Source organism: Diceros bicornis, chromosome 10 (genome assembly GCF_020826845.1).
Source record: "Diceros bicornis minor isolate mBicDic1 chromosome 10, mDicBic1.mat.cur, whole genome shotgun sequence".
Classification (NCBI taxonomy): Eukaryota; Metazoa; Chordata; class Mammalia; order Perissodactyla; family Rhinocerotidae; genus Diceros; species Diceros bicornis.
In genome coordinates this window covers 4,001,657-4,145,835 of record NC_080749.1, presented here as the reverse complement: position 1 = coordinate 4,145,835, position 144,179 = coordinate 4,001,657, and the positions used below count along the sequence as shown (strand labels likewise).

Genomic DNA, 144,179 nt, shown 5'->3' with positions numbered 1-144,179 from the left:
TTTAAAGCATATGTCAATACAAAGACTTATACAAAAATGTTTATAGAATCTTTATTTGTAACAGCCAAAAATTGGAAACAACTCAAATATCTATCAACAGATGAATAGATAAAATATGGTATATCCACACAACGGAATACTACTCAGCAATAACAAGGGATTAACTATCAGTACATGGTGCACCACTGATGAATCTCAAAAACTGTATAACAAGTGACAGAAGCTAGGCCAAAAAAGAAAAAAAGTACAGACTGTGCAATTCCATTCATACAATATTCCTTAAAATGCAAACTAATCTATAGTGCTGGAAAGTGGATTGGTGGTTCCATGGAGTTGGGGAAAGGGAGGAAGCTCAGGAGGGAGGAACTGCATAAGAGCACGTGGAAACTTTTGAGAATGACGGTTACGTTCATTATATTGATTGTGGGGGGTGTTTCATGGGTATATACGTTATGTGAAGACTTGTAAAATTGTACACCTTAAATATGTGCAGTTTATTGTGTCAGTTATACCTCAATAAAACAGATTAGAACAAACTCATGATGAGATACCAGTACACTTCTATTAGAACAGCTAAAATTTATGCAATTGAACATACTGGGTGTTGGAGAGAACATGAACAAACTGCAACTCTCATACACTGCTGGTGGGCATATAAAACAATTTAACCATTTTGGAAAATCATTTGGAAGTTTCCTAAAAATTTAAACACAGACCTATCATATGATCCAGCTATTCAGCTTTTAGGGATTTTCTCAAAAGAAACGAAGGCATATGTCCATACAATCACTTGCAGACAAGTATGCACAGCAAACGTCCAGTAATAGGTGATGGTCTAAACACATTGTGGTATGTTCATACAATGGAATATTACTCAGCAAAAAAAGAAATGAACTAAGACTAATCTGACTAGAGCTGTGTAATCTCCTTACAGAGGAAATTTAAAACCTTTCAGACTTCAAAGTAGACCAGTGTAAATGGGTAGATGTAACATGTTCTTAGATAGATTTATGTGGCAAAAATACCACCTTTTCTCAAATTTATACTTAGCTTTTGAGAACCAGGATGAGCTGATTGTAAAATGTATCAGAAAGAACAAGTGGACGATAATATCTAAGATACTCTCAAAGAAGAATAAGGTAAGGAAAGTACCCTATTAGATAGCAAGACTTTTAGCGAAGCTATAGTAATTACAACGGAGTAGGTACTGGCTCAGAGATAGGGTTCTAATAGACAGAAACAGATCCACACGTGCATGCAGACCTGATAACGACATAGCTAGCTTTCAGATGAGCAGAGAATAGATTATTTAATCAACGGTTATCCTGATGGAAAAAATGAAATTGCCTGCCTACATAAAATGTAATTCCAGTTGGTTTAAAGACTTTAATTAAAAAGCAACACTTTAAAAAAGTTTACAAGAAAGTCTGGAAAAAGTTATGACTTTGAAGTGGGAAATGTCTCTTCCATAAAGCATTAAAAAACACCTATATAAAGAAAACCTATATAAAGAAAAAGACTGATACACTAAACATCTTAAAAGTGAAACAAAAACAAACCTCTGTTCACTAAAACCTTATTTTCACCATAAAAAGGTAAAAAGACAAGCCACAAATTGTCAGAAGACATTTATACTACATAAAGCAAAGAGTTAGAATCCAGAATATCTAATAACTAAATATTTTAAAGAAAAATCCTAACAATCCAATAGAACAACGGACAAAAAGACATGAGCAGGCATTTCCTAGGGGAAACATAAAAGATGAAGACATATATAAAAAATGCTCAACCTTATCAGTAATCAAGCAAACACAAATTAAAGCAAAAGAAGGTAGTATTTAGCACTTATTAGATTTACAAATAAAAGAAAAGGACAGCACAGTTTTGGTGACAATATGGAGCAAAAGGCACTCTTTTCTACTGCTGGTGGAGGTAGGCACAATGCTTTTGGAAAACACTTGTCATTATCTTGGACAGTGGAAGATATGTATATCTTATTATCAAGCAATTCTATGCTTACCAGAAAACTTTTCTTCTACAGAAAATCTTACACACTTGCACTAGGAGACATGCAAGCAAGGTTTATAGCAGAAGGGTTTGTAATAGCAAAAACCTGGAAATGATGCAAATGTCAATCCATAAATGGTATGCTCATATAGTGGAATACTAAGCAGCAGAGAAAGTGAATGAACTACAGCCACATGCATCAGCACAAATAAATCTCAAACACCCACTGAGTGAAAAAGGCAAGTGACAGAGGAAGAGACACCTACAATACCATTTATACCAAATTCTTAAGTGCTAAGTTTTTAACAATATATTATTTAGGGAAATTTACATATGTTGCCCAACTTTGATAAACATAAACTTTAGGAAAGGAATAGGGATATGATTGGGACTAGGCATCAAAGGAGTTGGGTGGAAATTAATAAAACAATTTTATTTTTTATAACAAAGTTGTTATATTCTTTGATATATAGTAAATCTTTCATCATCATCATAATAATTGTTATTATTGTAAAAGCATCTAGCTTAAGGTACTAACTTCTGGCATTAGAGCTAATACTAATGATTCCTTGAACGATTACTCCGTTCCAGACACTGTGTTAAACATTCATTTCAGAGAGGCGGGGTGAGTGAAAATGACTTTTTAATGGCACTAGAATCTTCTTTTGCAGGTAGGTAGCTATGTACGTCAGCCCCAGTAGACACCCCCGATGCTGGGCCGTTGCAGTGTCTAGCCTCCCTGAGGACTCGGAGGAAGGAGCTGCTCCACCAGAAGTTTGGTTATGTGTTAACCAGCCTTAAATGTTTCCTTATAAATTGTCTCTTCCAGGATTAGTGTTATCACTTGCTTGGGTCCGACAATTAAGGAACATAAATTGAGGGGACCAGGGAGAGGACGGAGGTCTTTTCAAATCTCTGCACTTACACGTACGTACTTGAGCAGCTGAGTGTGGAATGAGCGCATTTGCACTATTTATTTGGTATTGAATGATTCAATTTTATTTCTGTATAATTAGAAGAGAGAAAGCATTCCTAAGGCTGTGGCTGGCTGCTAAATGACAAGGCTGTACATTTGCAACATCATTAAAAACCTCATTAATTAGTTTTCAACAACAGCTGGAATGTTTGCAATTGAGGAGTTGGATCAATGCTGCTCCTGCTCGAAGCTGGTATTGAGCAAGCTGAGACACGGGCCGGCTATTGAACCCTTCCCTATTTTCAGAAAAAGTACACAGATGCAATTTTCTCAACTGGAGGTTAATTTTTCTTAATGTTTCTTAAGTTTTGGCTTTTCTGCCTTCCTCTAGCTTGTCCATACTAGTGTCTAGGGAAAGTTGAGATCTAGTTAAGTTCCAGTTATATATTTGATTTTCAGTAGTTTCTAGATTTCTTGAAATAAAGGGAATACAGAAAGCACACAGCAGTGTCCAGACACCATACTTACCAGGTCCACCCAGAGCAAGTACATGGAGTGGTCTCCCTCAGCACAGAGCTGAGCACTGCCCCACTCTGGCAGTCACCAACGTTCGCTGACAGGGATCTTGTCTCTGAAGGCAGGAACTGTGTTTATTTTCCTTTATATTCCCGACTGCTAGAACAGGGCTGTACCTAATTGGGCACCCTGTGGCTCACCATGAAAATGGATGCAGGGATCACTGGTCAATCACGGTCGGTGTAGACGCCACAGCACACATGGAGAGCGAGAGCCCCCAGTGTGGACTCAGCAATGCTATGGTGAATACAGAAGGGCTTTGAGCGAGTGTTAAAGTTCACAGCCTGCGAGTGTGCAAAGAGCAGGTGAGTGCTCCTCTTGCAGGAGGGAGCCTTTATTAAACAGCTATAACATGGCAGGGACTGCGCTAAGTTTTTTGCATGGTTTTTTTTTCATTTAATCCTCTGGATTAAGTATTCCTATATTCAGTCTATAGATGAGAATATTGAGGCTCAGTGAAATGAAGACAATTTCCTGAGGTGTCACAGCCAGTTCATGGGGGAGCTGCGTTAGGGCCAGGTTTGTCGATGCAAAAGCCTGTAATTTTTCTATTAAACGACACAGCACCATTTTAAAGCTGGTGGGTGTGTCTTGGATTTGGTCAACAGAGAACATATGGACAATTCTGGCTTCAACACTTCTTTGTCAGCAATAGCAGTTGGCTTATTTTTTTCTACTGCTGATCAGGTGGATAAGGATCTTACTTTTCCACTCTTTTTCACTCTAAATGTAAGTAATAGTGGACAAAGCTTAGGGAGAGACAGAAAAATAGAAACACACACACACACCTTTCCCCCTCGCTTTAGTTCTCCATGTAATAAACGCCATGACCTGGCCTTCCTCCGTGCGCCCTGGCATCAGCGGGGCCCGGTGGTCTGCGGTCCTGGGCTCAGTCCTCACTGGCTGGCTGGCAGAGTGGAGTCAGGCGACAGGGAGAGTGAGGGCAGACAATTGCCCATCAGCTTCCCGGCAACCGTGAGTGGCAGGTTCAGCCGACACACACCCCACCAGCAAGCAGTCCCTCTCTGCAGGTGTTCCCACCCACAGTCTCTCTAGGAGACTGCTCAAGAGCCTCGGGAACTTGGCTTCAGGAGAAGCTGTGGGTGGATCAGAGAGAAGGCACACTGCACTTTTTGCTAAGGGGGCAGGAGAGAGGCTGTGCTGGGTGAGATGTTGTCCAGACACTTTGGGAAATGTGGAGGAAGCCGTGGGAGGAGGGGCTGGGCTGAGAGGGGCTGAGGCCGGCTCTGGGCTGTGTGGGGGCCGCAGGTGGATGCCAGAGGGGTGGTCCTGAACTTGGGGGATAGAACCGAAGGGCAATGGATTTCATTGTAACATCATATTTGTATATGATTCCACTTTTCTTCATACTTTTTTACATATCCCAAAGTAAAAGTAATGAATATTTATGATTTTATAATAAATTTCAGAAGAGCATAATTGTATGGAGGAAAAGGCAAACTCTCTTAGCACACATGTGATTTGTAACACAGCAGTGTGAATTCACAAGCACACTATTGAAGGTGTGGAGTGAGAAATCCTGCCCTGCACTTAGCAAGTCGGAGAGGGTGCTGCAAATGCACTGCAGGGCCCCGTCGTTAAAACGCAAATGTGAAGTAGGTAAGGAGCCCTGGACGGTCTATTATCCTAGAAAATTTTAGCAACCAGACCCAGCAGTGGAAACTGTGGAAACTCCTCATAGGACCAGGAGCCCGTGGAGAAGGCAGTCACAGCCTGTGTGGCTGGTGGCCGACCTGGACGAAGCTGTGTCAAGAGGACATTCAGGGCAGGCAGCCCAGGAGGTCTGCCCAGCAAGAGGTAAGCTCTGCTCCTGGGGGACAGGTGGAGTGCCACCTAGGGGTGTGTGGGCCTTGTAGGGATGGCTCTACCATGGTGCCTGGGCAACCTCACTCTATCCACATAGATCACACAGCCAAAGGCTGTGTCAGAGCTTCTCAGAGTCCTGGCAGGAGGTCTTATGATCCTTCTGAAACACAAGAGGCTGGAGGTCCCGTGAAGAGCTGCTCTGAGGCCATCTCCTGCCTGCCTCCCTGTCCCGTGGGAGGCTGTCATGGGAGTTTCTCACTGCCTCCGGTTCTGATAAAATGTGGGGTTTCTGCCCCATGCACTAACCCCGAGGTGCAGCTCCAGACTATGGAACGGGTTAGCTGCAGCCTAAAATGGGCTCCTCAGGAGGGTGCCCCACTCACTCCCAGTCATCCAGCCCTTCCTCTTAAAGTGCAGGGGAGAAGGGCATGGGCACCTGGCACCTCTGGCCACTCTTCCCTGTGCTGTCTACGCCAGTAATAAACTGAATCTAAAAACACTCCATTGTACCTTCACCAGCCAGATCAACCAGGCCGTGGCCTTGATCTGTGTGCTTTCGACAAGCCTCTCTCTGTGGGCGAGTGGCCACACCCCTTCACCAAGGAGGATGATGCCCAGGTGCTGCTGGGTCTGAGGGAGGCCCCGCCAGGCATGTTCCCTTTCCTACTCCCAGAGCCAGCGAGTCCCAAACACAGGCTCTTCATAAGTTCCTGGGCAGCCTGCAGAGGGAGCAAGGGGTTGAGGACACTGAGAAAAGGACCCCCAAGTCCAGAAAGAGGAGGAGGAGGCCTAGCCCTTGCCAAGAGGTTAAGGATTGAAGAGGAGCTGCTGGCATTGGTGGGTACTGTTCTGACCACTGATTTTTCCCCAAATGATAATGTGGGGGAGCATCAAGGTGGTCTTATGTTTTAATTGTTGGCTACTGCTGACCTTAACTGGACTTGATAGGATACTCGTTAGGTTATTTCTACCCTACAGGATGGGGTGGAGGGAGTTGGACACTTGTAGGTGTGGAAGAATCTGGCAGAGGCCCAGCACAGATCCTTGGACATACACACCAACGTCCTGGTTAACGGGCAGCGCCTGGGGATGGTGGTGTGACAATATCTAAAGGGCCAAGCATTGCTGGCTGTTGGAGGTGGTAGTGAGCCCCCTGAGGGCAGGGCCAGCGGCTTCACTGCACTTGTGTGTCATCATGGGCAATGTGAGCAGCTGTACGCAGGAGCCAGGCTTTCCTGATGGTGGAGACCAAGGGTAATGATGATACATCAAGCCAGTTGTGCAATCACGTCTCACTGAGGAGCGTTGCAACCCCCAGGGAATATTTATAAAACGCTGGTGCCTAGGTCCCAAGCCCAGCAATTCTGATTCAGTTGGTCTGCAATATGGTCTGGGCTCTGGATTTTTAAGGCCCCTCAGATGATTCTACTGGCTGCCAAGGCTGGAAAACACTGCCTCCAGAGTCGTCAGCCCCTGGGGTTTGAGACCTCATCAGTCCTTTGTCTCAGCTCCTTTTCTCTTGGGAGTCAGCAACTAGGGTCATTTCCTCTCGTGCTAGGACAGAATGCCCCTAAGGATTTCAAAACCTTTTTTTCTCCATCACTTACAGTACAGTCTGACATCTTTTAAGACCCACTTTCTCCAAGAAACCTTCTCTTGACCAACCCAACCTGTTTAATTGTTTTATTGTTGACGTGGTTGGTGTTTTCTGAAAAGTAGCCCACTGTGTCCAGCATAGGCCTTTTGGTAGAGGGCAGAGGACCAAAAATGAATGCTTGAGAGTTAATGACTTGGTTGAACTCGTGCTGAGCCGTAAGCTGGAGTATACTGAAACTTCACCAACATTTCTAGAATATTAACACTCTTGTACTGAGTCTTAAGCGTGTGTAGTTTTCTTTGTAAACATTTATATACATGTTTCCTTTGAGTAAGGGACATAACTTACTAATGAATTTGTCCATCCTAATTAAAAGCCAACAGATGTTTTATGGCAATAAATAAAGTACACATTTTATTAGGGATATTTTTGCTTGTGTGTGTGTGTTAGATGAAATTCTACAGTGGGGCTATTGGAATATTGAAAGGATTCTTCTGTCTTTACTTTCCATGGCATTCATTTTTCTCAATATTTCAACATACGTTAACCTTATTATTAACAATTAGTATTATTAGTGTAACAATTTATTGATCACTTACTATAGAGCAAGCAGTATGTATTTGCTTTTCTTTCAAGTTTCACAGTAAATATTAGGAAGAAATTGTTACTTCCATTTTAACAAAGAAGACACTGGGCTCAAAAAAGTTAACCAAACATTCCCCAAGATTAGAGAGTCAGATCTGAGATTTGAACCCAGGTATGGCTGATCCCAAAGCCTTTTCTCTTTCTACTAACCTATTTTGCTTCTGAATTTTTATTACTATTGATAATAACTAGCATTTATTGCTAGGTACATAGGAGTATGACAGGTTCTAAAGACTCTGTGAGAAGGAAACCAAAACACACTTTGAAGTTTATGTGGAGAATTGATTGGACTATCATACCCTAACACAGATTAAAATACAACAGAATATTAATACTAATTATTTCTGGGCAAGAGTTAGAGTGATGTTTATTTTCTTCTTTATCTGTTTCTCTACTTTCAAAAGTTTACAATATGGAGGTATATTGTTTTTGTCTCAAAAACAATAAATATAATTAGTTACAAAATCTAATGAGAGGAAATGGACATGGACTAGCTCAATGGCTCTCTGGGGCGGGGTGCAATGAAGCCTGTGCTGGTGCATGTGCTGTATGCTTAGTGCTTTGAGAAATCCAAGGTGAGACTGTGGAGCTGGACAGGCCAGATATATTCACAGAGGATGTGGGGCTGGGCTTTGATGGGGCTTTGGGAGGTGAGGGGTGTGGCTGAGGAGAACAGCTATGCAAAGGCCTGGAAAGGGAGTGAAGAGGCCATTTTGGGCGAGTAGGGAGGAGGGCCCCTCTGCCTGTGATGGCTTTGGGAGGGGCCTCCTCAAGGCAGCATCTTGTATAATCCGAATTTGCCAAGTGTGTTCTTGCTGAACTTGGGTGGCCTCAGGTTATCAGGAGCAGAAATGTGCCCAGGTTTCCTTAGACAGTGGGGTTTGTTGAAAGAACAGAGCCCAGGGCCGTGAAGAAGCCAAGGAAGGGCCAGGCCCTAACCTATCATTTGAAACACTAGCTTCCAACTGATTTTTCTGGTATCATTACTTACTTGCTTTACTTGTTCTTTGTTAACATTACCATAGTCTTCTTTGCATTCATGGTCAAGCTTTGATTGCCAACTTTTCCCAAATGCAGAATTTTTCTGCATGTCGGTAGCAGACCTTCACTGTTATTTGAGAATGAAGTACAATGAGTCCCTTTGAATAAATGAGGAAAGTGAACTGAGCTATGGAGAAATAGCTACCTTGTTCAAATTTGTATAATAGTCAATACTTGAAGTAAAGTCTGACTCCAGAGCCCTTTCTTCTTTCATTGTATTACCCAACCTCAAGAGAGACAGCCTTGAAGCAAAACCCCTTAATTTCCCAGACTCTTTAGACAGGGAACCCTTTGTTTCTGCCTTTGCCAGGTGTAGGGGTCACCTGTGAGCCCTTAACCGCTTCACAGTTGCACTTGGTGCCTGGCATGAAGCTCACCTACTCTTATTAAATAATCTGGAAGAGAAGGGGCAGCAAACAAGATTCTTCCCTTTGATGAGAGATCCTAAGATCTTCTTGTTTGCCTTCTCATGGGCAACTTATCTGCTAGGCTCTGCCTCCTCCTTACCTATCTGATCATTGGCAATTTGAGGCTCTTCTTCAACCTGAATGATCTTCTTGGACTTGATAATTTCTGGTCTTGACATCTTGAGCCTATCTTATCAGACTCCTGTTCCTTGGGGCCTTTGATGTTGAGCTGATCAATTACTACTTGTGTCTCTGGATCTCTTTGGAAAGAGCAGATTCACAGAGGAGCCAGGTTGGCAGCGAGGGAGTGGTGCTTCATGCTAGTTTTTTAAGGGGGCCATGCACATGGTAGGTAGAAAAGAGAAGAATCAAGACGGGACCTGGATGCAGGTGGATGATATGGTCATGCTCTCAGGCCATCTCAGAGCTTCTGGGGTTTGAATTAGCCTACCACTGAGCTTAATGTTTACCCATACTGATAATTAGTGATATTCTGAGGAAGGAGGAAAGGACAGGGTCAGCCTTCCTGTTCATGAATGTTTATATAGCGCTCCATTTTTGTATTACTTGTAGACCAGCAAGAAGCAATATCTGTAGTGCATAGAAAAAGAGTAGATATGATACATCAAATGGGAGGATCAAACAGAAATATCAGCTCAGGGTTCTTACTTTTGAAAGTAATTCTCTTGGGAGCATAGATTTTCTGGGGTGGGGTGACACCTAAAATTCATATTGTGCATCATCAAAGTTACTCTGTAGCTGAATAATTATCTACTGAATGAATGAATTAGCAAATAAATGAATGAAGGAATTAAAAACTTAGGGGGGAAATTGATTCAGTGGCATGACAGTGGAAACAGGAAGACAGATATGTAGGGACTGTCTTCAGAGTCATCATTATTTTCATTATCACTGTCATCACTACTAACCATTCATAGTCTTTTACTCTTTCCCAAGGCTTTCTCTCACCTTTGGTGTCATTATGAGATGATGGAAATAGCATGGGTGGATCTACTTACATCACCACTCTGAACCTCAGATCTCGTAAAGGCAAAAGGCGATCATATGTGCAGAGTGCTTTGCAGAAGGCTTGGCTTGTGTAAGTACTCAATAGATACTAAACGTCAGACACCATTTCATCATCCTAAAAATCTGCTTTTGTCTGCATTTCAGTGTCCTTCCCCAGTAAGCCTTTTTTTGGGGATAAGTTTGCACTTGCCCTTGAGGAAGGTGGGAGAATATCTGTTCTGAAACCCTTTGTCAAAGCTAATAACTGGGTAGAAAAATTATCTTCTATCTTAATAATATGGTCCAATCTGTTAGAGAAAAATCCAAAAACATTTGAAACACAAGGGATCTTTTGCATGCAAAACACCAGAGTCCTAATAAAATGTTAAATCAATTTAAAAAGACAGCATTAAAAATGAATGTTAACTAAACTTACTGTGGTAATCATTTCATAATACATACATATATCAAGTCACTATGTTGTATACCTTAAACTAATGCAATGTTATATGTCAACTGTATCTCAATAAAACTGAAAAAAAAATGTAAGACAAAATCCATCCTATTATAATGAAGAATGAGCATAGGGATTCAGTTCATTGAATTTGATTCCATTCATTGAGTATTTATTGAACTCTTACGGAGTTCAAGTTCAACTCTTATGGAAGAAAGGGTTTCAAGAAAAGCAAAGACAACCTCCTGCCCTCTGAGAGCTTCTGGTCAAGCAGGGGTGTGAGGAGGCATTTAAGATGATTTTGGAGTGGATTCCAGCAGCTGCTACAATGGATGGCACTGTCTCTCACCCAACTCCACATTTTTCAAGATATCACCTGACTATCCTCATGAGGCTGGCACAAAAAGATCATGATTTTGGGTACAGCTCAATCATCCCGTTTTCTAAACCCCCAACAGTCTCTGGGTCAAGACTAGAATCACCACACAGTTTTTAAGTAGCAAGAGTACCCGCTCCCTGAGATTCTGTGTGGATAGAGGAAATATGGGAAGCAAGGCACGTGTGAGGTTCGCTGAGACAAAATCCATTCTCTTATTGAATGATCATTTATTGAACACCTATTATTTTCCAGGCACTAGGAAATAGAGCAGTGGACAAAGCAAATCATTGCCTTTATGGAGTTTAGAGTTTACTGGGTAAAGCACATAACGAATAGGTATAACACATGGTATTTTAGATATTAAAAAATGCCAAAAAGAAAAAAGTAAGGACTGTAGGGGATATAGAAAGTGTTTGTGAGTGCGTTGCAATTCTAGATAGGGTGAATAGGGAGGTGAGGGAGGCTGGATAATGGCCCCCAAAGATGTCCATGTCTTAATGCCTGGAACCTGTGAATATGTTACTTTATGTGGCAAAGAGGACTCTGCAGATCTTAAGATAGCAAGTTTATCCTCCATTACCTGAGTGGGCCCTAAACGCAGTCACAAGCGAGGCAAGAGGAGGAGAAGGCAGCAAAGAGCTGATGGAAGCAGAGACTGGAAAGACGGGGCCGAGGGCCAAGGAGTGCCGGCAGCCTCTAGAACCAGGAAAAGGCGAGGGACAGATTCTCCCCTGGAGCCTCCAGAAGTGACCAGCCCTGCTAACATCTTGACATGAGCCTCTTAAAACTCATTTTGAATTTCTGACCTCCAGAATTATAAAAGAATTTATTTCTCACAGTTCTGGAGAGCGGGAAGTTCAAGGTCAAGGTGCCAGCCTCTTCAGTGCCCCAAGGAGAGCTCTTCTGGTTTGCAGCCACCTTCATGCTGTGTCCTCACATGACAGAGTCGAAAGAGAGAGACTGAGCTCTGGTCTCTCTTCCTCTTCTTATAAGGACAGTACTTACATCACGGGAGCTCCATCCTTATGATCTCATTTAAACCTAATTACCAAATTACCTCACAGACAGCATCACATTGGAGTTAGGGTTCCAACATATGAATTTTGGGGAGGACACAGTTCAGTCCATAGCAAGTGGCGTTAAGTACACTCACATTGTTGTACAACCAGAACCACTATCCATCTCCACAACTTTTTCATCTTCCCAAACTGTACCTCCCAAACTTCCCAACATCTTTCCAAATCTGTACTCAGTAAGCACTAACTTCTCATTCCCCCTCCCTCTAGCCCCTGGCAACCACCATTCTACTTTCTGTTTCTAAGAATTATACTACACTAGATACCTCACATAAGCGGAATCACATTGTATGTATATTGTCTTTTTGTGAGTAGTTTATTTTGCTTACTTTAATGTCCTCAAGCTTCATCCATGTTGTAACATGTGTTAGAACTTTATTCCTTTTTAGGTTTGAGTAATATTCCATTATATGTATATACTACATTTTGTTTATCCATTCGTCTGTCTATGGACACTTAAGTTGTTTCCACTTTGTGGCTATTGTGAATAATGCTGCTATGAACATAGGTGTATGAATATCTATTCAACGCCTTGTTTTCCATTCTTTTGAGTATATACTTAAAAGTGGGGGCCAGCCCAGTGGCGAAGTGATTAAGTTCCCACACTCCACTTTGGTGGTCTGGGGTTCGAGGGTTCGGATCCCAGGCACAGACCTACACACCGTCCATTAAGCCATGCTGTGGCAGTGTCCCACATACAAAAAATAGAGGATGATTGGCACAGATGTTAGCTCAGGGACAGGGCCAATCTTCCTCACCAAAAAAAAAAAAAAGAGGGTGGAATTGCTGGATTGTATGGTAATTCTAATTTTAATTTTATTGAAGAACTGCCAAACTGCTTTCTACAGTGGTTGCACCATTTTACATTCTGCCAGCCATGTACCAATGTTCCCATTTCTCCACATCTTCATCAATACTTATTTTCTGTGTTTTTTTTTTTTTTTTTTGATAATAGGCATCCTAATGAGTGAAGTGGTATCTCACTCGGGTTTTGATTTGCATTTTCCTAATGACTAGTGAGGTTGAGCAATTTTTCATGTGCTTCTTGGCCATTGAATATCTTATTTGGAGAAATTTCTATTCAAGCCTTTCTCATTTTTGAATAGTTTTCTTTGTTTTTGTTGTTGTTGAGCCTTTGGTATTCTTTATATATTTTAGATAGTAATCATTTATCAGATATATGATTTGCAAATATTGTCTCCCATTCTGTGGGTTGCTTTTTCAGTTTGTTGATAGTGTCCTTTGATGCCCAAAAGTTGTTGATTTTGATGAAATCCAATTTATCTATTTTTTCTTTTTGTTGCCTGTGCTTTTGGTCTCATATCCAAGAAATTACTGCAAAATCCAGTGTCATGAAGATTTCCCTCTATGTTTTCTTCAAAGAGTTTTATAGTTTTTAGCTCTTACATTTAGGTCTTTGATTCTTTTTGAGTTAATTTTTATGTATGGTTTAAGGTGAGAGTCTACCTTCATTCTTTTGCAGGTGGATATTCAGTTTTCTCAGCACCATTTGTTGAAAGACTTTTTTTTCCCCATTGAATAGTCTTGGACACTTAGCACCCTATGGTCAAAGACCAGTTGATTGTATACGCATGAGTTTTTTTCTGGACACTCTCTTCTATTTCATTTATCTGTCTATCTTTATGCCAGTACCACCTTGTTTTGATTACTGTAATTTTGTAGTCAGTTTTTAAATCAAGAAGTGTGAGACCTCTAACACTTTCCTTCTTTTTCAAGATTCCTTTGGCTATTCAGGCTCCCTGGAGATTCTGTATTAATTTTAGGATGGGTTTTTCTGTTTCTTCAAAAAATGTTAAGAAATTTTGATAGGGATTTTATTGAATCTGTAAATACTATCACTTTTGGTAGTATTGACATCGTAACAATATTAAGTCTTCTAAACTGTGAACACAGGATGTTTTTCCATTTATTTATGTCTTCTTTAATTTCTTTCAGCAAGGTTTTATACTATTCAGTGTACAAGTCTTTTATCTCTTTGGTTAAGTTTATTTCTAAGTATTTTTTTCTTTTTGATGCTATTGTAAATGGAATTGTTTTAATTTCCTTTTCAGATTATTCATAGTGTATACTATGATTTTTATACATATGTATACACTACTGATTTTTAGTATTGATCTTGTATCCTGTAACTTTGCTGAAAACCTGCTCATCTTTCTGGCTTCCCCACTGGCCTGCACATCCTGGAGGATGGGGCTAAGCGGTGCTCACTGTTGTGTTCTTCTGGCTAACAATGCCTGGCCTGCTGTACAATATTTCCACGTATTTGTTACATCAGTGACCAAATGGACAAGTGCCCATCATTTTGCCTCTCCCAGCATCTTCCTGCTGTTCTCCGCCAGCCTTGACCTTGCCTTTCATTCCAGCTTACCTCATGTCCGTCTTGCCCAAAATCCTTTTGGGTAGAGCCCATGTGATAACTTCAGGTAGGCAAGGACCTATGTACTGATGGTTAGGTTTACACATAGGTCTGGTCAAGTGCATGCTCATCTTCACAGCCAGCATTGGCAATTGCAGAGATCCTGTGCTCTGAAGCCTGGGGTAGCCTGGAAGGAGCACAAGCTCTAAGGTCAGCTGCACCCTCTCAGAATCCAGGCTCTGCCTATGATCAGCTGGGTGGCCTGGACAGATGACGTAACCACAAAGAAGCTCCCTTTCCTCAGCAGATCAAATGCTTCAATCCAGGTCTAAGGTCTATGATAAAGATTAGAAATGTATATAAAGATCCCAGGATTGTACCTGGCACACAGTGGGTACTCAATAAATTAGGGATTTCTCTTATGCGTAGATGAGATGTCCACGAGTTTAAGACCTTGGAGGTCACACAGAGTTGAATTCAGATCCTGCCACTTATGGTCTATGTGACTCTAGTGTCAAATAATCTTACTGTGCCTCAGTTTCCTCAAATGCAAAGAGAGTAGGATAAAATCTCCTTCATGGAATATATAATTTGTGAATTTACTATGCAATTCTGGAGTGAAAAAAAAAGCCCTGCAATGTAATGTTTGCAGAGAACCTGGCTCCTGATAATTCCTTTCTCCTTTTCCTTCCGGCGCTCTGAGGCAGGGTTTGCACAGACATCTTTGCCCTTTAGAAACCTGTCATCAACACACCAGACATGCACTTGGACTTCCTTGGTGCATGCTGATGCGATAGCCGCCTCCTGCTTCATCCAAGACATGCTCAACCATGGCCTATGTATCTCAGATGTATTGGGGGCCGTATTGCATTTAGCAAGTTAATTGTTCATTAAGAGGAAGGGACATTCACAGAGCTGGACCGACATCCTGACAAAATACCAAATGACTTCCAGTGTTTGATTTATGGGCACAGACTCGGATCCTTGCCAGCTTGTGTCAGAACGTGCTGGAGCGATAAGCACACACTTATCTCTGGGCCTTGATGAATGACAGGGAAACCTTGTACCATAAAGGCAAGAAAGCCACCCTGTGGGAAGAGGACTGTCACAGAGTGCATTAGGAAAGCCCAATCAGCCTCCTTGTGGGAGGACAAATTAATGGAATTAAAAGTTAGAATTTTAATTATCATACAAATTAGGAGAAAATTAATCAGCTCATATTTTATAACTTGTCTTGGTGTGGAGCATTGCTGGTTAAGTTTTATGTCAAATCTTTGATTAACTGATACACAGCATGAAAGCATAAAATACGGAGCCCAGCTGCACGTTAATATTTCCCTTTCCTCCTGTGCTGCCCCAAGGTTGGAAACCTGGTGAGGGGGCAATGGCTGATGCTTGAGGACACACACCCACATGTGCAAATGTGGGCTTGCAGTCTGACTCTCCAGGAGATGTTTGCTTTGCCTTCTCACACTTTCTCAGTGTGGACAAGAATCTTCTGTCCTACCTTCTTTGTTTTGTTTGGTGTCCTTAACCTGTTTTCTGCCAGAAGTCCTTTGGGTGGGAGACTCCTGAGCACATCATCGTCTGACTCTGGGCAGATATCCCAGGACTGAGGGCCACTGCAGAATCGTCAGTCAGAACTCCATGTCCATGTGTCCACTCTTCCATACCTTCCCAGGGCCCTGGATCAAATTAATATTTGGCAACTGAAGAATGGGTTTCACAAGGTCAGCCCACTCAGTCTACAGCTCCATGCCTGTAAGGGCCAGGTCACTTGAAGCAGAGCAAAGGGCTTCAGAGACAGAAATGGACAGCTGACCAGGGCTGCCTGGGACACAGAAACAAAATGAGGCTTGTCACTGTGTTGCTCCAAACACACAAAGGAGTTACTAGTTTGCAGGCAACTATTCCAGGTAGGGAGCTTATGGAAAACCTGGAAGGGAAGGAAGTCTGTATGAGGCTAAGAGGAAATCTCAGAGTGAGTACGTCCACTAACTGGACATCTAATAAACATGTCACTGTAACATGTCCCACCCCGAGCTGATCTACCCTGCACCCCTTACTTCACTCCCAAATCTGTCCCTTTCACAGTCTTCTCCATTTTGGTAAATAGCAATTCAGTCCTTCCAGTCACTCAAGAAAATGTGGAGTCATCTGATCTTTCAGTAAATCTTGTAGGTTCTACTGTAAAGACATGAAAGAACCACCTCCAGGTAGACACACTGCTCTACCCACTGCTCCCATCACCTGGGTCTCCTGGGTTACTGCAGTGACTTCCTCCTCTGCCTGCATCTTCTACCTTTGCCCACTTTGGTCTATTTCCAACAAATCTGCCAGGATGAACCTGTTACAATGTAAATTGAATCATGTTACCCTGCAGCTCAAAATCCTCTGAGGCTTGCCCCTCACTTAGAGTCAAAGTTAAAGTCTTGACGGTGATTTGCAAGGCAATGGGATCTGGCCTGTGACCCACTGCTCTGGCTCTTCACTCCACCCAGCCTCGAGCCGTTTGCACTTGCTCTTCCTCTGCCAGGAATGCTCTTTCCTCTGGCAGCCACGTGGCCCAGCTCCCTTACTTCACTTCAGCCTTTGCTCACATGTTCCCCTCTCAGTGAGGCCTTCTTCAGCCACTTTGTCTGACAGAGGAGCTCTCCATCCTCCACATTCGCTGAGGCCCATGGTACATGGGTGTTCTGAAAAATATTCAACAGCTGGCTTGCAGCTGGGGGGGTGCAGAGAACCAATCTGTACTGCTTGCTGATTTCTGTGGTGTAAATTCTTTCACTATGGCCAATTTTAAGCGACCAAGGTGAAGATAACTGCCTCGCAAAATTCCTGAAAATATAACAATTGGCTTTCGCAAGCCAGTATAGCTGGCACCAGTGTCCCCTGCCTTTCTGTTCTTCTTAGTGTCAACTCTTGACATACAATATACTTTATTTACACATCTTATAATATTAGCTGTCTCTCCATTAGAATATAATTTTCATATGGGCAGTAATTTGTTTTGCTGCTTTGTTCACTGCTGTGTTCCCCAGCTTCTGGTACAGTGCCTATCACTTCATAAGTGTCAATAAAATTTTGCCAAATGACAGTATTAATGAAAGAGTGAGTACCTACTACTTATCAGAGACTGATATGTTAGGGGATACATAAATAAATAAGACAGGGTCTGTGACTTCTGTCCAGTAGTGAAGACGAGCCTTGGTAATACAATGAATTGAGGACTAAAATAGAGGTTGTTCCTAGTAGAGATGAGAACATAGGACAATCATTGAAATTAGATTCAAATACCAGCGTTGATTGATTCTGATGTGAATGGGGGTGTAATTCTGTAACTATTAATAGTATTTGACCAAGATCCCTGGAATGCCCAACTTCTAAAATTCTTTCTCTTCATCAAATTCTAGATACACACTCAAGACGAAATGGAGCTTTAGTAATTTGTTGAGTGCCTCTAAATCCTCATAACTGATGTTAGCTAGACTTAAGCACATAGTTTAAGTCAAGGCCTACAATGTCCAGTTTTATCAACCATCCAACCCCGGAGCCAGAACTAATACAAAAACCTTAATGTCCCAGAATGAAGTAAAATGAGAGCAAGTTGCTTGTGCCTGCACGGGGCATCCCCTGGCCCTCCACTCAGTGTGGTGTCATGGGTGGCAGAGACCTTAGAGAAGGTCACATTCACTTACCTGTCTTAAAACACAATGATCCTGTTTACTAGTATACATGGTCTTGAAAGAACATTAGGCATTAGGTCAGTGTTTCCTTCATTTTGAAGAAGAGTCAAGAGGGGTTGAGGAGAAGGGCAATGGCTTTTCCTTCCCTCTATGGATTGTTAGTGATTTAATGTGCAATTTATTTCAATTACAGATGCATTTTAAAATATGGTGGGAGGGAGGAAATGAACATCTACTGACAATGCTAAGTTCCTTTGTTAGATACTCTATACACATATACAGATTCCTGAAATCCTTCAATATACACTCATAGCCTATGTGGTAATTTGGAACAGAACATAGCAATTCTTGGAAGAGAATTTCTTGGTGTTTATTCAGCATCTATGTGCACTGAGTACCTTCTATGTGTCCTTCCACATACACTGTCCTCCATTTTCCACCCCGCTTAGTGCCCTGGGAAGTTGACCCAAATGGACTAAATAGACAGGCTCCCCATTGCCAGGCTTCTGGTTGGGTTGGACCAGTGCGAAGCCAAAGGAGGAGATCAGAGGGAGGAAGGGGAGAAAGTCAGAGTATCTATTCTTCTGGCTCCCTCTTGCAGAAACCCTGATGCACCTGTCCACCACACATCAGAACTGCTTCAGGTGGCTTACTGTTTTAATGTGGAACATACCTCTGATCGCTTGATGGTCGTTTGTCTTGAAAAGTTCTGTAGGGGTTTCTTGAAGATCAAGATCTATGTGCCCTCCTTCAGAGTATTGTGTCTGCTGTTTCCAAATCTGTGGGCACCACAGGTGTGGACACCTCAGACCAAATGTGCAGTCTGAGGTTCCTTGGCCGACTCAGGTTACTCTTTCCCAGAGTGAAAACATGTGTGAAGACCAGAACTTGTCAGAGACTTTTTCTTTCTTTCTTTTCCACATTTTCTTTTACTTTTTCTGATCTGCTCCTCTCAAGACAGTTTCCTCTACATTTCCCTGGGGTTAGAGGGAGTGAGGCATGGGAAAGCTTTGTTTTGCATTTACCATGAAGGTAAAGCTAGCAGGCTTAAAATAGCACGTAAAAGATTTTCCATCTTTTTTTTTTTCTTTTCTTTTCTTTTTGTGAGGAAGATCAGCCCTGTGCTAACATCTGCCAATCCTCCTCTTTTTTTTGCTGAGGAAGACTGGCCCTGGGCTAACACCCATGCCCATCTTCCTCCACTTTATATGGGACACCGCCACAGCATGGCTTGCCAAGAGGTGTGTGGGTGCGCTCCTGGGATCCGAACTGGCGAACCTCAGGCCACCACAGCGGAGCGTGCCCACTTAACCACTTGCACCACCGAGCCGGCCCCCAAGATTGTCCATCTCGAGTGAGTCCTGGGCCATAACTTCCATCCCTGAACCAAGGCCGCTGAATCCAAGCTCAAGTGTTTGGTATTGGCAAATTCTCACAGAATTTTAAAACTACAGTATTTGGCTTACTTCCTTGGTTAAAGCCTTTAATTTTTAAAAATTATCTGGGAGTTTCTCCCATCATCAACTTTTAAGTGTTTTTCATGTGATTAAAAAAAATTATCTATATTTTTAACAAGAAGGTTGGTTCAAGTGACCTAACCCCACTACTGGAAGCTGGAGGCACATGGGATGATTGTTACTGGAGATTTTTTAGTTGAAAAATACCACTCTCACTGTTTCAGAAGAGAATTGACAACAACGTTTTGTATGAGGGGTGAAAAAGGTAGTGGTGGGCCAGTCCTGTGGCACAGCAGTTAAGGGCATGCGCTCTGCTGCTGGTGGCCCAGGTTCGGGTCCCGGCGCGCATCAGTGCACTGCTTGTCTGGCCATGCTGAGGTGGCGTCCCACATAAAGTGGAGGAAGATCAGCACGGATGTTAGCCCAGGGCCAGTCTTCCTCAGCAAAAAGAGGAGGATTGGCATGGATGTTAGCTCAGGGCTGATCTTCCTCACACACAAAAAAATAATAATAATAAAAAAAAGAAAAAAGAAAGTAGTGGAAACTAGAGGTGTTTTTTGCAAAGCATTATTCATCATTCAGTTCTTGCTTTTATTTTTTTTATTTTTTATTTTTTTGTGAGGAAGATCAGCCCTGAGCTAACATCTGCCTATTCTCCTCGTTTTTGCTGATGAAGACTGACCCTGGGCTAACATCCGTGCCCATCTTCCTCCACTTTATATCAGACGCTGCCACAGCATGGCTTGCCAAGCAGTGCAGTGGTGCGTGCCCAAGATCTGAACCAGCGAACCCCGGGCCGCTGCAGAGGAACGTGCGCACTTAACCGCTTGCGCCACCAGGCCGGCCCCCAGTTCTTGCTTTTAAAAACACCCTTCTTCTCCATAAGCCGATCTGCAGAAAAGCCCCCTTTCGGGGGAGTTTCAAAGGCAGAAGGAACAGAGCCCTCTGGCAGGATGGCCTTGTCTTGGTAATGGAGATTTCTTTAGAAGATCCAGGGATGCCTGGGTTAAAAGTATTTGGTATAGATAAAAATAACAATAACATCTTTGCCTATAAATTAGAGTAAGTTTAAAAAAATCTGTTCTAGTGTGACGAGACAGGCACTCTAAGTTATTAGTGTAGAGTGGAACACATTTAGAAAAAATTTGACATCATGAATACAATCTAAAAGATAATTATACTTTTGGGCCTGTAATTTAACTTCTAGGAAATTATCTTAAGTAAAATCTAAAATGCTGAAAAAAGCACTATGCATAAAGATTCATTTATTCAATAAATATTTATTGAGAGTTATCATGTACCAGATAGTTTTCTGAGTGCTAGGAATAGAACAGTGAATTAAGAACCAAAACCTCCTGTGCATGGAAGTGTTCCTTCAAGTCAGAGATGGGAGTTATTCAGTAAACAAACAAGAAATTAAGAAGATAAATTTTTAAAAGTGCCTGAAAGTTGTCCATTTCTAGCCAAAATGAAGTAAGCCCATTGCAGCTTATTGTTACTGGAGATTTTCTCAAAGTGGTTGCACCAAACACACAGGACAAAGTACAAAAAGCAAAAAAACAAGTCCCTAAGGACTTGGAAAAATAAATACGAGCAGACAGACTGGGAAGAAGAGTCAAAACTCCCAACATGAGAAAGGACCTAAAAGGTGGCAGTGAGTTTCCTGTTGTGTTTTTTTTTAACTCTCAGTTTTGACCCACGGACAGGTGAAAATGAGACACAATATAACAAGTGCAGTCGGCAAAAACCCCAAAAGAAGTCAGTCTCTCCGGACAGTGGATGGTGAGGGAGCCCCTGAGAACCAGGGGATATTGAGAGAATCCTTGTAATTTTTCTTTTGTCCCCTAATTGTTTTCTCTCCTGGCCCTGCTCCAAGACCAGTCCCAGTCGCATAATGCCCCGGATGGAGTTGGTGTGAGCAATGAAAATCACCCCATGGACAGAACAATCGGGAACAGAGCATTTCACACAGAGTGTGTGGGGTATCCCAGATGTGTTTTTTCTCTCTCTTTCTCATCACTTTGTCTGAAAGGCAGGTACAGTCATGTAGAACAGCACAGAAGGTTAAAACTCGGAGAGAACTCTTTCTGGCCAGGGAAAGGGGCTGCTGGTAGTGGAGAGTAGGGGGAAAATCTGAGAGGGGGAGTTGGAGATCACTCATCTGTGTATGAACCACCCCTAACCTGAGCCTGTATGGAACATACTCAGACAAGCCTAGCAAAGGCTTGAGAACTGAAGTGCTGTGGAAACCACAGCCCGAGCCCCAGACCAAATCTGGAGTGGCTCATGCGAGGGGCAGACCGAAGAGTGTAGCAAAGGCTGTGAAAACTGACATGGCATTGGAACTACCACTCACAGAAGCATGATACAACTTGAATCTAAGCCTAACTGGGTTGATTGCTTGCTAAAACAAACAAAATCAACATTCTTCAGAGAATTTTAATATGACCCAGAGTTACGTAAGATAATTTTTAAAATTTTCAGAAAACGTGACCAATTCTCAAGGGAAAATACAACCAAACGAGGCCAGCCCTGAGATGGCCCAGATGTGGACTCCAATGTTGACCCAGATGTTGACCCTGAGGTTGGAACTGTCAGACAGACTTTAAAGCCTCTATCGTAACAGTGATCCAGGAGGCAAACGTGAGCATTTTTGAAACAGATGGAAATATGGGAATTCTCACTGAGAAATAGAAATTATAAAAACAGAACCAAATGTGAATTTTAGGACTACAAAATGCCATATCTAAAATTTAAAAACTTACTAGGTTGGCTCAGCTAGATGGAGATGATAGAGGAAAGAATCAATGAAGTTGAAGTTAGAGGAGCAGAAATGATCCAATCTGAAGAACAGAAAATAAAGATATTGAAAATAAAAGGAACAGAGCCCTAGGGACCTTTAGGGCAATATGAAAAGGTCAAACATTTGTGTCATTGGAATCTCTAAAAGAGATGAGAAAGGGTGTAGTGATAAAACAAAGGATGATATAATGGCTGAGAACTTCCCAAATTTGGTGAAAAATATAAGTTTGTAAATTCAAGAATCTCAGTAAAATTCAAACAGGCTAAATGCAAAGAATACAATTCCCATGGAAAAGAATGAAGTAAGACCTCTGCCACACATCATATATAAAAATCAACTCAAAATGCATCATAGACTTAAATGTAAGAGTTAAAACTATAAGACTCTTAGAAGGAAAAATAGGTGTAAATCTTTGTAACCTCGGATGAGGCAGTGGTTTCTCACATACAGCAACAAAAGTATAAGCAACAAGAGAAAAATAGATAAACTGGACATCATCAAGATAAAAACCTTTTATGCTTCAGAGGACAACATCAGAAAAGACAACCCACAGAATGGTAAAAAAAATTTTCAAGTTATATATCTGATAAGAGACTTGTACCCAGGGTATATAATTAACTATGACAAATAAATAATAAAGAGACAACCCAATTTTTAAAAATGGGCAAATAATCTAAATAGACAGTTCTGCAAAGAAGATAAACAAATTGCCAAGAAGCATGTAAAAAGGTGCTCAGCACCATTAGCCACTAGAAAAATGCATATCAAAAGCACAATTATTTGCAATATATACAAATATCAAATCATTATGTTGTAACCTAAAACTAATATAATGTTGTATGTCAATTATACCTCAATAAGTTTAAAAAGAAGCACAATGAGATACCACTTCACACCCACTGGGATGGCTATAATTGAAAGGAGAGAGAATTAACAAGTATTGGTGAGGATGTGGAGAAATTGGAACCTTTATACGCTGCTGGTGGGAATGTTAAATGGTGCTGCCGCTTTCAGTCTTGCAGTTCCTGAAACAAACACGGAGTTTCCCATATTATATAGCGATATAACTCCGAGATATATTCCCAGGAAAAATGAAAACATACGTCCACACACACACATACATACACGCAAGTTGTACACAAATCTTCATAGTAGCATTATTCATAATATCCAAAAGGTGGAAACAATTCAAATGTCCATGACTTGACGAATGGATAAATAAAACATAATGTATCTTTATAATGGAATATTATTTGGCAATAAAAAGAAATGAAATATCGACACATGCTGCAATGTGGTTGAATTTTGAAAAAATTGTGCTGAGTGAAAGAAGCCAGTCACAGAGGACCACATTTGTGTGATTCCATTTATATGAAATGTCCAGAATAGGCAAATCTATAGAGACAGCAAGTAGATTAGTGGTTGCCTAGGGCTGGAGAAGATGGGGGTTTGGGGAGGTAACAGCTAAGTGGAGTGGAGTTTCTTTTAGGGATAATGAAAGTCTTCCACAATTTACTATGATGATGGTTGCACAACTCTGTGAATATACCAAAATCCATTGAATTGCATTAAATGGGTGAATTGTATGGTATGTGAATTATATCTCATTAAGGCTATTAAAAAAGAATACCATTCCTAGACAATTTTTATGAATGAAAATTTCTCATCAGAAACCATGGAAGCCAGAACGCAGTGAAACAGTATTTTCAAAGTACTGAAAAAATAAAATTGCTAATCCAGAATTCTACATTCAGTGAAATTAACCTTCAAGAATGAAGGCAAAATCGGGGGCCGGCCTGGTGGCACAAGCAGTTAAGTGCACTTGCTCCACTGTGGGGGCCCAGGGTTCCCTGGTTCGGATCCCGGGTGGGCACCGATGCACCACTTGTCAAGCCATGCTGGGGCGGCGTCCCATATAAAGTGGAGGAAGATGGGCGTGGATGTTAGCCCAGGGCCAGTCTTCCTCAGCAAGAAGAGGAGGACTGGCAGATGTTAGCTCAGGGCCGATCTTCCTCACACACACACACAAAAGAATGAAGACAAAATAAATTCATTCTTAGATGAAAGCAAACTAAGAGACTGTGTCCCCAGTAGACTTGCTCTAAAATGAATGCTAAAGGAAGTTCTTCAGGAAAAGCGAAATCATAGCAGGGGCACACTGGGACCTTCAGGAATGAAGAACATAAATGGTAAAGATCTGGGTAAACAGAACAGACTGTATTTCTCTTCTTAGGTTTTCAAAAATATGTATGACTATTGAAAGCAAGAATCACAACATTGGGGAGTTTCAATGTCTGTAGACATAGAACATTTGACAACTCTAACATGAGAGAGAAAGGGTAGAGAGTTCTACATGATTGTAATATTTCTGTTTTATTTGAAGTGGTAAAATATTAGTGGACTGTGAAAAGTTTCATATGTATAATATAATCCCTTGAAAAACTGCTAAAATAATACAGGGAGATATATCCCCAAAACGATGTTGGGATAGTGACACAGGGGATGAGGCACTGTGACCCCACTGTAATAATCCACTGGATAGCATTGCTATCTTTCTCTTCCCTATTCTATTCCTACTTCATTTTAAAAAGATTCTGGTCACATCTCAACTTATTTCTAGACCCTTTAGTGGGCTAAGACCTCTAGTTTGACAACTACTGGCATAGGCTAGAACTGGCCATGAACTGAGGTTTCAAGAAAGACAGACTGGAGACAGTGCATGGTGGGATGCAAGCCCCTCATAAACCTCCAATTCCCCCAAAGGTGAACTGGGAAAAATGTCTGCTCCACAGGAGGAAATCTGATTATCTCAGACTTAGTTCAAGGTGGAGAGAAAAATAGCAAATAAAAAATAATCTCCCACTGAGAATTCCTAGCCTGTAGTTATATGTGGTCAGGTCCAGACTTTAGAGAAGATCTATGGTCTTAGAAACCTCAAGCTCAAAATTTAATTTAGAGTGTAGCTGGGTTGGTGGTACCCTCAGATACTGTCAGAATCAAACTGAAATCATCTCTGGAGCAATCACTTTAAACGTCAGCCTCAAAAGTATTTGAATTCTCAAAAGTAAAGTTCTAAGGAACCTGAGCTCATAACTTTAAAAATCATTAAACATACAAGGAAATTGGCCACCAGGCATGAAAGTCAGCAGAAACAAAAAAATTGCAGAATCAGACCTGCAAATCCTTCAGATTCTGGACTTACCAGATACCAAACATAAAATAAGGATGTTTAAATATTTAAGGACATAAAACGGGGGATTGAAAGTATGACTAGAAATGAGACAGCCAAAATTGACCAGGCAGATTTGTGAAAGAAGCAAATAGAACTTCTAAAACATAAAAGGTAATAATTGAAGTTAAAAATTCATGAATGTGCACTCCTCCCTTGAGAGTGGGCATGGTGACTTGCTTCTGAAGAACAGCAAAAGGAAAACGCGTCACTGCAAAGTGAAGAAGCCTGGCAGACACCACCTTAAGTAAGCGAGGAAGGTTAAGGCCACCTGAGATGTCCTGTGGCTGTTGTGTGGCTCCTGGTCAGACGTGACGAGAAGGGCACTTCACCTGTGTGGTCTTCTTTCCCCAATCTAATCATGAAAATCATCAGACAAAATCAAACTGGGGGACGTTCTGTAGGTTCCTCGGCAAGTATGTTTCAAGACTCTAAGACATTAAACTAGGAATAGCTGAGAGACTTTTAGGGGGAAACACAATGAGTAAATGCAATGCTGTACCCTGGACTGGATCCTGGAACAGAGGAGATTCACGGAAAAACTGGTGAAACTCAAATAATGCCTGTAATTTAGTTAATAGTATTATCCTGATGGCAGTTTTTTAATTTTGACAAGTGTGCCGTAGTGATGTAAGATGTTAACACGGAGGGAAACTGAAGAGGGTATAAGGGACTCTGTGCATTATTTCTGCATCTTTTCTGTAAATCTAAACTTGTTCCAAAGTAAAAAAAAGTTTGTTAAAAACAACAACAACAACGTCTCAGGAATGTGTTAAATGTAAGAAAGGTAAAGCCAAAGAGCAAACCGTTGTTAACTGGAAGATATATTGAAAGACATTCACTTGGAATAAACTTGGGAGGGAAAAGATGGAAAATAAGGGAGTGTAAGAAACGTGGAAGATAGAGTGAGCAAGTTCAAATAAATTGATCAGAGTCTTGGGAGGAGAAGATATAAAGAGTAGACAATAACGCAGAAAAGATAATGGGCGAGAATTTTCTAGAATTTATGAAAGGCTCCATCTCTTCATTTTAGGAAGCCCAGTGAACCTGAAGCAGCATACATATTGTAGTGAAACTGCGGAACTCCAGAGAGAAAGAGATTTTAAAAGCAGGCAGAGAGAAGACATGCTACCTTCAAAGGAACATGATCAGATATGTAGCTAATAATGGAGTAATGGTAAGCAGTATACAACATCTTCGAAGTGTCAAAACAGAATTGTATATTCTGAAAATTCTCTTTAGGAATAAGGGGAAATTAGACAGATTGAAAAAATAAAACAGAATTTACTGCAATAGCCCTTATTAAAAGGATACAAAAAGGATGCACTTCAGAAAAAAGGAAAATGACCCCCATGAGGTGAAAGAAGGAATGGTGAACAAAAATTTAGGGAAAATATAAATAAATATTCACTGTATTAACAGTGCATTTTTAGACGTTTAGAAATCAAACTAGTCCTAAAACTGTTAACAATAATATAACTTGTGGGGGGCTAAGAAGGTGACAGGGAGTGGTAATTCTGAATTCTTTAAATTGGGGAGAAATTAAGGATGTTGTTGGGGTAAGTATATTATTTAAATTTCTTGGGAGACATATAGGATGGTAGAGTGTATAACTAATAAACTACAAAGAATAAAAGATAAAATGAGGGAAAAAATAGCCAAATCAATGTAAAGAGGGTAAGAATCAAGAAAAAGAAAGAAAAGAAAGGAAACATAAAAATGAATATTTAGAAGGCATAAAATGCCACTTAGAAGAGAGAACTCACTTAGAAAATATCTTCAGGGAAGATTTACCTGAGAAGAGGACATTTGAGTTGAGATGAGACGTGAATAAGGAGAAGGAGCTAGCCTGAAGAATCATATTCTGAGAGAGGTCAAGGATGGTTGAAGCTAAATTCATAGTCAGGGCAAAAGATCTGAACCACAGGAATAGAGGTTGGCAAGTTGGAGGGAGCCAGTCCATGTAGGACCATGAAAGATGGGTTGGCTTTTACTTCAAGTGCAACTGGAAACATGGCAGGTTTTAGACAGGATAGTTATATAATCTGATTTTGCTGTAAAAAGTCTTTTTGGCTGCTCTTTGGAGAATTAACTTTTAATGTATTGGATGAATGTGGATGAGGGACAAAGAAATCAGTGATATCCTTTCATTATGTTTGTATTTGTGAGAGAGACTGTATGTATCTGTAGGGTATGTGGAGCAGGCAGTGAGTAGGAGAAGAGAGGAGGGAGACAGAGAGTGACTAAGTAGATGGCTCCATTTACTGAGAAGTGGCAGAGTGGGAGAGAAGCATGTTTGAGTGTTTGGGGAGCAGGGCTGGATCAAGGATGTTGTGGTGAATGCACTATGTTTGTGATGTCTCTTAGACATTGAAGTAGAGTTGTTTATTTGAGCTGGAGGTCATGGGAGATGGAAGAGTGTACATAAAAATAAGTGAGACAACAGTATAGATGTGGTGTACAAAGCCATGGAACAAAGTGAGATCATCAAGGAAGGGAGTACAGATAGGGAAGAGGTCCCAGGTCAGCCCTCTGGGACGGTAATCAGCTAGGGAAGGAGAAGCCAGGAAAGGAGTCTCAGAAAGACCTGTCAGTGAGGTGAGCAGAAACCAGAGGAGTATAGGGTCGCGGGGTCAAGAGAGGAGTATCTCCAAATGGAAGGAGCCTGAACATGGTTAAAGCTACTGGAAGATACTCTACAAGGAGGGCAAAGTGTCCTTTGCCTTTGGTCATTGAAGTCCTTGACGTGAGTAGGACTCACTTGGTGGAATAGTGAAATAGTGGGCGGAATGGTAGGAAGAGAAGCTAGGCTGGGTAAGGAGAGGGTGGTTTGAAGTCCGTTTGTGATGAACTGGAAGGGGAATGCCGCTTGTGCGTTGTGCAAAGGCCAGTATCACAGGGACCTGGGGAAGAAGTTGCTTTTCAGATAAAAAGGATTTTACGGAGTCCATAGGATCCAGACCTCTTGCCAAATTAGGAAGACTTTGTTCCTCCTGCTGATGTGGCCAGCCATTACAAATAGACCTGGTGTTCTGTGGGCCCTGTTGCCCTCCTTTGCCATTGCTATCTGGAGAGCACGCTGGCTTGGGAGAAAGCAAAGCTGTGTCTTTGTGGCTTGTGGGAGCAGCCTGGGGACGGTAGCAATTGTTCAGTCAATGCTTACATTGTTCCTTCTGCTCCTTGCTACTGCGAGAGGAGGATCCAGCCCATCTCAGGATATAGCTGGAGAAGAATATGGGCTCGCAATTACTTGTATAAAGCAAAACTCTACTAAACTTTATGTTATAAGGTGATCCATTGAAGGAAGGAAGTTTGTCTTCTCTGGAATTGAGGCTTCCATAATTAACTGTACTGATATTTGATGGTCTAGTTTCCTTAACATAACAACAGCCAACTTTAGTTGAATATATTTTGTGTATCAAGCACTATTTTTACTGCTTTATATGCATTGACTCATATAATCATTACAGCAATTCTATTATCATCCCATTTTACAGATGGAACTGAGGCACAAACAGGTTAAGGAACTTTCTCGAGTTGTGTGGATGGGATTCTAACTCGAGTCTGCTGCCAGATGTTGCACTCTGAATCATTACACGCACCGTCTCAGTTTTGAAGTGCACATTGTTTAAGAAACTCATGGGGGAAAACAATGAAGGGTCCATTAATTCCACAATGAATGGTGTTTATTCAACGGCAAGAGAACTCATGTAGTCTATGAAAATATGCAAGAATTAGCTGTTTAGAAAGGTAGGGAAAAGAGGAAAGAAAACCAGTTTACTGCCATCAACATGCCCTACTCTTTAAGGGAATTGTTTGAGCATCTTGTAAACACAGTACTTAAATGTTGAAGAAGTGAATGTAACATTTTCTGTGTCATTTTATAGGACCTGCCATGGTGCTTGGCACACATTATTCAGAAGATACTTGTTATCTATGATGATGGAGGCTGTTTAAACCGGGGAGGGTGAACTTTCTCTGTAAAGGGCCATATAGTACATATTTCAGGCTTTGCGGTCCACACAGTCTCTGTTGCAACTCTGTTGTGGCTTGAAAACTGGCATGGACAATATGTAAATGAATAGGCATGGCTGTGTTTCAATAAAGTTTTATATACAAAAAGAGACTTGGGCCAGATGTGGGCTACGGGCCAATGTTTGGCAACCTAGGTTTAACTCATCTTTAGCTAATATAGGTAATTACGCACACAAACACACATATATATGTATGTATGTGTATATATATGTGTGTGAATGCACAATAGATAGATGGATGATTGATAGAGAATGAAGGGTCACTGTTAGTCCCTGGAAATGTATTTTGCATGCACAGAGCTTCACCCTTTCCCTCTGTACCATTTCTTCATCTCTCCTTGCATCTGAGCTTCTCAGTCATTTAGAATATGGTGGAGGTGAGGCAGCCTGCAGCCCACAGGTGGATGTTACTGTTCCCTTCTCTTCTATGGCTTAACTTTCATTCCAGGTCCCAAATCAGAATGCACAGGTGAGAGACTCTATTTGACCCAGTTTGGGAAGTGTGTTTGTCCCTGCCCTATGCAGCGCTGGCTTGAAGGGTCTGGTCCTGAGGGCCATTCCTGTGGAAGAAGTGAAGGAGTATTAAAGAGAGGGGCACTCTGAGCAGACAAGACTCAAAGACTTTCCACTGGGGCTGATGTCAACTGATCATTTGCTAAGAATGGATTATTTGTCCCATTCTGGAGACTCAAAGCTAGATAGAGCTGTGGTTTCTGTCCCCGGTGATTTGCTTTTTCACAAGTGGGAAAGATCCATTAGTGACACGAAAGAAACACTGGTTTTAAAACCAGAACATGCAAATCAAGAGGAAAAGCAGCCTCCATATATTAGTATTTGATGTATTTGGCTAGTTTTCTAATTGCTTTAGAAAATCTTTAAATATGGCTTGAACTAAATAAATATCTTGTATTTCCTCTCAACCAGACACAAGAATTTTTGCCAATTTTTGCAAGATTTGTTTGAGCTAGATTTGACTACCTGTGAACCCTGGGCTGCCGAAGCAGAGCACGCGCACCCAACCACTGCACCGTTGGGCTGGCCCCTGATTTTCCATTTTTTTCTGCCCTCTTCAGCACAACATTTCCCGATTATTTCCACTGGTTAAGTCCTTGACTGTGGTCAGCTGCTTGGACTGGCTGACATCTGGACTGGGAAAGGACCATCTGGGGCAGAAGTGATGGGCTTAGATCCCATGTAGGTTTAACCTCTGAGCCCACATCAGTGGGCTGGAAGGAGGGAACTTCCCCCTGAAGGCCTTCAAGCTTTCTTTTGAAGTGGTGCTGCCTGAGAGTAGACTGTTTTGCCTTCCTAAAAAGGGAGGGCCTGTTCTGGATTCTTCCCAGGTTTTATCTGGGTCCAGAAGCTGTTCTGTGGAGCAATCCGGAAGCCCCTTTTGCCCTTGGTATGAGCCCAACTGCTGCTGCTTTTCAGCTCTGGTGTGGCAGTGAGTGGTTTTCTGACACCTGCTGGTGTGGATGGGGGCAGAGTCCTGGAGGGACCTGGCTGTCTACCAGGGATGTGGGAGCAGTGCCTCGAGTCCTATGCCTGACCTGACACCTCACTCCAGCTGTGTGTGGCTTCTTCCAGGCTCAGCCTCTGCCTCTTTCCTGCACGACTGTCCTGGGACTCTCCAGAAGGCTCCTGTGATTAGAATATGAAATCAGTTAGATTTCATGGTCAATTTCCTCACTTAATTTAATCCTCACCACAACCCCTAAAGCCGTCATGATTGCCAGGATCAAGTACATGAGAAATCTGTGAAGAGAGATTCATTGGTGGAGTTTGAAGCCTGGTCCATGGTGACTGGGAAGCCTGCGCCAGTCAACTGCGATGGTGCGTCCCAGCGGGCATTCCCAGTCTGCTCAGCTTCAGAGGAGGGAGAGCCATCTGAGCATGGCTGCATTCCACACAAAGAGCAGTGAAATTAGCTGTAGGTGCCTTCGCCCACTGATTCTTCTCTCTCACCTCTGGTTCTCTCATGTCCTTTCATTCTAGGAGGGTCTGCCTCCCAATTTGCAAAACAGCCAGTGGTGGAGAAGACCCTGCTCTGGGACTCAGAGGGCAGGTTGTACAGCAAGCCTGGTGTTGTTTGACATGTAATTTTGGTCACTTGACCTCTCTTGGGCTTTAGTTTTCTCTTTTGTGAGGGTAAGGGGTTGAGCTATAAAATCTTGAGGGGTTATCTCTGGGTCTAATGGTTTGTAATTCTGTGAATAAAAGGCTGATAAGCTTGTGTTGCTCCTGCCTCAGCAATGCTCATCTTAACGGATATTGAAGTCTTGTCTTTGAATAGTAACTTTCGTGATGGCATTTGTTTAATGTTTTGTAGTTTACGAAACCTTCAAATTCATCACTCCAGTGGCTGCTATCACCCTTTTTCAGATATGCAATCCGAGGTTTCTAAAGGGTGAGTACTTGCCCAAGTTCCTAGAGATGTTCAGAAGTAACAGGCTTAGATTAGTTAGAAGTTCCTAGAAGGTCCAGCCTTTTAGAAACCCAGGTCAGCCTGATTTCATGTCTATGGCTTGATGATGGAATTTCAGGCATCAGCAAACAGCTGAAGTATTTTGAGAGTCAGCAGGAAACTTTCCAGAGCTCCCAGAATCCTTGGACATTGTAAGTGCCTAGTCCACTTCCCTTTGCATGTTCTGTGCAGAAAAGCAGGGGCGTGCCCAGTTTGTGAGAGCACCATGCCTTGACTACCAAGATGGCCCAGAGCACGCAGGTGGGTGACCCTTCACTGCAGAGACTTAGTGGACTGGCAACATCAGCATCCTTGAGACCAAGGTCCTCACCGGGTGTGAGACCAGCCACCCTCCCCCCAGGTTATAGTTGAGGAAAGAGAAGCTCAGAGAGGCCAGTGACTTGCTGAGAGGGCGGAGCAGAGCTCGGGGCTGCGCACGCTGCTCTTCTCCATGCCTGACCCCAGCTCTCCCACCCAGCTGACTCCTGCTTGCTTACTCCACAGTGCACTAGTTTGTACTTTCCAAAAGTTTCTCCGCGGTTAGGAAAGCCACGCAAAGAATGGTGACTATCACTGTTCAGTGTCACTGTTCACTTGTCCAGGAGGTGCTTGGGTGGTTTGTGAAATCTTCCCTTTTCTGGTGCCATTGAGTTGAGCTGAGCTACGTGTGGCATGAGCCCACATATATGCTGGGCTCACCCACAGATACTCATTTCCAATCCATCTTTCTCTTCTGGCACAGAACAGCCCTGCAGTCTTCCCTGTGGGGATGTTGTCTCCTCCCTGCGAGGGACACAAACAGGAGGCAGATACACATCCCATGGCCCCTCTCCAGGTGTGACACTGCTGTGTTGACTGCAGATGAAAAAGGTTCTGGGAGGCTGGGTGAGCTCTGTTCCGGGCCAGAGCTTCATCACGGTGTGGTGAGCTTTAGGCTCAGTATAATCACAATCCTACCATGAAAAATCCTTCAATGCTGCCGAGTCCATGGCCATCAGAACAGGCTTGTTGCCCTCATGAGAACTGATTGTTGCTCTCTGGTGCAGGCATCCCAGAGGAAACTGGGATGTGGACCAGCGATTTCTCTGCACTGTGCTCCTTCTTAGATCACCCTAGACTATTTCCAGATGTTAATGTCTTGAGAGGCTTCTGTGTTTCATTTGAATCTATCAAGGGCTTTGCTTAACGTCTTTGTTAAAACATCCTAACAGCCTGCGGCCTCTCTACCCTTCTCTCTCTCTTCTCACCCCTGTAAGTTCAGCACCGTTCTGCTGCGGGCTTTCGAAAGCTAGCTGCAGACAACAAAACCATTTAGTCAGTTACCCAAGGCCAACAGCATTTATTCCCAGTGTGCTCTTCATTCTTTAGTGCCTATCCATGAATTGCTGGCTTTGATTTTTATCTCTAAGTCTTTGGTTTTTGGCGATTTATCCAGACTTCCTTCCTTAACCCTGGACTTGATCTGCGATTCTGGCTCCAGCATCCTGCTTCGCCTTCCTACTCTTCTCCAGCTTTGGTCAGTAGCTGGTGTCCTGGAAAACGACCTCTCTTCACAACGCGATGATGCTGAAGGATCACTTTGCTCTTACCTACTCTATAAGTAAGCTTTTTGGGGACTGGGTTTGTAACGTAATTCTGCAGTTTGTGGGTTGGTTTTATTGCTTTCTTTCTTGTATTCTACTTTTAATGTTATAGAGTAGACTTAGGGTGGGGGGGAGGGAGCTGTGAATTTGTTTTCATTATTTAGGGGCTTGTATACCAACTTTTGTCACAAAAGCCCCAGTAAGTGTTGCAGTGTGTGCTGTCTAAAACAGAGGCACCTGGAGGTCCTCCTTTGGGATCCCCACATTTAGGAGCTAGAACCTGATTAGTCAGGACTTTTTCCTGACTAATTATAAAGAAAGAAAGCCCAACTCAATACTGCATGAGGGAAGTGGGGATAGGTTGACTCACGTTACTAAGCAGTCTACAGAGAGGTTTAGCTTCAGGCATGGCTCAACCCAGGAACCCAAGATAATGCTGTCTGGTCTCTCTTCCTCTTCTCACCCTGCATTTCTCTATCTCTTTGTTCTTCTTTTTCTGTGTTGTTTTCCTTCTCATTCTGCAGATGAACTCTTCCAGGTAGTAGGGGAAGATAGCTGCTTGATTCTCCAGATTTATTTCCCACAATATTCCCAATTCTGGCAAAAAAATAAATGATATCTCTGACTGGCCCTGCCTGGGTTACATTTATATACCTGGAATTATCACTGTGTTCGAGAAAGTGGAGTGTTATAACTTATCCACACCTGGGTCACTAGGCCACTTCTGTGATCATGGGGTTGGGACTTATAACCCAAAGAAACAGCATGCCAGGACAGCCACCAGAAATAACAGGCGCAATCTCTCAACTGTAGCCATGCAAGACATCTCAGCCTGTGGTGGAACGTGGAGAAAAGTTGCTCCTCACCCAGTCTTTCTGCTTCCCTGGGGCCTTTTCAGTCATTTCTTCTGTTATTAAACGGGTGAGTTCATAGGTGATTGTATTCACACATGCTCTTAGTCTCTGCAGCCCCTGGTGTTCCAGAGGGAGGAATTCTCTCTCCCTAGCCCCTGGGGATCCTCACTGGCCATGCTAGCCCCTTGGCTGCAGCCAAAGAGGGGACTGTGGGCAACTTGATCCTAATATTATTGGTCACATTTCCTAGGACACTTATATCATCTGTCAACATCATTAGCACCTTCATTCAGAGGGAAAACTGGATACATGATTTTCTTTAATATAGGATATAAGCAGGCTTAGTATCTGTGATTTACAAAAACTCCTTTGTGTTTAAGGAGTTTACAGTCATACACATCAGCAACTCCAAAGGAAAGCAAAAACAGTAGGGTAGTGGGTCCAAGCAGAAAAACACCAGCACATTTGCAGAGTGCCAGGAAACCATTTTCATCTGAATCTCAACACTGTTTCACAGATGGTCTGTTAGCCTGATGCATTCATTAGAGGTTTGATTTTCCGCAAGGGCCCCCAACACACTGTGCCATTGCTTAAGTGGGTTCTTCCCAACCCCTTGAAAGAAAACACGAAGATCCTCAAAAACAACCTGCCACAGAGCTAGCTCTGGTTTTGCTTGTGTAAGTGTCCACACAAAAAGATACATCTTTTTGCTAAGAATAAGATACTCCTTGCTTTACATTAAACCATGTATAGATTATTTATTACCTCTGTTAAAAAGCCAATTTACTTCCCAGTGTTGATAATTGAATTCAAAGCCCCGCCATGTGTCACCGGCACATGTCTTCAAGGAGAAACAAGAGACAGCATGCAACCTGATGCTCCACTGCCCCTGCAGAGAACAGGCACACTCACAACTCAGATTTTATTCAGCTCTCATTTCAATTAGCAAAATATGTCTATTTCTTTCTTTCTTGTATGTTGATCTCTCACTGATAAACAATCTTGTTGCACTCATCAATGAGGAGAATATATCTTGTAGAAGCACCAATTTGCATTAATTGTCATCCAGAAACCTGAATTACAGAATAAATAATATGGATGGAGTAAGCACAGTGAGCTGGAGGCCTGCTAGTTGAGAGTTGCTTTTATGGGGTGGGGGGTGGTGTGTGTGTGTGTTTGTGTATATATTGTCGGGGGAAGAGGGAGAATCTCCCTCTGCCCTTTCCCTTAAGCTTCTTCTGGCTGGCCAAATAATCAACAAGACAGGTTAGCAGGAGAAAATAATACCAAGTTTAATAACATGTATACATGGGAGAAAGCAGGGACACTACGTTTCTCCACACAATAGCAGAAATTCTCGTCTTAAATACCGTTTTCAGCCAATGACAAAGCAGGATTTTTGGGGTGGGGGGAGTCAGTTACAGGAGATTACCACTAAAGCACAGTAAACAAGAGTAAGGTTACTATGCAACTTTAAGGCCTCACCTTCCATATTGATAAATCACTAGAAATGAGCTCATCCCCCTCTCTTCTCAAAACAGAGATGGAGATACCTTTACAAATGGAGATTTCCCTTATAAATGTAAATGATTGTCTGGCAACTCTTCGCAGGGTCATCCAGAGAATGTGGCCAGAGAGACAGAACTTCTGATAAGAGGGGCTTGTTGGTGCCTTTCCTATTGTAAAATTTACCATACGTTATCTTTACAGCCATCATGATAGATCTGTTCCAGGAAGGAGCCACTATGTCAAATTCTTTAGGCAGTTAGTGGGGGAGGTCAAATGTCCTCAGAGAAAACAACCAAGGTAAAGAGATAGATTTCAGGGTGGCCAAATCTTGATCTCCCACAATATATAGTATTATTTCCAGCAAGACATCAACGTGGCTAAGGGGGCTGTCAGCAGCTGGAAACCATATAGTGGTTTGCTATTTGTCTTTGCTACAAGGAAAACAAAAAGGCTCCCCTGCCATCGCATTGGGAGGGCCCATCCTAGCGACTTGTTCATATGTTAAAAAAGGCATTAACGTAATTTCAATTTTTGATGGACAGTTGCTTGGTAGAAGGTCCCTTTTTGTCTTTCTGACTGTCTCATTTCCAGTGACTTGTAACTAAAATATTAAACAGGGGAAGCCAAATTTCACCTTTGCTTGCTTGTGTTATTTTTGAAAGAAAGAGATAAGGAAGATTAGCAGGTGCCGTAATGATGATTAAATTGGAAGTTCTTTGAATCTGGACACACCTCTTGATATCTTACCTGGAAATTACGTTCTTGGTGATCTAAGCCCAGCCAAATTAGGCTTCCCATCCTCAGCGCAAGTATTTAGAGGACAAGTGATGAATCTTCCAGAAAGTCTCGAGACTAGTCGATTAATCTCAGAATTAACGAGAAACTGTTAGAAGTTTGAAAAACATTGGTTTTGCACATCAGGTGGGCTGACATGGCGCAGGAAGTACCCTCCTCACTTGTTGGCCCTGTGCTTATGGCTGTAAACTATAGGAGGTAAGGCTGCAGGTGTGGTGGGACACAGGTGGTTCCTGTCTCAGGGATGCTGCCCGCCAGCTGTGAGAGTTTGCGCAAGTAATCTTACCTCTCTGACTTCGTGTTCCTCATCTGGACAGATTAGGCTAATGATAATTTATCATCTTGGCTCACAGAGATTGCAGAAGACCTAAGGAAATGATGGTATTAGAGTGATTTGGAAGGTAAAAGAGGGTTGGAAAAGTATAACTCACAGGCTAATGAAAATCACACACTTTGGAGTAAAGCTTTCAGATGTAAGAGCCATGGCAAATGCCTACCCTGCTTCCCCACATATCTGAGCTCCTGAGCATCTTCCCCGTCCATAAAATATGTCCTAGCTTCTTGCATCCCATTCTGTTTTCCAGCATTGTCTATGGAAAGAAAGTTGAATCCGTCTTTGGAGACTGTGTCTCTTTCTAGTTACTCAACTACAAAATGGAGGCAGTAATAACTTCCTCCCTGCTATTATAAAGACCAAGTGAGATCAGGTGTGCCAAGTGCCCGGCACATGATAGGCACTGGATAGATGCTGTGTAGGTTAGTAGGCACTAAGCAGAACAAAACATGAACAAACATATCGGTACCGTAGACCAGGAAACCACTTTCGTTATTTCAGCTGTGTTTCCTCACTGCTCCATTTTGCATCCTCCCTCCAGAACTCCCTCCTTCCTGAGCAGCTGAAGAGGCCACCTGGAGCCTCTCTGTGGGGATCAGTCTTTTTCTGACCCAGCCTCCCTGTCCCCTGAGGGACTTCCTTGGGTAATTGGTTGTCAAGTTCCAGTTAGTGGAGGTCAGGGTATTATCCAGCAGGCTCACCTAGGGCTTCCTGTTCGACAGGTTGTGATTACCGAGGCCACTTAAGCTTAAAAAAGGCTGGGGAGTGAGAAGGGGCCTTTTGCTCTCCCCTCCTTGGAGGGATGGTCGTGCCAGCCAGAACCCTGGGCTAAGGGTTCTGCCAGCATCTGTGTGTGGGAGAACATTTTTAGGGCTGTGTTCTCCCCTGGGAACAGCTTTCGGACCAGCAGCCAAGTCCTGGAGTGAGTACTAGAATCTCAGAGACGGCACTGGCCCTTAGAGATCCAGAGTCCTTTTGTCGGAGGGTGCGGGGTAAATGTGTGTGCCTATGTGTGCGAATGTGAGTTTGGTGTGTTGCATATGTGAGTGTGTGTGTTGTGTACATGTTTGCATATTGAGAAGGGCTGTCAGAGCTTCCTGGCTCTGGAGGACTTGCCAGGATACCTGAGTTGCTCTCTGTCTCATTTCTTGGATCACATTCACTTGTAAAACTGAAGAGATCCAAATCAGTGGCCTGGAAGACCAGGGAGTATTTCTAATCTCAGAGAAAAAATACAAATGACCTGGAAATCATGAGGGAGAAACTGAGAGACCCAGAGGGCAGATCCAGGAGGTCTAACATATGGATAGTAAGAGATCCAGAAGGAGAAGAAGGAACAGATGGGAAGAGGCAATTGTTAAACAAATATTAGAAGAAATTCATCTGAAGAAAAACTGTTCACTGATTAAAAAGGCTGGGTTCTAAGCAAGATGGATATCTTTTCTGGCAAATTTCTGAAGTCCAAGGATAAAAGGAAACTCACATACATTTAGACTGCAAGAACAACTTATTAACAAAAGAAAATGAGTTTTTTCTTATCTGCAACAGTGGAAGCTAGAAGACATTGGAAGAACTTTAGAGATCACTGAAGAAATTAGACCAAAACCCAAGAACCCGCCATCCGGTTCTGACACCACTCTCCTGTCAGGCCAGAAGAAAGAGGTTTGTAGAGGCTGAAGGATTCAAAGAAGAAATAAAACAGAAGTTACCACCTATCTAGAAATCAGTAAATAAAGAGAATGCCCACCAGGAGTCACAGATAATATTAATCTAATATTATGTGCAGATATAAACTTATAGCCTCAGATGTCTTCATTATTGAAGAAAGACTGATAATTAAAGAACCAAGAACTCGTATTAAAAGTGAAAGCAAAATAGAGAAAAAGTAAACAGAGGGAATTGCTTTTGGAAAAAAATAAATTAAATTAAACAAAAAACAATGGTAAAAAGAACAAATAAAATCTGTTTTTGATTGTTCTTAAAGACCAACAAAATAGATGACCCTCACAAGATCAATTAAGGGAAAAAAGATTAGGAATAAGAAAAAACAAAACAAAACTACAAACATAGAAGAACAAAATTATGAGAAATATTTTGTGTAACTCTGGCAAAAAAAGAGGAAATGGATAATTTCCTAGAAAATTATAGAGCATCAAAAATTCAAAAAGAGAGAAAATATGAATAAATGCAGTTACCAATGAAGAGGTTGGAAAAATGACTAGCAGGATACCATTAAGCAGAGACTATATGAAGAGATATTTTACCTAACCTTTAAATCACGTACAATTCCAGTGCTATTTATACTATACCACAGTTATTCTCAAAATGTAGCCCCCAGACCAGTAGAAATGCAAATTCTTGGGCCCTACCCTAGACCTACTCAATCAAAAACCCTGGAGATAGGACCCAGCAACCTGTGGTTTAACAAGCCCTCCAGTGATTCTGACACATGCTTAAGTCCGAGAACCATCGCTGTCCCAGGCCATAGAAACAGTGTGAAAGCTCCCTGGGGCAGGTGCATTGTTTTGTTATTCTCTCTCTCTCATCTCTCTATCAATCATCTATATTTATCTCTCATCTATCTATCTATCCTTCATCTATCTATCTATCTATCTATCTATCTATCTATCTATCTATCATCTATCTATCATCTTTTCATTTTAGGTACACAGATTGTGCAAATTCCTAAATGGCTAAAAAAAAATTTTCAGATTTAAAGGTGAATGGATGTTGAATTTTATCAAGTGCTTTTCCTGAATTGGTTGAGATGCTCATATGATTTGTTTGTTGTTTTTTTTTGAGGAAGATCAGCCCTGAGCTAACATCCATGCCAATCCTCCTCTTTTTGCTGAGGAAGACTGGCCCTAGGGCTAACATCCATGCCCATCTTCCTCCACTTTACATCAGATGCCGCCACAGCATGGCTTGACAAGCTGTGCGACGGTGCGCGTCCGCATCCGAACCCAGGCCGCCAGCAGCGGAGCCCGCACACTTAACCACTAAGCCCTGAGGCCGGCCCCTCATATGATTTTTTTCTTTTTTATTCTGATAATATGATTTATTTTTGCATTTAAAAAATGTTTTATTCTTGCCTTAAAGCTTGTTTAACCATGATGTATTATACTTTTTAAATATTGTTCCGTTAAGTTTGCTGATGTTTTGTTTAGGATTTTTGCACTAAGTTCATGAATAATATTGATCTCTAAATTTCTTTTTAAAAATATCTTGGTAAGATTTTTGTAAGAGGGTTATGCAAGAATCATAAAGAGGAATTGGGGAGTGTTCCCCTCTTTCTCTTTTCTCTAAAGGAGTTTATGGAATACTGGTTTTATTTCTTCCTTATTTAGTAGAATTTGCCAGTGAAACTACTGCGTCTGAAGTTCTCTTTGTAAAAAGATTTTAATTAGAGATTTAATTTCTTAAACAATCATTTGTATTTTCATATTTTTGCCTCAGATCTTCTATTTCTTCTTGTGTCAGTTTTGTTAAATTGTGTCTTAAGTAATTTGTCCATTTCATCTAAGTTGTCAAATTAGTTATCATAAAGTTGTTTAAAACACTTTTCTATCAATCATTTAAACATATTATTGAGATACAATTCACTTATCATAAAATTCACCTTTTTAAAGTGTAGAATTCATTAGTTTTTACTATGTTCACAGAGTTGTGCAACCATCACCACAATCTAAGCAAATAAAATTTTCACCACCCCAAACAGAAACCCTGTATTCATAAGCAGTCACTTCTCTTTCCTCTTATCCCAAGCCTAGGCAATCACTAATCAAATTTCAGTGTCCATGGAGTTGTCAATTTTGAACATTTCATATAAATGAAATCATAAAATATGTGATCATTTGTGATTAATTCTTTCATTTAGCATAATGTTTTCAAGATCCATCCATGTCATGGCACGTGTCAGTACTTCTTTGTATTGCTGAATAATAATTCATTGTGTGACTATACATCATATTTTTTGTTTATAATTTGATGGACACCTGAGTTGTTTCCATTTTTTGGCTATTATGAATGATGCTGCTATGAATATTTTGGTACAAGTTAGTTTTTTGGGCATATGCTTTCATTCATGTTGAATATATAACATGGTATAGGTTTGCTGGGTAATATGGTAACACTATTGACATGTTTACATGTAGTTATTGGCTATTTGCACATATTCTTTGGAGTAATGTCTATTGACTTCCAATATCCATTTAAAAAATTAATTCAATTTGTATTTTTCTATTTGAGTTGAAAGGTAATTGGATACAATTCCTTTCTCAGACATAGAATTTGTAAATGTATTTTCCCATTCTGTGGGTTGTTTCTCTTCACTTTCTTGGTGATATTATTTTCAGCACAAAAGTTTTTGATTTTAGTGTACTCAAGTTTATACAGTTTTTTCTTTTGTTGCTTGTGCTTTTGGGATCACGTTTAAAAAAAATTGCCTGAACCAAGATGATGAAGATTTACTCCTAAATTTTCTCCTTAGCATTTATAATTTTAGCTCATACATTTAGCTCTGTCTTATATTTTAAGTTAATTTTTGTGTATGGTGCAAGCAATGGGTCCAAAATCATTCCTTTGCAAGTGAAAATCCATTTGTCCCATCACCATTTGTTGAAAAGACTATTCTTTCCTCCATTGACTTGTCTTATTTCCTTTGCCAAAATTCAGTTGATCAATGAATTTATTTCTAGACTCTCAATTCTATTCCATTGATTTATATATCTTCCTTATGCTGGGACCACATTATACCACACTGGCTTGATTACTATAGCTTTGTAGTAAGTTTGAAGTCAGAAAGTATGAATCTTCCAACTTTGTTCATCCTATTCAATATTGTTGGCTGTTTTTGGTCCCTTGTATTTCCATACGAATTTTAGGACCAGATTGCCAGTGTAGGCAAAAAAGCAAGATGAGTTTCTGATAGGGATTTCATTTAATCTGTACATCAATTTGGGGAGTATTGCCATATTAACAATATTAATCATTTTAATCCATGAACATGGGATGCCTTTCCACTTATTTAGATCTTCTTTACTTTCTTTCAAAAATGCTTTGTAGTTTTCAGTGTGCAAGTCTTATATGTATTTTGTAAAATTTATTCCTAAGTATTTTATTCTTTTTTATGTTATTGCAAATGGAATTTTTTCTTAATTCCATTTTGGATTATTTTTGTTAATGTGTAGAAATACAACTGATTTTTGTATATTATCTTGTATGCTACAACATTGCTAAACTCAATTATTAGTTTTTAATGGATTCCTTAGGATATTCTATAAACAAGACCATGCGGATGACGTTTGCTTCTTTTTCTCACCTAATTGTCCTAACTACAACACCCAGGGCAATGGTGAATAGAAGTAGTGAGAGTAGACACTCTTGTTTTTTTCCTAATCTTACAAAGAAAGCATTTAGTCTTTCACCATTAAGTATGATGCTAGCTGTGGGGTTTTTTACATGCCCTTTATCAGGTCAAAGAAGTTCCCTTCTGTTTCTAGTTTTTGAGTGTTTGTTTTATTTAATCACAAAGACTTGGATTTTGGCAAATGTTCTTCTTTTCTATTGACATAATCATATCATTTCTGTCTTTTGTACTTTTTTTTTTGATGGGGAAGATTGGCCCTAAGCTAACATCTGTTGCCAATCTTCCCCTTTTTGCTGAGGAAGTTAGCCCTGAGCTAATATCTATGCCAGTCTTCCTCTATTTTATATGTGAGATGCTGCCACAGCATGGCTTAATGAGCGGTGTGTAGGTCTGCACCCATGGATCTGAACCAGTGAAACCTGGGCTGCTGAAGTGGAGCGCACGAACTTAACCACTATGCCACTAGGCCGGACCCTGTCTTTTATACTTTTAATTGATTAATTTTCTTATGCTAATCCCACTTGCTCATGGTGTATAATCCTCTATACATGTTGCTAGCTTTCATTTGCTAGTATTTTGTAGAGGATTTTTGTGTCTATATTCGTAAGGGACATTGGTCTGTAGTTTCTTTTTCTTGTGATGTCTTTGGTTTTAATATTAGGGTAACAGTGGCTTCATAGAATGAGTTGGGAGGTATTTCTTTACCTTATTTTTTTTTAGAGGAGTTTGTGAAGGATTGATATTAATTCTTCACTAAATGGTTAGTAAAAACTACCATTGAGACCATCTGGAACTTGATTTTTTTTTGTGGGAAATTGTTAAATTACTAATTAAATCTCTTACTGGTTACAGGTCTACTCAGATTTTCATTTCTTCTAGAGTCGGTTTTGACAGTTTCTGTCTCTCTATTTCATATAAATTATCAAAATTATTACTTTGTGGTTGCTCACTCTATTCCCTTATTTCTGTAAGGTCAGTAGTTACGTACTCTTATTTCTGATTTTGGTAGTTTAGTTTCCTGTCTTTTTTTCTTACTCATGTAGCCAAATGTTTGTCAATTTTGTTGATCTTTAAAACAAAACAGCTTTTGGTTTTTTAGTTTTCCCTATTATTTTTCTATTCTCTATTTTATTTATTTCCACCATACTCTTTATTATTTTCTTTGATCTGCTTGTTTTGGGCTTATATTGCTGTTCTTTTCAGGTTTCTCAGGATGGAAGTTTAAGTTATTGATTTGAGATCTTTCTTCCTTTTTAATAAAGGTATTTACAATTACGATTTGCATCTTGGCATTGCTTTGGCTGCATCCCATCCTACAAGTGTTAGTATGTTGTGTGTTTTTTTTTTATTTATCTCAAAGTATTTTCTAATTTTCACTGTGAATTTTCTTTGACTCATGGATTATTTTGAAGTGTTTTGATTAATTTTCACATGTTTGAATTTCATAAATTTCTTTTTCTTGTTTTCTAATTTTATGCTTTTGTGGTTGGAGATTATACTTTGTTTGATTTTAGTCCTTTTTCATTTATTGAGACTTGCTTTATGACCTACCACATGGTGGGTCCTGGGGCATGTAGTTTCTGACATCTCTGCTCAGATTTATTACTTTTATTTTCATTCTCTTTTAGTCTGGTTACCCAGGGGCTGCCCCTCAGTCAGCCTTGGTCAGTGGTTGTGCTTAAGCCCCCTTGGCAGATAGTTATTTACCTTTTATCACTGGATGTGTGCATGACTGGGAGATTGTTATCCCACTTCCTGGAGTTTACAGTTTTGCTCCGTATTCCTCAGGACCAACAGCTTGCATTTTCCCTCTCTGATCTCTTCTAACAGCGTGCAGCCTTGTGCATGCACACACTATCTTCCGACTACCAGGTTTGTGTGTGATTTTACTTTTAAGCTTGGCTTCTCAGGCATTGCCCTTAGGGTCAGATAGATTGCAGTCTAGTATTTACACATAGGACTCCTGAGTAGCAAGGTTGACTATGATCCCAGAAGGGCTCTTCCTGGCTTTCTCTTTTCCTGTTTCTTTCGTTAAACTTCTGGTTGCTCTACATTTTGCTTACTGACACTAGTATCATGGAGCTATGTGTTCCCCACTCTCTTAACTGCTTTTTATCCAGATGTCCATTTGTAAAATAACATCCTTAGGCATTTTAAATGCTCTACTTTGAATAAAGTATGTCCCCTCAGGCACAGCTGGGGAGTTCTTTGTCAGTATGACCTCTCTCTCTTCTTGAGTAACCTACACAGAGAAACTGCCCACTTCTCCCAGAGTGACACCACTGTTCTAAGAGGGCACGCTAGTGGGTGGATAATAACCCTGGACATTTTGGCTCATAACTCCTGATGTGGAACCTCTGTCCTATGAGCAGTGACCTTGGCTGAGGGTGACTGTAATAAGGATCCAGGATTCTTGGCCTCCTACATCTGAAGTAGAGCTTCTGCCTTGTAATTAGAGACTGGTTGAAGAAGAGACACACAAATTGTCTGCCCTTTCCATCACAATGGTAAAGGCAGGCCATCGGGATGTCTCATCTCCTCTAGTTCTGTATGGCAAAAATTCTATTTGGGCAGGCTCAGTGGAGAAGACCAGCAAACTCTTTGCTAAGAGTTTTTAAGACTTATAAAATCTATCAAAGTCTGTAGAGACTCAAATGAGTGAGTAAATGGAGAAACATTCATTCAAGAAAATCTACTAAAATATACTAAATGTCAATAAGAACAGCAAGAGTCTGTGACATTTGAAGCACACATGCTCCCTCCCTAACCTCAGGCTCAGTGTTATAGGAACTACTCCATATGGAAACTTTCCTCCCATTTCCCAGTGTAGGACAATAAGTGATAGTTTTTTTTTAAAAAACATTTTTCTCCAGTTAAATGGCTGTTTTATCGGGAAGAGAGTCCTCCCTACCTCTCACTCCACCACTCCAGAAGTCCCTCTCTCTTCTATTATCCTTTTAATTCCTATAGACTCTGTAGTGATGTCACCATTTTCATTTTTCATGTCAATAATTTGGTTAATAGTATTTTTTATTTTTTCTCTATATCTACTGTGTGTGTGCATGCATGTGTGTGTTTGCTTGTTTTATCAGCTCTTGAGAGAGCTGGGTAAAATTGTCCAACTGTGATTGTGGATTTCTATATTTTCCCTCATTGGTTATGTCAGATTTGCTTCATGCATTTGAAGCTATGTTATTAGGAACACAGAGATTTAGAAATGTCATGTCTTTCAGATAAATTGACCCTTTTATCACTATAATATGACCTTATTTACCTCTCAAATTACCCTTACCTTGAAGTGTACTTCATCTGATGCAAATGTGGCAATGCCAGCTTTCTTATGGCTGATATTTGCATATTGCATATTTTTCCGATGATTTACTCTCACATTACCTTCACTATTTCATTTAAACTGTGTATTTGTAAGCAACATATAATTAGGTCTTGATTGCCTATCCCATTTGACAATATATGTCTTTTAATTGGGTTGTCTAGCTCATTTAGATTTAATGTAGTTACTGATATGGTAATGTTCAAGTATAAAATCTTGTAATTTGTGTTTTATTTGTTCTTCTGTTTCTTGTTACTTTGTTCCTTCTCTCCTGCTTGTTAACATTAAGTAATTTTATTATATAATTTATATTTTGTATGATTTATTCAGTGATACCTTTTAACTTTTTTAGTGGTTGTTGAGATATGTATCTTTAACTTATTATAATTTACTTGAATTAGTATTTTTTCAGAACCTAGGAACAGTATAATTTCATTTATACTCTCACACCATCTGTGCTATTGTTGTCATATATTTTGATTATACATATGTTATCAACTGCAGAGTACATTGTTTTTTTTGTTCGTCTTAACAGCAATAATCTTTAATAAAAGTAAAAAAATAGCTCTTACATTTATGTGTGTGTGTGTGCATCTTTTTGTGGTGCTCATCATTTCTTCCTGCAGAATCATGCTTCTGGCTGGTATTATTTTTGCTCAACTTGAAGAGCTTTCTTTCAGGGAAAGCTTTGCTGACAAACAAATTTTCTTAGCTTTTGCTTGTATAAAAATATCTTTATTACCATGACATGTTTGAAGATTATTTTTGCTGGATATAGAATTTTACTTTAGAAGATTTTATTTTTCTTTCAACACTTTAAAGATGCCATTTCATTGTGTGGCTTCCATCTTTCTGTTGTCAATATAGTTATAATGCTTATTGTTATTCCATTTAGTATAATGTATCTTTTTGGAGGGAGGAGTGCTGCTTTTAAATTTTCTCTTTATTTTTGAAGTTTAGCAGTTTGACTATAATGTGTCTGTGTGTTTTTCTTATTATTATCTGACTTGAATCAGCTAGTTTGATGTCTTTTGTCTATTTTGCAGAATTCTTAGCTATTATCTCCTCAAATGTCCCTTCTCTTTTTTTCTCCATCCTACATGTCTCTTTTACTCTACTTTATTTTCTTTTTTTGGCCTCAGTTTTGAAAGTTTCTATTGCATTGTCTTCTAGCTCACTGATCCTTTTTGCTAAACTCAGGAATAATATATTAATTTCGTATCAGTTCTGGAATGTCTAATTTTTTAGAATTCTATTTTTATATTAAAATTTTCCATTTTAATTAATTATTTTTATCTTTCCTTCTAATTTCTTTCCCATAACTATAGTATTTATTTTAAAGTCCTTGTCTGCTAATTCCAATATCTGGGTCATCTCTGAGTCAGCATTTATTGACTATTCTTTGCCTTAATTATGGATCACATTTTTTTCTGTTTATTTGCATTTATAGTCATTTTTAATTCTTTGCATTTCCAGTTATTTTCAATTATGCATTAGGTTTAAAAAACTCTAGAGACAAGGATATTAGTAAGATGGTGGAATAGGAGGCTGCAGACTCTCCCTCCAGCCACAGATGCAATGAATAAATGGCTACATATGAATCAATCCCCTCTGAGAGAAACCCAGAAACTCACTGAGAGACTCTTGCATACCGGGCAACCAAGGAAATACTCACATTGAAACAAGTAGGAAAAACTGAGATACATGAACCCAACCCCCAGCACAGTGCCATACAATTGGGAGGGAACTCCCAACTCCCAGCTTCTCCCTGAGGAGTGAAAGGTTTGGACCACATATTTATCACCTCAACTTTTATGACTGCTACCCGAGGGACTGGCCTCTATTTTGCCCATCTCTGGGAGTTGCCAGGGCTCAGCATTTGCTAGTACTCTGGGGCCACAGACAACAAAGAGGTGGTTTTAAATGAATGTATGAGCAATTCCCATGGCTCTTCCTCCTAGCTCTGTGCAGAGTGAGCAGGCAATTGGGTCTAATTCCCAGCTTCTCCCTGGAAACCTGGAAAGGATTAGACTGCAAATCAAAAGCCCTGACTTTTCCAGCTGCTGTACAAGGGTATGGCTTCTAAGAGACCTGCATTTGCAAGTTGACAGTGTCCTCTGGGAACCTGGATGGGTGGATGGGTATTTCTTGTGGCATCTCTCCAAGCTCACTCCAGTGATAAAACCAAGCTTCCAGTTTCTCCCTGGAAGGACTTGGACCACACATCTAGTGCCACAACTTTTATGGCTACCAACTGAGGGACTGGCTCTGGGAACTGACAGAGCATGGCATTTGCTAGTCCCCTGTGACCACAGAAAACAAAGAGGCAGTTGTAAATGGGCATGTAAGTACTTCCCATGGCTCTATCCCCTAGCTCAGCACAGAGCGAGCAGAAAACAAAGTCTAGCTCCTAACTTCTTCCTGGAAGTGGTTAGATTGCACATCTAATGCTCTGATATTTGTAGCTGTTTTCCTCATATCTAGCTGTTAAGTCGCTTGCATTTGGCAGCAGATGGGGTTCCCTGGGAGCTTGAACAAATGTGTAATCACTTCTTGAAGCTCCTCCTCCCAGCTTTCTCCAATGATAAAACCAAGCCTCCAGCTTGGAGGCCTCCAACTTGGAAGGAGTTGGACTATACACCTAGTGGCCTGACTTTTCCAGTTGTCCAAGGGCCTGTCTTTTAAGCCACCTTTCTGTGGTCTGAGAAAGAGTTGAGCTGACTGGTCTCAGAATTTGCTAGGCCTCTGGGGGTGACAGAGAGTAAAGCAACAAGTTTGAAAGAAAGTGTGGTCTGAAAGAGTATATGCTGTAGCTCCTCTTCTTGGGTCAGTGCAGAGTGAGTGGGTGATAAACTCCGGTTTCCAGCTTCTCCCTGAGGATAGGGAATTGGATTATACATCTACTGTCCCAACTTTGCTGGCTGCTATGTGAGGAGCTGGCTTCTATCTTGCCTGTCCCGAGGCACTGACAGGACTTGGGATACTATAGTGTCCCAGAAGCCATTAAGAACAAAGACAGTAATTTGCATAAGCACAAAGGTTTGAGAGGCACTCAGAATCTCTGGTCAAGTTGGTTGGTGGGGTTCATTTCCTGTACAAGGCCGGTCTGTGAAGACTGGGAGAGGTAGCTGTTTTATCCAGTGTGCAGAAACCAACACAGAAAGTCAAGGAAAATGAAGAAATAAGAAAACATGTTCCAAATAAAAGAACAAAATAAAACTCCAGAAATCAACATAAATGAAATGGAGCTATATGATTTACTCAACAGAGAATTCAAAATAATGGTCATAAAGATAGTCATCAAAATCAGGAGAGCAATGCATGAAAAAATTGAGAATTTCAACAGATACAAAATATTAAAAAAAAGATACCAAATAAAAATTGTAGAACAGAAGAATACAATAACTAAACTGAAAAATTCAATAGAGGGATTCAGCAGCAGACTAGGTCAGTCATAAGAAAGAATCAGCAAACTCAAAGACAGATCATTGGAAATCATCCAGTCAAAGGAGGAAAAAAAGAATCAAAAAGAGTGAAGATACCCTAAGGTAGTTATGGAGTATCATCAAGCAAACGAATATACATTTTATGGGAGCCCCAGAAGGAGAAGAGAGAGACAAAAGGGAAGAAAGCTCATTCAAGGAAATAATAGATGAAACCCCCCAAACCCACATAAAGAAATAGACATTTATATCCAAGTAGCCCAATGGAAACCAAATAAGATGAGTCTAAAGAGACCCATACAAACACACAATAAAATCAAATTTTCAAAAGTTAAAAAGGAGAGAATTTTGAAAGCAGCAAGAGAAAAGCAACTTTTTACATACAAGGTAATCCCCATAAGACTATCAGCAGATTTTTCAGCAGAAACCTTTCAGGCTAAAGGGAGTGGGATAATATATTCAAAGTTCTGAAAGGAAAAAATAACACCCTGCCAACCAAGAATATTATACCCAGAAGACTTTTCCTTCAAAAAATGGAGGGAGTATACAAATTTTCTCAGATAAAAAAAGCTGAAGGAGTTCATCACTGCTAGATCTGCCCTACAAGAAATGCTAAAGGAAATCATTCAAGTTGAAATGAAAGAATGCTAAACAGCAACACAAGAGCATAAGAAAGTATGAAATTCACTGGTAAAGGTAAATATATAAACAAAAGCAGAATATTATAATACCATAATGGTGGTGTGTAAATCACTATTAACTCTAGTATAGAAGTTAAAAATAAAATATTAAACATAACTATAATTAAATTATGTTAATTATACATAATATAAATATATGTAAGTTGTGATATCAATAGCATATAATGTGGGTAGAGGAGAGATAAAAGTGGAGAGTTTTTGTATGCAAGTCAAGTTAAATTGTTAAAATAGACTGATATAACTGTAAGATATTTTATATAAGCCCCATGATAATCACCAGGAAAATACCTATGGAAGTTACACAAAAGGAAAAGAGAAAGGAATTAAAGTCTATCCATACAATAAAACAAAGAAAAAGAAGGAAAACAGCAACAGAGAAAAAGAAGGATAAAAGAACTATAAGACAAACGGAAAACAGTTAACAACACAGCAATTGTAAATCCTTCCCTATCAAAAATTACTTTAAATGTAAATGGATTAAACTCCCCAGTCAAAATATATAGAGTGACTGAGTGAATAAAAATCCAAGATCCAGCTATATGCTGTCTACAAGAAACTCACTTTAGATGAAAGTGAAGGGATGGAAAAAGATATTCCATGCAAATGATAATCAAAAGAAAGCAGGAGTTGCTATACTTATATCAGACAAAGTAGACTTTAAGTCAAAAAACTGTCTCCAGAGACAAAGAAGGTCATTATATAATAATAAAAGGGACAATTCAACAGGAAGCTATAACAATTGCAAATATATATGCCTAACATCAGAGGCCCTAAGTGTATAAAGCAAATGTTGACAGATGTGAAAGAAGAATACTATTGAAAGCAATAGTAGGAGACTACCATACCTCATTTTAATTATTGGATAGAACATCCAGACAGAAAATCAATAACAAAACAGTGGTCTTGAACAACATCATAGATAAAATGGACCTAACAGACATATACAGAACTTTCCATCCAATAGCATAAGAATACACATTCTTCTCAAGCACACACACAACATTCTCCAGGATTGATCACATGTTAGACCACAAAACAAGTCTTAACAAACTTGAAAAGACTGAAATCATACCAAGTATCTTTTTAATCACAGTAGAATAAAACTAGGAACCAATAACAGCAAGAAAATGGGAAAATGCACAATTATGTGGAAACTAAACAACACACTCTTGAACAACCATTGAGTTAAAGAGAAAATCAAAAAGGAATTTAAAAAAATATTTCAAGACAAACGAAACTGAAAACATAACATATCAAAATTTATGGGATGCAGCAAAAGCAGTACTAAGAGGGAAGTTTATAGTGATAAATGCTTACATTAAAAAAGAAACAAAATCTCAGACAAAGAATCTAACTTTATACTTCAAGGAACCAGAAAGAGAAAAATAAACTAAGCCCAAAGTTAGAAGAAGGAAGGAAATAATAAAGATTAGGATAGAAATAAATCAAATAGAGAATAGAAAATAGAAAAAAATCAACAAAATCAAGAACTGGTTTTTTAAAAAGGTAAACAAAAGTGACAAACCCTTAGCAGACAAACTAAGAAAACAAAGATAAAAGACTCAAATAAATGAAATAAAAAACAAAAGAGTAGTCACTGTAATGGATGCCTGAGGAATAAAAAGGATCTTGAGATTATTATGAACCATTACATGCCAACAAATTGGATACCCTAGAAGTAATGGATAAATTCCTAGAAATATACAACTTACAAAGACTAAGTAAAAAAGAAATAGAAAGCCTGAACAGACAAAAAACAAATAAGCAGATTGAAACAGTAAAAGCAGTATCAAAACTCTCCCAACAAAGAAAAGCCCAGGACCAGATGGTTTCAAGGGTGAATTTTACCAAACACTCAAAGAAAATTTAATACCAACCCTTTTTAAACTGGTGCAAAAAATGAAGAGGAAACACTTTCAAAGTCATTTTATGAGGCCAGCGTCGCCTTGATACCAAAACTAGACAAAGACATCACAAGAAAAGAAAACTGCAGGCCAATATTTCTAAGGAACATAGATTCAAAAATCTTCAATGAAATACTAGCAAACTGAATTAAACAGCATATTAAAAGGATTATTCATCCTGACCAAATGGAATCTATCCCTGAAACACAAAGATGTTTTAACTTACACAAATGGATCAATGTGATACACCACATTAACATAATGAAAGATAAAACCCATACGATTATCTCAATAGATATAGAAAAACCATTTTACAAAATTCAACATTCACTCATGATAAAAAAAAAAAAAAAAAAAACTCTTAACAAAATAGATACAGAAGGAAGCTCCCTCACCACAATACAAATACAGGCCATATAAAAAGCCCACAGCTAACACCATAATCAATAGGAAAAATTGAAAGTTTTTCCTCTGAGATCTGATACAAGGCAAGGATGCCCACCCTCAGCACTCCTATTCCACATGGCACTGGAAGTTCTTGCCAGAGCAGTTAGACAAGAAAATAAATAAATAAAAGGTATCCAAGTTGGAAAGGAAGAAGAAAAATTCTCTCTCTTTGCCATGACATGATCATATATATAGAAAACTCTAAAGTTTCAACAATGCCAAAAAACTGGTATCCAAGTTGGAAAGGAAGAAGAAAAATTCTCTCTCTTTGCCATGGCATGATCATATATATAGAAAACTCTAAAGTTTCAACAATGCCAAAAAACCGTTATAACTAATAAATTCAGTGAAGTTTCAGGGTACAAAATCAACATAAAAAAATCAATTGAATTTCTGTATACCGACATCAAACTATCTGAAAAGGAAATTAAGAAAACAATCCCATTTACATAGCATCAAAAAGAATAAAATAATTAGGAATAAACTTATCCAAGGAAGTTAAAAGCATGCATACTGAAGACAACTGAACATTGATGCACAAAAGTAAAGAAGACACATATAGATGGAAAGACATCCTGTGTTCATGGATTGGAAGGATTAATATTGTTAAAATGTCCATACTACCTAAAGTGATCTACAGATTCAATACAATTTCTACAAAGATCTTAATGGCCTTCTTTATAGAAATTTAAAAAAACCCTAAAATCCATATGGAACCACAAAAGACCCTGAACAGCCAAAGCAATCTTGAGAAAGGAGAAAAAAACTGGAAGCACCATGTTCTCTGACTTCAAAATATATTACAAATCTACAATAATCAAAACATTTTGGTACTGCCATAAAAACAGACACATAGACCAATGGAATGAAATAGAGAGTCTAGAAATAAATACATATAGACAGTCAACTGACCTTCAACAAGGGTGCCAGGCATACATAACATGGAAGGGATAGTCTCTTCAAAACATGGCGCGGGGAAAACTGGATGTCCACATGCAGAAGAATGAAATTGGACCCTCATCTCACATCACATATAAAAATCAACTCAAAATGTAATAAAGACTTAAATATAAGACCTAAAACTGTAAAACCACTAGAAGGAAATATGAAAAAAGTCTTCTTGACATTTTTCTTGGCAACGATTTTTTTGTCATGATGCCAAAAGCACAGACAACAAAAACAAAAATAGACAGGTGAGATTGCACCAAATTTAAAATCAGTACAGCAAAGGAAACAACCAACAGAGTGAACCAGCAACATATGGAATGGTATAAAATATTTGCAAACCACATATCTGATAAAGGGTTAATATCCAAATATATAAGGAATGCATACAACTCAATAGCAAAAAATAAACAAATAACCCAATCAAAAAATGGACAAAGGAACTGAATAGACATTTCTCAAAAGAAGTACAAATGGAGACCACATACACGAAAAGGTTCTCAACATCAATAATCATCAGGGAAATAAAAACCATGATGAGATATCACCTCATACTGTTAGAATGGCTATTATCAAAAAGATAAAATATAACAAGTGCTGGTGAGTAAGTATGTGGAGAAAAGGGAACCCTTGTACACTGTTGGTGGGAAGGTAAATTGGTCCAATCATCATGGGAAACAGTACAGAGTTCCCTCAAAAAATTAAAAATAGAACTACCATATGATCTAGCGTCTCATTTCTGGGTATATATCCAAAAGAATTGAAATCAGGATCTCAAAGAGATAGCTGCACTTACATGTTCATTGCAGTATTATGCACAATAGCCAAGATATGGAAACAATCTAAATGTCTGCTAATGGATGGGTGGATAAAGAAAACGTGATGTGTACACACACACACACACACACACACACACACTCATGTTGGAATATTATTCAGCCTTAAAAATGAAGGACATCCTGCCATTTGCAACAACATGGATGAGCACCTGGAGGGTATTAATCCAAGTGAAATAAGCTAGACATGGAAAGACAAATACTGCATGATCTCATTTATATGGTGAATCTAAAATAGTCATACTCTTAGAACAGAAAGTAGAATGGTGGTTGTCAGGGACAGGGGCAGTTGGGGTGCTGGGGAGGGGAAAATGAGGAGATGTTGATAAAGTTTCACTTATGCAAGATCAATGAGTTCTGGAGATCTAATGCACAGCGAGGTGATGATAATTAACAATACTGTGTTGTATACTTGAAATTTGCTAAGGTGTAGATCCTAAATTATGTCTTGTCAACACACACACACACACACACACAATGGTAACTATGTAGATGTAATGGTTATTTAGCTTGACTGTGGCAATCTTTTCACAATGTATACATATGTTAAAACATCAAGTTGTACACCTTAAATATATATCATTTTTTATGTCAAAGATATCTCAATAAAGTTAAGAAAAACCTCTAGATACAAGAATAAACATTATTTTCCTGCAGAATAAACTACATCTTCCTTTGTCAGATAGCTGGGAGAAGAGACCCGTCACCTTGGTCTAATCAGGAGTTGAGCTGGTTCAGGTCTGGTTCCACATTTAGTTCATTTTAGTTACCTCTGCTTGAGCTTCCTGAGAGTGAGAGCCGGCCTGTGCGTATTACAGATCCCTCCCTGGGGAGGCTCTGAGCACCTCAAGAACTCCAACGCCTCTCCCTCTTTCACCCGCCCGGTGCCCAGCCTTCCCTTCTGGCACTTCCGTGTCACACTCAGCTAATGTCCTTTGGGGGTGAATGCGTTAGAGGGGGATATTCATTCTGCATCTTAGGCTCATACAGACTCCAATCCATCCAGTGTTTTTTCCTTAACCAAGCCAAATCCTCTGCCTGTCCAGCCGCTGACAATAGACGCCCCACAGAGGTAAGTGGCTCCTGGTCGCTGCTTGCCTCAGAAGAGCTTACCCCTCCTTGGAATGTGGTTATCTTAGGCTTCTTTGCATCCACACTGCTCTGGTGTGTTTTTAAAAGATACGGTTTTCTCTGTCCCTATGTGTTTGTTTATTGTTGTTGGTGGTTACCAGAGGGGAAGGGGGGAGGGAGGAGGGTGAAAGGGATAATTTGGTACATGTGTGTGGTGATGGGTTGTAATTAGTATTTTGGTGGTGAACATGATGTAGTCCATGCAGAAATAGAAGTACAATGATGTACACCTGAAATTTTTACAATGTTATAAACCAATAAAAAAAAAAAAGAGTAAAAAAAAAAAAGAATATATACAAAAGTGAAATAGATTCTAAGCAGAGGAAAAAAAAATAAAATAAAAGGTACGGTTTTTTACTTTATCCTTTTTTTTAGTTGTTACAATGGCAAGAGTGATATGTTATGAATCTATACATCCAAGCCAGAGTCAAAAGTCTTTATTATGTTACTTGTTGGAGGGATTATCTCCCTTCCTTCCTCCACACATAAAACCCGTTTTGGGAAGTGCTTTTGCCTGATGGTGGGACAGCCTTAGTGGTGCGGGAGGGCGATGGGAGCACAGATCAGCAGAAATGTCTGTAAGTTACATGAGTTAGTTGGGCTTCTAGCCCCATTAGAAAATGGAATCAGTATATCACCTTTGAGGCCAACGGCCTCAGTCTTCCAGTGTATTGAATGAGCTCCATGGATTCGTACTACTTGGACACTATTTAACATACTGTTCTGCAGACTGAATAAGAGAAAGATACCTGTAACTGAGAATCTATCTTAGTGGAAATAATAGAAATACTGTTTCCTAAAAATGATGATGAAAAATAATAATTCTCATTTGATTTGGCAGAAAGAAATTAGAATCTGTTTAGCAAACGTGACCCACAAACTGATTAACGTCACAGACAGCAACAATGCTTTTTCCTTAGGGCATGGCTTTATTTCAGTTGCCATTGAATCCTGCTGTAATCATGCCATTCCTTATTCAATTTAAATTATAAGACAAGGCCTCGGAGGCTGGAAGTGGCTTCCCAATGCCATTCAGCAAACAAGGGGCAAAACCGGTGTCTAAAATCTGGGGATCCTGACTCCCATGGCAGGACCACATTCTTTAAACGTTTATAGGATGCCTCCGATGTGCTGGCAACCATGCTGGGCACTATGACACTGCCATCCCACTCTCAGATCCTCAAAGGCAGAGATACCTGTGTTTCTTCCATTTTACCACCATGAGCCCAGTGTCCACTACACAGTGAACACTTGACTGGAGTTGGATTTAATCAGGGTTGGGATCCTGAAGAGCAATTTTTCTTTGTCTTGATTTGGCATACGTTATGGGTTGAATTGTGTCTCCCCCCAAAAAATCCATATGTTCAAGTCCAGACTCCCAGTACCTCAGAATGTGACCTTAATTTATAACAGTCATTGCAGATGTAATTATTAAAAGCATGTAATAAAGTTGTGTAATTAGTAAAATTGTGGTGTTGCTCAGATTCCTGTAACTGAGCCCGAGGTCATTAGAGAGGGCCCTAATAAAATATGGCTGGTGTCCCAATTAAAAGGTGAAATTTGGACACAGAGATGGACCCATTTGGAGGGAAGACAATGCGAAAGGAAGGAGACAGAGGGAGAAAATGGCTATCTACAAGCCCAGGAGAGAGGTCTGGAATACATTCTCCCTCACAGCCTCAGAAGGAACCAACCCTGCCCACACCCTGATTTCAGACTTCTAGCCTTCAGAACTGTGAGAAAATAAATCTTTGTTGTTTAAATTAAAAAAAAATATATATATATATAAGGCAAAGTGAAACTTTCACTACCCTCTACTATGACAAATGACACCTTTAGCACCTAGAGGCCAGAATTAAGGGAGAAAAAGGAACGGTGCCCATTTTCCTATAGGAACCTCAAGGTTGTGACGTGATCATTCTGTACCTTTTCAGTTCACTGCAATAAATGTTTCCTGAGCACATTCTATGTGACAGACTCTATGTTGGGGATACATAAAACAAATTAAGATGCATTCTCAAGAGAAGTAATTATACTCCAGTGTGAGAGGTACATGAGGGTGCTACTAGAGCTCAGATGAGGGAAGTTAAAGAAAATTTTCCTGGAGAAGATGTCTAGGCTGAGTCTTGCAGCATAAGTAGAAAGCAGTCAAGAGAAGAAAGGAAAGATGGCGCCAAGCGGAAGCACTGAGCTGTGACACAACAGATTCCCTTAGGTTTTCATGAGATGGACAGATGTACTGACATGAACACATACACACACCTCATCCCCCCACATTCACCCTCCCTTCTCCCTAATGCTCAGACTCGTGTTTGGAGCCTCGGCCACGCAGGGCCTTCTGTAGAGGCCTTTACCACGTAAGGCGAGCCCCGCCCCCCAGCTGTGTCACCACGTTACAAACACAGGGGCAAGTGTTCCCATGAGAACAACTCAACATCTGCTTCTTTCAGGAGATTTACACACATACTGAAATAGTGTGAGAAAAGTGTATTTTCTGCTTTAGGTGTTGCATTAATTGGGGAACTGAGGGGAGGGAGGAGGGGGAGAGAGAGGGAGAGAGAGGGAGACAGGGAGAGAGGGAGAGGGAGAGGGAGGGCGATTGCCTTTGAAGGAGGCCATTCCATCAGAGGGAGTGTGAGGTCGTTGGCCGCCTCTGAAGCTCTGGAGGGAGGCAGGCAGGTTTGGAGCTGCAGGTGAGAGTTCTGCAGTAAGCACATTGGCTCCTGCGGGGGCGGGGGGGCACTCATGTTGAATGTTGGCTGCGTGCGAGGCAGTCTGTTAGGGAGGAGAGGATGCCAGCCTGCCTCAGCAGCAATGAAAATCACAGCTCCTTAGAACTAACAATGCTAACAGTTAATGAGCAGTGGAAACCTGGCAGCTCTGGAGCTGATGACTGTCGTGCTGCTCAGGTGCCTGTGATGGAGGAGCCTGCTGTCTCGCTTACCTGGTTCAGAACAGCACAGCACGGTGTTCCCTCCAAGGTTTCTAGCCTTCAGGCCAATGATGCCTGGACAACAAGTGTTCTCCAGAACCTCTTTTCTCTGGCAAATGGGATAAGTGCAGGGGGTGCAGGGGAGAAGGGCATGACAGGACTTAATTATGTGATTTAGGCTCCCCTGTCTGGTTCCACTCTGTTTAGAAGGGAGATATGCATACGAATATTCTTGTGATTTCACTTCTTGCTATTAATGCTAAAGAATATACGAAGCATGATTAATAGGCAAGAAAAATGTTTATTTAAATTTTTAAAATTTGAAGCAAACTAATATTCAAACTTAGGAGAATAGGGATATAAAATAAATAAGATACCTCAAGAAGATTTAAGATCATAAATTGATTAAAACAGGCTTAAAATAATTTTAATGGCATTGGAAATTTTCATGAGATAATGTAAGGTAGAAAACAGGATACAAAATTGCATATGGCAATGTTTTTCAAAGTACAGGTAAGAACACATTAGTGGGTCTTGAAATCAGTTTAGTAGAATGTAAAGAAAAAGTTTTTTTTTAGTGAAACAGAATAGAAACTATCAGAATTTATTGTAGGTAGTATTGGTAAGTAATGTTTTGTGAAACTTTTTTGGAGTAATGTAAAACCTCTATGTTATTGTGTTGTGGTGACTCAAAGAAATCTGAGAAACAGAGTATATATTATGTTTTTAACTTCTTTTTTTTTGTGTGAGGAAGATTAGCCCTGAGCTAACATCAGATGCCAATTTTCCTCTTTTTTGCTGAGGAAGATTGGCCCTGGGCTAACATCCATGCCCATCTTCCTCTACTTCACGTAGGACGCCTGCCACAGTGTGGCCTGATGAGTGGTGTGTAGGTCTGCACCTGGGATCTGAACCTGTGAACCCTGGGCCTCCTCAAGCGGAGCACACGGACTTTACTACTACTCCACAGGCCGGCCCCTATGTTTTTAACTTTTTAAAAATAAATGTATAAAAAGATTGCTGTCGGGGCTGGCACGGTGGCATAGAGGTTAAATTTGCGTATTCCACTTCTGCGGCCCAGGGTTTGCTGGTTCAGATACTGGGTGGGGACCTACTCACCACTCATCAAGCCATTCTGAGATGGCGTCCCATATAGAAGAGCTACATTTCTACAACTATGATACACAACTAGGTACTGGGGCCTTGAGGGGAAAAAAGAGGAAGATTGGCAACAGATGTTAGTGCAGGGCCAATCTTCCTCAAAAAAATGAACAAAAATAAATAAATAAATAAATATAAAGATTGCTGTCAACATTTAATAGGGATGCTTCTGAGAATGAGATTATTGATGATTTATGTTTTATTATTTCTACTTTTCTGTTGCTTTAAACTTTTCTATAAGCATGTATCAATTTCATTTTCAGAAATCAGCCATAAGCACTATTATAAGCAAAGCGAGATAACACACTGACCATCACAAAATGCTGGAAGGCCACAGCTTATTCAACGATATTCTCTTGAGTCTCACCACTGCTATTCCTTGTAGGATGTTAAAGGATAGTTGTGTTAAGATATGTCTCCTTCCAGGAACATTATCTTTATGGAAGTCTTAAAATGGGAAAGCTTTTAAAGCTCAAGAAAGTAAAGATCAGCAAAAGAGGGACTAGGGTGCATTAGTTTTCTGTTAATGCATAGCAAATGACCACAAATGTAGCAGCTTAAAAGAGCACATCTCACAGTTGTCTAGGTCAGAAGTCCAGGCACAGCATGGCTCAGTTCTATACTCAGCCTCATGAGGCTGAAATCAAAACTTTTGCAGGGCTCTGGCCTCATCTGGAGCTCAGGATCCTCCTCCAAGCTCACGTGGTTGTGAAAAATTCAATCCTGTGGCTGTAGGACTGAGGTCCTGTTTTCTTGCTAGCAGTCATCTGGGGACTTCTCTCAGCTCCTAGAGGCCTCCTGCATCTTCAAAGTCAACAAGGTGGACTATCCTTCGTGCTGAATCCCTCTCCTGCTTTGAATCTCTTTTTCAAGGAAGAGTCCAGTGCCTTTTAAGAACTCACCTGATTAGGTCAGACCCACCAAGGGTAATTTTCCTTTCTTAAGATGAACCAATTTGGAACTTTAATCACAACTATAAAATCCCTTTATAGAAGCACCTACATCAGTGTTTGATTGAATAACTAGGAGATGGTCCCCTTGGAATTTTGGGAACCATTTTGAATTCTGGCTACCATTCAGGGTAATGGTATGGGGCTATTTGGAAGGAAGCAGCCTGAAGTTGCACTTCTATAGGTATTGTGCATGAATCCAAAGCATATTAATAAAAATGAGAGTTGAAAATACTTGATGCCATTTGTTGAGTACATTCTGCACACGGGCACTTTGCTAGGTGCCATAGGTACACTATTTTCACAGATCGAGTGAGGATCCCTATTTTTCAGAAAAAGAAAATAAGACCCAGAGACTAAACATGTTGTGCATGATCACTCAGCTTGTGAGTGGCAAGGTTAGAATTCGTGCCCAATCTCCTGCTTTTTCTCATTCCTTCCCTAAGACATAGTAAATATGTTGTGTTTTCAGGTTGAGTGACGGCACCGAAAGGTGAGATACTGAATGATTTCCCAGCTCCTAGCATCCTGGAAGGCTTAATGCAATTTTGGCAAAACCACAAGTTCTACGTCCCACCATTCCCACGTGTGGCCATGGTGGACATCACTATTCAATCACAGTGTTCTACTTCCTGAGCCCAGAGGGATTCAGCCTCAGACTTTTCAGTGCAGAGCTGTGGGAAGCTGTTAGCTGGGGGCCAGTCATAGCACACCAGAGGATAACTGAGGCAAGGGCCAATGTTGGAGAAACTGGGACTTTAAATATGTTAAGATGAAACAAATATCAGAAATGGATCTAAGTTTAATTAACGTCTTTGAAAGCCATGTTCTTTGTTGTATTTAGGTCACCACATAATACGTCCATATAGCTCTGACATTTAATGAAATCTGCTTATTCATCAGGCTTTACTTCTCCCTATCTTTGTCATTATCATGGGTTCATTCATTGTCTTCACTTATCTAATAGACAAGTATTGACTTCTTCCCATGTAAAAGTGGAAGTGCTAAATGGCAGATAGACACCTTGTGAGATCTGACCTCTGTCCCCCACGAGCTCACAACTAATCGAAGACTCGTATCGTTTGCCTTGACTTCATTTTCCACTCTTTCTTCTACTTGCTGGGAATCTTCTGGCCCCCTTGGCATCAAATACCTGCTGATTTAGATGTCTGCATAGGATTCTAGGGCTCCTTGATGCTTGGATTAAGGGAAAATTACGAATAGATTGAATGAAAATAAGCTCCGACATCTGACTTGATACCATTTGTTTGTTGACTCGTTTACATACGCATTCAACGTGTTCTTACCAGGCTCTCTAGAGTGCTGATAATTATAGAATGCAAAGGTGAAGAAACACAGTACCTGCCCTCCAAGAATTTACCATTTACAGGGAGGAGCTGACAGACATCTATAGTACAAGGCCCTAGCTCATGCCTTCACCCCCTGGATTCCTGCTGGGGCCTTCCAGCCATCTCTGCCCCAGTCTAGCTTCTCCCTGGCCCACTGTCCACACGGCTCCCTGCATGCTCTTCTGCAGTCCCCTTTCTTCAGGCCATTCTCTGTGGAACGCTTCAGTGCCCCCATGACCTACTTTTATAAGTGCTGTGCATGAATCCAAAGCAGAGGAATAAAATGAGAGCTGACAAGAGGAAACCCAGGCTTCTCAGCAGGATGTGCAAGGCCCTTCACGATTTGACCACAGCCTGCATTCTGGCGCTGTCGCTGTCGCCCTTCCGTAACGATCTCCACTCCTGCCGTCCAGAGCTCCTGGGGCCTCCCAGAATGCCAGCACGCACTGCTCCTGCATCTGCAGGCACCCCTGCCCCTCTCAAACTGTCTTTACGGTTCAACGTATGCTTAGCTTGGCCTGGACACATTGCCCACTACCCTCTCAGCTCTCGGGAGAACTTACTGCTCATTGTCTGGTGCCCCTAATGTGCCCTGTAGAAACTGCGCCTACAGCACAGGGGTGTTTGCTTGGGAGCACTTTTGTTTGTTTACACACGCTTTCTCCAGACCCCTGAAAATGGCTTGAGGAAAAAGACCACGTCTTCTTCATCTCTTACCCCAGGGTTAGGTCAGTGCACTGTGTTGAATAAATGAATGAATGAATGAATTTATTAATGCCCTGCTGTAATTGAGAGGAAGGAGAGATGATGAGTCTGGAGTGACGTAAGGAAACGTTTCATCCCAAAACAAGGTAATTCATCACATATGTACTGAGGCCCGTGTGTGCCAGACACTGTTTTAGGTTCTGAAAAAATACTTGAATAAGTTTTAGAATTTTCTTAAATGCTTATGAAAAGGTGAATTCTGGGCAGAAGGAATGGAGAAATTAAAGTTATAAAGGTAAAAATATATGAAGTATACTTAGGAAAGAGAAGACTAATTTGGATTCCACTCTTTTTTCACTCATAAACTCATCTATCCATTCACTCTTAAACATCTTTTGATTATCTCCAGTTGAACGCTATACTAAGTTCTGGTAATACTGGGATGAATCGGGGAAGTTTTCTGCCCTCAAGAAGCTTGCAGATTCCTGAGAAAGATAGACATTCCCATAAATAATTACAGGAAGCTTTGCTGGGAGAATTCTTGGCTTGGGAAAAAGATCCTGGGAAAGACGTTGCTTGAGCTGAGCCTGGCAGGATGTCAGACAGAGAGCCAGGAGCTCAGGGAAGGTGACAGGTGCAGAAGCTCTCGGAAGGCAGGCAGCAGGAAATAGCCTCTCCTACTTTTATTTGAGCTTAGACTGATGAAAAGGTAGATGTGTTAAAATCTACATACTTTTCTTAGGTTTTTTCAATGAGACTGTGGTGCTTGCTAATAGAAATGGGACTTCAAACTTGCTTTCGTGTTTCAACGACAGTGTGCAATGCCTGCAGCCTGGGTGGTGGGAGGAGAGGGTGGACCCTACAGTCAGAGGGAACAATGCCTTCCACATCAACCCCCCGTGCTGAGTGGGGCCAGCCCTCCCAGGCCGTGGGCACCAGGTAAGGAGAGCATCTGCTGACAAGGGGTTGGTGTTCTACTGGGGTGGGCGTTGGAGGGCTGGTGAGACAGCATAGGAGTGTCTGCAGCACATTCCAAGTGCTACCTTACAGGTAGGCAGAGGGTCTCTGGGGGCAAGCAAAGGAGTGCTCAGCCCAGCCAGGGAAGTCAGGGCGCATGGAGAGTCCTAATAAGCTATGGGCTAAATTATCTCCCCCAAAATTCATGTGGTGAAGACCTAAGCCCCAGAACCCCAGAACATGACTGTATTTGGAGACAGGGCCTTTAAAGAGGTGATTAAGTGAGAATGAGGTCATTAGGGTGGGTCCTAATCCAATATGACTGGAGCCCTTATAAGAAGAGGAGATCAGGATACAGACACACACAAGGAAGACATGACTACACAGGGGGAAGACGGCCATCTATGAGCCGAGGAGAGAAACCTCAGAAGGAATCAACCCTGTTCACACCTTGGTCTTGGACTTCCAGCCTCCAGCATTGTGAGACAAGTTTCCCTCTAAGCTCCCCAGTCTGCGGTATTTGATCTGAGTAGACTGATACCCATCATAAGAGAAGGCGGATCCCTAAGGCAGACGTACTGTGAGAGAGTGTTGCATTTTTAGATGTGCCCATGTTTCGGGATCTAAAGAGTGCCCTGGTATTCAGGGAAAATGGTTTGGGCTCCAGGGACAGGGGAAGCTTGACTTGGTGGGAGAACTCAGCAAACACCAGACACTGCACATCGTTCCACCGCTGAGCCTGCTTGTGGCACCGGGGCCCAGGCCCAGCCGCTAGGGGCTGCATGTTTAAAAACCCACCTCATCTCTTGTAAGCATTGATTTCATTCTCTGTCACACTCATAGTCCTACAGTGGGAAGATCGACATCCAGAGGTAACTGGCATATTGTCTCTCAGCTGCTAGCTATGTTGAGACTGAAGGAAGAAGCCTGAGCTGCTCTGTCCCGAGACTCTTATTACGGCTCAGAGCTGGGGCCATAAGGGGCAGAGGGACCACTGGCGATCAAGTGCTCTGAAGCGGCTCAGTGCTGCGGGAACCAGAAGCCCTTCAGAGTGGTCGGGCGAGCTGAGAGGAGGCAGGGATGGCCTGGAACTGTCTCAGGAGGAGCTGGGTGGGACATGCACTTTGTCACTGTGGCGACGGGGCCAGGTAACCATGGTGCTCAGAGGGCACGGATCCCCCCTCTAGTTATGTTTCTCCTGTTGAACAGTTCTGCAAGGGACAGTAAGAGACAAGTCCTACAAATGTATTATGTATCACGGTTCACAGAGTGCTTCTATGCCCATTGCCTTGTCAAATCAACCCTCCTTGGGAGACAGAGGCGACAACACCATCCCCATTTTACACAGGAGCAAACGTGGCTCAGGAGGCTGGTGGGGCGTCAGGCCCTCAGGCTGCTGACCCAGGCCTGGGACCCTCCTGTATGTGGGCACCTGCTTCTTGCAGCTGGGTTGGAGGCTCAGGCTGATTCTCTGGGTCCCACTTGAGTGAGGCTCTTCATGAAGATCACCTGGGCCCTGAGACAGCGCGGCCTGGGGTTCCTCTGCATCCTATGATGCTGAGTGGTTTCTCCAGAAGAATGAGCTTCAGAGGAAGTGGTCTCTGCTTTTTCATTTTTTTAGGAATGGGAGCGTGCTGGCACACTACAGTGTTGACCCCACTGCTGAGCCCTGCATTGAGTGCCGGCCTCCTCTCCGGCATTCAGAGAAAGTGCTGTGTGGTGGGAAAGCGACTTTAGGTGTTGGGGAGGCCGAGTGTGAATACCAGCTCCACCACAATGAGCCCAAGCGCTGAGACAGGTTATCCTGCTTTACCGCTCTGAGCTTCAGTTTCCTCATCTGTGCAATAGGTGTGATAATGCCCACGACTCTTGAAAATGCAAGAATTAAAGAAGATGGAACAAATGGGGAGTGACTTGAATATAGGGGCTCCTGAGTTGCAGGCCTTCTAGACAAGAACAGAGCAAAACCCAGGGCTGTGAAATTTATTCTACTCAAACCACTCCATGTCTCTCCTCCTGTCCACAGCCAAGCTCATCTGTGTTCTTGCTTCTTTTTAACTTATAAAATACATAAAGTGTACAGAAAAATATACTTTGCCGACTGTCAGCATTTTGCCATATTTTTCACATATTCTTTGTAAACCTAACTTTCGAGCTGTACTTTTGAAACTCTTGTGTGTGCCTTTACCCTCTCCGCCCACCAGAAATATCAGCTCTCCAACTTTTGTGTTTAACATTCCCAAACATGCTTTAAAACTTTTCCTATGTGTTATAAACTTTTACTACATATGTGTATGTATGCCAATACACTAATGTATTTATTCTGTTGAAGATATTTAATATGTTTTCAAATTTTTATTATAAACAAAATTATGGTGAACATTCTTGTCCTGTCTCCTAGCATGTGTGAATAAGAGCTTGGGATCAGACTGTCTTTCAAATAGCAAGTCTTGACTTATCTGTGGATCATGAAATCAAGTAGTGGGTCCAGGCCAGCATTACAAAGAAGGTGGCACGATAGACTAAAAATAACAGTGCATCACAGCTGAGAAGGGTGAGTGTTTTTCACAGAATATGCACACACATACATATACACCATGCAGACCTACATGTTCTGAGTATTGGGCCATGATGTAAAAGGGATTTTTCTGCATAGATCCAGGTCAGAAGCATCTGGAAGCCAAGGTTCTAGTTATATACCCAAGAGCAATTTGCTGATCGCATGGTAGGCGCACCTTTCAATTTGCCGAATATCTCCAGATTCATCTTCAAAGCGGTCATGTCAATTTTATACCCCTCTCCCATTTTTTGACCCATCTGGTGGGTAAGAAATTGTATCTCATTGTGGTTTTAATTTGCCTTTCCTGGATTAGTCCTGCAGGCCAAGCATTTTGCTGTGTTTATCACCCATTCAAGTTGTCTAGTATCCTTTTTCCATTTGTTTATTGAGTTGTTGGCTTTTCTCTTTATGATTTATTAAGCCTATGTATTTGACACAAATCCTTTTTCAGTTATATGTACAGCTAATTTCCTTGTCTGTCTTGTCTTTTCACGTTGTTATGTCTTTTGTGTAAGTTTTTATTTTAACATGTCAAAAATAATATTTTCCTTTCAGGATTATTCTTTTTAAAACTTTTCTAAGGAACCCTTCCCTATCTGGAGGTCAAAAAAACGTTTTCCTATATTTTCTATTGAAACATTTAAAGAACTAATTAACTCTTCCATCTTTGGAAAAGTCCTTGCATTCCCCACTGATGTGTTGCATACTATGTATTCGTGATTGTGTGCCTGGGTTTTCTGTTCTCACCCGAAGTCTATATCTGACCCTATGTCAACACCCCACCGTCCTAATTTCATTATCGTATTCCCTGATAGGGTCAGGCACTCATATTCTCCTTCTTCAAAACTGTCTTGGTTTTCTCTGTCCTTTTGGCCCCTTTTATAAAATTATAGGATCATGTCATATTTCATGAAAAGATTTATAGAATTTTCATTAGAATGACATTGAATTTATAAATCTGGGAATAATTGACATTTTTATGATATGAACCTTCAAACATATAGATAAATCTCTCCGCATATTCAGGTTTTCTTTAATGGCTTTCGGTCATGATTTTCGTTTTCCTATAACTGTCTTTCATATATTTATTCCTATGAATGTGAACAATTTTTTGTAACTATTTTGAAAATGTTTTCATTACATGTTCTAATTGATAATTATTGAGTGTAGAAGTACTATTTATTTTTGAATGTAGATCTCATATCTAGACAGCATGTTAATCTCTCTCTTTAGTTGTAATTTATCCATAGCTCCTTTTTGATTTTCTATGTAGGCTATCATGATCTCAGAATGAGGATGGTTTGATCACTTCCGTCCCAATTCTGATACCGTTTTTCCTTTAATTTTTACAGCCACATCTTTAATGAACATATTTTTTTTCAAACTGTAAATATCATAAGTACATTGGTTCAAAGTTTTTAAACTATAGAAAAGTAGAATGAAGAAAATAAATCCCACAATGCTAAATCAGAGGAGACTATTGTTAAAATTTTCTTTTTAGTAGTTAAGAAAACTTTAATTTGGGGACCGTCCCAGTGGCGTAATGGTTAAGTTTGCGTGCTCTGCTTTGGCGGCACAGGGTTCATGGGTTTGGATTCCAGGCATGGACCTACACACTGCTCATCAAGCCATGCTGTGGCAGTGTCCCACACACAAAATAGGGGAAGATAGGCACAGATGTTAGCTCAGGGAACATCTTCCTCACCAAAAAATAAATAAATAAATAAATAAATAAATAAATAAATAAATAAATTTGTATACAGTAAAATTCACTGTTTTTTGAAGTACAGCTTTGTGAATTTTGACAAATATATAGAGTTTTGAAACCATCACTACAATCAGGATACTGAAAAGTTTCCTTATCTCAAAATATTCCTTCCTTTATAAAGTGGGGCTGCCACTTCATAAACAAACCCTCCTTCTATCTCTAATCTTTGGCAACCATGGATCTCTTCTCTCTCCCTGCAGACTTGACTTGCCCTATAAATGGATTCATAAATCATATAGTATGTAAACTTTTGAATCTGACTTCTTTCATTTATGATAATACATTTAAGAGTTATCTATTGGTGGAGGTATCAATTGTTCAATACTTTGAATGTTGAATATTTTGCATTGTATGGTTGTACCTCAGGTTGTTTATCCAATCAATTGATAAAGGATATTTGAATTGTTTTCAGTTGCTGGCAATTGTGAATAATGCTGCTATAAAAATTCACATACAGGTTTTTGTGTGAACATAAGTTTTCATTTCTTTTAGATAAATACCTACAAGCGAGATTGCTGGGTCATATGCTGAGTGTAAGTTTTAAGTGTAAGAAATGGCCAAACTATCTTCCATAGCAGCTTTACCATTTTGCAGTTCCCTTGAGGAAAAAATGAGAATTCTAAATGCTCTATATCCTTACCAGCACTTGGTATTGTTATTATTATTTTTTATAAATTTGAACTCTTCTAATAGGTATATCATAATCTCATTGTGACTTTACTTTTAATTTTTCAAATTACTGATGATGTTTAGCATCTATTTTTAAGCCTATTAACCATCTGTGTATCTTCAGTGAAATGTTCATTCAAATCTTTTATCCATTATTTAATCGATTATTTCCTTATTGTTGAGTTTGAGATTTCTTTATATACTCTGAATACACGTCCTTTGTCAGATTTGTGATTTGCGAATATATTCTCCCAGTCTCTAGTGTGTTTTTCTATCCTTTGGATAATGTCTTCCATAGAGCAAAAGATTTTAATTTTAATGAAAATTATGATTTTTTTTCTTTTGTTGATCATGCTTTTGGTGATGTATCTAAGAAATCTTTACCAATCCAAGGACACAAAGATATTCTCCAATGTTTTTTCCTCAGAGTTTTATAGTTTTACCTTTTAGCATTAGATCTATGATGCATTTTAAGTTGCTTTTGTATAAAGTGAGAGGTATAAGTCAAGGTTTATTTTATTTATTTTGGGATACACAATTATTCCAACACCATTTTTGGAAAAGACTTTTTTCCTCCATTGAACTGCCTTCAAATCTTTGTCAAAACCTAATTGACCATATTTGGTGGCTTTATTTCTGGACTCCATTCTGTTCTATTGACAAATATGTCTGTCATTTTCCCAGTACCGCAGTCTTGATTACTGCAGCTTTGTAGTACTCCTACAGCCAGAGAGTGTACGCCCACCCATTTTTTTCTTTTTTTTTTTAAATTGTTTTGCTATTCAAGTTCCTTTTCTTTTCCATACAAATTTTTCAAATCAGCCTGGACTACTTTACAAAAATATGAATGGAATTTAGAAAAATAAACATTTTATTTTAGTACACGTTTAGATTTACAGAAATACTGCAAAGATTGTGTAGAGAATTCCCATATACACTCAAGTAGAATTTGTCTGATATTTTTCTTGTGATTAGACTGGGGTAATGTGTTTTCGGGAAGAAGACCTCAGAGATAAAATATTTTCCTCCCAGCATATTAAGTGACATTGCTGATGTTAACCTTGAACATCCGGCTGATTTGCTGTTTGTCGACCTTGTCCACTGTGAAATTACACTTTTTCTCTCCCTTTCATATTGAACTCTCTGGAAGAAAGTTACTGCCTAGTCGCCACAAAGCAGGCATAGAGTTGTGTTCCACCTCTTTAAGGCAAAGTATCTACATAAATTATATGGAATTCTACACCTTAGGATACTTTTCTGTTTTCCCCACTTATCTATTATTTAATCACTTGTTTATATCAATATGGACTCAAGGCTGTTGAAGTTCTACTTTGGTCTGTAATCCCACATTCCCTTTATTTCTCCTAACTGGTCCCTGTGCTGGCAGTTGAAGCTCTTTCACTTGGCTCCCGTGTCCCTTTGAAATACTGCCCATCATTGTGGGGTTTTGTTTGTTTGTTCTTTTAGCACCGTCTCACTTTCTGGCACTCCATGATGCTGCAGGCTCATTTTGTATATTTCCTGCCCCAGTCCTAGAATCAGTCATTTCTCCCAAGAGTCCTGCTTCATTTTATTGGAGAATGGTATTAGAAACCAAGGCCTCGGGCTAGGTGTGCTGGTTGCCACTAGGATTTCATTGCTTTCAGTCCCTCTCAGGTGACAGGGCAAGGAAATACATATGTGCATACTAAGGTGTATATATACACACATCTGTAAATATTTCTGCATGTAGCTATCTGAATGTATAGTAAACTAAACACTAGCTCATAGCAATATCTTCAACTCTAATCCATTACCTTACGGATCATTCTATGATGGGTCCCCTTGATTATCCGTAACTCCCCACTCCAACAATGAGGAGCCTGGCTCCCACCACCCACAGCTCACGTATTTAATTACTCAATTCCATTATACGTGAATAGCATATCAGAATTGTTAACCTGCACCCCTGTCAAAGAAAAATATAAACCAGACACAGTTAAACAATCAGAGAAGACTTTATTCAAGACCATTGCAGTAGAGGAAAAGGACTGGACTCAACTCCACTGAAGCAAAAGGTGGGAAGGTTTTTTAGTGCTGGAGTCAACTAATGGAAAAGTACTGGATGAAGTTAGGGGGAGATGGTTGATCAATGGGATGTATAGGAAATATTGAGTTACTTCTGGGTTTGCAAATGTTTTTTTCTGTGATTAGGCCACTGATGTCTGCTAATTGGTACCAACCAAAGTTACGCTCCTCCCATAGAGGATTACCCTCCCACAGAGAATTCGAGATAGGGGCGTTATCTTCTTAGATGAATACATATCAAAGGGGTGGTTCCCAGGTTCTTGAGAAAGACATTTCCTGGGTTGTAGAACCAAGAAGATGCTGGGAGAAGATTTACATACATCTCAAAAGGGACAGACAAAGGATTTACAATGACAAGTTTTCTAAAATAAATGATCTAAGAAAAGGGAGGTCAGGGGCCTAAAGGCAGAAAGAAGGCTGTCTGAAGTTTGCTCAAACTGAGGGAAAATTGAGGGCTGTCTTCAATTGACCACGTGAGAAACAATTTTATCGGTAAGAGTTCAGTGCTTATGCGCAATGTCTTTTTGCCATTATAGATACCACGAATTTCCAAAATTACTTAGGTCAATGACTTTTTCCTCATTCCTTTCAGTGAGGTTGTTTCATACATTTGTAATAGAGTTAGACTGTTTGGTCACATTCTGCATTTCATACTGGGATCCTCCAATCTCCTAAGTTTTTTTTTAATTTTGCATATATTAAGGTTTACTCTTTGTGTGGTGAGGTTCTATGGGTTTTGAAAAATGATTGATGTTAGTTTGCTAGGGTTGCCATAACAAAGTACCACAGAATGGGAGGCTTACACAAGAGAAATTTATTTCCTCAGCGTTCTGGAAGCTGGAAGTCCAGGATCAAAGTGTCAGCAGAGTTGGTATCTTCTGAGGCTTCTCTCCTTGGTTTGTAGATGCGCATCTTCTCTTTCACATGGCCTTCCTTCTGTGTGTGTCTATGTCCTAATATCCTCTTCTTATGAAGACACAAGACGTATTAGATTAGAGCTCACCCTAATGACCTCATTTTAACTTATTAACCACTTTACAATCTTATCTCCAAATATAGTCACATTCTGAAGTATTGGGGGTTCTTAGAACTTCAATATATGAATTTTGTGGGGACACATTCAGCCCATAGTATCTACCATTACAGTATCATACTGAATAACTACACTGCCTTAAAAAATCCCATGTGCTTCACCCATTCCACTGCTTCACCTTATCCAAACCCTTGGCAACCACTAATTTTTTTGTCTCTTTATTTTTGTCTTTTCTGAAATGTCTTATAATGAAATCACACCATATGTAGCCTTTTCAGACTGGCTTCTTTCAGTTAATAATATTTATTTAAGACTCATCTATGCTTTTCTGTGGCATGATACCTCATTTCTTTTAATCACTGATTCTTTTTATTCATTTGATGAATGCACTACAGTTGCTTTTCCATTCATTTACTGAAGATTATCTTGATTGCTTTCAGTTTTTGGCAATTATGAATAAAGTTTCTATAAACAGGCATGTGCAGGTTTTTATGTGGACGTGTTTTCAAATCAATTAGGTAAATACCTAGGAGCGTGATTTCTGGATTGTATGGTAAAACTATTTACCAACTGTTTAGATCACTGTAGCTTTATAGTATGTTTTGAAATCAGCAAGTATAAATCCTCCAACACCACTCTTCTTTTTCAAGATTATTTTGGCTACTTGGGGTCTCTTGCAATTTTATGTGCCAGCAAGCTCTTTTGTAGAGATCAACAATCAAATCGTAAAGTGTATATGGAAAGGCAAAAGACCTAGAGTAACTAACACAATGCTGAATAAGAAAAACAGTGTTGGAGGACTCAAATAATTTTGAGACTTACTATAAAGCTGAAATAATTATGATACTGTGGTATTGGTAAAATAAGAGACACATAGATTACTAGAACAAAATAGAATGTCCAGAAGTAGACCCCCATAAATCCAGTCAACTGATATTTGAAAAGGAGCAAAGGCAATTCAATGGAAAGGATAATCTTTTTAAAAAATATTGCTGCAACAATTAGACATTAGTATGCAAAAAACAAAAACAAAAACAAAAAAACCTCCACACAAGTCTTACAACTTTCACATAAATTAACTCAAAATTAATTATAGACCTAAATGTAAAATGTAAAACTACAAAACTTCTTGAAGAAAACATAAGAGAAAATCTAAGTACCTTGGGTTTGGTGGTGAGTTTTTACATGCAAAATGAAAAGGGTGATTCTTGAAAGAAAAAGTTGGATAAGTATAACTTTATTAAAATTAAAATCTTCACACTATTCAAACAATATTAAGAGTATGAAATAGCAAGCCACAGACTGGGAGAAAATATGTGAAAAATACCTATGATAAAGGACTTGTATCTAAAATATGCAAAAAACCTTAAAGCTCAAAAATAACAAAAGAAATAATCTAACTTAAAAAATGGGTAAAGGATCTGAATAGACATCTCCCCAAAGTAGATATATAGTAGATGGAAAATAAATACATAAAAAATGCTCAACATTATATGGCATTAAAAAATTTCACATTAAAACAATGAGATACCACTGCACACCTGTTAGAATGGTTAAAATCCAAAAACTGACAATGCCAAATACTAACAAGGATGTGGAGCAAAAAACTCTCACTCATTGGTGGGGAAATGAATAAAGGTATGGCTATTGTGGAAAACAGTTCGGCAGTTTCTTACAGACCTATGCATAGTTTGGTACTGGCATAGAACTAGACATAATAGACGAATGGAATAGAACTGAGATTCTAGAAATTAATAGTTATACTTATGGCCAATTGATTTTCAACAAATGTGCCAAGACCATTGAATGGGGGAAAAATAAATCTTTTGAAAGAATTTGTGCTGCGACAACTGGATACCTACATTCAGTACAATAAGATTGACCTCCTATCTCACACCATGTGCAAAAATTCACTCAAAATGTAACCACAGGCCTTCCAGAACCAGTTCAGCTGGCCCCATCTTATCAACAGAGTAATTTAGAGTGGTTTTTCAGGAGCTGAGAAACAACCCCTTGTCCAGTTCAGGCCAGTTGAGACCACCAACCCATCAACTAGGCCTGCACAAATGCCTAAGTGACACTTTTGATGTCAAGAGGCTGAAAACTCCACCCTCAGATCATAGTAACACCACAGTTTTGTGCACATGCATCCTATGAAGAGCCGTCAAGCTTGATTAAACTTGTGCAGATCATCAATTACCTCACTTCTTGTTACCTCCAATCATCTGTCTCCACACTTCAGACCACTCTGCCCTTCATCCCATAAATTTTGCCCCAGGCCCTGGATCGAGGAGACAGATCTGAGAGTTTATGCCTCCTATCTCCTTGCAGATTCATCTCACAATAAAGCCTTTCTTCCCTCAAAAGCCTGTGCGCCACGGTGTTGACTCCTGTGTGCATTGGGTGGTGAGCCCTTGCTCAGTAAAAAAAATAGATCAAACACCTAAGTGTAAGAGCTAAAATTATAAAACATAGCTGCAATTATTGTTGACCTTTGGCTTGGGAACTGATTCCTAAGTATAACACCAAAAGTATAAGAAACAGAAGCAAAAAATAAATACATTGGATTTTAGTAAAATTAAAAATGTGCATCAAAGGACAATATGAAGAAAGTGAAAAGTAAATCTATGGCATCAGAGAAAATATTTGCAAATAATATATCTGATAATGGTCCAGTATCTAAAATATATGAAGAACTCTTAAAACTCAACAATGAAAGGATAAACAACACAATTAAAATCCGGGCAAAGAACATGAAGGGACATTACTCCAAAGAAGATGTACAAATGGCCAAAAAACTCCTGAAAAGATCCTCGGTGTCATTAGTATTCAGGAATAGGCAAACCAAACCACAGTGGGCTGTCACCACACACTCAGTAGGATAACTACAATTATAATTTTAAAAATGGAAAAGATATGTTGGCGAGGATGTGGAGCAACTTTAATCCTTCTACGTTGTTGGTGGGAACGTAGAATGGTACAGCACCATTAAAAACAATTTGGCCATTCCTCAAAAAATTAACATGGAATTACCATATGGTCCAGAAATTCCACTCCTAGGAATATGCCTATAAGAATTATAAATAGGTATTCAAACAAATAATTGTGCATAAATGTTCACAGCAGCACTATTCACAATATGCAAAGGTAGAAACAACTCAAATGTGCATAATGGATGAACAAAATATGGTACATCCATATAATGAATATTATTCAATCACAAGAAGAAATGAAATACTGATATGTGCAGCAGTGGATGAAACTCAAACACATTATGAGAATTGAAAGAAGCCATACGTAAAAGGTCATGTGTTATGTGATTCCATTTATATGAAATATCCAGAAAAGTAAATCCATAGAGACAGAAAACAGATTACCAAGGGCTGGGAGAGAGAGTAATGGAAAGTAGCTGCTTGAGGGGTAAAGGACATCCTTTTGGGATGTTGAAAAAGTTCTATAGTTTCAGAATAGGAAGATGAAAAAAGTTCTGTAGATATACGATGGTAATGGTCTCACAATATTGTGAATATACGAACAATATTAGACATATTAACAATATTGAGATTTCCAATCTATGAGTATGGAATATCTCTTCATTTATTTAAATCTTCTTTGAGTTTTTTCATCATTGTGTTTTTGTGTTCTGCATATATACTCTGTAAATATTTTGTCAGACATAAGTATTCCAATTTTTTTTTTGCTAATGTAAGTGGAGATTATTTTCTAATTCAAATTGCAATTTTTCATTGCTGTTATACACAAAAGGAATTTATTTCTACGTATTTAGACTGTATTCTGCAACATTGCTATGTTTTTTTATTAGTTCCAAGAATGTTTTGTTGATTCTTTGGAAATTTCTATGTGACCACTAGGTCGTCTATGAATAAAGATAGTTATTTATAACTTTTCAACATGTAGCTTTTATTTCATTTTTTTAAATTGTGGTAACATTGGTTTATAACATTATATAAATTTTGGGTGTACATCATTATATTTTGATATCTGTGTAGATAAAATCATCATTTTCACCACCCAAAGACTAATTATAATCCATCACCATACACTTGTGCCTAATCACCCCTTTTGCCTTCCTCCCTCCCCCTTTCCCCTCTGGTAACCACCCCTCCAATCTCTGTCTTCATGTGTTTGTTGTTGTTGTTATCTTCCATTTATGAGTGAGATGATATGGTATTTGGCTTTGTCCCTGTTACTTATTTTGGTTAGCATAATACCCTCAAGGTCCATCCATGTTGTCACAAGTGGGCAGATTTCATTCTTTTTTATGGCTAAGTAGTTGTCCATGATGTATATATACCATATCTTCTTTATCCATTCATCCCTTGATGGGTACCTAGATTGCTTCCAAGTCTTGACTATTATGAGTAATGCTGTAATTAACATAGAGGGCATATATCTTTACTCATTCATGTTTTCACATTCTTTGGATAAATATCCAGCAGTGGAATAGCTGGATCATATGGTAGTTCTATTCCAAATTTTTTGAGGACTCTCCATACTGTTTTCCATAGTGGCTGCACAAATTTGCACTCCCACCAGCAGTGCATGACAGTTCCCTTTTCTCCACATCCTCTCCAATGCTTGTTATTTCCTGTCTTGTTAATTGTAGCCATTCTGATGGGCGTGAGGTTATATCTCATTGTAGTTTTGATTTGCATTTTCCTGATAATTAGTGATGTTGAACATCTTTTCCTGTGCCTGTTGGCCATCTGTATATCTTTGGAGAAATGTCTGTTCATATCTTTTGCCCATTTTTTAATTGTGTTGTTAGTTTTTGTTGTTGTTGAGATGTATGAGTTCCTTATATATTTTGGATATTAACCCCTTATCAGATATATGGTTTGAAAATATCTTCTCCCAATTGTTAGGTGGTCTTTTTCGTTTTGTTGATGGTTCCTTTGGCTGTGCAGAAGCTTTTCAGCTTGATGTAGTCTCATTTGTTTATTTTTTCTATTGGTTCCCTCGCCTGGTCAGACATGGTACTCGAAAATACGCTGCTAATACTGATGTCAAAGATCCTACTGCCTATATTTTCTTCTGGAAGTTTCATGTCTTGCATTCAAGTCTATAATCCATTTTGAGTTAATTTTTGTGTATGGTGTAAGATAATAGTCTACTTTCATTCTTTTGCGTTTGGCTGTCCAGTTTTCTCAACACCACATATTGAAGAGACTTTCCTTTCTCCATTGTATGTTCTTGGCTCCTTTGTTGAAAATTAGCTGTCCATAGATATGTGGGTTTATCTCTGGGGTCTCAATTCTGTTCCATTGATCTGTGTGTCTGTTTTTGTGCCAGTACCATGTTGTTTTGATTATTATAGCTTTGTAGCATATTTTGAAGTCAGAGAGTGTGATACCTCCAGCTTTGTTCTTTTTTCTCAGGATTCCTTTGGCTATTCGGGGTCTTTTGTTGTTGCATACAAATTTTAGGATTCTTTGTTCTATTTCTGTGAAAAATGTCGTTAGAATCTTGATAGGGATTGCATTGAATCTGTAGATTGCTTTAGGAAGTATGGACATTTTAACTCTGTTGATTCTTCCAATCCAAGAGTTTGGAATATCTTTCCATTTCTTTGTTCCTTCTTCAATTTCTTTCAACAATGTTTTATAGTTTTCAGTGTATAAGTCTTTCACCTCTCTGGTTAAGTTTATTCCTAGGTATTTTATTCCTTTTGTTGCAATTGTAAATTGTATTTTATTCTTAATTTCTCTTTCTGCTACTTTGTTGTTACTGTATAGAAATGCAACTGATTTTTGTATGTTGATTTTGTATCCTGCAACTTGGAATGTATTCCTTTGTCTCCTCATTTTGCCTCTTTCTCTCTGCTTAAATCTGTGTATTCGTTAGATCAGCTATGTCTCCCAATCTTGGAAAGGTGGCCTTATGTAAGAGATGCCTTATGAGGCCCAGCCATGTGCTTCCCTCTCATCACCAGTTCCAACTGTTCCAGGAGTGTCACCTGTGTGGGCTACTTGTGTCCTTCTGTTATGGCTGGGTTGCTCTTGCTGCAGCTGCCTGGGGAAGCTAGACTGTCTCCCTGGCTGGCCAATTGTAGTGCTCAGCTCCATGAGGGAGCTATGTTCCTTTCAGTCACTCCAGTGTGGGCAGCCACAGAAGAGGTGGCTACAAGGTCTAATAGCACATTCTTGTTGCAGTTTTTCTGTTAAGTGTGTAAGCTCCCAGTGTGGCTGGTTGGTAGGCTCAGGGGCTTACAATTCCTGTAGGCCTCCGGCCTGCAAGGCTGTTGTCAACTCTCTCAGGGTTGCAGCTGGGTGGGGCTGGCCCCAGGCATGGGAACACCCAGTTGTTTCAGGCTTTGGAAGGTGGGGCTGATCCCCTATGTGGCTGTTTTGGAAGCACAGGTCTACTGCAGCTGACAGGCCCCACCCCCCACAGGGCCACACACCCCATCAACAGAATCCTGCCCCATGCACATGCCCGGACCCACTGTAGTGGACTCAGTCACCCACTGCAAAGGCCCCATACACTCCACCCCTTGCTCATGCCCTGCCCTGCAATAGCAGACCCACTTGCCCAGTTGCAGAGGTTTGTGGCACCCTGCCTATGCATGCTCACATGTTGCCTGAGGGCTTGTTGTTGAGTGGGGCCAGTGCCTATGTGGGGGCTGCCTGCCCTGGCTGAGCTGGATTAAATTGGTGCTCTAGTGGGTGCACAGACCCCTGGGCTAACAGGCCAGGGGAAGAACTCCGATGGTGTCTGCCATTGTCTGTGTCAACATGCCTGTACTAGGTCACAATAATGGCTGCTGCTGATGTCTCAGTCCCTGGAGAGGTCTCATCTCTCACCGAGATGCACCCAGAGCCTGTCGGGTGAGTCCCTTTTCATCAAAGGACTGTGCACCTTTCTTTCTGGTGATTTTAGGTTGCTTTCCGAAATGGATGAATTTGTGTGTGGGTCCTTCAAGAGCAGGCTTTTCTTTCTTTTATGTCTGATAGCTTTTCTAGGGGTATTCCCCATTGTAGTTAATAGTCAGCAAAGCCGGGTATGGTGAAACTTGTCTCAGTTGTGCTGAGTCCAAAAGCTGCTTATTGTGGCAATGCTCCCCTGCTCAGATCCCCCACTCCTCCAGGGAAGGCTTCATATCTTAAGCTTGCTCCCTGCTGGCTGTGCAGCTTTGTGGCTAGAAGGTGGCTTTTTTCTCTCCAGAAGGAAATATCTGCCTCTTCCACCTCAGCCAGCACCGTCCTTTGTTGTGGGGGCTCTTTTTATCCAGTTTTCAGTTCTCTCTTAGGGGTAATCATTCCAAGAGTAGTTGTAAATTCATTGTGTCTGTGGCAGGAGGTGAGTTCAGAGTCTGCCTACACTGCCACCTTGACATTGTCTCCCTGTTTCATTTTTTGGTCTTACTGAAGTGGCTAGGACTTCTAATATGATATCGAGCAGGAGGTTTTAGAACATCTACCCTTGCCTTGTTCCTGATTTTGGGGGAAAGTGTTACCCTTCCTACCATTAAGTATGACGTTAGCTGTTGGATTTTGTTGCTGTTTTTTAAATTGCAGAAGATCCACTCTACTTCTAAATTGTTGAGTTGAGGCAGCGTTTGTGATGTTTCTTCACTATAAAGCTAACATTTTACCTCCTTTCTGTACTGTACTCTTTGATGGAAGTCAGAATATGCAGCTCTCAGTTAAGAAGTGGGAAGTTATGCTCCACTTCCTTGAGGGTAGTCTCTGCATAAGCTGCTTAGCATCCTTATATACAGGATAATTGCCTTTTCTCCACTCTTTTATTTATTTATTCAATCATTTAATTATATCAATGTGGATTCACAGATACTTATTTTACTTTATGGGTTATAAGCCAATATTACTTCATTTTTTGTGTATGCAAATTGTTCTAGCCTGGGCCATGGGAGCTTTTCCAGTTGGCTCTTGCGCCTCTTTGACATACCCCCTTTTTTCATGGGATTTCCTTACTTTACGGAACTACAATATGCTCTAGGCTAACCTTGTGTATTTCCTGCACCAAGGCTTAGAGTCAGGCAGTTCTCCAAGGATCCATGATTCCTTTTATTGGAAACCAAGATCTGTACACTTGATGTGCTAGTTGCTACTGGGTGTCACTGATTCTAGACCCTCTCAGCTGACAGATAAAGGAAATATATGTTTATATACTAACCAATATATATACACGTCTATAAACATTTATAGGTGTAACCTTCTGTATCTATATTGATCTAAACATGAGTTCATAATGACATCTATTACCTCATGGATCATTGTGTCCTCCCCTTTCTTGCCTAGAATTTCGTACTCCAATGGTGTAAACATGGCTCTCAACATCTTCCACCCATTTATTTAATTGTTTAGTTCTGGTGTACATGTATAATGTTTTCGGAATGATCACCTATATTCCATGGACAACAACTGTACCATGTAGAATGCAGTGCTCCTGTGCAGTTCATTTTACATTTAGTTTTGCAGACTCCACTCATTTCCAAAGTTACATATGTTAGCACCCATTTCCCCCACCCTCAAGGTAGGTTTTTGATTTATGGTCTTAAGAATTTGTTCTCTTCCCTTACTTTGTTTTCGATGTCAAGCCCTGCAAGTGCACATATTTTTTATATCACTTGCTCATCTTCTATATTTATTACTTTTGAGAAAATTTTTTTCATCACTTCTTTTCAATTTTCTAGGCATTTTTCATATCTCCTTTATATGACTTTATGTAGATTCAATGGTGTCAATTGTCTTTTGTTTTCCCTGTAATTTAGTTTCCATTTCTGAAGTGATTTTGTCTTTTTCTTTTATTTATTTTCTGAATTCTGGGAGTTCCTAACATTTCTTGTTGTCTGGTCATTTATTCTCTAAGATTTCTTTTTTTAAAAATAGAATTTCATCATGTTCTTTCTTAACTGCATTTTCTCATTTAAAATATATGTCGGAATGTTGTATTGCTCTTCTCTTCTGGCTTGTGGCTGCATTTTTGGTAAGTTTTATTTTGCTCTAACAAGCTCTGATTTCCTATTTTTTTTATTATTCCCTCTTTATAAGCATGTAGCACTTTTTTGTATTAATAGTTGAATGAGTTGGCTTATCTGGGTCACTTATTAGCAGAAAAACCATATTGTTGTGGTATTTAAGGTCACTTTCTCTGTTTCTCAACTGAAGAACTCTCTTCCCTGTGGTCACACGGTGGATTCTTTCTTTCACATGTAGCCATCTCCTTAATTTTTCTGCACTTCTACTACTGTTATCTCAACTGTTTCTTTTCTACTGTTGTATTCTATTGGTTCTCAAATGTATCTTCATCATTTCTGCCCTGGGTCATAATTTCTGACTGGGAGTGAATGTTGGGTGGTATTTCTGGATACTGCCTTCTTTTGTGTGTATTCTGATAAATTATACATATTGGCTGTAGATGTATGGGTTTATTTCTGGAGTATTGATTCTATTCCATTGGCTTGTATGTCTATCCTTGTGCTAATACCACACTTTATTGAATGCTGTAGCTTTGTAATAAGATTTGAAATAAGGAAGTGTGAGTCTTCCAACTTTGTTCTACTTTTTCAAAATTATTGTATCTACTTGGGGTCCCTTGTAATTTCATATGAACTTTTACTATCAGTCTTTCATTTCTTCATAAAAGGTCATTTGGATTTTGATAAGAATTGCGTTGAATCAATAGGTTGCTTTGGGGAGTTTGGCATTTTAACAAAATTAATTCATTCAATTTGTGAATATGGGATTTTTCCATTTATTTAAGTCTTCTGTATTTTCTTTCAATAATGTTTTGTAGTTTAAAGTCTTGGCCTCCTTGCTTATATTTATCCCTAAATATTTTATTCTTTTAAATGCTTCCATAAATGTTTTCTTAATTTCCTTTTCAGAATGTTTATTACTAGTGTATAGAAATACAACTGATTATTGTGTGTTGATCTCCTATCCTGAACTTTTGCTAAATTTATTTATTAGCTCTAAAAGTTGTTTTTTAGAGGTGTATTCTTCAGGATTTTCTATATATGAGATCATTTTATCTGCAAATAGAATTAGTTTTACTTCTTTCCTTCCAATTTGGATGCCAGTTATTTCTTTTTCTTACCTGATTGCTCTGGCTAGAATTTCTAGTACAAGGTTGGATAGAAGTAGCAAAAAGAGGTGTCTTTGTCATAATCCCAGTCTTAGAGGACAGCTTTCAGTCTTTCACCATTGAGTGTGATGTTAGCTGTGAGTTTTTCATATATGCCCTTTTCATGTTGAAGAAATTCTCTTCTATCACTAGTGGAGTGTTTTTATTGTGAAAGGGTGTTGGATTTCTCAAGCGCTTTTTCTGCATCAATTGAGATTATCAGGCAGCTTTTTCCCTTGGTTCTATTAAAGTAGTATATTACGTTGTTTGGTTTTCATATGTGGAACCACCCTTGCATTCCTAGGAAAACACTTTGTCATGGTGTAGAATTGTTTTTAATGTGCTGCTGTTCTATCATTTTGCTAGTATTTTGTTGAAAATTTTGCATCTATGTTCATAGGGATATTGGCCTGTAGTTTTCTTGTGATTATTTTTTTTTTGGCTTTGGTATCAGAGTAATTCTGACCCCACAGAATGAGTAAAGAAATATTACCTCCTCTTCTATTTTTTAGAAGAGTTTGAGAAGCATTGGTATTAAGTCATATTTAAATGTTTGGTAGAATTCACCAGTGCGGTCATCTGGTACTGGCCTTTTATTTGTTGTCAGCTTTTTGATTACTGATTTAATCTCTTTACTTTTTATGTCTATTCAGATATTCTCTTTTTTATTTAGTCAATTTAGGTAGTTTTGTGGTTCTAGGAGTTTGTCCATTTCATCTAGGTTACTTCACTTTTTGGCAAACAGTCGTTCATAGTATTCTCTTTAAAATGTTTTTTATTTCTGTAAGGTCTGTGGTAATGAACCCACTTTCATTTTGATTTAGTAATTTAAGTTCTTGCTCTTTTTTCCTAGCAGTCTAGATTAATATCTGTCAATTTTGTTAATATTTTCAAAGAACCAACTTTTGGTATTATTGATTTTCTCAATTGTTTTTATATTCTCTATGTTGTTTTTCTTTAATCTTTATTATTTCCTTCTTTCTGCTAGTTTTGGCATTACTTTGTTCTTTTTCTACTTTTTTAAGGTGTAAGTTTAGGTTTCTGATTTGAGATCTTTCTTTTATTTAAGTGTAGGCATTTACAGCCATACATTTCCTTTGAGCATTGCTTTCACTACTTCCCATTAGTTTTGGTGTGTTGTATTTTCATTTTATTTGCCTCAAAGTATTTTCTAATTTCCCTTGTGATTTCTGTTTTGACCTCTTGGTTGTTTAAGAGTGTGTTGAATAATTTCCACATATTTGTGAATTTTCCAGTTTGCTTTCTGTCATTGATTTCTAGTTTAATTCCATTGTGGTTGGATAGATATTTTGTATGATTTCAGTCCTTTTAAATTTGTTGAGTCTTGTTATGTGGCCTAATATAGGTTCTATCCTGGAGAATGTTTCATGTGCACATTAAAATAATGTGTATTTTGTTGTTGGGTGGAATGTTCTGTAATTTTTGTTAGGTCTAATTAGTTTATAGTGTTTTCCAAGTCCTCTATTTCCTTACTAATCTTCTGTCTAGTTTTTGTACCTATTATTGTGAGTAATGTATTGAAGTCTCCAACCCTTATTGTAAAACTGACTATTTCTCCCTTCATTTCTGTCAATGTTTGTTTCAGATGTGTTGAGACTCTGTTGCTTTTTTATAATTATTATATCTTCTTCATTGATTGAACCCTTTATCAATATATAAAGTCCTTCTTTAACTTTTATAATAATATTTGACTGAAAGTCTATTTTGTCTGATGTCAGTATAGCCACCCCCACTCTCTTTAGGTTACTATTTGCAGGGAATATCTTTTTCATTCATTTTACTTTTACCCTATTTGTGTCTTTGCATTTAAAGTGAGATTGTTGTAGACAATAGATAGATGAATCTTGTTATTTTATTCATGCTACAAATCTCTGCCTTCGATCCATTTACATTTAAAGTAATTACTGATAGAGACAGACTTATTTTTAATATTTTGCTGTTTGTTTTCTACACATGTCATATCCATTTTGTTCCTAAATTCCCCAATTACTGCTTTCTTTGGTACTTAACTGATGATTTTGTAGTGCACTATTATATTTCCCTTCTCATTTCCTTTTCCATATATTTTATTGTTATTTTCTTGGGAGTTACTTCAAACTTTATATTAGGATCTTAAACTTATAACAGCTGGTTTAAATAAGTACCAACTTAGCATTGATAATATACAAAATCTCAACTCTATACATCCTTGTGTCTCCATCTTTGGCTGTTATTGTCACAAAATACGTCTTTATACATTGTGTGCCCATTAATATAGATTTAAAATGATTGTTTTTGCATTGTTTTTTAAATCATACAGGAAAAAAAAGAGGAATTAAAAACAAAAGACATGATAAAACTGGATTTATATTTACTGTGTAGTTACCTTTACCAGTGTACTTTATTTCTTATTATGATTTTGAATTAGTCTAGTGTCCTTACATTTTGACCTGAAGGACTCCCTTTAGGAATTCTTGTAGGACAGATCTACTAGCAATGAACTCCCTTTGTGTTTGTTTTTCTGGTATGTCTTAATTTCTCCTTTATTTTGAAGGATATTTTGCCATACCTAGAATTCTTGGTTCATAGGATTTTTTTTTTCTTTCAGCAGTTTAGATATTCCACTGCCTTTTGCCTCCATGAGTTCTGATTAGAAATCAGCTGCTAATCTTATTGGGGATCCATTTTCTGTGACAAATCACTTCATTTTTGCTGCTTTCAAGGGAATCTTTGTCTTTGTCTTTTGAGAGTTTGATTATAATATATCTTGGTTTAGATCTCTTTGAGTTTGTCTTACTTGGACTTGAAGGAATTTTTTGGATGTATAGTTTTATGCTTAAATCAAATTTGAGAAATTTTTGGCTATTATTTCTTCAAATATTCTTTCTGCCCCTTTTCCCCTTGCCTCTTCTTTTGACACTCCCATTATGTATGTGTTAGTACAGTCAATGGTGTCCCACAAGGCTTAGATACTGTTCACTTTTTTTAAATTCTTTTTTTCTCTCTGCATCTAGACTGAGTAATTTCAGTGGGCTTATCTTCATGTTTACTGATTCTTTCTTCTGTTTGTTTAGATCTGATGTTGAATCCCTCTAGTGCATGTTTCATTTCAGTTATTGTGTTTTTCAGCTACAATATTTCTATTTTGTTCCTTTTTACACTTTCTATGTCTTTATTTCTCTCTCTTTATCTCTGTTTATACTTTTTTTTTTAGTTTTTTGTCTAGTGTTTTCTTTAACTCTGAGTATATTTAAGACAGTTGATTTAAAATCTTTATCCAGTAAGTCCAATGTCTGTGCTTCCTCAGGAACAGTTTTTCTTTCTTTATTTTTTTCTCTTAAAGTGTCATACTTTTTGTTTTCTTTCCATGCCTCAATTTTTTTTTTTAAATTGACATTTTGAGTGTTATGATGTGGTAACTCTGAAAGTAAAATTGTCCCCACTCCACAGGACTTGCTTCTCACTGTGGGATGTCACTGATTCCTTATTTAGTGACTTTTCTAAACTAATTGTTAAAAGTTTAATATGTGTGATCTCTGAAGTCTCTGTTCCTTTACCTTAGTGCTGAATCAGTGTGAATCTATTTGACATAGATTTTATTAAACACCTGGAGTCAAGAAAGAAAGGAAGGAAGGAACAGGAAGGAAAGAAAGGAAGGAAGGAACACGTCATACATGTTTAGTATATGTTTAGTATATATTTCATTGTGTTTTATATTTCTCAATAGGAATTATTGTTGTTTTTGTTATTTATACATAAATTATGATTTGGATTTATCCAGCTATTTGCCAATTTATTTACTTATCATTCTTTTTCCCATTATATTCAATTTTTGTTGTTGTTGTTGTTGTTGTTGTTGTTGTTGAGGAAGATTAGCCCTGAGCTAACATCTATGCCAACCTTCCTCTATTTTGATTGTGGGTCACCACCACAGCATGGCTGATGAGTGGCGCAGGTCCATGCCCAGGATCCAAACTCATGAACGCGGGCTGCGGAAATGGAGCATACTGAACTTAAACACTACACCATGGGGCCGGCCCCTATATTCTTTAATTTGAGATAATTTTTTTCTTCTTGAATTAAATTATTCCATAATTCTTTTGGCTAGAGTTTGTCAGTAATAAGCTCTCAAAAATTATTCAAAGATATCTTGATATTTTCCATACTCTTGTATAATAGTTTAGGTGGGTATATGACTCAAAACTGACTCATATTTTCTCTGTATATTGAAGAAAGTCTTCATACTCTTTTGAATTTTGTTGTTTCTGCTGGTAAGTATTCTGTCAGTCTAATTATGATCCCATTGTAGGTAATATGATTTTTTTAATTTGATGGCTTTTAGGATCTCAATGTTTTTCATGTTTTTCAATTTTACAACACTGTACCTATATGTCGTCTTCTTTTTATTAAGTTGACTTGTAATTTGCTGCATTTCCTGAATGTGAGAATGTATGTTTTTAATCAAATTTTGGAAAAAGAAGCTGCTTTCTCTTCAAATATTGATACTCTTTTATTCTATATTTCCAGAATTCATTGGACCTTGTAAGTCTATCTTCTAAATCTCTTAATTTCTCCATATCTCTGCACTTGTTTCAATTAGGTTTTTTTTTAATTTCTGAAAGTAATTTTTTCTTAGTGTTTTATTCTTTTTTATGGTTTTATTTCATGTGTTTAATCATTTTAAATATACTAATTTTATACTTTTCCATTATTTTAAATTTGAGGGAGTCTTAAACTGCTATTTATTTTGATCTTCACTGAAGATCATGCATTATTGTTTTTCTCATGCATTTCATTACTTTGGTTTGTGAGCTAATTTTTAAATGGTGTCTATGGAAATCCTTCATAGCCTGCGATGAGGACTTTCCTAACAATGAGCTTTTAAATTGGCTCTGTGAGGTACTCTAGAAGCATCACTGGCCTGAGACCAGTTTTTGTGTTAATGTCTTGGGACCATGTATCACTCCAGGTTCTCCAGAAAAACAGATCCAATATCTATCTATCTATCTATCTATCTATCTATCTATCTATCTATCTGTAAAGAGATTTATTATAAGGAATTGACCAATGCAATTATGGAGGCTGGCAAGTCCAAAATATGTTGTTTGAGTCTGAAGTTGGAAGCTGCTATAGAACCAGGAAGAGCTGATATCCCAGTTTAAGTCCAAAGCTGGGAGGCTGCTGTAGATTCAGAGAGAGCTCATGTCCTAGTTTGAAGGCCATCAGGCAGAAAGAGCCAATGTTCCAGTTTGAAAGTCATCATGAAGGAGAATTCTGTCTTACTTGGGAGAAGGTTTGCCTTTTTCTCTATTCAGGTCTTCAAATGATTGGACGAGGCCCATCTACATTATGGAAGGGAATTACTTTAGTCAGTCTACTGATTGAATGTTAATCTCATCCAAAAGCACACTCACAGAAACATTCAGAATAATGTTTTACCAACTATCTGGAAACCTGTGGCCCAGTTAATTTGACATGTAAAATTAACCATCACAGTCCATGTTGGTAGAGTAAATTCAAATCCCAATTTCAAGTGTGAAACAGCTTATACTATGTATTCTTACAGGAAAATTCTTTCATCTTCTACCCTGAGCCCAGGTGGAATGAATTATGTTTTGCTTTTTTTCTGTAATCTTAATCTTATGCTGGTGGATGAGTTATTTCAAATTAAATAATTCACCAAAGATGCATAAATATTTAGTAATGGTCTTAGTTCCAATTTTCTGTCTAACGGTCCTCTAAGATATAGTCTATTATCTCTAACACGGCATTAATTCCAGTTCTTGGGTTGCAAAGACTGGTGACTCCTCAGCCTATTCATCTCCTAGGGCAGTTGCTGCAGGAGCTCTTGTGTTTATTGGTCTTTGTTTCATTTATCTTCTCCTGGAATCTGAGGATTTTTCCATCACTCACATTATTTTGTTCAGGGTAAATTCTACATTTAATCTAATGTTTATTAAATAGATTTTTAGCATTTCTAGGTGCTTGTAGTAGGAAATTTTTAGTGTATTTGTGTCCTATTATGCTAACACCTGGAAGCCAAATCAATTATTATTATTTCACAATTTTGGGAACCAGTCTACAAAAATGTGGTGTTATCATATTCTAAAACTAGTGGAGTAGAACCAGTAATTTCTGAAAATACCTGAACCAAATCATGATTCTTTTCAGTTATATTCCTTTCTTTGTTGTAATCTTTCTGAATTATATCCTTCCAAACTTGATTTATTTTTTAGCACAGTTTAATTCTTTAATTGTAAAATTGCACATGGGTAATTGGACATATTTTCCCTTTGTTTATCGTCATATACACAATTGTGATTAAAAGAGGAGATAAGTATTTTTATTTAATTTTATTCAAAGAGAATTTATGCTTAATGTTTTTATAGTATTTACTGGAAAACATAAAATCACCACCTTAATAGAACTTCTTGATACATGCTTGATGTATAGCAGCCTATGTTTTAAAAGCCAATAGAATAAGTGAACTTTTATTCCCAAGGGTGATATATTGTTCCCTGTACGGTCACCCTGAACACAGGATGATAAAATACTTTTCTTCAATTTCTTCTGAGCCCCTTGTATGAAGACTTTTAATTAGATTCAGGTGCTGGTTTGATCTTCCATAGAGAGAAAGGATTGCTGAATGCGTATATTTGTTGCAGAGTTAGAACTCACAGCAGCTAGGAATTTCAACTGAGTAATTGCAGAAATGTGGATTCCAATATGGTATTTTCAGGGAAGGCAATTATCCCAGGGCTAACAAGAATAGTCCAAAGTTTCTTGAGATGGTCGAAAATTAAAAATAGGGCTATGTTTTTTGCTTATTAAATAAACTAATTTACAGTAAATTTTGATTTACAGAAAAGTTGTAAGATAATACAGAGATTTCCCATATAATATAGACTTAGTTTCACCTATTATTAGTATTTACATTAGTATGGTGAATTTTCACAATTAATGAACTACTATTGATACATTGTAATTAACTAAAGTCCATATTTTATTCAGAATTCCTTGGTTTACCTTTGTTCTTCCAGGATCCCATGCAGGCTAACACATGACACATGGTCATCAAGTCACTTTAGGCTCTTTTTGGCTGTGATAGATTTTCAGACTTTCCTTGTTTTTGGTGACACTGAGAGTTTTTGGAGTACTGGCCATGTACTGGTCAATTGGGATTTGTCAGGTGTTTTTCTCATGATTAGGATGGAGTTATGAGATTTTGGAAGGAAGACTACATATGTAAAGTGCCATTTAAATCACATCATATCAGGAGTATATGCTATCAACAAGACTTATTAATATTGAAGTTAATCTTGGTCACCAGGCTGAAGTAGAGTTGTAAAGTTACTCTTCTTGCCCCTTTCAATACTATACTCTTTGGAAGGAAGTTGCTATGCACAATTTGCCCATGAAAGGTGGTGGCTATGCTCCACCTACTTAAAAGCAGAGTACCTACATAAATTATTTGGAATTCTTCTGCTTGTGAGATTTGTCTATATTTCCTTTTTATTTATGAATTTAATCATTTATTCGTGTCAGTATGGACTCCTGGATATTTATGTTGTTCTTAGGGTTATAATCCAAAACTACCTTATTGATTTTTTTGCTCAACTTATTCCAGCTTTGACCATAGGGAACCACGTCTGTTGGCTAGTATGTCCCTTTGGCATATTCTGTCATTGTGTTTTTTTGTTTGAGTATTCCCTTATTTTCTGACTTCTCCAGACTCAACTTGCATGTTTCCTACTCCAGTCCTAGAATGAGCCATTTTTCCAAGGATCCGCAGTTCCTTTATTGGAAAATGGTATTAGAAACCAAGATCTGGCACTAGTTGTGCTCGTTGCTACTGAGGTATCATTGCTTCCAGGCCCCTTTCAGCTGACAGAGAAAGGAAATGTGTATGCATAGGTACTAACCTACGTATATACACATATCAATACATATATCTGTTTTTATGGTCCAAATCTATATAAAAATAAACGTGAGTTCACACTGATATCTCTAACTCTGATTCATTACCACGTGGATGATTCCAGCCTCCTCTCCTTGCGTATCTGCAGCCTCCCACTCCAGCAGTGAGAAGCTTGGCTCCCACTATCCCCCTCACATTTATCTAACTTTTCAATTCCTGTACACACATATAGTGGCTACAAATTTGTTTACCCCATACCTCATGTGAAACTGCTTTACCAATTATTACTGTTCTTATGTGCAGATCTTTTTTGCTTTTACTTTACAGACTCTACATTTTTAACTCCTAATAGAAGTTAGATTATTTTATTACATTCTACATTCCACCTTGAATCTGCCAACCTGCTAATTTCTAAAAATTTTCATATATAAATGTTCGTGCTTCCAGCTGTAGAATTTTATGGAGTTTGACAAATTTTTAATGTCATATATCCATCATTACAATGTCATACAAAATAGTTTCACCACTCTAATAAAAATTCCCTGTGCATCTCTTATTGAACATTTCTTTCCTTGAACCTGTGGTAACCACTGATCAGTTTACTGATCTGCAGCTTTTCGTTTTCCATAATGCCTTATAAATAGAGTCATACACTATGTAGACTTTTCAAATGGACTTCTTTCACTTAGCAATATGTATTTAGATTCATCACGTCTTTGCATGACTGGATAGTTCTTTTATTGCTGAATAGCATTGCACTGTATGAATATGCCACCATTTGTCTGTCTACTCCCTTACTGAATATTGGTTGCTTCCAGTTTTGGATGATTGTGAATAAAAGTTGCAGATATAAGTTTTCAAATCAGTTGTGTAAATATGTAGGTGCACAATTACTGGATTGTATGGTGTGGTAGACTGAATAATCCAGCTCTTAATCCCTAGAATTTTTAAATATTACGTTATATGGAAAAATGGACTTTTTAGACGTGACTAAGTTAAGAATCCTGAAATGAGGAGAATATCCTGGATTATCTGTGTGGACCCTAAATGTAATCACAAATGTCCTTATAAGAGGAAGACAGAGAGAAAATTGACTACAGTGTTGAAGATGATGTGACAAAAGCAGAGAGATATCTGAAAATGGTGCACTGCAGGATCTGAAGATGGAAGAAGGGGTCAAGAGCCAAGGAATGCAAGAAATGCAGCCTTAGAAGCTGGGAAATGAATTTTCCTCTAAGAACTCTGGAAGGAGGCCTGAAAACTCCTTGACTTTAGTCCAGTGATACTGATTTTGGTCTTTGGATTAGAGAATTGTAAAGTAATAAGTTTACATTGTTTTAAGTCACTAAATTTATGGTAAATTTGTTATAGTAGCCATAGGAAACAATGTATTTGGTAAAACTGTTTAGTGTTGTAATTATCTGCCAAACTGTCTTCCAATGTGACTGCACCATTTTGCACTTCAACCAGCAATGAATGAGAGTTTTTGTTCTTACTCATCAAAGCCAGAAATTGGTAACGTCAGGTTTCTTCCTCCCTTCTTTCCCCCCTCCCTCCCTCCCTCCTTTCCTCCTTCCCTCCCTCCCTCCCTTCCTTCCTTTCTTCCTTTCTTTCTTTGATTTTAGACATTCTATTAAGTGTGTAGTAGTAATTCATTATCGCTTTAATTTGCATTTCCTTAATGACAAACGATATTGAGGATTTATTCACATGCTTGTTTCCAGTCTTTGTATCTTCTTTGGCGTTGTGTCTGTTCACATCCTTGGGAAATTTATTAATTAGGTCATTTTTTTCTTATTGTGACTTTTAAGAGTTCTTTGTATATATTGGATACAAGTTCTTTATGATATATAAATTTTGCAAATCTTTTCTCCCAGTCTTTAATATGTATGCTTATTATCTTATTTGTGTCTTTCACAGAGCAAAAGTTTTTAATTGTAATAAATTCCAACTTTACAATTTGTTCTTTCATGTATTGTGTTTTTGGTGTTACATCTAAAAAGTTATCATCAAACCAAAGTCACCTAGATTTTCTTCTCTGCTTTTTTTTTTTTGAGGAAGATTGGCCCTGAGCTAACACCTGCTGTCAATCTTCTTCTTTTTCCTTTTTCTCCCCAAAGCCCCAGTACATAGTTGTATATTCTAGTTCTAGGTCCTTCTAGTTCTTCTATGTAGGATGCTGCCTCAGCATGGCTTGATGAGCAGCAGTGAGTAGGTCTGCGTCCAGGATCCCAGCCAGTGAACCCTGGGCCGCAGAAGCGGAGCACGTGAACTTAATTGCTACGTCACCTGGCCAGCCCCACCTTCTCTGCTTTTTTCTATAGGTTTTATGCTTTACATTTTATGATTAATTTTATGATACATTTTGAGTTAATTTTTGTCTAAGGTATAAGGTTTGTGTCTATGTTAATTTATTTTGCATACCGTGGTGGAAGTCCTGAAACTAATATTCAATATTATACACTGCCTTTACATTTGATACAATCAGGAGGGCCTTGAATAGCCTAACTACAAGTCCTCTTCCCCAATCTGCACACAGGGATATGGTCTCCCAGCAAAAAATCAAGTTTCTTATCATGTGACTCAGGCATAGTGTCTTCTTATTCCTGACTACTGGGCTTCAGTTCCATGCCAGCCCATGGAATTATTCAAACAAGCCAATCTTGTCTTCCAGAGGTCACCAGCAGTTTTCCCACTCTCTTGTTACTACAAAGCCTGCCTCCTACAGCCGTTGCTTTTTCAAGAAGTGCAGCTCCTTTGTGGCACTGCATGACTCACTGCCCCTTTCTCCCAGTCTGTGTTATATGTGACTAATAAACTGCTGCCAATTTCATCTGTCTAGTGAGGACTATATTGAGTTTGGCCATCTCCAAACTCCGGTGTGTAAATCCCTTCCTCACCAAGGGGGTGAAGAGGAGGTGATCACATTCTTATGACATCACATTGTTTCAGTACCATTTGTTGAAAAAACTGTGCTTTCCCCATTGGCTGCCTTCGTGTCTTATTAAAAACATCAGTTGACCAGTTGTTGTGGGTCTGTTTATGAGTTCTCTATTCTGATTCACTGATCTACATACCAGTCTCTTCTTTCACCAATACCACACTATCTTGATTACAGTACCTTTATAGTGAATCTTAGAATTGTGCAGAGTGAGTTCTTCAATTTTGTTTTTGCCCTGCAGATTTGTGTTCTAGGTCTTTTTCTTTTCCATATAAATTGTAGAATCAGTTTTTCAATATCTATAAAGTAGCTTGCTAAGATTTTGAATTATATTGCATGGAATCTGTATGTCAATATAGGAAGCATTGACATCTTAGCAATATTGTGTCTTCCAATCCAAAAAAATGGAGAATCTCTTCATTTATTTAAATCTTTGATTTTTTCCACTGGATTTTATAGCTTTGTGCATACAGATCCTGTACATGTTTTGTTAGATTTATAGCTAAGTACTTCATTTTTTTAAATTGCTAATATAATTGATATTTTTTAAATGTCAAGTTCCAATCGTTCTTTGGTGATGTATAGGAATACAATTAACTTATTTTGTGTGTTGATTCTGTATTCTTGCTATACTCATTTATTAGTATTATAATAAACATAAATAAAAAATATAATAAATTTTTTTGGTAGATTTTTGGTGGTTTCCTATGTAGGCAATCATGTTATTTGCAAATGAAGATAGTTTTTTTTTTTTTTTTTTTCATTTCGGTCTATATACCTTCCATTACTTTATCTTGCTTCATTGTACTATCTAGGAATTCCAAAATAATGTTGAATACTAGCGGTGAGGGAGGACACTCTTACCTTGTTCCTGACATTAGGAGGAAAACATACTTCTTTGCAATTAGGTACAACATTAGATTTTTTGTGTGTGATTTTTTTTTTCAAGGTGAAGAAGTTCACATATATACCTAGTTTGCTGAAAGGTTTTTTTTTTACTGTGATTGGGTGTTGAATTTCATCAAATTTTGGGAGGTATCAATAATATCATCATATCATTTTTTTGCTTTAATTTTTATCATATAATTTTTGTTGTTGATATAGGGGATTACATCGATTAATTTTCCCCCAAGATTTATTGAAGTATAATTGACAAATAAAATTGTATATATTTAAAATATTTAATGTGATGATTTGATATACACATACGTTGTGAAATGAATACCTCAATCAAATTAATTAACACATCCATCACCTCACATAGTTACATGCTCTACATTAGATCCTCAGAACTTAACTAAAATTTTCTATCCTTTGACCAACATCTCCCCATTTTCCCCACTCCCCAGCCCCTACCCCACTCAACTACGATTCAACCACCATTCAACCACAAACTCTGTTTTTATGAGTTCAACTTCTTTTTTTTTAAGATTCCACATATAAGTGATGCCATACAGTATTTGTCCTTCTCTGTCTGACTAATTTCAGTTAGCATAATGTCTTCTAGTTTTATTCATGTTGTTGAAAATTACAGGATTTTCTTCTTTTTTATAACTGAATAGTATTCTGTTAATTTGATTAAGATATATGTATATATCTCTCTCACATTTTCTTTGTCTATTCATACATAGACAGACACTTAGGTTTTTTCCGTATCTTGGCCATCTTGAATAATGTTGCAAAGAACATGGGAGTGCAGCTATGAGACACTGAGTTTTCTTCCTTTAGATATATACTCAGAAAGTAGGATTGCTGGATCATATGGTAGTTCTACTTTAAATTTTTTGAGGAACCTCCCTACTGTTTTCCATTTAGGCTGTACCAATTTACACTCCCACCAGCAGTGTCCAAGCGTTCCCCTTTCTCCACATTCTTGTTAACATTTATTACCTCTTTTCTTTTTGATAATTGCCATTCTAATAGATGTGAGGTGAGGTCTCATTGTGCCTTTGATTTGCATTTCCCCAAGGATTATTGATGCTGAGCACCTTTTCGTGTACTTGTTAGATATTTGTATATCTTATTTGGAAAATGTCTATTCAGATTCTCTGCCCATTTTTTAAATTGGATTATCTGTGTTTTGTTGTTGTTATTAAATTGTAAGAGCTCCTTATATATTTTATATTTTATACCTTATCAGATACATGGTTTGCAAATATTTTTTCCCATTCCGTAAGTTGCCTTGTTATTTTGTTGACTATTTCTTTTGTTGTGCAGAAGGTTTTTAGTTTGATTTAGTCCCACTGGTTTATTTTTGCTTTTGTTCCCCAGGCTTTTGGTGTCACATCCAAAAAATCATTGCCAAGACCAATGTCAAGGAGCTTTCTCCCTATGTTTTCTTTAGCGGTTTTATGCTTTCAGGACTTACCTTTAAGTCTTTAATTTTTTTGAAGTTAATTTCTGTGAGAAGTGTAAGATAGGGGTCCAATTCTATTTTTTTGCATGTGAATATCTGGTTTTCCCAGCACTATTTATTAAAGAGACTATCCTTTCCTCATTGTGTATTCTTGGTGCCCTCATCAAAAATTAGTTGACTATATATGCTTAGAGTCATTTCTCGGCTCTCCATTCTGTCCCATTTGTCTGTGTGTCTGATTTTATGCCAGTACTATGCAGTGCTGATTACTGTAGTTTTATAATATAGTTTGAAATCAGAAAGTGTAGTGTTTCCATATTTGTTCTTCTTTCTCAAGACTGCTTTGGCTATTTTGGGTCTTTTGTGATTCCATGTGAATTTTAGGATTGCTTTTTCTATTTCTGTGAAAAACTGCCATTGGGATTTTGATAAAGATCGTACCGAATCTGTCAACCCCCTTGGGCAGTATAGAGTTTTTAACAATATTAATTCTTCCACTCCAAGGACATGGGATATCTTTTCAGTTATTTGTGTCTTTCAATTTCTTTCAGCAACGTCTTATAGTTTTCAGTGTACAAGTCTTTCTTCTCCATGGTTAAATTTATTCCTAAGTATTCTATTTTTTTGGTGCTATTGTAATTGGGATTGCTTTTTAAATTTCTCTTTCAGAGAGTTTGTTGTTAGTGATAGAAGTGTAACTGATTTTTGTGTGTTGATTTTGTATCCTACAATTTATAGCTTCATTTATTATTTCTAACAAATTTTTGGTGAAATATTTGGGGTTTTCTGTATATAAGATCATGCCAGCTGAAAATGAAGATGATTTTACTTCTTTCTTTACAATTTCAAGGAATTTGTTTCTTTTTATTGTCTAATTGCTCTGGCTAGGACTTCCAGTACTCTACTGAATAGAAGTAGCAAGGGCGAGAATCTTTGTCTTGTTCTTGATCTTAAATGAAAAGCTTTTAACTTTTCACCATTGAGTATGATGTTAGCTTTTGGCTTGTCATATACAGCTTTCATTATGTTGAAGAATATTTCTTCTATATCTGTTTTGTTGAGAGTTTTAATCAGGTTGAATTTTGTCAAATGCTTTTTCTGCCTCTATTGAGATGATCATATGATTTTTATCCTTTATTCTGTTAATGTGGTATATCGCATTTATTGATTTGCATATATTGAACCATTCTTGCATCCCAGGGATAAATCCCACTTGATCACGGTGTATAATTCTTCTTCTTTTTTTTTTTTGGTGAGGAAGATCAGCCTTGAGCTAACATCCGTGCCAATCCTCCTCTTTTTGCTGAGGAAGACTGGCCCTGGGCTAACATCTGTGCCCATCTTTCTCCACTTTATATGGGACGCTGCCACAGCATGGCTTGACAAGCAATGCCTTGGTGCACGCCCAGGATCCAAACCTGGGCCGCCAGCAGCAGAGAATGAGCACTTAACTGCTATGCCACGGGCCTGGCCCCTATAATTATTTTAATGCGCTGTTCAATTCAGTTTGCTTGTATTTTGTTGAGAATTTTTTGCTTCTGTGTTCATCAAAAATATTGGCATGTAATTTTCTTTTCTTTTAGTGTCCTTGAATGGCTTTAGTATCAGGGTAATGATGGCCCTGTAAAATGAGTATGAAAGTGTTTCTTCCTCTTCATAGAGTTGGAGAAGAATTGGAGAAGAGTTGCCACTAATTCTTTAAATATTTGGTAGAATTCCCCCATGAAGCCATCTGGTCCTGGGCTTTTCTTTTCAGGAGATTTTTGATTACTGATTCAATTTCCTATTAGTAATAGGTCTAGTCAGATTTTCTTTTTCTTCATGTTTCAATATTGGTATGTTGTATGTTTCTAGAAATTTATCCATTTCTTTTAGGTTATCTAATTTGTTGGTGTATACCAACAAAGTACTTACTCATAATCCGTTGTAATTCTGTAGTATCGGTTGTAATGTGTCCTCGTTCATTTCTGATTATTTCTATTATGAATCTTCCTTCTTTTTGGTTTCTAACCTTCTAGTTAGAAGCTTGTCAATTCTGGGCTGGCCCCGTGGCTTAGCGGTTAAGTGCACGCCCTCCGCTACTGGCGGCCCGGGTTCAGATCCCGGGTGCGCACTGACGCACCGCTTCTCCGGCCATGCTGAGGCCGCGTCCCACATACAGCAACTAGAAGGATGTGCAACTATGACATACAACTATCTACTGGGGCTTTGGGGGAAAAATAAATTAAAAAAAATTAAAAAAAAGAAAAGAAGCTTGTCAATTCTGTTTATCTTTTCAAAAACTGCTCTTAGTTTCATTGATCTTTTCTACTGTGTTTCTAGTCTTTATTTCATTTATTTCTGCTCTGATCTTTCCTTCCTTCTGCTAACTTTGGGCTTAGTATATTCTTCCTTTTTTAGTTCCTTGAGGTGGAAAGTTAGGTTGTTTCTTGAGATCTCTCTTGTTTCTTAATGTAGGCACTTATTGCTATAAAATTCCTTCTTAGAACTGCTTTTGTTTCATCTCATAAGTTTTGGTATATTATGTTTCCATTCTTGCTTGTCTCAAGACATTTTGTGATTTCCCTTTTGATTTCTTCTTTGAACCATTGGTTGTTCAGGAGTGTGTTGTTTAATTTCCACGTATTTGTGAATATTCCAGCTTTCCTCCTCTTATTGATTTAACATCATTGTGATCAGATAAGATATAATATGATCTCAATCTTCTTAAATTTTTAAGACTTGTTTTTAATCTAGCATATGGTTGTTTTGTAATGTAGCATTTGGTCTATTCTGGAGAATGTTCTGTGTGCACTTGAGAAGAATGTCTATTCTGCTGCTGTTATGTGGAATGTTCTATGTCTGTTCAGTGTGTTCAAGTACAGTATTTCCTCATTGATATCTTGTCTGGGTGATCTGTCAGTTGTTAAAATTGGGGTGGTGATTCCCTACTATTATTGTGTTGCTGTCTATTTCTACCTTCAAATTGTTAATATTTGCTTAGTATTTAAGAGAACCTAAATGGTTCTCTGATATTGGGTGCATATATACTTACCATTGGTATATCTTCTTGAAGAGTTGATGCTTTTACCATTGTACAATGACTTTCTCTGTCTCTTGTTGCAGTTTGTGACTTGCAGCCTATTTTGTCTGACATAAGTATAGCTGCTCTTGCTCTCTTTTGGTTTCCATTTTCATGGAATATCTTTTTGAATCCCTTCACTTTAAGCATGTGTGTACTTGTAGCTGAAGTGAGTTTCTTGTAGGCAGCATGTAGTTGAGTCTTTTTTTTTAATCCATTCGGCATCTTCTTGTCTTTTGATTGGATAATTCAATCCATTTACATTTAGATTAATTATTGCTGAGTAAGGACTTACTATTCTCATTTTATCAATTCTTTTCTGACTCTTTTATAGTTGCTTTGTTCCTTTCTTTCTCTTGCCATCTTCCTTTGTGATTTGATGATTTTCAGTAGTGGTATGTTTTGATTTCTTTTTCTTTATCTTTTGTGTGTTTGTGATAGGTTTTTGCTTCACAGTTACGATGAGGCTAGCATAATATATCTTAGTATAAAATAGTCATAACAGCCTATTTTAAAATGATAACAACTTAACTTCAATTGTATACAATAACAGTACCCTTTTACTGCATCCTCCCACATTTTATGTTTTTGATCTCACAATTTACATCTTTTTATATTGTGCATCCATTAGCAAACTATTGTAGCTATATTATATTTAATACTTTTGTTTTTTAATCTTTAAACTGGAGTTAATTGATATACACACCACCATTAAAATATCAGAGTATTCTGAATTTGACCACACAATTACTTGCCAATGAGTTTTAAACTTTAATGTTTTCATGTTACTAATTAGTGTCTTTTCATTTTAGCTTGAAGAGCTCCCTTTAGCATTTCTGGTAAGGCAGCTCTAGTGATGATAAATTTCCTCAGCTTTTGTTTGTCTGGGAAAGTCTATATCTCTTCATTTCTGAAGGACAGCTTTGCTGGGTAAAGTATTCTTGGTTGGCAGTTTTTATCTTTCAGCACTTTGAATATATCATCTCACTCTCTCCTCGCCTGCAAGGTTTCTGCTGAGAAATCCACTGATAGCTTTACAGAGGTTCTGGTGTATTAGATTAATTTTTTTCTCTTGCTGCTGTCAAGATTTTCTCTTTGTCTTTGATTTTTACAGTTTGATTGTGATGTGTCTCAGTAATGTCTTCTTTGGGTTGAATCTGTATGGGGATCATAAGCTTCATGTACCTGGATCTCCATGTCTCCTCCAGATTTAGGAAGTTCATCCATTATTTCTTTAAATAAATTTCTGCCCCTTTCTTCTCCCCTTTCCCTCTGGGACTCTTATAATTCAAATATTCTTTCATTTGATGGTATCTCATAATTCACTTAGGCATTCTTCAGTCTTTTTTTTTTCTCCTTTAACTGGATAATTTCAAACAACTTGTCTTAAGAGTTTCCAGATTCTTTCTTCTGCTTGATAAAGTCTGTTGCCAAGGGTCTCTATTGCATTACCACTTCATTCATTGTATTCTTTAGCTCCTGAATCATTGATTGGTTCTTTTTTATGATTTCTATTTCTCTGTTGAACTTCTCATTTCTTCATTAATTGTTTTTTATTTTGTTGAGTTGTCTATCTGTGTTCTTTTGTAGCTTTCTGAAAATAATTATTTTGAATTCTTTGGCAATTTGTAGATCTCTTTTTCTTTGTGGTTGGCTACTGGAAAATTATTGTGTTCCTTTGGTGTGTCTTGTTTCTTTGATTTTTCATGTCTCTTGTAGCTTTGCATTGAGTCCCATGCATGTGATGGAACAGTCAACACTTCGTCTTTACAGTCTTTCCAGTCTTTGAAAGGGAAAGGCCTTTACCTATGGGTGGGTACAAGGGTGATGGCTGGGTAGGGTGTGATGGTCATAGCACTAAGAAGGCCCAGCAGCATAATCTCCATGCAGTTACGTCAGTTGAGTTCAGCTTTGCCAAAGATTGAGGGGATCCTCAATGCCCAAGTCTGCATGGTGTTGGTGAGTATTGTCGGCATCTTTGGTGGCAAAGGCTCACTTGATCTCTTGAAGGAATCACTCGATCAAGGAATTGCTTGATCTCTTTTTCTTCCGTGGGGGATATTGTGGCCTAGGGGATCTTTTCTGGCACCTGATCCAGCTTGTGGGTGCCCTTATGCTGATGGTGGCATTGGTACCTGAAATGGGGGGATCTGGGGCACTGGTTAGCCTGAAGCAATAGTGGCTCCATTCTCTGAGTCATGGGTGCTTGGAGCAGCCATGGAGGCAGGGACTGGAGTGTGAGCACTTTGTGGAGTGATGGCAGCTCCAGGGTCTGAAGCACTGTCTAGTCCTCATTGGTGGTGGCTCTGGTGTGTGTGATGAGGGTACAGCCAAGGGCCCTGGTCCAGAGTGTGGGTGCACATGGAGAGACAGCAGTTTGTGGTCTGGGATGCTGGTTAGACCACAGCAGTGGTGGCTCTGGTACCTGAGATGCAGGTGTATGTGGGACAGCCACAGAGCCACAGAGCTGCCACAGAGCCAGGATCTGGAGTGTGGGCTGTTGATTACCTCAATGGCAAAAGCTGCTGTGTCATCTGCAGAGAAAGCTGCTGCGGTCCACAATGATGAATACTACAGGTCCTCTACTGTGAAAGCTGTGGTGAATCTGTGGTTGTCCTGTGGGCTGTTGAGGTCCTCAGTGGCAAAGGCTGCCGGGGTCCTCTGTAGTGTATCCCACTGGAAGACCACAATGGCACTGACTACATGACTGATACTCGTGGCCCCTATGCTTCTTCTCTGTTCCTAAACATCATCTTCAGACATCTCAGTGATGTCAATTTCCCCAGCAATCTTTTCTTTGTGGTTATTCTCTGGTTTTTGTTCCCTGTGTTGCTGTAGGTTCTTGAGCCTTCCCAGGGCTATTTTCATTTGTAGATAGCTGTCTAATTGTTTTTGTGTGTATGTGGGGGAGATGAAGGCTGATATCTCCTACTCTGTCATCTTGCTGATGTCACTCAGCTTACATTGATTGATTTTTGAATGTTGCATCAGTCCTCAATTGCTATAATATGCGTCACTTGGTTGTAGAGTGTAATTCTTTCTTTACATTGTTGAATTCAACTTGCTAATATTTTGTTGAGGATTCTTACATGTGAGATATAGGACTGTAGTTTTCTTTTCTTGTATGTTATCTGATTTTGGCTTTAAAGTAATGTCGGCCTCAGAGAATAAGTAGGAAATGTTTCCTCTGCTTCTATTTTTTGCAGGTGATTGTGTAAATTTGGTATTATTTCTTACTTAAATATTTGGAAGACTTCACCAGTAAAACCATCTTAGCCTAGTAATTTCTTTTTGGACAATGATTAATTATTAATTCAATTTCTTTAATAGATAAAGGTCTATTCAGCTTACTTTCCTTGTGTGCATTTTAGTTGTTGTATCTTTCAAGAAATTCTTTCATTTTATTTAAGTTATAAAATTTGAGGGAATAGAGTTATCCATAGCTTTCTTTTATTGTTCTTTTAATGTCCATGCAATCAGTTATGATGATCCCTTTTAATTTCTGATGCTGTAATTTGCAACTTCTTTCTCTTTTCTCTTCTTTAGCCTGACAAGAGGTTTATCACCTTTATTGATTTATTCAAATAAACATTTTGTGGATGTTTTTCTATTGTCTGATTTTCAATTTCATTGATTTCTACTCTAAGTTTTATCTTTTATTTTCTTCTGCTTGCATTAGGCTTAAATTGCTCTTCTTTCTCTAGTTTCCTAAGGTGGAAGCTTATGTTGTTGATTTTAGGTTATTCGTCTTTTCTAATATATGCATTTATCGTTTTAAATCTAATTTCCTTACAAGCTTTCACAAAATTTTGGAGTTGTTTTTCATTTTTATTTAGTTCAAAATCTTTTTAAAATTTTTGAGAATTCTTCTTTTACTTATGTGTTATTAAAAAGTATGTTTAAATTTCAAATATTTGGGGATTTTTCCATCCATCTTTCTGTTATTGGTTTCTAGTTTAATTCCACTGTGGTCTGAGAACACATTTTGTATGATTTCTATTTTTTTTAATTTAAGGCGTGTTTTATGGCCCAGATCTTGGTGAATGTTCTGCTTGGGCTTGAGAAGAATGTGTGTTCTGCCATTGTTGGATGAAGTATTCTGTAAATGTCAATTAGATCCAGTTGATTGATGGTGCCATTCAGTTCAACTGTATCATTCCTGATTTTCTGCCTGCATTGTCTATCAATTACCGTAAGAGGAATGTTGAGCTCTCTAACTATAATAGTTGAACTGTCCATTTCTCCTTCAGATTTGTCAGTTTTTACTTCATGTATTTTGATGCTTTTTATTTTTTAGGTCCATATACATTTAGGATTGTTATATCTTTTTCATGAATTAAACCCTTTATCATTATGTAATATCCTTCTTTATCCCTGATGATATTCCTTGCTCTGAAGTTTGTTTTGTCTGAAACTAATAAAGCTACTCCAATTTTCTTTCCATTAATGTTAACATGGTATATTTTTCACGGTTGCTTTACTTTTATCCTATCTGAATCTTTATTTTTAAAATGGACTCCTTGTAGACAACTTATACTTGAGTCTTGATTTTTTATCCACTCTGATAATCTTTGTCTTTCGTTGATTATTTACATTATTCACATTTAAAATGATTATTGATATAGTTGGATTAATATCTACATATGTATATTTTCCACTGATTGCATTTCTTCTTTGTCTTATTTTTCTCCTTTTCTCTGTCTTCTCTTATTTTAATTTAGCATTTTTTATAAACCCATTTTATCTCTTCTCTTACCACGGCACACATTATTTTAAAAAGTGGTCACCCTAGAATTCACAATATATGTTTTGAACTAATAAAGGTCCACTCTTAAATAGCAATGTGGCACTTCACATGTGGTGGAGATAACTTATAGCAGGGTGTTCTTTATTCTTCCCTCTCACCTTTTCGGATATTGCTGTCACTCATTTTGCTTACCCATACGCTATAATCACACAATACATTGTTACTATTACTGCTTTAAAGAAACAGTTACCTTTTGGAGCAATTAAGAACTAAAAAAATAGGGGCCGGCCTGGTGGCACAAGCGGTTAAGTGCGTGCGTTCAGCTGCGGCAGCCCGGGGTTCGCAGGTTCCAGTCCCAGGTGTGCACCGAGTCACCGCTTGTCAGGCCATGCTGTGGTGGAGTCCCATATAAAGTGGAGGAAGATGGGCATGGATGTTAGCCCAGGGGCAGTCTTCCTCAGCAAAAAGAGGAGGATTGGCGGATGTTAGCTCAGGGCTGATCTTTCTCACCAAAAAAAAAAAAAAAGAATTAAAACAATAAAATATTTTATACTCATTTATTCATTTTATGATGATCTTCCTTACTTTATGTATATCCTAGTATCTGATTTACATAATTTCTTTCCACACTTCTTGCAGGGCAGATCTGATGCTGATGAATTCTCTCAGGTTTTTTTGCTTGTTTTTTCCTTTGAGAAAATATTTCTGTTGCACATCTAAACAATATTTTGCTGAATATAGAATTCTAGGCTGCTGGTTTTTTCTTTCCATACTTCAGATATTTCATTCCACTCTCTCCTTGCTTGCATGGTTTCTGGTGAGAAGTCCACTCTAATCCTTATTCTGTTCCTCTGTATAATCCCCTCCATTCTCTGACACTTTGGGCTTTTTTTTTTTTTTTTTGGTCTTTGGTTTTCTTCAGTTTTAATGTAATATGTGTGGGTGTATCTGGGGGAAAGCAGTATTTATCCTGCTTGGTGTTTTCTGAGCTTCCTAACTCTACAGTGCTTTGGTGTTTTTTTACATTTTGGAAAGTTCTTGGCCATCATCACTTCAAATATTTCTTCTGCTCCATTCGCTTATTCTTATTTTTTGATGTACTATTTACTTATATATTACATCTTTTGATATTTTCTCACATTTCCTGAATGATTTGTTCTGTTTTATTGTTATTATTAATCTTTTTTTCTTTTATTGTTCTCATTTCCTTTGCACTTTAGTTTGGTAAGTTTCTGTTGTTTTGTCTTCAGGCTCGTTGACTCTTTCCTTGGCTGCATCAAGTTTACTGTTGAACCCATAAAAGCATTCTTCATTGTATATTGTTATAATATTTTTGATTTCTAGTATTTCCCTTTGGTTTTTCCTCAGTATTTTTATTTTTTACTTACATTGCTCATATCTTGTGCACATTGTCTACTTTTTCCATTAAAGGCGTTAACAAATTAATCTATTTCTTTTTGTTGTTGTTGTTGCAGGTGAAGGTTTGCCCTAACATCTGTTGCCAATCTTCCTCCTTTTTTCTTCCTTCCCTCCCTCCCCTAAAGCTCCAGTACATGGTTGTTTATAGTTGTGTGTTCTTCTGGTTCTTTTATGCAAGCCACCACCACAGCATGGCTACTGACAGATGAGTGGTATAGTTCCATGCCTGGGAAACGAACCCAGGCCACTGAAACAGAGGCGCCGAACTTTAACAACTAGGCCAGCAGGGCTGGCTCTTAATCTAGTTCTTTTACGTTCTCTCCTAATTCCAACAGCTGTGTCATATCCAAGTCTGATTCTGATATCGCTTTATCTCTTCGAACTATGTTTTTTCCTGGCTTTTGGCATGCTTTTTAATTTTTTGCTGAAAGCCAGCCGTTTCAAATCTGACACTAGGAACTGAAGTAAATAGGCCTTTGGTGTGAGGATTTGTGTTACTCTGGTTAGTAGTTGGGCTGTGTTTAATGGTTGCTGATGCTGTAGGCGCCAGGGGCTTCAGATTCCTCTCATGTCCTTGTTTGTGTCTCGTCTTGACTCTAGGGCACCCCTATGTGTTCCTCCTCAGAGAAAGTGTGTGTCTTGTAACTTTTTCAATTTTAATTTACTGCTATTATATTATATTGAGGTCTTTTTGGTGTAGCCAGCCCTGGTGGTCTAGTGGTTAAGATTTGGTGCTCTCATTTCCACGGCCTGGGTTCATTTGCTGGTCAGGGAACCATACCACCTGTCTGTGGGTTGTCAGACTGTGGCAGCTCCATGTTGCTGGGATGCTGAAAGCTGTGCCACTGGTATTTCAAATACCAGCAGGGTCATCCATGGTGGACAGGGTTCAGCAGAGCTTCCAGACTAGACAGACTAGGAAGGAGGACCAGGCCACCCACTTCCAAGCAAAATGACCACAAAAACCCTGTGAGTAGCAGCGGAGGATTGTCTGATATAGCGTGGGAAGATGTGAGGATGGTACAAAAAGACTGGGCAGAGTTCTGCTCTGCTGTTCACAGGGTGCCAGCAGTCGGAATTGACTCAATGGCACTAACAACAACAAGTTATTGGTATAATGGTAAAGTGTGGGTTAGGAACAGCATTCCACAATTTTCTCATTAAATCTTACTGTTTTTCCGGGACATGACCTTCAAAAATATTTCTCCATTGATCTAGCCTTTTGTTTTCCTGTCCCCTGTTCCGTTCTCTGACTGCAGCATTCATCATCTAGTTCCTTGAAGCCCTGACCCCTTTTGATTATTTTTTCCCCTTAGATGAGACATGAAATGTGGAGGGGTCTGGGGTGGGGGTAATTCCCTTTTCCCACCTGGGATAAGTCTCTGGCAAAGTGCTTCACCTTGGAGGCCAGGCCTTTGTTATGGAGAAGTTTCTGGGCTTATTTCACTAAGGTTATTTTTCCTTTCCCTCTGTTAGAGCACTGAGGGTATCTTTCTAGATCTTCACCATGAGAATCTAGTGGGTGTCCTGGAGATAAAGCCCATAAAATTCTGAGGTCCCCTAAGACTGTGGCTCTTAAAAGTTTTTCGATCTTAGGCCTCCAGCAATTTGTTAAAATTTGCGTTTATGTGTTTCTACTAGGCTTTGGTTCCAGCAGCTTCCGCTTGAGGCAAGTAGATCTCAGCTGTCTCACTCTAAGTAGCAGTTTCTCCAGAGTCTGAGGCGGCAGTTTGCCCTGCAACCTGTTTTCTGATACGTCTCAGCACAGGTGGTGATTTTCAGTTTGTCCTGCTTTCTTTTATAGTAAGGATGGGAATAGTTATCCAAGCTCTTTGCATATTATAACTGCAAAGGAGACTTTTGAATTTACTTTGAAGTTTAGATGTGGCTTCTGTCCTTCTGCTTGAAAGGCATCCCTCTCAAGCGCCCTAGTCTGTTCATAGTTTTTTTTTCCTTTTTTACCGTTTCATTCACCGTGCATCAGCCTGTGGACTTTTACTGTTCCAATACAGCGGCAAGAAAGGGAGGAAAATGGAGTGGAATGATCAGAAGTAGTGCTAATATCAGGAAATAACCTTAAAAGTTGTCATTTAAAAACAATATATATTTAAGTGTTGTGTATTAATATTTTGGTGACTGAATCCCACCTTACCTCTTGCTAAATCCCTTCCTTACCGTTAGGTTCCCTGTCAAGGGTGATATAATGATGGCATTAAACTACTGGTTTTTATCAATATCTGGGCAAATGTTTGTCACCTCGAAAACAGGCTCCAGTGAAAGTTAAACTGGAGAAGATGATTTCAGCCAACCTCCACCTTCTTCACATGTGTGGGGCTGAAACATCAGGTGAGAGACAGAGCTAAGGTCTTGTGCTGAATGTCCTGAAATGTGTTTATGGATGTCATTCTGAGATTCTGGACTCCCGAGCATCAGGGGAATGCAGTCCAAACCATCTCCTCAGCTGACCTCATCACTCATGTACAACAAATAACTTGGGTGCAGTGATGGAAAGAGCATCAACTTTGGCGTCAGATAGGCCAGGGTTCAGGTGACAGTACTGTCACTTGAGAGGTATGGCAGCACTGCTCAGACCTCCATGCAAGGAGTGCAGCTAGCTGACAGACCACCACGGTTAGAAATTTCAGGATCCAATCTCAGCTTCTGAGCTGAGTCTGATCTTCCTGGGCAGCTCCAGCCAACGACTAAGCATGACTGATGTACCAGAGTCTTGCCATTCTCATCTAATACAGGCCTCCTCTATCAAGCGATCTTTGCTCTGGAGATATCAGTTGGACTGGCTGACACGGTCAGATATCACTGAGATGTGAGGCTCACCTTGCCCAATCCTGATGTCTCACCCTCTTTTTTATTCTCAAATGTTGACTTCTCCTTCCCCAACCTCTTACACTCCTAACTCTTTCTCAATGTTTGCCAGAGAACCCTCCTGAAACTTTGTATGACCTTGGACAATTTATATAACGTTATAACTATATATTGAAAAAGGGATAATGATTATTTCAAAAGCTTATTGTGAAAAGAAATTAGATGTAAGAAATATATTAATGGATCTCTGGTTCCATTCCTGTAACTCTTTTACTTATATGGCACCTGACAAGAATAATGCACTTTCCCCCATATACAGTCTGCATCACATACTGACATTTTGGTTAACTATGGACTGCATATATGACAGTGGTCCCATAAGATTAGTACCATACAGCCTAGGTGTGTAGTAGGCTATACCATCTAGCTTTGTGTAAGTACAGTCTATGATGTTTGCACAACAATGAAATCGCCTAACAACACATTTATCAGAGCGTATCCCCATTGATAAGGGAGGCATGACTGTGTATTTACACTGTGCACATTTTCTATATGGTAGGATGAATGTTCAAGCTGAATTGAAGTGAAAGTGGGAGGTAAGAGAGCAGGCAGATCAGAAGGTGGAAATGGAAGGATGGAAAAAAAAAGACAACCAGTTTTGCAGATTAAATTTACCACTAAAATTTACTTACTAATGATTATCATATCTGGTTATGTAGGAGGACTATATGCTTGTCTTGCCTTGCCTTGTAAGTATCATATGATAGAATAATTTACTTTTGCTTCTTTAGACATTCATTGTTGAGAGGGCTGGAAATGGAAGTGGCTGGAGACCCTGGAATTCAAGACCAACACAAATGCATGAAGTCTGTGGTCTGCAGAAAGTTCTCGGGTTGGGATGATGAAATCAAGGGGCAGGTGCGTATCTTACATATCACAACCACAACTGTCTCAAAAAACTGTTGTTGAGATACTCTAAATTCATGAAAAGTCCTTCATAGAAATTACTTTTTGTACTTTTATAAGAGTCTTGCAAATTAGATATTATCTTCTCCATTTTTTAGAGGAGGAAAATAAGGCCAAGCCCCTTTCCCAAAGTCACACAAGAGAGGTGATGGGCTATCAAGTCAACAGCATCTGCACCATCACCTTTATTTCAACGTGTTTCCATGAGCAAAACTGTTCTCCTCAAGCAGAGCAGACTGTCCAATGTCTGCTTAGAAGCATTCACTTGTAACAGAGTGGAGGAAGTGTTTTCCTTTGAGTTAAGATTATTTACCAAGTAGAGAAACCATGAACTTCTCCCCTCGGAGAAGCTGGCAAGTGCATGTGGATAAGCCTCAGACTAGGATCTCAAGAACATTGATCAATAAATGCAGTTCCAATCACCCCATTTCACAGCCAATGGTGGGGAATCTGACAGCCGCAGCTCCTGGTGCCTATGCACTGCCAGTTCCCTTCCTGCTCATGGAGATTCTCCACACTGACATTTAGCTCTTTTAAGCCTTATTCTAAGAAAGAGTTTTTCATAAGGTAAGCTTATTGCCTAGTTAGCAAAACAATTATATATAGCAAGGCAAATCCCAGTAACTAGCCTACAGTCTGCAGCACTCAAATGCTTCTTTAAAGAATGAATAAAGCATTTAATATCAAGAGACATCTATTTCCTACACAGCTTCCTTAAAAAAGCAAGTGGGTAGTAGTTAGGATAAGGCTTTCAATGAAGATTAAGCAAAATAATTATTATTTACTTATTAAATGCCTACTCTGATGTCCTTCAACTATGACATTTACACAATCTCATTTAACCCCTGCAATCATCTTGAAAGCTGATTTTTATTTAATGAGAAAGAAAAGGGATACTCAGATAGATCACACACCCAAGGTGACCTGCAACTAAATGGTACTGGAAGGATTTGAATCCAGGACTGAACAATTTCAAACTCAAAGCATGTTTTCTATCACACCAGTGGTTTCCAGGGGTGGCCCCTGGACCAACAGCATCAGCATCACCTGGGAAACTCTTAGAAATGAAAATGCTTGTGTCCCAACCCAAACCTACTGAAGCAGAGACTCTGGACATGCGGCCCAGCACCTTGCCTGGACAGCCTACAGGAGATCCTGGTGTGGCTCACGTGGGAGAGCATTGGACTAGATGATCCCACCTGCTCAGTTGTCATTCGCTGGCCTTTCATCATGTGGTTCTTTGCTCTTATCCCTGAATTTGCGTGCACTATTCACATGCATTGTACTGATCACAAATATGTTCTCTTGGCTTCAAGAAGTTATTAGAGCATTTCTGAAATGGAAATGTTTTTCTCACATAAAAATTGAATTAGGTGGCACACTTTTTTCTGGGGATACTATGTATCTTGGAAAACAACAATTTTTAAGTAAGGACATTCCTGGTCACAAAGACAACTGCTACTCTCTACAGTTTTATCACAAATCTTAATAGAGTTTTGTTTTACTTGCCAAATTATTTCAGTATGAAAAATGATCCTACAATTAAACGTTAAACAGTGATGTATTGTGCAACATTTCCTAATAAAGATAAGAATGATTAACTAAGTAAACAAGTCACTGAGGTGGGATTTGTTCACCATCATCGCGAATGATACGTTTGCTTATCAATGTGACCTGAAGGTGGCCCACGTTCTGTGGGCAGCCTCTATTTTCTCCCATCCACAATGAGGTTAGAGTCACCACCTTATTGTACCCGTCATTGACGACAACAAAAGCAACACAGCAGCAGAAACTCTGACTGCAACTCCAGAAGCAGTGGTATGCCATGTGCAAGGGTAGTCTTGCAGCACGCACAGAAAAACTGAATTGTGTTCTTGCAACCCACCAGTCCCAGGTCTGCTGTTTCCCGGGGATTCTCCATGTACTCTGCTCTGCTGTGCTGGCTCCAGCCTCCTCCCTCTCTGATCTCTCCCCTCTGTCTCTTCCTCCTTGTTCCTCTGCAAACAATCTTCCTTGAGATCCATTTTCCCAAGACACGGAGCTGATCATAAGTAGTTTTTTTCTTTCTATTACACATATTTAAAAAAGAAGAAAAAGATCTAATTTTTGAAACCACTCATTTTTTTTTTAATTCTAAGACAACTCCACAGAAGAGCATGGAGACTTCATAGAAGTTGCTCAGTAATGGCAGGGAGAGGCAATAGAAGAGGTGCTGCCACCACTGAGAATTCTGTTGTCCAGACGTATCAGCTGGGGCCGTTCTGAGCAGTGCTGCTGTCCCCGTGACATGACAAAGGCCTACCCTTTAGATAGAACCAAGCAGGAGATGATGCATCCTTTTGTATAGGAATTTAGACTTAAACTTCTGGTTTCTCCTCAGCTCTCTGCTAGCTCCCTGTTATCTTTCCCTGGGGGAGGAATGAGCTTCATGACAAAAAAGACCTTCTCCACCTGTAATGACCCTTGTCTAATTTGGTGCTGATTATTACTAAATCTGTTTAAGAAGCTCAGTGTGGTTATACATTTTATTGAACAGATTTTTATACTTTCTTTTGTCCTTAAGGAAAGAGTCACTGCAGCTTTAGGAAAGGAAAACGTTTAACAAGCGAGAGGAGCATTTGGAACAACATGAAAATCACAATGCTGGTCTTATGAGCATCGCAGCACAGAGGTCTCTGAAGCGCAGAGTCTGGTGATGAAGATGAGGCAGCTGAGTGGGACCCAGGACCCAACGCACGCCCGTCTGGTTCCTAGTGCTTCTCTCCTCCTGTCTGGTCTCTGCAACAAGCAGTATAGGACACTGGTTAGGACCAGGCATTCTGGAACTGGACAGTTTGGGATTAAAATCCTGGCTCTGTCACTTAGTAGCTGCACAACCTTGGAGAAGATATTTAATTTGTCTGCACCTCAGTTTCCTCATTGATTAGATGGGGGATAATAAAACTACCTATGTCATAGGTGTCTGGTTATCTATTACTGTATAATAAATTACCAAATGTAGTGGTTTAAAACAGCAGAAATCACGTTGTCTCTCATGGTTTCTGCGGGTCATCAATTCAGAAGGGCTCTGCTGGACAGCTCTGCTCAGGGTCTCTGCTGGGGTTGTGGTGCTCAGACAGTGGCTGGAACTGGAACTGGGTGGGTAGGTGAAGCAATGGGGGATGGCTGGACATGTCTCTCCTCATGGAGCCTCAGGGCTTCCTCATGTTGTCCCTCCAAGTGGGCTAGTTTGGGCTTCCTCACAGCATGGCAATCTCAGGGTGGTTGGGCTGCTTACATGACAGCTAAGGCTTTGAGGAGTATTGTAGCTAAGTGGAACCTGTGTCATCTTCTTTGAACTAGCTTCAGAAGTTGCTTGGTATCACTTCCACCCTACTCTGTTGGTCGAATAGTCACAAAGTCCCGCTTTCAAGGAGAAACCACCTCTCCCCAGGAGGAGCATCAAAGTCTCATGCTGTGATTTTCTATACGATGGGTGGCAATGTTGTGGTCATCTCTGTAAAGCACAACCTGCCATGACAGGGGTAGCATGGGGTGTAAACGTGTTAGTTCATGTACACTGGTCAGACTGTGCTAGCCCTGACAAAGCACGAGCCTTACAAAGACGTGCAGCCAAATCTCCAAAACAAGGTTTATGATGAAGAATCCACTCCCTGCACCTGGAGAGAGGCTCTCAGGAGCACGCACTGCCAGCTCAGCATGAGAGAGGTTGTGCCCATTTATAGATCTCCATGCTCGGGCCTGGTGCACCACCCCCTGTATGAGGAGTAGACTAGACAAGGACATCTGCTAAATGGCTAGAAAGTGGTTCCTTGTGCTATTTGTGCCAACCCATATTGACTGCTTCTGCTTGTATAAGAGTTAAAACATGATTGAAATTCTAGAGACACAGTCTCAGAGGTTGCTTTGGTCTCCACGTGCTCGTGTTGGCTGGGACCAGAACTTGCCCAGAGTTGCTGCGCGTGGTCGTCCTCTGCATGGCCTTTGAGTCAGATAGATGGAATCAGTCTGAGGATTGCTGATCAAAGGCCATGGGACCAAAGAAAACAGGGAGGAGGAGATGGGAGCCCATCACCACTGGAGGCTCCGTGCATAGGACTCCCACTCTCACCTTCTGTCCTTGTCCCTACCTCCCTTGTGCTTGCCTTTGGACTTTGGCCATTGCTCCTGGCTTGGTACCACCTGGATGCCCCAGGGCCTTTGTGACCCCTCCATCCATACTCTATATCCTGTCCCCAAGTCCTCCTAGGTCTACTTCCACATCTGTCTCACATCTTTCTCTGCTCCATCCCCACTGTTTCTGCCTTCTCATCTCTCTTCAGCTCTATCTCACATCTTGTCCCTTCTTCTAACTGGTCCCACCTTCATGTTGGTCTCTCTACCCCATTCTCTGCCCTCTGACTCACCAAAGGGTTTCAAATACATGTTTCATCACTACAAGAAATACTATTATTATATAATAGATCTCTTTTTAAGGATGAGAAAATAGGCTATGAAAAACCTTAAGAAATTGAGAGTAATGATTTTAAGTGTATGCTTTGATTTTTATGCTGTTTCGATTTAGCACCTACCATGAAATATAAGATAGTGTTGCTCTCCCATTCTCTCGGCTTCCCTGCCTGCAGCTCAGGATATTATTCAGTTACTATTTTCATATTGTCGATGTTTACAATGGTCCCAGGCGAGGACACTACTCTGACTTCCCTATGACTAAGGTTTTCAACTGACTGCCTTTCACTACTGGTAGGATTGTTTTGTTTGTTTGTTTGTTTCAAATTGAGCTTAAGGGTGTTGTATTTCTTGAGCTCTATCACCTTTGAGGCTATCTGCCTGGAGCTGTAATACTGGAATGAAATCTTTGTTTGGTACCGTATTCTTGGTCATCCTTTACTTCCCTCAGAATATTTAGAACTAATTTCATGTCCTTGTGACATTGAATGGTGCCCAAGAGAAATCTGATGCTCTGTCCATTCCCTCCCCAATGTCCCTTCATGGGTGACCCACTTGAGGTTGATTCATTTACCTATTTTCCTGAAATATGGTATGCACTTCTGATCTTGAGAATTAGAAAACTTTCCTCTCCACGGAAGATTTTCCTTCTGTATAAGAATGTGTGTTTTGTTCCATTGGTTGGAGGATCCTTTTCAGGGACCTAGTTTTCCTTAGATTTTATCATCTTTTTCTCTCTTCCATATCATCATCTTCTCTCTAATTGCTTCATTTATTTTAAATCAAGGCTTTTTGCTTGTAATTCAGTTGCCAGTGGTGACTATTTGTTGTTTATAATATTTCACTGGGTCTGAGATAATATGATCATGGTTTTGTTTTGGTTCCTGATTTAACTTAGTTCTGCAGTCCTTCTTTGGGTCTCACTCTATGGTTTTATTACGTCTTCTTTGAGCTTTTGAATTCATGCTCTTATTAACCTATTCTACACTACAGAGTAAAGAAATGTTGGTAAATTTTCCTGTATTTCTCTGCTTAGATTTTTTTGTTTCTTTCACATGTCTTTGCCATGGTACATGTATTTATATTCTTTTTTCTTTTTTCTTTTTTATTTATTTTTTTTGCTGCAACTTGTCAGGTTGCTTGTCTTCCTCCTACTCAGGCTGGGGTAGTGCTACCACGTGTCTGTGGTGTAGTGTGGGTGGTTCGTTCCCTCTCACCGCACAGCATCTGAGGCCAGCTTCTTTCCTCTCCCTAGTACCATTGGAGGCAGGTCTTGGGCAGTCTGAATTCTGACATGTCTTGGGAGCCTGAGACGCTGGTGAAGAATGGAGGAATCTAGGCTCCCCCTGTAGACAGCCTTAGTTGGATGGCCTAGGCATAGCTCTTCTCCGAGTTTTTGTAATGTCCCACACCAGGATTCTTCAGCCCCCAGGCTGAGGTGTAAATCACATTCCCATGAGGGAGTACTCTTGGACTTTGGATCTTCCCACTGACTCAATGAGAACACTGAAGCCTCGGTGTCAAAAGATAGAATCAGCACTGTTCTGTACCGTTCCCGTTCTCACTCACCTCTCCTCAGCGCCTACTAGCTCTGCTTTAAAAACAAGAGGAAAATGGGAAGGCTAACCACTCACTTTGCTTCTTTTCAATTTTGGGGCTACTAGTGCAAATTTTCAGGATTTCAGTGGCCTTATAGGATGTGGGCACCAGATCAGCATTCGAGTCTTTCTCTGCCTCCCAGGTAGTCTAGAATGGTCTATTTATTTCATTAGTCACCAGTTTTTACATTTTATTGTGTTACATTATAACCCCAGTCATCTGTATTTGCTGTTGATCAGTTTTACTGCTGTGCTGTGATTTCAATTTGCCATCTTAACCATTAACTCTTCTTTGAAATGAAATCTTTCATGAAATCAATGCCACGTGGTTCAGCCTCAAAGCACTGTTGCATTTGAAGCGCAGTCCACCAGGAAAAGAAATAACGAAATAATCTGAAAAGACTCGGTTCCTCACTTGCACCTCCCAGAGGGTATGAAGTGGCAGGTAGTTCATTCATCACACACCCATTCCTGCAACACCTCTCGTGTTCTAACACCACTCACACTCTTCCAAGCTCAGAAACATTCTTCACCCAGCTCTAGTCTAGGACATCTTTTGTTCTTCTCATCCTCTCTTTTCTTCCAAATTCTACTTTGCAGAAGGTAAAATGACCAGTTTAGGAAGAAAGTCTCTCCCTCTGTTGGAGGGCAGGAGAAGGGAATAAGATGAATCCTGCCAGCAGGGAGGGGAACAGAGGCTGGAGGTTTTCATATAATAGTCACCTATGTCTTGTGATTTGTAAGACAGGTAGACGTGCATGCGGTTATTTTAGCCAAAGAAAGAGTAGATGGAGGGCCATTAGTCTCCTTGTCTCTTCGCTCACCTCACTCCACCTGCATGGACTTCAGGAGACACCTGTATAGGACCGTAGAGCTTAGCAGAAGCCCCAGTTTGAAGACCACTCCCATGTATATAGACAAGGCAAAAACATAGCATTATAAATTGTTGGAGGAAAGTCTAGACTCTTCAGTTAGTGTGTTGGGTCAATTGGCTTGCTTATGGTAAAATAAAATAAGCTCATACTACACAAAATGTATATTCTTCATGGGCTAAACTTCTAAATGTGAAAAAAAAATACAAAAGTTTAAAAGAAAATTTTTATTACATGAGGGTAGCAAATGATTTCTTAAACAAGATAAAACAGTGCAAAACATAAGGGAAAAAATTGATAAATTTAACACATTAAAATAATAAAATAGCTATGCTCCAACAAAACCAAAATAAGCAAAATTAAAAGAAAAGCCACTAGGTAGGAGAAGACATTTGCCAACCAAACTTATAATGTTAACCAGGATACGTAAAGAACTCCTACAAATCAAGACAAGAACAACAATGCAACAAAGTAAATGGTAGATGATGTGGGCAGGCAGTTCACAGACGAGAAAACCAGCTGCCCATCAGCATTTAGTAAGAGGCTCGGATTCTTTAGACATTAGGCAAACTCAATGAAAACAGCTAAAAGACGTCGTTTCACGTTCGTCAGATTGGAAAAAACAAAAGACAAAAAACAAGTCTGATAGCCCAAAGCGTTGACAAGGCTGCGGGCACGGGGGCTCTGCTGAAAGCGCAAATTGGTGTAATTGCAGTAGAGGGCAGTTTGGCAATGTCTATAAAAATGAAGATGCATATTCCTTGTCTCTCCAGTCCTACTTGCAGATAAATATTCTCCAGATGCTCTTGCTTGTGTACACACGGAGGCATGTCAGAGAGGCTCATTGCAGACCTGTTTGTAATAAAGTAAAAACAAAACAAAACATAAATGCTTATCAGTAAGAAAACGGAAAATTAAGTTGTGGTGTATTAATACAATTAAATACTATGCAGACTTAAATGTATTATCTAGATCCACATAAATGAATCTAGAAAAATAAAACCAAATGAAGGAAGCTTGCTACAGAAAAAAGCACAGTATGCCATTTTTGTAAATTTAAAATACCCAGAAAAATGTTATATGCTGCTTATGGATTTGTATACATGGGGTACAAATACAAAAACACTGACTTCAGAATGGTGAGTACCTCAGGGAAGGGGGAAAGGAGGCATAAGGGATCTGGTTAGGGGTGTTAAGGATATGACAACAATCTGAAATGTTTTATTTGTAAAACCAAACATGAAGCAAATATGACGAACGTAGCAACACTTTTTTGTCATATTACTCGCTCCGCTTTTTGAATATTTGAAATATTTCCCAATAAACACAAAGAAAAAGAGAGGAAAGGAAGCCAGCTGCTGCAGGATAAAGTCCATCTGCTATGGCCATTCCAAGTCCCCGTGTTGTGGCCCAGCCTTCCCTTCAGCCTCATCTTTGTCCACGTCCTGGTTCAAATCACACTTGTGCTTTCAACGTATGGATCCTCTGTGGATTCACAGGCAGTGCCCTTCCCTCTTGTCTCCATCCACCTGTTTCTGCTGGGTCCTCAGCCTTCCCTCCTCTGGGAAGATGACCCTTCCAGCTGGGCCAGTGGCTTCGCCCCCATTGGGTGTTTTTATATCACCCCATACTTACAGTTGTTATTCATTTATCACAACAGTTTGTACTGATCCACACATACATCTGTCCCATTGGATACATTGAGAACATGCTGAGTTGAGCTTTTGTCTAAGTACTGTCTATACTGAAAATTCAGTCTAGAATCCAGTGGGGCTCAGGAAGTGTTTGTTGAACTCAGTCGACTTGACCTCAGGAATGCTGCTGGCCATCTGCTGGCCAGTAAGCTGGAGCCACAACAGAGCCCAGTGCTCCTGGCATGTCCCTGGCTGATTGGAGAGGGTTACAATCATGTACCTAAGGTGAAGGTGCTACACACAGAGCTGATCTGGTTTCCTCTCATTTGGGGAATTTCCTCATTCTTTTTTAATGGCTTTTATTTTATTTATGTTTCAGCTTTGGAGGCTTATAAAAGGCTTACCCTCCACCCTCACCAACTGGCTCCTGCCTTGGCTCCTTGCTTCCAGAAACTGGATTCATTTTTTCCTGCACCAATGATTGAGAGGCAACTCGCTGCTGTGGGTCTCTGCTCTTTACCAAGCACCTTCCATAATTACACCATGTGGTCTTCTGGCTTCCCAGTCAAGGGTGTAATAATCGTTGTCTCCAATTCACAAATGAGTAAAGACAGATTGAGAGAGGCAAACTGACCCATGCAGCAACACAGTGAGCACCAGCTCCAGGAACTCCCCCCAGGGTGGAGCGATTCTGCGCCCAGTGCTCTGCATCTCTCACTCACCCCACACATCCCACAGCTCCCCGCTCCCACTGCTCCTGCCCCTGTTGTCAGTGGCCCCCTCCACTGTCAGTGTTGGCGGCCGTTGGACCAGCAGAGCAGACATGCCAGTAGCATAGAGGTGTCTAAGCCAGCCCGGAGGAAAGACAGTTAATGATGAACAGCCTCATTACCCCAGAACAATCGCACACAATTAACAGATTTACTAATTTCATATTCCTATCCATCTTTCCAATAAATGTGCATTTCATATGTGGAGTTATTATTCGTTTATCAATATGGGATTGTTCCGCTTCGAAGCATAAGTAAAAAAGTAGTGGGAAGGGACATCAGGGCCGAGCCAAGTCTGAGTGTCACATGTGCAGTGTGGTCTGTGCCACTCTCCATAAGGCTTTATCAGTAAGCTGGCATCTCCGAGGGCAGAACAGTCTATGTAGATGGGATCATTAGCAAAATTACAAAGCTAATGAAGGGCAAATTAATGAAACTCTGTAACATTTTACAAGCCTGTACAAACAGCAACTTGTCATACATCACTGGGAAATAATTGCCAGAGAGTTGCTTGGAATGTACTCATTAAACCTTAACAGTACCAACTGGACAGTTTATCCCCCATGGAGCAGCTCGTGCAAAAGCGCTCCTCTCTTTATCTCAGGCTCTGAGAAATGGATTCAGGTCGCGATCCCAGGCAGGCTTCTAACCTCACCTCCCATCGTGGGATGGGCATATTCAAGGACATCATCTTATGAAGAGGAGAGAGATGCCCCACTCCCCAGCAAAGGACACCAAACTATCAAATTGCAAAAATGTTTTATGTGTTGTTATTAAATGATTTCTTTTCTGCTTTCATTTTCCAATACTTATTTTTAAAGCAAAGGACAGCAAAGGAAAGATGACACTGTTTGCACATGGCTGCATCTGGACGAAGCCCCGTCATACACACTGCATGGTGATGATGATATAATAGCATAGCACGGGCACAGATATACATCTTAAAATAATTAGCATTCTTGCCACACACTCTCATTAGGTTGGAATGTGACTAGCCTAAATTTGGAAGTTCTTTTACAAATATTCATGAGGCCCTAAATTAGGTCTATTCTTTGTGGGCCTGCCAGCGCAAACAAAATTGCAATCAGCCCAAAGACTGCCATATGCTGGTCTTGCCATGTGTGAGGCCAGCACGGATGCATGTGCCTGGCTAAAGTCTAGCTCTGTCTTCTGGTGTCAGCCTGTTGAGGACACTGTGGGAAAGTTAGTGTCATGGTTCTGCAGGATGGGAAGAGTGCTAGCTGGACATTGATGGTCACTGAATTAGGAGGGAGAAAAGGGAAATTGAGAGAGGACAAAACCAGAGAAGGCAATTAAAAAAACATTGTGAGCACCTCACAAGACCTGTGCAGTCCTTCCTCTGCCAGAGCCTTGGGGCTCTGTCTCTCACCTGTGGTCAGCAGGAGGGGCACCAAACGGGCTCTGACCAGATGTTGACGTGGTCTGTGCAGTGACAGGTTCTGGGCTAACTCAGAAGCAAATGGTTACAACTATTTCCTGCAGGACCTCAGTAACAGAGGCTTCTGAGCAGTCAGCTGGGGAATCCAGGTAGACCTAGAGGGAAGCACTTGTGGAAGAAAGAACGTGGCCAGCTCTGTGGAGACTGGAAGGCCCAGCTCAAATCCTCCCTCCCTGCTCACTAGCTGTCCAAACGCTGACAAATCAACCTGTCTAAGCTTTAGATTATCAGAAAAGTTGGTGTAATGGCTCCCAAATCCATATGCTGAAGTCCTAGCCCCCGGCACCTCAGAATGTGACTGTATTTGGACATACCTTTAAAGAGGGAATTAAGTTAAAATGAGGCCATGTAGGTGGGCACTAATCCAATGTGACTGTTGTCCTTATACAAGAAGGAGATCAGGACACAGACACACACAGAAGGAAGACCATGTGAAGACACAGGGAAAGATGGCCATCTACAAGCCAAGGAGAGAGGCCTTAGGAAGAACTAAACCTGTCGACACCTTGATCTCGGACTTTTAACCTCCAGAACTGTGAGAAATACTTTTCTGTTGCTTAAGGCTCCCATTCTGTGGTACTTTTGTTATGGCATCCCTGACAAACTAACACAGTTAGGAAAGTAAGATTTGACAGGGTGGTCTTGACTAAGCATTAACTGGGGTAAGACACCAACAATCTGAGAGTCCTCTGGCCTCAACCGGTCTTGGGCAAACACAGACTTATATAATTATCGGAATGCTACTGGGTCTTACCCAACCTTCAATCTCTCAGCCCCTGTACTCCTCACGAAGTACCCGCAGGTATCCCATGAGCCATCTCATGATTGCCACAAACAAAGCCACACCCACAGAAGACTCTGCTGCTCCACCCATGGTGAAGGGACTCACACTGGCCAGCCCCTCTGCAGCCACTGCAGCCTGGGGTCATCAAGCCAGAGCTAAGCAGCAGGGTGGCAATCTGCACCTACAGTAGGAAAGAGCACCTTCTTCCACTGCCTGCTTCATAACAGAGGGCACTAAATAATGAGGATTTGCCCTGATGACTTAAAGCATTGGGGGGAATATGGTGCTTTTGTTTTTACTGACAGCGTCCTGCCTCTCACACTTGTTCCTCCACCTTCTCTCCCCCAAGCTTTCCTTTTCTAGGGAATGCTCACTGCTGAAGGATGTTTAGATTAAGGAAGAACTAACTTCAGGGAGGAAAGGATTATTTTTGCTTTTCAGCAGATCCTGAGCTGGTGCTTCTCAAACTTGAGCTACATCAGAGTTAAGATGCTCAGAAGGAAATTTATAGCTATAAATGCATATATTGAAAAGAGAGAATAATTTCAAATCAATAACCTAAAATTCCACTCTCAGAATCTAGAAAAAGAAAAGCACACTAAATACAAAGCAAGCTGAAGGAAGGAAATGATAAATATTAGGGTGGAAATAAATGAAATAGAAATTAGAAAAACAGCAGAAAAAATCAAGAAACAAAAAAAGTTGGTCCTTTGAAAAAATCAATAAAATCAACAAATCGTATGCTGTATTGTCTAAGAAAAAAAGGAGCGATGTCTCAAGTTACCAAACTCAGGAGTGAAAGAAGAGACATCACTAGAGAGCTTAAAAAGTAAAAGATTATAAGAGAATACTATAAACAACTGTATACCAACAAATTATATAATTTAGATGAAATAGCCAAATAAATTCCTCAAAAGACAAAAACTTTCTTTCTTTCTAACTAAAAAAAACTAACTCAAGAAGAAATAGAAAATCTGAATAGACCTGTAACAGGTAAAGATATTTAATTAGTATTTTTTTAAAAATTCTCGTAAGGAAAAACCCAGTTCCAGATGGCCTGAATTTTACCAAACATTTAAAGAATTAACACCAATCCTGCACCCGTATTACCCTGTAACAAAACAAGACAAAAATATCACACATACACACACACACAAAACTATAGACCAATATCCCTTAGGAATATAGAAATAAAAATCCTCAACACAATACTAGTAAACCAAATCCAAATACAAAACTCAAATATAAACAAAACCAAATATAAAAAGTATTATATACAACGAACAGGCTGGATTTATCCAAGGAGTGTAAGGTGGGTTCAGCATACAAAAACCAATCAACATAATACCATATTAATAGGATAAAGAAAAATACTCCACACAGTTATCTTAATAGATGCAGAAAAAGCATTTAGCAAAATCTAATGCCATTTCATGCTAAAAACATTCAACAAACTAAGTATACAAGAGAAAATCTTTAATCCAAAAAGGACATCTATGAAAAACCCACAGCATACATCATACTTAATGGTGAAAGACTGAATATTTTCCCCCTAAGATCAGGAACAAGACAAGGATGTCCGCTCTTGCCACTTCTATTCAGCGTTACACTGGAGGTAATTTTCTTGCCAGAGTAATTAGGCAAGAAAATGAAATAAAACCATCCAGATTGGAAAGAAAGAATTAAAACTATTTCTATTAACAGATCACATGATCTGGTATATAGAAATCTTGAGGACTCCACTAAAAAACTACTGGAATAATAAGCAAGTTCAGCAAGACTGTAGGATACAAGATCATTATCAAAGCAGCCACTCTTCTTAACAGTAGGTGCATGACCCTCTGGACCTGAAGTCACACAGCAAATACATGAAAATGGGTCTGGGAAAGTGCTGTCTCTGGAGGAGAGAGGTAGCATTGCCCTGATGCAGGAAGTTTTGGATTTGAAGGATACTAGTGTGATGACCCACATCAACTTCAGGCTGAGACGTGTAGGCTAGTCTGCCAATTCATTGTGTTATAATGAGAGATAAAACCATCAAGAAGACTGGTGTTTGTGTGCATGTAATTTGCACATGGTCTCCCAGAAGAATCCAACATGTGACAACAGCTCACCAACATGATGCTCGAGGAACCTGGAAAAAACTGAGGGGAAATGGTGAAGTCATTCAAGCATGTTTGTGCAATATACATGCTTTAAGGACTGGCCCACGGATAAACTGGTCAGTGGGAATACAGACATGACTAGGGGAAGGAAGCTGGCCTTGGGAGGGCTCAGTCTAGCTTGAGAGGCTGAAAAGTAAATAATCATAATAGTGTTTAATTGATGTTAGGTGGGAAGAAGCTGAAGATGCAGTGGAAAAATGGAGCAGGGGTACTTGGCTGGCGGTGAAGATCATGGAAGGATTGCTGGAGGTTGAGCTAGAGACAGCTGGGCAAGGAAGAGAGGGAGATTGTCATGGAAGAAGAGTGGAAAGCTGCCTGCTTTCAGTTAGAGTACAGACAGAGACAAGGGACTGCAGTGGAAGCTTTAAGAGGCCTGTACCAGGGACAGTACCAGGTCACCGAGGCCCAACAAGAGAGTTTAGACATTGTCTAGAAAGCTGGGCAAGCTGTTGGGTTGGTTTCACAGCCGGAGCAGAAGAGGAGACTTCAGACACCTGAAAGTAGTGCTGTCTACAACAGATGCGGTGTGACTATGGTGGTGGGATTATAGACTAAGTGGGCCTTGCCTGCGGCAGCTGCTCACCTAATCTCAGGCCCTGGGGCTTAGATGCAGGAAATGCTCAACAATGTGAGTGGAACCCAAAGCTGAATTTCATACATTCTCTGAAATATATGCACTCAAGTATCCCTTCCATGTACTCGCTGTTTCTGCTCCAGACTTATCTTCCTCTTCTACCCCGTGGTATAGGTAAAACAGCCTCACTCTTAGACAAAATGTAGGCCTCCCAAATTCAATTTTTTCTTTGCTGTTTACTAGCTATGACTATGCCAAGTTAACCTCTCTGAGCCTCAGTTTTCAGATCTGAAAAGGAGAATGATGATACCTACGCTGGCTAGTGTCTGTTTCCTGCCCCCATCCATTCTCCTCCCTTCTCTGCCCTATGTCTATGCTGTCTGTCCTGGAAGGCTGACTTATACGAACTGCTTCACCTGAACTTCCTTGCCTTCTTGCTTCCAAAACATTAACAGTGTCAAGGTTGAGAACCCTGTCCTGCAATGCCCAGAGCTTCCTGGAAGCTTTTTAGCTCTTCACTCTTATATACGAGCAGAAAACCAGGGATTGTCAGAAGTTGATACAGCCCGTAACATGACAAAGATCAAAACAAATGGGAAACACACTTAGAGGAAACAGAGATGGGGAGAAAGAAATACTATCCATTATCTCCTCAGAGAAATAAGGATGGACAATACTGTGAAAAAGCTATAAGGAGAATGTCACAGAAATTGACGTCCAGAAAGCACAAGTCCACCTGCTAGAGTTGCAGTGAAGTGTAAACATGGGAAGGAGAGAGTGTGGGGCTGGGCAGGTCCCGGTCCTCATTTCCTGTGGACACTTTAGGGGGCTTCACGAGGTACCAGTTTCAGGACATCCCAGGCACTTTCTATTCTGAGTCTTTAGTATCAATGTCTATGGTGGTCCATTGGTGTATTAGCTTCGCATTGCTGTTGTGAAAAATTACCACAAATTTATTGTCTTATAGGTCTGGAGGCCAGAAGTCTAAAATCAAGGTGTTGGTGAGGCCACATTCCTTCTGGAGGCTCCAGAGGAGAATCTATTTCCTTGTCTTTTCCAGCTTCCAGAGCTGCTTACGTTCTCTGACTCATGGCCCCTTCCTTCACCCTCAAAGCTCATCTCCCCAATCTCTCGCTCTGTCATCACATATCTTTTTTCTGTTTTGAGCATTTTGCCTCCTTCTTATAAAGACCCTTGTGATTACTTTGGTCCCACCTGGATAATCCAGAATAATCTCCATCTCAAGATTCTTAATGTAATTACATCTGTAAACTCCCTTTTGCCATGTAAAGTGACACAGTCCCAGGTTCCAAGTATTAGGGTGTGGACATCTTTGGGGAACTATTATTCATCCCATCACAGTTGGTATCTGTCTTTTATAATTCTTACAGTCCAACTAGCATTTATTGGGTGAATCCTCTGTTCTAGGTCCTATTCTTGAAGCTGGCGACACAGAGCAGAGAAAGACAGCTTTGGCTCTGAAGGATGTCACAGTTCTGGAAGGAGCACGGTCAGATAAGCAGATAACCCTAATGTTTTCAGAATGACACACTGGGAAAAACTTCTGCAAGTGGCTGAGAGATATGAAGACATGGTTCTTGCCTTCAGGGACATTACAATCCAGTGGAGGAAAAGCCATGTGAATGAATGTAGCTGGTGTAATTAGGAGTGCCAGCTCCCGTTCCCACCTAGAGGACTGTTTCACTGTTTTCCAGTGACTGCCTATTGAATTTTCCCTTCCCTTTGGGAATTAGCCACCTCAAAGTATACGGAGGCATCCAGAACTTTCTAGTTATTCATTTTTGATTGATAAAGAGTCTCATTTCAGTTCTTTAAGATTCAGTCATGTTCCTTTTAAAGCATCAGCTTCACAAAAGCCTCCCTTCCCTCCACCCAGTGCAAGCTGGATATGTGGCTCTGACTCTTGGTGTAGGTGGACTGAGGAGGGGGAAAGGGCAGCTCTTGGGTCCCTCCTCTGTCATCTCACGGAGGGAAGGAGAAAAGAGGCAGATGACTCTGACTTACTTGCTCACGCTCAGTGGATGGCAAGGTGTGGACTCTACTGTTTCTCTGTCTACTACATTTAACTGACCATCGGGTGTCTCAGTGTGGGAGCATTTGTTGGTTCTTTTGTGGCCTGTGTGGCCCTCCCATCTGGATCAGGTTTGCTCTCCTCCTCTTTGCCGAAGCTCCTGTAGGAGATTCCCCCTCACTCCAGCTTCTCTTTGCTGGGGTGCCTTTGCCCATCAAGCAGCCTTCTGGGGTGGAATTCTGGCAAGATGCCTAAAGTCCTTCCATGAGACTCATCCCATGAGAAACTCAGTTTCCTCTCAGCTCTACCATCTCTTTCCTATCCCTTCCTCCACACCCCAGAAGTATCTGGTGCCCGCCCTTTCAAGAGGCTCCTCAACTCTGAGTAAGAAGCGATCTCTAGCCTGGCCATGTCCTCCTGTGTAGGGGTGATGAGGGTCCTCAGAGATTGTCCTAGACCTTTCCTCCTCGGACTCAACTGAGAGAGTTGCTTCTCCTCAGACCTATCCTGCCTTTTGCCAGAAAATATAGATCTGAAACCTAGGTGCTCTATCTCCGGCTGGTGTCCAGTTCAAGGCGCTCAGCTTATAAGCCAAAGCAACACAAACCTTCCTCATCAGCCCCTCTTTGAAGGTATTAAGGAGAGTAAAAAGTCAACACTAGTAGTATTTTCCATGTTCCCTTTCTAAAATCTTCTATTTTTTTATATCTTACCCTCTCCAGTGCTTTTCATTCACCAAACCCACCCCCGTATAAAACATGAAACCATCTCCTTGCTGTCCACAGTTAGGGCACCCTGCTCCCTGTCTTCCCCTCCATCTCCCAGCTCCGTGCTTGGAACACTGACCTACACTGACCTCTCACAGCACAGCTTCGTGTCTGATTGCCTCCCTGCCGCTGACCTTCGCCATCCTGCAAGCCCCTGTGACCAAAGTTGCACAACAGCTGCTGGATAGCAAGAGTCCTTTGAAAAGCAGAGCAGGGGAGGGAAAAAAGGAGGGGAAATTGGACAGGCACCTTCAATATTTTCACAGGGTTGGGGGAAGGGGAGAGTCTGTGCATAGCCCACGGTGGTCATTCCATTCTGTCATATGTGCAACAAGATTCCTGCAGTAAAGAAGGTGTATAAGGTGGAGAAACAGGACATAGTACCGGTGATCTCCATACTGACAACCAACCTTACCAAACCATTTCCTGAATATTGAATGAACTGGGAAGTGACTTGAAGTTCTCCAGGCTCTAGGCTGGCCACATGGTAGGTATGCTGATGGACTGACAGGATGGTAGAATGAGATGCCTAAAGGGGAGGGGAAAAGGCTGTGAATAAAGAAAAGAGCTGTTCTCAGCGGTCCCGGGTGTCCATTTCTCCTGCTGACCACACTCTATTCACGGACTCTTCGGCTCTACCCAAAGCCTTGCCCTGTGGATCTTGGGCCTAATGTCCCCGCAGTCCCTCCTCCCCCCACCACACCATAGATCTGTGTTTGTGCTGGGGGCCGGGCCTTCCTATGGTCTACTTACCTCTGCTCTCCATTGCATCCCCCAGTTAGAAGGCACCTAGGTTGTAATGCAGCACTGTATAGGATTTGCTCTGAGAGCATCTAATCAACTGTAAAGGACTCCTATAAAATGACGGTGCTGGGTAACTGAGAGCAGGGCTCTAAAGGACAGTAAAACAGGTGCTGTGGAAAATCACGATTCATTGTCCAAACTCCCTGAAGCAGCCACACTGGTTCCCTGCAGTCCACAGCAGAGCCACACCTCTGCTTCCTCAGGTGACTGCCGAGACAGCCTGCACCGTGGTGGAGCGACTGCACACACCCGTGGGCTCCACGTGACTCATTCCATCACGGAAGAGTCTGCACTTGCAGAGCAGGGCGGGACCATCTGCAGGTGATGCGATACTCCTCACTGCCCTGGTGACAAAAGGAGTCACGGGGAGTGAATGAACAATTTTCATGCTGAGCAACGCCGGTACATCTCCATTTGGGCTGGATTCATGACATTTGTAATGGGCTTGAGCAGAGAAGATCTACTCCTCTGTTAGGAAGGTCAACAGCTGTCAGCCAGGCTTTATGATTTCTTCCTTTGAAAAAAACCATGTTTGGAAGTGTTTCACTTCCATTTGCTCTTTCACCATTTATGTTAGATGGCTCCTAGTGTTGCTGTGTATGCATTGAGACACCCCAAATTGTCCCCACTCTACTTTTATAGTGATATAGAAGTATTTTCATTAATGCTAGAGGAGATAGCAACCTGGCACTCAGAACTCAAATTGTCAATCTTTCCTTTTCCTCCTTAGAAAACTAGGCAAGCACATAAAAGAGAACAACACAATGATGTTGGAAATGGGTGTACAAAGACAGCAATGGTAAATTACCACAATTTTTGAATACTTTATTGAGATTGCACCTACGTTAGCAAATTTGATCCTCATCAATGCTTTACGAAGTTGACAAGCCATGTATTATTGTTCCTCTTTATAAGGGAGGGAATTGAGGGGCAGTGATATTGACTGACTTACCCAAGATTGCGTGGTTGTTAAGAGGCAGGCTGTTGAACCTGCGTCCACCAATTCCAAATCCAGGACTTTTGCTCAGATCCTTCTCTGTGAGAATCAATTTGGAATAGACGCTACTGAAAGCATTTTATGACCACTGAACATACTTTATAATAGAGTTTAATCAGATAAGCATGTTCATATTACACACAGTATCGAAATGGGGCATGTGTGTATGTGTGTGTGTGTGTCTGTTATACTGATATTTCAAAAATTAAAAATTCCTTTCAGAACTCTTAACTGACAGACTCTATCTTACAATTTCATTTGACTCTTTAATGTGAGCATGTTTGTCTCTCCATATACAGCCAGAAAACAAAACAATTGTGTGTAAAACAGGAGACTGGAGCTTGCACCCAGCTGAGGAAATGCCCTACCATGAAGGCCATTGGTCATGTGACCCGATGTCATTTCCTCTTCTTCTGACCCATGACGCAGAACCCTTGGAACAGTGACCTGGGCCCATGCAGCTTTCTGGGAGATTTCATGAGCATACGGTTGTGTCCAAGGCAGGGTTTTCCACAAAGTAAGCGGTCAATACCTGTGATATTAGTTGTGCTACAAGAAACCAGGACTGAGGAGGTATTTTCTTTCCTCTAGTTCTTTAAGAAATGATATTGTGCAAAGAGTCTCAGTTGAAGAGGAGACTGTCACAGCTCTGACAAAAATGTACATCAAAGGTGGGGGGAGTATTCTCAAATTTAACGGTTTGCCACTAAGTCTTGCAATTTTAATGGAACAACAAGACACACGTAAGCAGTGGTGAAAGGCAGGCTTTGTCTTCCTGGCTTCAAAGTTCTCCTCTCAGAAAGCTGTCTGGAAAGACACCAGCAGCAGGAGCAGACACTTCTTTACTGCCGTGAGCCGTAGACCGTGCTTGTGTGGAGGCGTCTGGTGTTGAATCTGCACATTTTTTCCTTCATTAACGCTATCCTCACTAGACATTGTTAACATATCACAACCGACATTAACAGAATGCCCAGAGACGCCAGGGGGCTAAGGGTCACTGGCAGGAGGGGTCCTGCTACTTGAAGTGCCCAGCCTGGAAGATGCTCTCCATCCCCCACAGCAAGGGGCACCCTGCCACAGCAAACACTCAGCCAGGGAAGTCTCTGTCCCTGTGGGCCTAAGATGCCACTCCCCACCAAGAGACATCAAGTGGCTGTCCCGCAGAAATATCTTTGCCCTCTCAGGCTGCCCAGTGGGTGCCCCAGTGGTCCCATTTAAACCAGGCAGACCAAAATAACATCCCAAAGGTTCTGATAATTAAATAGTCACTGGGACCACAGCCCACAAAGTGGTCCAGGACCTGTGTGCTAGACCTAAACAGGGCGACGACCTGCTAAACTAAATGATTTTAATAGAATGCAGGCTCCTGCACGATGGTCAAGATGTCCAGGATACAATGGAAAGTCACCCACCACAGCAACATTTAGGAAAATCACAACTTAAATGAGAAAAGGCAATCCACTGATGCCAGTGTTCTAGGAATCATACGTTAGAATTATCTGACCAAGATTTTAGAGTAGCCGTAATAAAAAGACTTCAAAAAATATTCTCTTGAGGGCCAGCCCCGTGGCTTAAAGGTTAAGTGGGCGCGCTCTGCTGTTGGCGGCCCGGGTTAGGATCCCAGGCGCGCACAGACACACCGCTTCTCCGGCCATGCTGAGGCTGCGTCCCACATACAGCAACTAGAAGGATGTGCAACTATGACATACAACTATCTACTGGGGCTTTGGGGAGAAAAAGGAGGAGGATTGGCAATAGATGTTAGCTCAGAGCTGGTCTTCCTCAGCAAAAAAAGAGGAGGATTAGCACGGATGTTAGCTCAGGGCTGATCTTCTTTACACACAAAAAAATAAATTCTCTTGAGACAAACGCAAATCTCAGTGAAGAAATAGAAGCTATGAAAAAACAACTAAATGGAAATTGTCACATTGTACACTTTAAATATATTTAATTTTTGTTGTCAGTTATACCTCAATAAAGCTGGGAAAAATAATAAAAGAAATAAAATACAAAAATTTGAAACAAAACTTGTTGACTGGGCTTAATAGTAGAGTGGAAATGACAGAATATAGAATCAATAAACTTGAGCACCCATCAACCGAATTTACTCTGTCTGAATGACATGTAGAATACAGGCTGAAAAAATAAATAGAGCTTCAGCGACATGTGGAATAATAATAATAATAATAATAATAATAACGATAATAAGTAAAAACCAGTCTTTGGTATTATGAAAAAGGATACAAAGCCCCAGAAGAAAAGGAGAAAGAGTGAAGAGATGGAAGTATTCAAAGATGTCGTGGCTGAAACTTCCCAAATTTAGTGAAAGACACAAACCCACATATTTAAGAATCTGAGTAAACTTGAAACAGGATAAACTCAAGAAAATCTGTGCTAGCACACATGATAATTAAACTTTAAAAATTTAAAGATAAAGGAAAATCTTAAAAGCAGCCAGAGAGAAAGGATACATTGCTTTTAGAGCAACACAAGTCTGAACGAAAGTGCATATCTAACTTGAGAACATTAGAGACCAGAAAAAAGTGGTACAGTGTTTTTAAAGGAAAAACTTATGTTCACATAAAAACCTGTGTATGAATGTTAATAGCAGCTGTATGCATAAATGCAAGAATTGGAAACAACCCAGACGCCCTTCAACAGGTGGAACAATTAAGCAAACTGTTTTACTCCAAAAAAAAAAGAGAGCTATTGATACACACCATAACTTGGATGTATCTCACAGGAATCACAGTAAGTCACACACACAAAAAAAACACCAATCACAAACGGTTACATGTTGTATGATTCCATTTATATAACATTTTTAAATGACTTAATTTTAGAAATGGAGAACAGATTAGTGGTTGCCAGGGGCTAGGGATGGGTTGGGGGAAGGAAGAGGCTGTGGGACTGAGAGGGAAACATGAGGGATCCTGTGGTTAGCTGTTCTGTGTCTTGACTGAGGTGGTGGATACACAAACCTTCAGATGTGTTGAAATTCTATAGAACTAAAAATGCAACATATACACACACACACACAAATTGGGGGGTCGTATCCATGTGAGTGTCCAGGTTATTTATGGTAGTATGGTTTCGTAAGACGTTACCATTAGAGGAAACCAGGTAAGGGGCACATGGGATCTCTCTGTATTATTTCTTGCAAACACACGTGAATTTATGATTATCACAATATGATTGTCAGTTAAAAAGAAGTAAATCCACAGGTACTCTGGCCAAGAGATAAACATTGCCAGCACCTCAGATGCCTTTTCATAATCCATTCTGATCTCAGCCTCCTCCCTTTTCCCAGGTAACAGTTATCCTGATTTTTAACAAGGAGAATTAGTTTAAATTTTTGTGGAGTTTATACAAATGAAACGAACAGTTTGTAACTTGTCTCTGGCTTCTTTTGCTCACCAATATCTTAATAAGATATCTCCAAATAACTGTAATTCATTCGTGTGTATAATATTTAATTGTTTGCTTATCCACTCTGTGCTCAATGGTCCTTTGGGCAGTTTCCGGTTTGGAGCTCCTGGGAATAATGCTGCGATGGTCACAGTGATGTCATTCAGCAGCCGTGTGCATTTCCGTGAGCGCACCTGGGGATCGAACTGCTGAGAAATAGAGTCCACGTGTGTTCAACTGTGATAGAGACTGCCAGGCAGTTTTCCAAAGTTGTACAGACTCACACTCCTGATGGACTTGTGGAAGAGTTCTGGGCTCCACATGTTGGATGACACGATCGTGTCAGTCTTCCCTAACTTTAGCCTTTCTAATGGCTGTGTATTGGTATCTCAGAATGGTTTTAATTTACTTTTTCTTGAGAATAAATAACGTTGAGGACTTTTCATGTGCATTATAGGTTTTTAGTACTTTCTTTAGAGAAGTCTAAGTTTATTGACTATTTGGGTAGGTTTATCTGTCTTTTCTAAAGTTTAAGAATTCTTATACTCTGTACCTAGACTGTTTTTGGTTGTATGTGTTGCAAATGCCTTCTCCTATTTTGTGACTTGAGTTTTTACTGCCTTAATGGTTTCTTTTGATGGCTCAAATATCCCAGGTTTTTTTGTTTTTTTTTTTTTGGTGAGGAAGATCAGCCCTAAACTAACATGCGATGCCAATCCTCCTTTTTTTTTGCTGAGGAAGACTGGCCCTGGGCTAACATCCATGCCCATCTTCCTCCACTTTATATGGGACACCGCCACAGCATGGCTTGCCAAGCAGTGCATCGGTGTGGTCCCGGGATCCGAACCTGTGAACCCCGGGACACCGAAGCAGAGCGCATACACTTAACCACTTGCGCCACCAGGCCGGCCCCTCAAATTTCCTAGTTTTAATGAAATCAAGTTTTATCAGTCTTTTCCATTGTAGTTAATACTTACAATCTTATTTAGAAACTCTGCTTACCCTAGGGTCATGAAGCTATTTTCCTTTGTTATATTCCAGAAGTGTTATTATTGCCTTTTGGCTTATATCTGTGTATAGTGCGAGGTAAGAGTATAGATATCCAATTATCCATCACAATTTACTGAAAAAAACCTATCATTTTCCCAGTATTCTTTGTTGGCAACCGTCATACATCAGTTTTCCATGTGTCAGTCTGTCCTTGGCTCTTTATTCTGTTTCATTGGTCTGTTAATCTATCTATACCATACTGTATTATTTATTGTAGCTTTACTGTTAAGTCTGGCTAGCTGGAAGATTTAGTCCTCCAATTTTTCTTTTTTCAGGATTATCTCGGCTAGACTTGTCATTTTAGGTACCATATAAATTTTAGAATCAACTTGTTATTTTTCAGATCCTGCAAGGACATTGATTAATATCTATATTTGAGGAGAATTGATATTTGTACAATACACAATCTTCCAATCCGTGAATGGTGCTTCACTTATTCGGTCCTTTGTGTTAGCTTTACTGACGTGTTAACTTGGCTAGGCTGCAATCATCAGTTATTCAATCAAACACTAATCTAGCTGTTGCTATGAAAGAATTTTGCAGATGTAATTAAAGCCCTAATCAGTTGACAGTAAAGGAGATTATCTTGGATAATCTGGGTAAGTTTTATTGACTCTGTTGGAAAACTTGAAAAGCAGGGCTGAGATTTCCCCAGGAGAGAGAAGAAATTTCAGCTGTGGGTGACAGTTTCAGCCCTGCCCTAGAACTTCCTTTCCTGATTGCCTTCTCTGTGGATTTTGAACTTGCTTAGTTGCAATTGCATAAACCAATTTATTATAATACATCAAATATATTCAGTTCTGTTTCTCTATTGAAACACTGGTTTACATAGCCTTTTTAAGTTTACCTGAATGTTTTCTAATTTTCAGTATATAGATCTTGCACATATTTTTTTTGTATTTATATCTATGTATTTTATGGTTTTTAATGCTATTTTTATGGTACTATTCTAAGCATTTCATTGTGTACCTTTATTTTTCTGATGTAGAGAAATGCTCTTGATTATGTATATTTACATTGTATCCAGCAATTCTGCTAAATTTACTTATAAATTCTGTTACTTTATCTGTAGATTATTTTGAATTTTTTTTATATACAATCATGTCACATACAAGTAATGACAGATTTATCTTCTCCTTTCAAATTTTCATAATTGTATTTCTTTTCTTGCCTTAATTTTACTAACTAGAACTTCCAGTATAGTGCTGAATAGCAGGAATCCTTGACTAATTCCTGATATCAGAGGGGAACTTGATATTGCACAATGTCTGTGGAGGGTATCTGTAGAAATCATTTATCAGATTAATTATGTTCATTTCTATTTCTTGTTTATAAAGATATTTTCTTATTATAAATAATGAATTTTATTAAATCTTTCACTATATCTATTGAGATATTGTATACCTATTTTTATTTATTTTATTCACATGTTAATTAAACTGACTGATTTTTGAATGTTGAGCCAACTTTGAGTTTTTTTGCAAAGTAACTTGGTTATAATAGTTCCTTTTTAGGTTTCTTTAAACTTGATCCACAAATATATCGTTTAGGACTTTTGCATTTGTGTTCATGAGAGACCTTGGCTTGTTATCTTCCTTTTTCATAATATCCTTGTCAGTTTTTGGCACCCAGAATATTCTTCTTTTATAAAATAGTTGGGAATTAGTCTTTCTCTCTTTTTGTGTTCTCTGAGATAGTTTGTATAAGATCGGTGTTATTTCTTCATTAAAATTTAGGAGGATTCAGTTTGAAGCCATCAGGCCTGATGTTAGTCTGTGTGCCAAGGTTTTTAACTACATGTTTATTTTCCTTAATAGATATAGGAATCATTAGGATTTTTGTTTCTTGTGTCAGTTTTGATGAGTTGGGGTTCTGTAGGACATTCTCTGGAAACTTTTCTAATATATTGGCTTAAAGTTTTTCATAATATCCTGTAAGAACTTTGAAAAATATCTTTAATATCTGTAGTAATATAATTTTCTTACTTCTGATATGTGATTGTTTGTCCTTTTCTATTTTTGTCTTGATTTTCTTGTGGGAAGGTTATCAATTTAATAATTTTTTGGAAACTGTTTTATTGAAATGATTGTAGATTCACAGGGAGTTGCAAAAATACTAGATAGAGTCCTTTGAACCCTGCACTCAGCCCCCTTCCTCTAACAGTGATATCTTATGTAATGGCAGTAAATATCAAAATCAGGGGTTTGGCATTGATACAATACTGCTAATTATACTATTATATTACAGACCTTAATCAGTTTTCACATGCACTCAATTGTGTGTGTGTGTTTGTGTGTGTGAGTGTGTTTAGTTCCATGCAGTTAGAGTCTATGTAAAAATTTGTGTAGCCTCCATCACCATAAAATTTAAAACTTTTCTATTACCACAGGGGAATTCCCTTGTATTCTCTATTTATCGTTGTACCATCCACTACACTGTCCTTCTTCTCTGGCAACCACTAATCTGTTATCCATCTATGCATAATATGTAACTTTTTGATATTACCTTTATTGCTAAGCTTAATGGTCTTGAGATCCATCCAGTGGTTGCATGTGTGAGTAGTTTGCTCCTTTTTGTTGATGAATAGTATTCCACTGTATAAGTGTACCAGAGTTTGTTTAAGCACTGCCCTGTTAAAGGACATTTGGGCTGATTCTAGTTTTTGGCTATTATGAATAATGTACCTATATTCTTGTACAGGATATTGTCCTGAGTTGTATGATACTACGTGTTTAGTTTACAGGAAACTGCCAAACTTTTCCAGAGAGGCTATACCATTTACATTCCCACCAATAAAGTATGGATGATGTACTTTCTTCACATCCTCACCAGTATTTGTGTGTCAATATTTTTTGTTTTAGTGATTTTGATGTGCACTAATATCCCTTTGTGGTTTTAATTTGCATTTCCCTCATGGATGGTGATATTGAACACATCTTCATCTGATGCTTTTCCATCCGTATCTCTTCACAAGTGAAATGTCCATTATGTCTTTTGTTCATTTGCTAATTTGATTGTTTATTGTTTACTGCTGAGTTTTGAAAGTTCTTTATATATTCTAGTTACTTGTCCTTTGTTAGATATGTGATTTGCAAATACTTTCTCTGGGCCTCTTCACATGGTCTTTCAGAGAGCAAAAGTTTTTAAGTTTGATGAAGTCTACAACATCAATCTTTGCTTTTGTGGATCATGCTTTGGTATCAAGTCTAAGAACTCTTTGCCCACCCCTATATTCCAAAGATTTTCTCCTATGATTTCTTCTAAAAGTTTTAGAGTTTTACATTTTAAATTTAAATCTGTGATCTACTACAAATTAATATTTATATAAGATGTAAGATTTAGTTTTATCTTCTTTTATTTGCCTATGGATGTCTAATTGCTCCAGCAATGCTTATTGAAAAGATGATTCTTCCTGCATTTAGTTGCTTTTGCATTTTTGTCAAAAATCAGTATGGTATATTTATTTGGATCTATTTGTGAGCTCTCTATTCTGTTCCATTGATCTACGTATTTTTATTTCTGCAAATATTGTTCTTTCTTGTTTACTGCAGCTATGTAATAAGTTTTAATAATGTCTAGAATGACTTTATCCACTTTCTTCTTTTTGTATTTAGTATTGTTTTACCTATCCTAGGTCCTTCAATTTTCCATGTAGCTACAACAACTTGCTAGGTTTTTAATAGGAATTACCTTAAACCTATACAACAACTTGAGGAGAATTAACGTATTTACTATGTTGACTGTTCCAATCCACAAACATGGTAAGTCTCTCCATTTATTTAGATCTCTTGTATTTCTTTCATCTGTGTTTTGCTATTTTCTGCATAGAGTTCCTGTACATGTTTTGTAAGATTTATGCCCAGGTACTTTATTTTTGGGGAGTGATTTTACATGTATTTTATTTTAAAATTTGGTTTCCACATGCTTGTTGCTAATATGTACAAATGTGATTAATCCCTGTTGCTGATTTTGTATCCTGTGACCTTGCTGAATTCATTTATTATTTCTTACAGTTTTATTATTATTTTTTAATCCTTGGAATCTTCTATGCAGACAATTATGCCATCTGAAAATAAGGACAATGTATTTCTTCCTTTCCAACATATATGACTTTTGTTTTTATTTTCTTTCCTATTATCCTGGCTAGAACTTCCAATACTACATTGGTTAAGTATAGAGAAAATGGACATCTTTGCCTTATTCCAATTTATGGGAAAAGTATTTAATCTTTTACCACTAAGTATGATGTTAGTTCTAGCTTTTTTTATAGATGTTCTTTTTCAAGTTTAGGAAGTCTTGGTCTATTCCTAGTCTTCAGAACTTTTTTTTTTAAATCATGAATGGACATTGAACTTTGTCTAATACTTTTTCTACATCTATTGATAGGATCATGTGATTTTTCTTCTTTAGCCCGTTGATATGGTGGTTTATATTGATTGTTTTTTTATTGAGATATAATTAATATATAACATCATATTAGTTTCAGGTGTACAACATAATAATTCCATATTTGCATATATTGTGAAATGATCACCACAATAAGTCTAGTTAACACCCATTGCCACACATAGTTACACATTTTTTTCTTGTGATGAGAACTTTTAAGATCTACTCTCTTAGCAACTTTCAAATATACAATATAGTATTATTAACTATAGTCACCATGTCGTTCATTACATTCCTTGATTTATTTATTTATAACTGAGAGTTTGTACATTTTGACCTCCTTCCCACATTTCGCCCACCCTCACCTCACTTCTAGCAACCACTAATCTGTTCTCTGTATCTATGAGTTATATCGATTGATTTTTAATTATTGAATCATCCCTGGAGTAAGTTTCATTTGGTCATAGTATATAATTCTTTTTTGTACATTGCTGGATTTGGTTTGCAAATTATTTTTAGGAGAATTTTTTTCACCTAGGTTCATGATATATATCGATTTGTAGTCTTTTTTGTACTATCTTTGTCGTGTTTTGATATCAGAATGATTTTCTCCCATGATTTCTTCTAAATGTTTTATAGTTTTACATTTTATCTTTATTATGTGTCTGTTTTCTCTTTCATCATTTTCTGCTCTTGTTTTTATTATTTCCTTCCTTCTGTTTTCTTGTGGCTTAATTTGCTGTTCTTTTTCTCACTTCTTGGGCTGGATGTTTACATTTTCAGTTTTTTTTCTTTTTAAATATGAACATTTAAACTATAAATGTCTCTCTAAACATGGTTTTAACTGCATTCCGCATTTTTGATGATATGTTTTTATTGACATTTAGTATAAGATATTCTCTAATTTCTATTATTAAATCTTTAACGTTATTTTAAAAGTGTGTTATTTTGCTTAATTTCAAAATCATTAGGGTCTTTTAAAAAAATGGGCTTTTACCTTATTTCCATTGATGTCAGAGACAATAGTCTATGATTTTAATCCTCTGAAATTTATTGAGACTTGATTACTGGCTCAATATATGGTTAATTTGGTAAATGCTCTGTGCGCACTTTAATGGAACTCTAGGTTCAGTATTCCATGTTCATGGATCAAATCAAGTTTGGTAATCTTGTTGAGCTGTTTGCTACTTCATGGCAGCCCTATTTAATTACTGAACACATGTTTATTGAGCACCTACTGTGTGTCTGGCACTGGTCTAAGATTCAGCAAAGGTTATAATGGCCCAGTCCCAGCTCTCTTGTAAGTTTGACTTGGGGTTGGCATACACCCTGAGCAAATAAAACAATGAATGAATGATGTCAAGCAGTGACGCCTGCTGTAAGTAGAGTACAGCAGAGTGTGAGGGACTGGGGCGGAGCATCCTTGGCAGGAAGCGCTGAGGCCCCAAGTTCATAACAGCTTAGCTCAGTCAAGGACAGAGATCTCAGTGTGGCTGTGGCCTCATGATCAAGGGAGTGATGAGTTGCATGACAGAGACTGATGATGCCAACAGGGCCCAGCCATGGAAGGAGTTAAAGGCCATGGTGGGGAATTTGGTTTGCATTCTGGGTATAAAAGAAAACCAATGTAGACCTTGAAGCTGGAGATAGAGAACCAAAGCAGGATAATGCTCTGTGTCCTTTGGAGAAAGATTGGAAGGGATGGCGCTGTGACCCACCCAGGGGACAATGAGCCCCCTTGTCTTGCTGGAATTTCAGGTACAAGAAGTAGTGGAGATAAGCCTGAAGAAACAGATCATGAAGGGCCGTGAGTGACAGCGTGCAAGTGTGAGACTACCCAGAAAGGCAAGAGAATTCACTGAAGGATTAAATATGAGAAAGGGACATGAGCTAAGAGTGGTTTTGGGTGTTGATCTGAGGGTGCATGAAGGATGGCTTAGAGTAGAGGAGGAGATGTGTTACCCCTTAGAGCTGAGAAGGCTGGTGTTTAGGCAAAGTTGTACATTTGATAGGACACTTTAAGAAGAAAAATTAGAGAAAACATGGCCTTCTTGCCCTCAGACTTTCCTGTTTCCAGAGACACACTCTCTGTGGAACCTGATAAATTTGGACAATGTCACAAGAGTGAGGGCTGTGAACAAGGGCACAGGGTGGGAACATGCCCTCAGTCTCCCCTCCTGTTCTCTGAAGCATTGTTCTTGATCATTACTGTCCCTCTAAGAGCAGACAGTCCATGACTCTGCGCTTGGCTATGCTGTTTATTGAAGAGGCTGATTGATGACAGCCAGAGAGGCTGAGTGAGGGTGGGGAGTGGAGCAGGGATATGGGGGGCGGGTGCTGCCAGGGATGGTTGGAAAGCTTGAGTGAGGAGAAGTAAGAATTAAATGCAGTAGGGAGCCATTGGTGGCCTTTGAGCAAGGGAGGGCAAGGAAAATGGATATTTTAGACGAATTTGCCTGGCAGCAATAGGCAAGACAGATACAAGAGCATCATTTTGATAATGGAGCCAGTAAAAAGCAGTAGGATTTTTTAAAGTCATTACATATAAATGTAGGTCTTCATTCAAAAAGGATTGCATATACATCTGAATATTTATGTTTCTAAATATGGGGGAAGCATAGTGCTTGGAGGGACATAATGATACTTTTGAGTTTTAGCCAGAAAGACATTATATGAATCCAAGTTGCTTCTGTATATATTATCACATTTTATTCCCATCACCCTTAAGAAGTAAGAAAGTGCAGGCAATAGTCCCATTTTCAGAGAGGAAAATAAGCCAGCGTTTAAGCCCTTTCCCACGGATGAGGATGGCCACAGAGGACAGAGCCTGGAATCTTACTGGTTCTACCAAATGGTCTTCCCTTTCCATCTTGAGCAAGGCCACAAATCTAAGTTTCCAGCCCTGCCACGTCCAATAGAACTTTATGCCATAAAGCAAATGTTACGTATCTCAGTCAAATATAGTATCCACTAGCCACATGTGGCTTTTGTAGACTTGAAATATGGCTGGTGTGACTAAGAAATTTTTTATTTTATTTAATTTTCATTAATGTAAACTTAAATTTAAATGCTCACATGTGGCTAATGGCTTTGGCCTGAGCCCACTACTCCTTGGCTGGATTGTCTTCTCTGCCTTCACTCACCCATCTGTGAACTCTTGGGTTGCTTTTCTCAAGCTTATTGACCAAGGAAACAGCCTTTTACTGGGAGTGTAGGGGAAGCAGCAGGATGTTGGCTTGGAGTCTTTCAAGATAAAACATCTCTGAGGTCATGTGGGGTTGAGGAGTTCTGGGTTAAACAAAGGTAGATGAGGTCTTTCCTGCAGGACTTCTTTGAGCCTTTTATATGCAAATGTCCCCCTTAAAGCCCTAAAAGAAAGAGATTCTGTAACTCTAGGCCCGCAGGACAGTGTACCAGGGAGTATATTTAGAAAATTGTCTTCAGAGAAAGAAAGATGTGGCTGAGCCACTCACTAACTCTGTGACCTTGAGCTCCCTCACTCTGCTTGGCTTCAGTTCCCTTATTCACAGAATGCACAATGTCTGCTCACTCAGAGGGTTCTTGTGAGTATGCGCCAGGCAACGCGATGACTTAGGGGGGTGGTTCAGACACGGTCCCTGAATTCAGTGAGCTCACATCTGGCTGCTAATTGTGGAAATTCACTATACAGAGATGTCACATTTTAACAGAAATGGTGCAAAGCCTGCTGATAGACACTGGGTTTTAAAATCTCTTCCCTCATCTTCATTCTCTCGTCTTAGCAGGGATCTGCGATTTCCTGAGTGGACCTGCATTTACACAGTGCTGCTCCTTAAGCAGTCTGCGTTGTGTGGCCCTCCACTCCTGCCCTCTTGTTGTGGGCGATTATTGTCTGTGTGGTCTGTGCAATCAGCTGTGGACGTGTGGGTGCTGGGCAGTGCAGGAACGACTGCTGACCAGTGAAGGACAAGCAGCCTGGCGGCCCCACACCCTCACTCACTGGCTGAAAGCCATTCTGGTTTCTGAAATTGGGGTCACTGCAGTGTTGTGTTTGGTCCCTGTGGGGGCCTGGAGGGCAGGACATCAAGCTGAAGAGGATTATTCTCAGGCCTTGCGATAGGATGGAATTTGCCTTGCTAGGCTTTGGACCTGTCATCCCTCCCTCTGTCCTATTTCTCTCTTTTGGAAAGGGAATGTCTATCCTATACTTATCCCGTTAGTGTATTTTGGAAGCTCATAACTTGTCTGGTTTCACAGGCTCAGGCTTGAGACGAATTTTGCCTTAGGATGACGTGTACCTAGAGTCTCACCTGTATCTGATTTAGATGATATTTACACGAGACTTTGGACCTTGACCTTTAGAATTAATGCTGGAATAAGTTTGGGGGTTGTTGGGATGCAATGAATGTGTTTTCCATGTGAGAAAGACACGAATTTTAGGGAGCAAGTGTAGAATGTAATGGACTGTTTATGTTCCCTCAAAATTAATATGTTGAAGCTCTACCTCCAAATGTAATGGTGTTTGGAGATGAGGTCTTGGGGAGGTAATTAGGATTAGATGAAGTCATGAGGGTGGGTCCCTCATGATGAAATTAGTGTCCTTGTAAGAAGAGACCCCAGAGACCTTTCTTTTCCTTTCCACCATGTGAGAGCACAGCGAGAAAGCAGTCACTTGCAAGCCAGGAGAAAAAATCACACAAGAACCTGATCATGCTGACACCCTGATCTCAGACTTTTAGCCTCCAGAACTGTGAGGAATAAACGTCTGTTCTTAAGCCACCCACTCTGTGATATTTTGTTATAGCAGCCCAAGCTGATGAAGACACTCACCTTAGACCATGCATTCTCTTTAGGCTGTAATTGTGTCTGAGGCTCCTCCACATGGCCAGGAAAGGATAGGCTTGGCATGCAATAGTTGTTCAATGAGTGTTGATGGAACTGAACTGTGGGACAAGTGTGCACATTCTAAACAGCACCTGCTTTTTACATGTACTCATATCGTGGCAGAGCAACTAATTGGGAAGTAATTATTTTTGAGAGAAAGAGCAGAAAGTAAAGCCAAATGGATTGGTTTACCTGAAAAAGACCCTTCCTCTATGAAACGCGGGAGTGGGGGATGAGAGTGTGAGGAAGGAGATGAAGCCCCCAAATGTAGAAACACTTCTGTGTCCACAGGAAGGAGAAGACCAGGGGATGGGCTAGATACCCAAGGTGCGGGAGTCTGACCCAGCCCATTCTCATCCCAGGGCTGCCTCCCAGATGTGTCAGGGCCGGGACCTGCCAGCTGCCCTTCATTCCTTCACCTGCTGCTCCAGCCTGTGAAGTTATTTTTCTCATTTATTTTGCTTTCCCCTCACTCTGAAAGAAATCCTGTTGCTGAGGGCAGCAATCTGGAGAATCGCTGGCCAAGCTGGTCTCTGATACCAGACATGGCAGACGTGGACTCAGTCAACAAAACTGGACCTCCCAGGACAGCCCTTCATCACGAGGAGAGAGGAGCTGGCGATGGAAGCAGGTGGCATGGGGTCACTGTGAGGAAGGTAAGTGCTCTCTGGGGTACACAGCCTCCTTGGGCTGCTCTGGGGAATGAGCCATTGGAGCAGAGGGCTCCAATGTCTCAGCAAAGTGTGTTGAGGATGACATGTTACCCTCCACTGCCCCATAAAAATGAGAATTGGTGTGTCTGCATCAATCCACACCCCAGAGACACAAAGCAGTGGTGACTGTCAGTACCCCAGGTAATCAAGGTGGCCTCAGCAGGACCCGGCCTTACACTGAGCCGAAACGAAAAGAGAAAGGAAGACACAGCACAGGAAGTCCTGCTACTCTTGGGGCAAAAGCTTCTGAAGCCTGTCCTAGGGGATGCAAAGAAGAGAGAGCCTTGTCATAACATGTGTTGTGGGCCCCCAGCCTGCAGCGGAGAGAATAGTGCTGCTGTTATGTAACATTCTTTGGATTTTAGCAAAAGTAAGGTTGCCATAGTTAGTTTTTTCACTGGTCCTAAGAGGTGAAGTGGGCTCCACCTCCCACCGTGGCCACACCAGAGGTGTCTCAGTAGATGTGGCCAGACTGATCATTGCCATTGTGACCAGGCAAGATTCATAATTACATATTTTAAATAAATGTTTATTTATATATGTATAGTTATAGGTCAAGTTTAATAATACTTAGAAAACATCATGGCCCTGGGACTTTATCAAGAATTCCCAATAAAAGAAAAACAAGTATGTATGAAGGAGGTTGTGTGGGACTGGAGAGTTCGTCCATCCTGGGTTCAAATTCAAATTTCATTATTTAATGAAATGTGAGATCTTCTGGAAAATGTTGAACCCCTATAAGCCTCAACATCCTCTTCTGTACAATGGGCAGCAGCGCCTGCCCCACAGCATCCTGTACAAGTTAAATCAGCTCCAGCGTGAGGATGCTCCTTTTGCCTACACAGTACTGGTTCACACGAACTTGGAAGGTAACCCATTTACCTGGGGCAGTAACACAGCTGCATAAAATTGTAGACACTTTCTAGTAGGATTTGGAATTCATCCTTTTTAGTGAAGTAAAAAAATCATGAAAGAAAGAGATTTTAGGCAACAACCAGGATGAGGGGAATATCAGGTTCTTGCAGATGACTATGGCTTTTTGTGAGGCACTTTCTAAGCATCATTTCCACCCAAACACTGCAAACCAGAAGCAGCTAGGTTCAGAGTCATAACACCATTACATTTTTTTAAATTGAGATGTTCCTCTGTCTTTCAAGCCAGGAAGTGCCTTTGTGGTGTATACACCGAACATGTGCTCCTCCCCACTCCCCCAGTGAAGCAGAATGACCGTACATGGAAGAGTCCCCCCTGCAGAAGCGGCTGCGTCAGCAGAAAGACCCTAGTGTGGACTTAGAAAGCTCCCTGACCAAACACCGGCTTCACCAGCTGTGTGACTTAGGGCAAGTTGCTCAACGCCCCTGATCTTTCTGTGCCCTCAATTGTAAATTGAGGATGATAATGGCTCATAGGGCTCCTCTGTTAGGTAATATAATGGACTAAAAATACTTATTTTTAATAACCAACAAACATGTTGGCATAATGCCTGGCAAAATGAGCACCCAAAGGTGATCTCACTTCACTGGTATATTAGTGACATTATTTTAGAAACGTGTTTGTGTGCCGAATTCAGGGCCCAGTGGAGGAGAGGAGCTGTCATCCCATTTACACATCCCTGGGCACATTGCCTTTGTATTCCCAGTTTCACTTTGCTGGTTTATGCTCAGCTGGTGGTGCACTCTGACCCTGACTGCTTTTTCAGCCATCTGCCTATATGAATGGGGGTATTCCCTACTAAATTTTCTTTGCTCAGGCCCACAAAGCTGAGTAATAAATAGTAGTCTATTGGTGATGATGGTTGCTGGCAGATGTAGGAGAAGGAGTAACCCATACATGCATGATACTAAAACTACTGAGTTTCTGTCTTATAAATGTTTCCCAACTTTTACATTTCTCCCTTTTTCATTCTAGAAAGGGAGTTCTGTGAAATACAAGATTATAATAGCAAATACCAGTTTTGACTTAGTTGTTTTTGGTTTCCTTAGGACCAATCTATTATTTCTTAGGAATAGTAGCAACAATACTGATGTGGACATTTGACACATTCATACTGTACAACACCCTGGATAGTAGGTATTATCATTCTTACTTTACAGATGAAGAACTAAGGCTCAGAGGGTTTTAGTAGCTTATTCCAGGCTATTCAGCAAGTAAATGGCAGAATTTAAATCAAGCCTAGATCAGTTTGGTGCCAAAGCTCTGTGAACTTTCTGCTGCATTACACGGACCTCCCTTTTGGTTTGGTGTCTCCAGAGTCCTGCACAGTGTCTGATCCTGTGTTGAAGGAGTGACTGAATGAATGAATGAATACATGAGTGGTTTAATTCAAACTTCTTTTGCAGCCATCACTCATTGAGAGACGCATTTTTTTCTGGTCAAATTAACATATTTTTCTCCCGCTTGGCCACGTGTCCCCTTGGGACAAATGACTCTGATGAGCTGACCTACTTTTTCTACTTTCCAGCAGCTCCTGCCAGGTGGGGAGTTAGTTCTGTGCATTTGCACTAGTATCAGTCCTGCTAGAGAGACACACTCCAGCCAGGAGGGAGAAGATCAGGCATTTCTGCATTGCTCACTTCTCTCACAATGTTTTCAGGAAACAGGAGATTAATAGAGTGTGGGGGAGCTGGCGCAGAGAAACAGAGACTTAAAGGCAGGAGTGATAACAGGAACGGCGGTGGCCTCTGTGCCCGAGAAGCAGCGTGGAGCAGTGTGGAACAGTCCCTGCCACCTGAGGACTTCCCCTGACTCAGGGACCTTGGCTGCTGGCTTTCTCAGGCCTGCTGTTTGTTAAAAACAGGAAAACAAGGCAGACTCCAGCATGAATGCAGTTATCAGTGTAAGAGCTTCCTACCAAGGACCTTTTCCACCTCAAGAGAGAGTAAAAAGTCAATATGCAGAGGGCCTGGAAGGTACATGGAGTCATGGTTTCATAAACAGTAGCTCTTATTATTGTTCTTCTGGTCAGATTTAGACTTAGCCTTGCCTCTCCACCTCTGCCACTAAGATGCTGTTAATCCCCACTGCCCTGGTTTCCCAATCCAGCAACTTACTCGAGGTCACAATGTTAGCATGCACAGCCTGTGCTGGCACTCAAGGCTTCCACCCTGGTGCATCACTGAGCACTCTACACAGGTTGTCTCATTTCACAGCCCTGAGAGCCCCTTTTATACATTAATTTTATGTATGAAAAAACTCAGA

At 39.7% G+C, this 144,179-nt stretch overlaps 1 long non-coding RNA gene across 1 annotated transcript; it reads left to right on the top strand.

Annotated features, from left to right (window-relative positions):
- The first annotated feature begins 33,454 nt into the window (after positions 1-33,454).
- LOC131410482 (uncharacterized) lies at positions 33,455-109,220 on the top strand. Its single transcript, XR_009221260.1, has 3 exons — positions 33,455-33,583; positions 107,482-107,608; positions 108,661-109,220. It is a non-coding gene; the product is annotated as an uncharacterized LOC131410482 (long non-coding RNA).
- Positions 109,221-144,179: the final 34,959 nt, after the last annotated feature.